Source organism: Saccoglossus kowalevskii, chromosome 10 (assembly GCF_978046115.1).
Source record: "Saccoglossus kowalevskii chromosome 10, keSacKowa6.1, whole genome shotgun sequence".
NCBI lineage: Eukaryota > Metazoa > Hemichordata > Enteropneusta > Harrimaniidae > Saccoglossus > Saccoglossus kowalevskii.
Window position 1 is genome coordinate 31,519,826 of NC_140650.1, and position 118,937 is coordinate 31,638,762.

Sequence of the window (118,937 nt, forward strand, 5' to 3'; positions counted from 1 at the left end):
ATGACGAATCAATTGAGAAACCCAGCCCACCGGAGGTCTACTTCGGCCACGTCAATAGGAATTTCTGGATCCACCAGTGAAAACGTGGCATGGAAATACATATTACCACTATATTTAAAAAAGAAAGAGTAAACAAAATGTTCTGAATGCATGTGTACATAAAAGGATTTCTCCTCGATTTCAAATAGTTGAGAGAGAAGCTGTTTGCTCACTAATTATTCAAACTCAATATTTCCCACCATATGTGTTATTACAACAAATGTCATTTGGTGCAGTATTACTATCGATGCAACAAACCCATTCTCTTCAGTTGTAAGACTATTTATAAATTTCACAGTTCAAAAAACTGTCCTTTGAACCAAAATGAAAACTGCATATACTTCAGGAATATTGCAATACTCTTTGGAAAATGCTAAACGGATATTGTTTTGACTTTATTCAATGTTGATCCTAACAACCGGAAACCCCTGTCCCCGGAGTGGTAACATTCATACAGAATACACTTTTTTTTCCGTTTTAACAATATATAACTCATATCGTTTTTGTTGAAGATGAAAGTTCAAAAAAAGCGTACAATACAATTTCAAATTCGAAACATCTCAATCAAATATAGTAATACTTTTGATATGCAAATGTTTGAAGTCACGGTTTCTGCTGAAACACTACTAAGAATATGTGATGAATTTGTTTTTGCGTATCTGTTGATCGACTTAATTAGCTGATTACGAATGAATGGCTGTGTTATGTCTGTCATCATTTAGGCCCATGCGAGTTTCCGGACGGAACTTGGTTCAGTGATTCGGAACTAATTACGAGATAACCGTCGCTATTCGGACTACTATTTCTGACAGTTAGTATTCGCAGTTATTAATGTAGTGAACGATTAATCAAAAGATATGACGTATTCAGTACTTAGTGTGATAGGCTTTATGATTGAAGGCCACGCCTTAGAGTCTGTTTACTGCTTTGTAATTGGTTAAAGTTTTGAAAGTGAATAAAGTTGTTTTAGTTGGTCTTGGCGAGTACACCACGAGAGACGCAGTCCAGTCCTGGAGAGTCTTGGGGCGAGTCTTGGGTCAGCATTGCGATAGTCTTGGGGATTTTTCCCCAGGGCGCTGTGTCTTATAGAGTGCTCGACTGACCGACTAAAACGAGAGTTGAAACGTATTTCGCTGTGTGTGTCTTATTTGACTGTAAAGTTTAAGTGACTTTCCCGATCCCGTACCTCAAGGGGACGCGATAGAGAGACGAGACGAGATTCCCCCCTGACACATGTGGAGAACCCGAGAGGAGAAGAATTTTCCCCTCATAAATATATCAGGGAATATTGCAATGACTAGAAGAAAATTTACCGGGAGATAGCAGTTTTAATAATCAGTTTATTGTGACGCTTCGGAACAAAACATAGTTATCCGAGATTATATTAATAAGGGAATTCATGTCTATGATGTCATGATACTAATGTACACCCCAACAGAGGTGGACATACAGTTTTAGCGACCCGAAGAGCTCATTGTCGACCGAGGCGAGAGGGATGAACAGGGTTACAAAGGGTTTTAGGAATACAGGGAAGAATATTTACAGCTTTGCCTGAAATTTTGAAACTGCGTGCGCATTGTCAATCATTGGACTAATAATAGTCCCCTCGTGTTTTTACGTGCCTAGTTGCAGCATAAACTGTGACTTTATACCACAAAAATACAAGTGAAGCTTTTCTTTTGAAGTAAAGTAGACTGTAATCCTTTCTCGGCTGTCTGTGTATTCAGTGGTTTTAGTTTTTCATTTTGTTTTTCGTAGGCGACACCATCGGATAATATAATAAGTGGAAACAACCATCATGATATAGGACGTGAAACAACCGGCACGCGACATTTCAAAATATCTCTGCACGAACGTGTCCAGGCAATCGTGATCTGACTAATAACATGTTTAATCCCGATTTAAGGTCGGTCCACATGGTCACACTAATCGTATAAGATAAATCATATAAGATATCAGATAAGACAAATCTTCGAAGCCAATGCGCTCACACGGTCAGCCAAATCTGGCGAGATTGTTTTCGTATCCATGGAGACAAAGATGGCCGACATCGATATCGACATCATGATTGCGGATGCAGTACTAATTATTAGTATTGCCATAAAAAACAAAACTTCAGGCAACATAGAAAAAAAAACGGAAAGAAGGGGTATGTTAGGGTGAAACAGTGGAATAAGTATGAGGCCATCATTTAGAGGGCAAGGCAATGCTTGCTGGGAGTTGCGTGAAGAACTTACCCCGCAGTTTACCGCCGATTTTCGGTGTATTTATGGTTCTTCTTCTGGACATACATAATATAAAACCGCATGCTAGCATGATAAAAATAGCATAATTCTAAGTGAAGTAAAAACTATTTTGCATTTTTTTCCTGTTTTTAATGGTCTACCCATAAGACATTAGATTGTGATGTTCACACGGTCAGATCATTTTGTCTTATAAGATTTGTCGTACATAAATATAATTATTAAAAAAAATCCGTGAAGTCATCGAGCGCACACGACATAACAAGACATGTCTATTCGACCCAACTGAAAAGTGCAAACATGCAAATATTGGCATCTCTTATAACACTATGGACCGTGATACAATACATCCATGTAAATACACTTATGCACGTGGTTTACACGGGAACCACGAATACATCATGTACTATACGTGATACCAGGCTTCCCCTTCTCCAACCACCACGGTTAGTGATGACGGAAACAAAGTATTGGGTTACTCGGGATTCGACCCCGAGAATTGGAAAGTATGTCACATATTAAAGAGTTGTGGCTGCCATGCCGCGACATTTTCGATATGGGTCCCATGCGACATTATACAACACGTGTAAAATACCGTCATATGCATTTGTCCTGTGTTTTCCGCATTCAAGTGCTCCTCCACTTAGAAACAACCGAGGGTATTTTGTTCGGTTCATTCTTGTATGAATCGGTACCCATCGTAAATACCTATGTAACCAGAAAACAACTTAGCAACATGTCCACACTTGCTGCCCACATATTATGGATGATGCGCGTATTTGACTAAACTATGTTTTGAGTTATAAGCAACTGAATAGAAACAAATATTTCCATAAAATGATGAAATAATTAATATTAATGTTTTATTGCATCTTTAGAAATAACATTTGTATCAGCGTACAAAATCGATGTAACGATCTGAGTAGGACTACCTGCATGGTGAAGGTAGTTGGTAGAAGAGTCGGAATGTTTGATCGCCTATGCAATTAAGTCATCGCATTTTACTCACCAGTCGATTGTTATTTTTGATTCATGGCAACAAAATCATATTAATTTTAAATGACCAATCAAGATGAATTTAATATTCGTATTTTGAAAATTGGCCTCCTTTTACTATATTTTAGTATTTGTGTCGCGTGCCATAAGTACGTGGCGTGCTGTCCACTGTTTCGATCGCACGAATGACTCACCGAGTTTACTTCGTGTGTGAGTAGAAAACTCCGACCGAAAAAAACCGAACACCTTCGGCGGTTTTCGATCACTGTCGTTGGCCAATCACGTTGTTGTATTTTTCCCGCCGAGATATTCCGACTATTTTCGGAGGTTGAAATTGTGAGACTGTGGGTGAAGCGTACATTCGCGAAGAACTACAGCAACTATCAGGTTAATATCTTTTTTTGAATGTTTTTGTAAATTTTCACTTATGCAGGCCTAGAAATGAGTCTGAATGTGTCTTAATTTTGATGCTTTTATCGTGCTGATGATGTGTAAAGAGGTCAGCTCGTGTGAGTGTGTGAAAACCAACATGGCCGACATCATGATTTGCATGTGTGATTTTCACCAATTTCACTCTATATTTCACTGTTTATAAATTATATCTGTGACATAGGTCAATATCATTGATCTCCGTGAATTAGTGATTCGTTGTATGCCAATTTAACCTTCCGCTTTACTGGCATTTCTCTTTTTCGGACACTAAAAATTGCCGCGGACAATGATTGAATTTAAGACCAGCGGTAGCGTCAATTTCACAGGCCTCATGTCAATTTTTAGTCTCTGTGTCTATCACCTTGTATTTTATCGCATTAATTCGCAGTGTATCACCCGTTTTATGATACATTTTTACATGACCACTAATTTGTCTTATTGTGTCAATAAATCCACCATAAGTTTTGATTATAATTGAAAATGTTATTCGGACTCTCGTGAAAAGAGGTCACTGATATGGCCGACACTATTGTTTGGATTTTTGAAACTAATGCATTTGGACGCGGAAATACTACACTCGATGACTAGACTATTTTTTTAAAAGTATTTTCTAGTGTAAGGGGGCACACAAACCTCTAAATTATAAGAAATTTTGATTGGAATGGACAACAGATGGGACAATTTAAAAAGAGAAAAAACAACAAAACAATTCCATGGTGAGACTATCATTTTAAAATGAGTACAGTTGCTGATAGGTCGCTTGTCCGCATGAACTGTTAGTATCCACTTTCATTACAGCACGTACAAGTACACTCCATGTACATTTGTCATATAGCTGATATGTAGACGACCTTGAAACACTTTAGTAATAATACAAGGCCTTGATCCTGGGTAATTGTGTGATCAGCAGCAGCAGCAGCCCCAGCAGCACTTTGCTTTCACAATAAGCCTGTAATATTATTTCACGATGTGGTCAATATATATATAAGGTTAATATATATGGTTTTCCTTGTACCTGGTTCCATTTGGAGGAACATCAGATAGAGCATCGGTGAACAAAATTGTATTTGTACAGTCCCATCTCGTCTTCAGCAGATTAAACTAGTGACAGTTTTTTCAGATATAAACTGATGTATAGATAGATAAACTTAGTGCTTAGGCCAGAATTTTATTATGCTTCAAATATTTTGTCTAGTGCTTACTGTAGGTGTGACAAGGCACTGAATGTATCAACATGCATGAGAATTTTGGTAAACTTGTATTAGTGCCCAGAAGTGATTTACTCATCATTGTTTTTATATGAGTAACAAGTCGACATTGTCAATAGTCAAGTTTCAACAGTACTTTCTGAAAGCACTTTGTGTACTGTAAACTGCTTCAATTTCACAAACAATTTTTCACGACTCAGAAAAAATCTCAAAATTTTATAGCAGTGTGAACATTTATCTATCCTAAGACAATGTTGGTGACTTTAACGAAAATTGGAATTGTATGTAGCATTAACAATATGTGGAAATGTCTGGTGTATTTGTGTAGACAGTTATGAATTTTTTTATTTGTTGTATCTGAAGTGCATCTATAATAGAAGCACATGTAAACAAACAGTTGCATTTATTTTTTAGTGAACCATTTAAAATGCTACTGCTACTCTTCATCTTTGCTAAATCAGAATTTTGTATTTGTGATCATTGCACTTTTGTAACAAGTGTGCCTTTGCGAATGTTTTTAAATTGTCAGAGACAAAAAGTTAACTATATAAATAACCAAACAGTTATTGTATAGCATGTCATTAAAATGGTGTGTTTTGCCATAGAAATACCCCAGATTTTCTTTAACAGTGGTCAAAAGTCCTGACCACTTGTTCCAAACAGGTAAATGAACAAGTTACTTCTCCATGTTGACAGATGAATTATAATCAAATTTTTACTGACAAAATGAAGGTAGTCATAAATGTCCAGAAATGTTATCTTGCTATTCAGGTACATCATCAATTGGAATAGGTACTTTTATTCTCTAACCAGTCAAATGGATGGGCAACTTGAATTTTAAATTTTAAAACATCCAAATGATCAACTACTTATATTTCTGATCCTGTTTTTCTTCCCAGTAGAAATATTAATTGCAGGATATAATAATTATTAATGTATGCAAATCTATCAACAAATGTCTGAATTTAGTCAAGGACCAATGTATTTGGTAAAATTTCTTTAAATACCTTAATTTGTTGTAGAGCTGAAGACTCTGAATGGACCACTTAAACATGTGCTGTATTTGTTATATTAGTTGCTCATGACAGCTGTCTATGGTTATTATAAGTTGGAGATATGATTCTAATAGAGAAAATACGATATTAGCTATTTCTAACTTGCATGTATAACGTCTACTGTATAGTAGCCATATCTGTGTATTGTTCCTTTTATTCCAAGTCCTCAGTGATTCAGGTGTCGGCAGATACTTTTCAGTCATGATTTTAAACACATCACCTACTGAAAGCCTCCATGAACAGCTGAAATGAATTGGGAAAACTGCATCAGCAGGTGATGTCATTGTGTTAATACCTTACAGAACTGAGACATTTGATTTATTTCATAAGACAAATTAAATTGAATCAATCTATTCCAAACTACCAAGTTGATGCAATGTTCGTATGATTAATGTTGTACAGAGCTGCTAAGGTATTCTCACCTTTTGGTTTGTCTGCGGGTTAATTTTATGATCAGTCTAGGTTGTGTGAAAAATTACAGCAGACTGTCTGCATGACTTGTCTCTCCATCTCCATCTAAATCTAGATGGCTGTATGTGTCAATGGACATTTCTCGCACACTTCATTATCATATACACCGATTTAGAAGACGGGCAATGTTTTCGCCAGTCGCGTCTGTATCAATTAAATTGTGTTTAACAGAAACCTTTTTCCTTTTTCAAACAATGATACAAAAATATTTTTTTGACGAGCAAACGTTTTGCTAACTGGTAGCTCGTCTTATAATGCATATTGCTTTTAAAGTGCCTGTGAAATACCCAATACAATTGGTTTTGGTTTCTGATGCCCCAATGTGAACATTTGTAACATAAATTAACTTTAAATAATAAGTAATTTGAATTATATTAGATTTTTAGCAGTAGTTGTGTTCTTCGTACATGTGTAATTTTTGTGTTATTTGGTTATCCCATGACCAAAAGTGGTTGCCCAGGACAACCGGACAATTACCCATTTCGACCCTTGGTCATGTCATACTAGTTAAATTGAAGTGTTCAAAACGACATAACAAAAGGCGCAGCGAAATGTGTGCATGATTTTTATGTGTCGAGCAGCATGTCAAGCAAAACCATCTAAGTGCCAAAGTGAAAATGTTGATGCATGATGGGAAATAAAAGTAAAACCGCCAACTGTGTGTTTTTTTAACCACGCCCACCTATATGTGCAAGTCTGGCAATACAATTTATTTTCTGACTGTTCTTCATATATTAATCAGGAGGAAAAACCTACCATATTTCAGGGATTGCGTTAACGCGGAATTTCGCGTCCGGGAAGCATAGTTTTTCTGTGGGACGCATGCATTTTTTAACTGGTGAGTCCCTGGGACGCATCCGGTGAGCACGCGACTCGGTCGTATTATGATAGGTCTAAAGGCATTGTGTACGTTTGCGATGCCATTGTCCCGCATACAAAGTTCATAGAGCTTGTAAAATCACGTAAAATACTGTGCCATTGTCTTCAAAAACACCTATTAGCATCTACATTTCACAATGGAATGTGTGAAGTCCCATCTGAAGTACGGCGAGACAGTCAATACTGAGACAAGTAGAATGCACTGTGACCTGCTAATTTATCCGCCTAAAACTTGCAATGTCACCCAGAGTAATTTTTTTCAAAAAAAAACGACCCTGGTACGTCAAATACACTTTTTTCCCCCTAATTTTATTGGTAACGAAATTATATTCTAAACGAAGTAAAAACGAACACAACTGCCGAGCAACAAATGATCACGGTTGCGCAATCCAGTCATGATGCGTTTCAAGATTGTCGATTACCGGTATTACTCAGTAGTGATTATAATAACGTACAAAAAACAAATTTGTTGAATTGTTATGAAATGCAAATAAAATTCAACTTCGTTTCGTCGTAAGCAAATAATTCTGGTCACAAATTAACGCTTGATGCTTTCGAGTATCCGTCATGTTCCTTGTCTTGCATGGTTGACCTAATAGGTCAAATCGCTAATTGACCAATAAAAATGCTGGATGACGCCAACGTGTTCAAATTACCATAGCTCATTTAAATATGTTAATGTTATTGAACGCAACGCGGAAGAGATTTGCCGATGTTGTAGTACGATCTTTTGGCTTGGATTTTGATGGGAAAACGGCATGATTTTTTTCAAATCAAAAAATAGTTGTTTTCAAAAGATAAACTGTGCATTTGAAGACTAATTTAACATCGTTTACAGTGACAACAACTCGAACCAAAACGAAGATTACGCACTCTCGCTAGTCACAAAAAACATACTCTTGAATAAAAACTCTTTTTAGGCATCAGGAGATTGTAATGTCCGAAAAATTACACCTAAATATTTAAATAACAAATATTAAATAAAATCTGCCGAAAAATCGCCGATTTCTTGGTCCCATTTTATTTTTTTAAAAACCCAAACTGCCCAGAGGCGAATTTACTACAGAATCTGGTACTAGTACTAGTATGTACAAATTTTGGGTGTATTGTTTTCTGGGGACAATATTAATCGAAACAATGAACTATTTAATTATATAACACAAGTGACTATGGGAGAGAAAAAAATCACTTTTCTAGAAGCCATGGATCGATTATTTATTTGCAAGATCTCCTCCCCGGCAGGTTCTATGAGGCCATGCCTTTTCTTGCCAGAACCGTATTAAGTCTAAGTTAAGTCTGACACCAGTTCATTTATCTTGGCTTATGAAGAACTTGAGGGTAAACCCAGTAATGATTTAAAATTTGTAAAAGCAGCATTATATTTTAATAACTGTAAAAATAGAAGAAAACCATGTAAATAATGCTGATTGCTGACATGTATAGGGTGGAATGAACATGTGAATAAAGTACAATATAAATGTGATTAATGCCTGTTTATGTTTATTGTGTAATAGTTCGTGCAAAAAAATATTTAAAAAAAATAAAGTGCGATAGCAGCAGGGACCCCACATATTTTTAAGGGACCCACACATTTTATAAGGGGTGGGTCCCAGGGACTCCACATTATCAAACACTAATGCAACCCCTGATATTTGCTATATTTGAAGTTCATTTTGGTGTCGGCTGTAATGACCACAAAATTGTAACATCTAGTTTTTAAAATTGATTAGACCTTATTACATCACCAATTTAAATACTTATATGAATGTTACATTATTGTGCATTTTAAAAAACACTCATTTCTGAACAAACCGTAAGCCTCAATTTTACAATTTTTGTAAGCAATGATTTCATATAAAATAACATGCTGTGTCAGCTCCCAATTTAATAATGTGGCAATCACAGCTTACCTTCGCATGCGTCAGATGGCCATAGCGTGTCATTGTTTGTAAACAATCGTCTAACCCATTAGCCTTTGCATTTTAGCACGCATTATCGTCGCTTGAGACTCGATTTCCGCGTGTGTGCACACAGGTGACGACCCTCCTGCTTTAACTTTGCATATGTATTTTGTTACAATTATTTCTATTGATTTTGGAAAGTTCAAGCACTGCATTTCAATGGCTTAGCATGGTAAAACTGCTGTAATCAACATGCCTGGGGAAAACATTATTTTTCTTGCAACCATTGGAAGGAACAGTACTCGTTTGCATACGTCATGTTATTTGGCGTTTTTGCATTAGCTTCCGGTAACATTTACCCAGCTTATGGTTTGTTATTGGTGCCAATCTGATTGGTTATTGGCACAAACCTGGTTTTGTGTTGTGTCCGTCTATCATCACCTTTTTTCGGACGTGCCTGAACTATTTTTATTTTGTTCAAAGACAGTTCAAAGTTATAGTAGAATACATATGCTTGTTAATTTGTTTTTTCTTTGGTTAGACTGAACATCACATTTACTGATGCACGTCAGTTCAGTTCGTTTTGTGATTTTGATTCAACCATTTTTGTCCTAAAAACCCACAAAATCAACATTTAAACTTGTCAGTTTTGCTGACATGCCTGGACCAATTTCAAATATGGCATTGGCATCACTCATGGTAAAGGTTACTGATGCGCACACAAGTTTGTTTTGTGATTCCATTCAAACTTATCAACTGATGTTGGTGTTATTTTCATGTGATGTGTCTTTAACCATTGCTTTGAATGATTTTGATATAAACGACACGCATGGTTTTTGTGTTATTTTAGTCAAAATGTCCAACTGGTTTGTGTAAATTTTTTTATAAGGTGCCATTTGAGGTAACACCGTATTTTAAAGATGCTGAATACTCTCAACAATAAATTAGTCTATCTACATAGTTCATTGTTTATAATTGACAGTGTCATTAACTTGTTTATAAACAAAAATGCTAAAAAATATTGGTCTAAGCTTTCCTTCGCCCTTCTCCCTTTATCAGACTGATGTGTATAATGATAGAAACTTGTTATTTAGTACTAAAATGTTGCGTAACAATCTTATTCCATCTTAACATATTTTCATATTTTTATTTTTAAGGGTTCTGAGGCTTTCTGATTAGCAGCGAGTCCCTGAATGGGAACAGCCCAGTCCCAACTGGAGGGTGTGCCTGTGATTGAGGAAGTGTCATCGCAAGGAAGTGTGAGTAGCAGTAGCAGCAATATAAGTACAGGTATCGGCATGGATCAAACAGGAAGACAACAGTTGCCACCACCCCCACCGTTGCAGAGTGCTGTTGACAGCTCTCGTCCTCCAACGTTTAGTCAGCCCAATGTACAGAACATGACACCAGCTGTTTCATACAGTCAACCCTACAGTCATATTCGTGTGAACCCTGTGCCAGGTCCTCCCTATCATAAAATTGCACAACCTATGCATCATCAATCAATGGCACAACAATTGCCAATGTCACAGTTTCCCACATACTCGCCACAGCCATATATGCCACAGCCAACTTTTCCACCGTCAATGTCATCTCAATCGTACATGTCTCCACCACAAATGTCAACATCACAACAAATGGCTCCTGGGTTTTCTCCCAACAAGTCTCCACAGATGATGTATCCACAGCAGCAACAACAACAACACCAACAGTATATGCAGCATTATTTGCCTCCAAAACAGCAACAGTCGGCTTCGCCACAAGCACAGCAACCAGCAATGTCGCCGTCATCTCCTCAAAATACTGTTGCACCCCCTGTAGCCAGGACTACTACCACCGGTAACATTCCTAATGTTGATCCTTATTTACCAACTCCTCCTTCAGAATCTGCCCCATCAGAGACATCCGATGCCCCGCCTAGTTCACCAGAGATTAAAATGAAAATCAAAAAGACATTTACGCATGGTCGACCAAAGTTGACTTCTACTTTATATGAAGGAGAGGTCACAGGTGCCACTGATAGACCAAATGCTTCAGTGAGAAATGAAATTGCAGCTAGTACTGGTGCGCAGTCTGCATCTATGCCCACGGCATCAGATGAATCAACAGAGCCACTGCCTGTACAAAGTACATCACCACAACATTCAGACCCAGGAGTCTTGCCCGCTGTCCAGCACCCACCAGTCGCGAAGAAACCCCTCACATTGGCGCAAAAGAAGGAAACTGTGAAGGCTGGGAAAGTAGCAGCTGCCACAAAACCAACTGCCGTAAAATCCCCAGCACCGGTGTACGAAGAGAAACCATGCGAGTGGCTGGTTGGAGATCTTGTGTGGTCTAAAGTGAGTGGTCATCCTTGGTGGCCATGTATGGTTGCATATGATCCAAATCTTGGTGTTTACACACGAATGAAAGGTAGGTAAATGTGTTTCTATTGAAGCTTAACTGCATTGTATTTCCTTTTCTTCTGAACTTAAAAACTTGCATTCTACTTGACCACTAATATACTTGACCACCATCAGGTATATTGTGTTTCTAATTTTTAATATAAAAATGTTCAAATTAGACCAACGGACACATTTTTGCCAATTGGATGTTTGATGGCAGTGTTGGTGAACGATTTTATTTGGGTTCCTTGAAGCGCATAGTCTGTGACATGCTATAAATGTCACAGTATATCTGCAAGCACTACCAAGCTTCCGCTATAAGGAAGTTAAACTTTGCTGAATTATTACCTGTTGATTTTGAAACTGAATTATTTTATCTCTTTACAGGTTCAGGTCTTAAGAATTATAGGCTTTATCATGTTCAATTCTTTGGGGAGGTACCAGAAAGAGGATGGGTCAGCGGTACCAGTATGCGAAAATTCACTGGAAAGGCACAGTATCAGGTATTGGTTGAAGAATTAGGAGCTAAAATAAAAAATAGAGCAGAGAGAGCAAAATTTTTGTCCAAGAATACATTAAAACCGGCAAAGCGTGTTGCTTGGGAGATAGCTGTACAGGAATGTGAAAGGGCGTTGCCGATGAGTAGGCATGAACGTAAACTTAATTTTACCTTCAAGTATGAAATGCCCACTTCAGGTGAAGGTGTAGCACAAGGCGAACAAATTGATGTTGTTTCGCTGGGCGACTCTCCAAAAATGAAAGCAAAGAGAGCTTATAAGAAACGAAAGGCTGACGAGGAAGCAGCCGCTGCTGAAGGACCTACTCAAAGTGGAGATGCAGCTGGATCAGGAAATGATAGTAATAGTGAATTTGTTACTCCACCAAGGACTAAAAGAAAGTACATAAAACGAAAAATTAAAATCAAAGCTTCGCCGATTGACCATATTTCTGTTGCCGATGTATTGCTAGCAGACAACAAAGATACGCCAAAGAAACGTGGCCGCAAGCCAGGGTTTCTTATTTTTTATCAGAAACACAAAGAACAAGTGAAAAATGAACACCCAGATTATAGCGATGAACAGGTTGTGGAGTCTTTAAAGCAGCAATGGACTGCAATGTCTGAGAAGCAAAAATGCAGGTATAAATCTAAGTTTGCTGCTGGCACATCAGAGGACCCCACTAAAGCAGGTATGATAGAGATCATGCTTTGTGTGTATCAAGGTATATTCTACTTTCTTTGTTCATTGTCAATGTATTGTATAATATATCGGGACTATTATTGTGAAGCAGTTGAGAAAAAAAAGGGATAAGTATATTGTACCACAATCAATTGCACTAGGAAAAAGCAATGATTGCATTAATCTTGCGCCAATTGAGTGATCTGTTTTGGAGGGTGCCAATGCTTCTGGACACAACCACAAAAGAGGTGCTGGGCAGGAAAAATAAAACAATAAGGAATTGTAAATTTTTTCATGTTGCCAAATGTAACCCACATGTTACAGCGAGTGCAAGATATTTACATACACCTAACTCCTGCACCCAGAAGGCAATTCTCTGGGACTTCGCAACATTCCCTGGCACGCTCTTAGACCCTCCAATAACCATTGTAGACACAATAAAGTTGCATACTCGCTTATGTGACAGTTAATCAAAACACCGGACGCGGTATGCCTTTGAAGTGTGGCCACAAGGTACATGGGTAGTTGGACTATTCCATTGCTTTATAGGTACAAAAATCATTGCTTGTAACACTTGGAAGAAATATAATATGAGAACATAAACTGGGAATGAATATTAACAAGAAATGGTAAATGTAAATTGTTTTGTTGAGATAATATTAGTGTTGGGAGTGTCCCGTTCAATTTCTCGCATAATGGCTGGTCCACTGCCAGTTTGCCAGAACACTCATCGTCCACTCAATTTTTCCTTGGAATCTTCTACTTAGTTTTACCTCCACATTGTCACCACATACCAGTTTCAAATATCCTTCAGATCTCAGACAAAATTCAATAAACTCAACGATTTCTTGCATTACCTTCAGTTGACCACGGTCGCTACTCCGCTTAGATGCGATAGAAATGTTGCACAATCCCTTGAACTGTTGCCCTCGCTAGTCCAACTTCCTCTGCGATCATTCGCAAGAGGCGAATGATCCCCATCTCAGTTTCTTAGTCTACATGCTTTGACATAATAGCAATAATTGTTCAAATTCAGAAAATACATTCAAAACTAAACTGTTCCCACGAGGATAATTTAGGTAATTTCATTATGTTAGGGGCATATTTAAATATTTGTATCAACTAGGTTTATTATTTTCGCAAAATGTTCAAAATAAAATTTGAAATGCATGAAATGAGTAAAACATGATTTTTTTATGAAAGCTCGACTCAACGCTTACATGATGTAATAGTTGAACCTATCTGAAACCTTGGTTCGTTTTGATCAATTGTCGTGTAGACGGGTTACTTTATTGCGACTACACCGGTCACTGGATCGTCTTGGAAAAGTGTCTGAGGATGTTGCAAAGTCCCTCGGTAATTGCCTACAAGGTGCGGTAGTTAGGTGTATGTAAATATCTTGCGCCCACTATAGGACAAAAAAGTTACTACAGTTGACCAGTATTTCTGAATCAGTTTCAGTTGTTGCTCTGATTCAACACACTGAGTGGAGAAACAATTTTCAAATGTGACATGATTTAGAAATGAACAGATTTTGTGTGAGGGAATTTCATGATTGAAACTGATTGTTCTACAGTGGAACATATTGAATTATTTGGTGACAAGTATACAGTGTAATTTCAAATTTTACACAACTCATCACTGGAATGTTTTAGGATAAATCGTAATAAAGGCCAATAAGAATGTTCCAAACGATAATGCAATATTACAAAAAACACACAATTTTAATTCTCTTCAAAAACTTCTGCATTGGTGTGATCAGATAATGACAATTAGCTGCTCTTGGCCTTAATTTGAGTTTATGATCACTCTTTACAAAGTAAGGTCTGGTAAGCAAGTAGAATTTTAGTTATTGTCAAAAGAAGATCATACATTTTATATTTAAGTAAACTAACAAATGCATTTTTGTGGTTGAGACAAAGAAAAAAAATCAACTAGTTTACGTAATTGTAATAACAAACTTGTTAAAACAGTTGCATCACATTCAAAAAATAAACCACTTTGGTCAGGATGATACTGTGGAAACGATTACTTTCTGATTTTTCCCATTTTTTAGCATACATGAAGCTGAGGTTTATGAATCTTTTTTTTTTTTTTTTTTTTGACTTGGCCACTCTATGGGGAATTTGTGTTGCATTTAGAAAATGATTTCAACATTAATGGCTCCCAGTAGTATACTTTGGAGACTAAGTTTTGTGTTTAAATGCACTCCCTTGTTGTAGGGTTCTGTGTGAAGAGATCGATAACTAAATTTAATTTCATTAACTTAAATTGTGATTTACAGAAATTCAACTTGTGGCTGTGGACATAGAAGTGTTTGTCATCTCAAAATAGCGTCTCAAACATTGTCTGATGAAATGAATGTGAAAAAACACCATTGACAGGCATTCAAATTGCATTTAACAAATTTATGTACTATTATCATACAGTATGAAGTGTCGCTTGGTTATGGTAATCCTTTGAATCATGTCAGTGTCTCCACGGATTTGATAAGTGGATAAATAACTAAAGTGTGGTAAAAATATCATGAAAAATGTGGTGCATCACTTTGTTGGACTCTCCCAAAATTGTTTCCAATGACAATGAAAAATGTTGCTTAATGTTAGAATAAAAGTGTGTTTAATGATTCCTTAAAAATGGCTAATCTATTAAATACTGTAAAATGACTAATTTTCACTGGGTTTAAATTACACTGATTTACCATTTCAGGCATATTCAGTGGGTTTTAAATTCACGGTTTCGTCATTTAGATAATGTGTTCTATGCTAAATTTTACATATTCACTGTGTTTTAATTTAGCGCATTTTTCCAGTCAGCGAAATAAGCTAAATTAAAACCCAGTGAATAATTACCCACTTTACAGTAATCTACACATTATTGGGTATCCCCAGAATTTGATGTGAATTGTATCTTCTGAAAGAGCCACTAACGACGGATGATATACATATCACTCTTTTGTGTCACATGACTGTATTCTGTGGTTTTGTGTCACAGGGTATAAAAAAAAATCATAATTTATTTACTTCAGGGAAACGAAAAGCAGATGACCATGGCGACCAACCTCCTTTGAAAAGATCAAGAAGAGAATTGAGGCCGTCAAAGAAAATGCAAGAGGCTGATGTAGAAAACATAGGATTTTCACCAGAAATGACCAAAGCACTGAAGGTAGTACGTATTATTTATTGGTGTCTTTACTCTATTTCTCTCCCACCTGGCTGTGATTGTTTAGCTGCTTAGCTGGCTGCCATATTGGTCTTGCACTCAATTAATGTTGGTGAAGTAACCTGCACGGGGATATCAGGCAAACTATTCATTGTGTATTGTAGTATTCTGCTGTTGCCGTGAGTAAAACCCTGCTTTCTTAGTCTGTAGTCAACAGTCCTAAAATAAATTCCATTGTTCTGCACACACCTTATTTTTGGAGAACACATTTTCTCCATCTTGGATCTGTTTTCTTTCATACTTTTGAAAGATAGAAAATGTTTATATCTCCAATAACAGAGCCAGGGACAATTTTATTATTCTTTCTTGCCTTTGCTTGTTGAATACTCAGGGTTTCTATTTTTCAATATTTTTATTGTGCTTCTGTAGAATAAATTGCGCATTTCCTGGCTGACAATTGATAGTGATTTTACACTAATTTTTGTGCCTTTGTTTGTACGTTCATTGCATAGATTAGTCCCCAAGCAGATAATGAAAAACCAACAAAAATACGTGATCGTAAAGACTCTGTGGAAGCAACTTTGGACAATGTGATAGCAGCAGCAAGGATAGTAGCAGGTGTGCCTGAAATGTCACCTGATGGAACACCAATGAAGAAAAAACGTGGAAGGAAACCCAAAATTGTGAAAGAGATGGAAGCTGCTGCAGCTGCAGCTGCTGCTGCGGATGCTGTTAATGCTGCTGGAAAACCAAGTACGGCCATGTCTCCAACTAATCCTTCAGGAGAGATGCCTGTGAAAAGAAAGAGAGGAAGGCCTCCGGGATCTGTGAAAAAAAAGAACCTTGAAGACAGATTAAAGCCACCCCAAAAGTCAATAACTGCTGAAGTAAGTAGAGTACTTTATTTTAACCTGAAGAATATGCCTTATGTGTGACCTAAAAAAATGTCACTCAGTAGAAAATATGCACATGTTGTTACAACATTATATACCGTACTCGCCCAGTGTGTTTTTGTGGGGTTGGCACTTACCAGAGAAAGGGTGCAAATGACAATTTTAGTATGTACCATTGATTGAGGAGAATATTACCTCTTTTGGAGAAAAAATTAAATTGTGAAATTAGTTTTTAGTCTCTTGGAACAGTCAAAAACTTCATCATCTCTATTGACGAATGTGTGTGATCAAACACAAACCCTTGATAAAAAGCATTTTCCGCATGTTTTCTTGCGCGATTTGACCTGCAACAACATCCTTTGACCTCGTAGGTCAAGTCTGTTATAGACCAATCAGAATGTTGTATTGTACTGACGCATTACTCTGGGAATTCTGGAAGACATTCTTGGTAACGCAATCCAAAAGTGAGTTATCGATGTCAAAGTATGATCTGTTGGAACTGATTTTAGCGAAAAAGGGTGGCATGATTTTTTCTTAAACTTATAATTAGCAATTTTCAAAGGTAAACTAAATGTGGAATGAAGTATTCAACGCCTTTCACATTTGTTAACAGGTCATTGTCGAACATTAGTTTACGCACCATTACCGCATTTGCAACATTTTCATGGTCAATATCCACACTGTATTATTTAAATACGACTGCCAGTATTCAGAAAAGTCAACCAATGATCCAAGACCAGGTTTTTATTGGTAGACAGTCAAATTTGGACATTTTAGTAGGGGATGGGCGCATAGCCGAATGTGAACCCAAAAATAGAAATGTCCCAAAAAGTGGTGTTGGGCGCTAAGCCGGTCGAGTATGGTACTTGCTATCAGATTTACAACATAAAAATTTTAGGGTATGTAGAGAAAACTGTTGAAGTTGAGTTCTTCTTTCAATCCAAATCTTCACGTTTCTGGATGATTTGAACTGCCATAATGACTTATTAACCAATAAGAATGTATGTTATACCAGTGGAATTCTCTCGCTTCGTTTAGCACAGGTGTCAATACAGTATATAAACGAATGGCAGTTTCACTTGTTCCTGTCTGTAGAACCCCCCTCGGTGTTAAGCCTGTGTAATATTCAAAATCTTCTCTTTTTCTTCTAGATGACTAAAGATTTTGCTGAAATGCAAGAAGATGAAAACCCTCTTGTTATTGACACTAGTATTATCAGCGATGCGATACAGTCGGCCACTAATGGGAATAGCGAAAATAACGACAGCGAGTGTAGCAATGGCAATTGTAGTGGTAGTGGTAATGGCTGCAGTACCACCAGTATGACCAATGGCAAAAATACTTCTCGGACAACTGGCGGAGGAGCTGGTGCATCACGAAAGGAAAATGTGTGCCAAGTGTGTGAACGGCCGGGAGAGCTGCTACTATGTGAGGGCCAGTGCTGTGGAGCTTTTCATCTCGACTGTATAGGACTACAACAAATGCCATCTGGCGTGTTCAAATGTGATGAATGCATTTCAGGTTGGTTTTTGTGAGATATGAGTATTTTTTTTGTTTTCTTAGATTCACATTTTGAAAAATATCCTGCAATCAGACTCTGGAATACAGGCTAAGTATTGCCTTTCCATCCAAGAGTCATCAATGCTATATATACACACCATCAAGAAAATTAAAGCTCGAAAGCACCGTGACCAACGAACACTAACCTCTTAATTGTACAGAGTGGATATTAAATACGAGTCTTCAAGTTCCTACGCTGGGCATTGTCCAATTTATAAAGTTGCATTTTGTAATTCTTACCAACATTCCTCCTGCTTGGCATAAATTAAAATGCATCGTAATATTGTAGAAATGCACTGAGGATGTATTTTGTGACAGATGCAAAACTTAAGTTTATATTTAATAACTCAGTGTGTACATTTCTTTGTTATTTAAATACATGAAACATTACAGTCCTGGATACATGGGCTACTGGTTATTTTCTTTATTTTATTTTTGGCGATTTTAAGAATGAAATTCTTCTAGTCAAAGTTGATGAATTGTAGTATATAGGCAGCTTTTTTTAAATGAAGCAAATTTAAGAAAAATACAGAAATAAACACCTTTTATAACCTAATTAATGTAAACTAAACTAATAAAGACGAACACATAAACAAAACTGTCTGTTCATTCATCTTTATTGCTCAAAATCCAACTTGAGTGCATTTCTCACCTCCTCCCATTCCCATTCTATCTGGCTTCCCACAAACTAGTTTTCTTTCCTTTTGTTCTTTTGTTCTCTGTTCTGTTCAACATGGTTGCCTCATTCATGGAATTCTTCTTATGTGACACTTTCTCCATCTGTATATATTTTATTGAAATGTGAGAATGTTCCTCACAAAATGACAACCCTCGATACTGACAACTAGTCTTCATAATGGCTCAGTTGGAAGAATTTTTCTAATGGGTTATGTGTGACCAAAATAATAGATGTCTGTTTGCCTTTGTGTATGCGTGCAATTTTTTGTGCATTATGGCCTAAGAAATAGATTTGTTCTATTTGCCATCTCTGCAGCTGTGTAACTTTGGATGCCCTGTGTGTGTGTGTGTGTGTGTGTGTGAAGATTGAAAGCCCAATGAAATGAAGATTCTGCTTCTATTGTGAGATTAGATTGTTTTTGTAACTTGGTATCTAATCAATATAGCCCGGTATGTTGTCAAGGTGGATACATTTCCTCTAAGACAGTTGGGTCATCTGTTGTTGAACTTTTGTTGAAATGCACGCCGATTGGTTTCATTTGGACATGGATGGATAGATGGTTTGTATTGTTTCAGTGCATTTATAGTGGTGTTAGCAGGTAGATGGTGTTGGGCATTTGTATGTTAAGTTGTGGTTTGAATTGGTTTGTTGCATGTATAATTAATTCAAGTGTTGTGCATGCTGTATTTGATCACAACCATTTGGATTTTATTTCAATGAAATATTGAAAATTTAGCCATTATCCCAATTCTTGTAGTTGTTGCACAAATGCTTCTAATACTGGGATTACCACCTGGTGAGTGCTTCCAGGGAGCTGTGCTTTTGGCGCTTGTCAATGCAGTGCCTGACAAAACGCTTTCTGTTTTAGGTGTCCATTCATGTTTCATCTGTACCAAATGTGATATCGAAGTAAAGCGCTGTTCAGTTGCTTTGTGTGGCAAATTTTATCATGAAGACTGCTTGAAGAAGTGGACACTGACCAGGTTTGATGGGAAAGGTGTTACTTGCCCTTTACACACCTGTCAAGCCTGTGCTGCAGACAACCCAAGGAATCCCAAAGCCACTAAAGGTATGGTTGTGTGAAAGATAACCTGCAAAACTCTAAAATTGTGTTTATACTGGGTTGCAGGCAGGAGTCTCTAAGAGTTTTTTTACCCTGCTTTGCCAATTTTTTAACCCTTTCACCACCAGACTATCTCACTCAAATTTTTCTGCACTTTTTGTTTATATTTTTCAAAATGTTCAGAAATGAACTCTAATTTTGGAATCAATAGACAAATTTCCATTTTCCATCAAAAAATGTGGCTGTGGCCATTTTTGTCTCAATCTTCTGAAAGAAAGTGCAGACTATAAACAGAACTATTTTGTGAATTTGTGATGCGAAAAAATGGACTGGTGGTGAAAAGGTCCTTTGTAGATAAATGGAATCTGTTGTCTTAAAGTTAGTTGACATGAATGCATGTGATTGTTCTACTGTGTATTTAATTAAGGCCATGCGTCGGGAAGTATGATTAGTAATCAATAATGTAGAGAATTTGCAAGAATTGCTTGAGTAGGTCTTGAATTCGCACATTAGTTTTAAAAAGCATCTATAAAAGGGTGTGAACCTGTGGTGTAGGAATCTGAATAGATCAAGTGATTTGTTACTCAACACTGACCTGTATTTGCAGTAAGTTACTGTACTATAGACAATGGTTGAGATAACATGAACAAATATCTGGGCAATCGCCTATTTTCCCTAAAAATGTCTGGCCCTCAACTCTTATTAATTTCCCTGTATACCTGAAGTGACTTTACATTTTACCTCCAACTAACAGGACGATTAACACGATGTGTTCGGTGTCCAACTGCTTATCATACTGGTGACACCTGTATAGCTGCTGGAAGCATTGTACTTGCCTCCAATGCTATAGTTTGTAGTAAGCACTTCCAGCCTGTGAAAACACAGAAGCATCATTCGCATGTCAACGTCAGCTGGTGCTTTATGTGCTCCAAAGGTAAGACTGACAGATATATTTTTACCTGCTATAAACAGAAGTTAGCAATGCAGTTAAAACCCACAGGCATACAAGTTGATCAAAGGAGACCATACCAGAATGACCATATAACCATACACTAACTCGCATCCAAATGCGACTACCATGCTTTGCATAGTACGAGACCCATACCCCCAAACATGTGCACAGGACACAACGACCATGTTTTGCAAATAGCCCTGGATCTATGGCGTTGTCAGAGTGAGTGTTATTTACATTCGGTTGCTGGCTGCCACTCAAACACCAGGGTGAATCCTGCTACAGCAGAATGAGATGGATGTGCACTGTTTTTGGTCAAAATCTTGGTTTATTCATAAAAATCTCAATTGTGTTTATGATAACCACTGTCTATCGTATTATTGTTATTTACAAGTGAGGATAAAAATTACATTTTTTTTTTGTCATTTGGTTCTATTCTAGCATTGATCATAAATATGATTCATTGCAAGTGTTGGGCTGGCAACCTAAGAACTGTTCTGTAATGGAATCTATGGAATAATTGATTATATATCCACAGTATACTGAAAAGTATGTCAAAATGTCACTTGCTGAATGAAATGCTATGAATTTTGTATTTGTTAGGGGGAAGTTTGATGTGTTGTGAAAGTTGCCCAGCAGCGTTTCATCCCGATTGTATCGGATATGACGAGATCCCAGATGGTAGCTGGTATTGTCGTGATTGTACTAATGGTAAACGACCTCAATATGGTGATATCGTCTGGGTCAAGTTGGGAAATTACAGGTTAGTGGTACAATATTACATGTTTCCATATAAGCATCCATTCATGTGCATTTCCCGAACACATCTAGTTAACATGATTACTTCTTGTATTCCATTTCAGGTGGTGGCCAGCAGAAGTTTGTCATCCAAGAAACATTCCACTAAATATTCAAGAAAGATCCCATCAAGTTGGTGAATTTCCTGTCCATTTCTTTGGTTCGAATGATTACTATTGGACTCATCGAGCCAGGGTCTTTCACTTTCAAGAAGGGGATAAGGGGAGTGCAGAAAGAGGGTGCACCAAGGGACTTGCAGCAGTCTTCAGACAAGGTAATTATATAGTGTGGTTGGTTAGGGCCGACATGAAAAATATAATGAAATTCTGATATAAAAGTTAATCTTGAATTTAAAACACATTATTTACCCGGTAAACTTGCATATTTAATGAATATTGAAATCAATTGTTTCTCCTGCAGCTTTGAAACAAGCAAATGACAAATTCCAGGAGTGGAAAAAGGCCAAAGACCTCAGGGAAGCTAAAGATCTACATAACAGTGGAAAGAAACCAGCACCTTTTAAATTTATCAAGGTAAGTGGAAATTTTCATTAGTTTGCTCAACAAACCAACTAACACAGTAGTCACATTGTCATTTTTCCCTAGTTTACTAATTTTCTTCTTTACTTAGCTTGCTTGATAAGTTATGCCATATTCATCCGTATTGTATCTTACTTTCTGAATTGCATTACGAATTTTCTGTGCTCTAAAGCAACTTTTTTCAAATTTTTTGGTATGGAAAGGAGATACTATATTCGGATTAGTATGGTAGCCACCTTACTTGATAGGTCTGGTTCTTATGTATGTTTCACTTTCTACAGATGCAATGTGATAATTAAATTAATCCAGCTTATATTAGTCAGGTAAGTTGAGACAATACTGAATCTGTATACTGTGTATTGTGACTTTACTTGCTTCCCTACCCCATTACTTCCCTTTTAATAGATTCTGTCTTGTTGACTGTGTCCAATAGGACATTGCACATAATAGGGATAATCAACGAGTACTAAATAATGCTGGATTTAATCATTACTTTTGTTTGCGATTTTCAGACAAATAAACCTGTAGGCAAAGTTGTAATGCAGCAATGTGATATATCTCAATGTACACCATGTGAATGTAAGGCTGACATGAAGAACCCCTGTGGACCAGACAGTGACTGTCTAAATCGTATGCTTTTAATAGAATGCCATTCGCAGGTTTGCCCTGCTGGGGATAATTGTCAGAATCAACGTTTTCAAAAGATGCAGTATCCTGAGACTATTCCATTCCGTACCGATGAGAAAGGACGAGGCTGGGGATTAAAAACCACGCAGGATATTAAAAAGGTGCACATCATATCAATCATTGCTTTTTTTTTTTGTAGTTTTTAAAGCCCACCATGCCCTCGAATTTAAACTATAAGTTGTTGAACATTTTTGGCTTCACTAAAACTTCAGCGTGGTTTAATGATGTCACGCCAATTTTGTTTTGATGTGGACAGCTTGTTCGTCACGTCTCGATTAAGAATTTGCTTCCTTATATTTGTCAGTTCTGAGAAAACTTGTTTCTCCCTGAAAACTACCAGCTCAATTACTTTGACACTTGGTATGTAGGTGCCTTGGGTGCTATTTTCGACTTCTTGAAAACTACAAGTTTCCATGTATCAGTACAGTCTAAAATGGACTGTCGCATGACGTGTGAATAGCGTTTTAGTAAGAAATGTGTACACCCAACTGTTATTATTGTTACTGTATAACGGCCGTTCTGAGAATTATTCGGAGAGTCAGTTAGCAATATATCTTGTAACTTTGCAAAACATTTGCAGGTAAAACGCTGTTTTCAAAAACATGTGTTGGATACCATATATTATGTTGTATATGAATTCAAAGTGTTCTTTTAAAGTGCCTGTGAAATGGCTGCTATTTTCACGCCTAAAATTATACATAAATATTATTTTTTTATGTTTCTGAGCATGAATTATTTTTTTAAGTGAAAAAATGTGTTTTAAACTCAATTTACGGCAACTTTATTTTTGTGTATTTTAAAACGAGGCTCCTCATTAGCTTCTTATTTGCATACAGAAATTCCCCTTGTGATGTCAGATGGGGAAGTCACATGGCAGCTTGCATTGTCGATACGTGTAAATAAGGCAAATTTCTTCTGCAGTTTTCTCGTCTTCGACTAAATTTTCACTTATGTACTTGTTCGTCAAGGAGGAATGGACCATAATGAACACGTAGTATAAATTGTTGTTGCATGGGGTTGAGTTAAATGCGAAATATGTTCGTTCTGGTGTAGCTGTGATCGTCAGCGGCGCACGTTTGTACACTGTCGCTGGACAAAATAGAATTTGACGTTGGAATTGTCTCGTTATTTAGCAGGTTACTAGGCACGTCACTACACTGTTTTATTTCATCGATCGTCTGAGTAAAACTTTCAAAATAAAAATAAAAGAGAACATATTTTGACATTCTAAACATTAGACCATAGTGATCACTAAAAAATAATTAAAAAAACGACAAATTACAGTTACTAAATAAATGACAGCCGCGTGGAAATAAATTGAAATTTTGTTGAAATAGGAGAATGCGTCGGGTCACGACGAGGGAAAGTGCGTTAAAAGCGGCGTTTAATTGGATAACAAAAATAATTGAGATCGACACACATACAGATAAATTCAGAGTGGATTCGAGTTAGCGTGATCCATGGCGTGATTGTCATAATAATAACATCATATTAAAACTTGATTTGGTGGAAACACATTGACCAAGCCCGGATTCTTAATTCAGAAATTATTGCGCAGATCAAGCTGCAAGCATGGAGGTAAAAAAAGAACAGAGGTGTGAATTCGACATTCAACACAAACCACCAAACAATTCAGAAACTTTTAGCCTTCAACAATGAAAACAATTAAAGTCCTATTATAAAACGCGGTTTATATTACAATGTATCAATTTAAAAATTGGGATCAAAAGCTCAAGTTCGGGGTGCGGTTTCTATTTTTTGTCCACAACACATGCACAAAACAAACAATACACCGTACAATCTTTTGAATAGGCGTCGGGGAAGAGTGAAAGGCCTTATTTTGGTTCTAAAATAGACGTTACGAAATGTTGAAAAATTACAGTCAATCAAAAAAAAATTTCACATGATACAAAAAATACTCAGTATTTTTAATGTAATATGCATTTATTTTTTTAATATTCTTGGTAACAAAAAGTATATTCTAACAGAAGTTTCAAATAAAAACACGAATGCACTGCTTAGTAGCAAATGATCACAGAACGGTAGCTTGATCCGGCCATGCTGCGGGTCACAAGTGAATAACTTGCTTGTTTTAGAAGTGTTGATATTGGTAATTATTATTTAGTAGTGATTACAATAACGCACGAAAAATAAATTCGTTGAATTGTTATAAAATGCAAGTAAAATTCAACTTAGTTTCCCCGTAAGCGAATGATTTTAGTCACATGTAAACAGCCGATACGATATCCGCCATGTTTTTGAATGCTCACGTGACGTATTATTGACCAGATAGGTCAAGACGCTAATTAACCAATCAAAATGCTGGATGGTGCCCACGTGTCTAATTTACACAGCTCATTTAAATATGTTAATGACAGTTCAGTGACCTCATTGTGAACACAACACGGAAGAGATTTACCAATAATGTAGTGCGATCTTTTGCCTTTGATTTCCATGGGAAAAGGTCATGATTTTTTTTTAAATCAAGAAATTATTTGTTTCGAAAGATAAATTATTCTTCAATGCTCAGTTTAACACTTTTACGGTGATAAAAGCTCATTGTCTAAAACTTACGAAACACAGACGTATTCAGAAAGAGTATTGACAGAGATCGCCGCCAGAACAAAAGCAGTTTCATTGCCTGTCTGACATCTTATCACCGCTGAACAATAAAGAGGTGTGAATATTTTTAGGCATGTTGTCGAAACAAATGAATAGGATTAGGAACACTGCCGTTTTGGAACAGCTGGTTGAAACAATGAAGTCAGTCACGGTCTTATTGAATTGGGGGTGCGGTTAGTAATAGGTACTTTTCAAGTTTTCAATTTTTGTTAAGAACTCTTTAACCCCGAAGCCGGAATTGGGGGTGCGGTTACTATTACGTATGCGGTTTATATTAGGACTTTAACGGTAGCAGTGTGTAAGGGCTGTGTAATTTCCTGTTTGTCCAACGCTTCGTTTTCATGTCACTGTCAAAATTATTGCTACCTTTTACTTAACAAGGGACTAAATGGTCTCTATAAAACGATAATCAGGATCGCAAAAAAATCAACTCATTTGAAACACTTGCCGGACGTCTCTCTCTCTTCTGAAATTCGCCTCGGTCATCATTGTCCGGAATCTATTTCTTTCAAAAGTGTTGCGCCAGGTTTATGTTGGCGGCGTTTTTCTTTAAACCTAGGGGTTTTTTTTCATGGACAAGGACAGTTTTTCCAAAAAAGGAATCTGAGGTTTAGTAGCTTTCGTCCACTGATGTCGCACCTTCGGATCGGTTAGAAACGTGTGAATACTTACACTATGACTATACGTTTATTACAGAGTATTGCATACTAACCCCTTTGGTTAATGAAATTTTAATTTCATAAACAAATGGGATAATTGCCAATTATCATATAATACTGGTTAAATAAAATCGAAATAACAGTGGATAGCTCCCGTAGGGGGCGTCCTTCCCCTGTCATCTGATTTGCATACTTCCAATTTTAACCACGAGATTGATTCACGGTTGAAATTTGGGCTTGCCAAAATATCATTGTTTTTGCGGTGGAAATACATTGTTACCACCCATCAACACAGCCACCGAACTATTAGTGTGTCAGGAAGCTCTTGTGGACATCAAGAACTTCGTACTTAGTCACCTTGAGTAAAAAATTGTAGTTTTAGTAACGAAACTCAAAAGCCCGCCTTCAGTTTCAAGATGGCGGAAAATATGGATACCGGAGAGTTGAACACCGTTCATCCCAGCACTTCGGATTCAAACACTTTCGGACGAAAGTGTGAAGAGTGCCATATATCGATGCTCACTTACGATGATCACCGTATTTGCATTCCATGTGGCAGAAAATGTAATGGGCACATCAACTGCGGTGTTTGCCTCGCCTGGCCGATAGAAACTTGGAACTGGGATTCCCGCCTACGCAAGTCAACGGGAAAATCAGGAAAGAAGAAATCCAAAAAACGTCATTTGGAGGAGTCTTCGGTTTCATCGGTACCTACCAACGCTGAGGACGAACTATTGGCAGACGAACCCAGCCAAAAACGTCCAAAGGAGACTGACAATGAGCAAAGTGTTATAGCTCATTTACAGAACAAGGTGGATCTACTGACCAAAAAAATTAAAGTTTTGGAAAACCCAGGAGACGAAGAGGTACCACCAAAAGCATGGAGTGTCAGCGCTCTCCAGGCGGAAAAGAAAAAATCCTACACAACAGTGGTGCGAGAAAATGTTGAAGACGCACTGGCTGAGGCAGGCGTGATTTTTTCTACTGAAGATGCTACAAGCAACGCGGGGGAGGCCGGCTCGTCGAAAACCACAACAGCGAGTGGTACCGACAAGGAGGACCCCGAATTCAAAATCCGCTCCGATGCTATCACGAAAGGTGCGGTTATGGTCAAGAAAATCTTACCGCTACAGCCACCAAGGACGACTTCTTGGGGACTAACCGGGACGATTGGAGCAGACGCTACCAAAAAGTCATACCGCCCGCTGATGAGTGGAAAACACCGGTCGGTACCGACGCCAGCCTGCACGAACGACCTCTCGGCGTACAACCACCAGAACTGGAGCCATGCGTCCGGGAAATGGTCGCCGAAGGAAGTATAACGAAACATCCACTCGGCAAACCACAAGTTTACATCCCGTATTGCCTGTCCCAGTCAATGCTATGTAGATTGGAAAACAACGTTTGGGACACTTCTCTTGCATTAAGCCATAGAGAATTTTTCACTACTACTACACAAATTCAGTTAGCGAAATTCAAAACAGACAACATCACCAAGGATGAACTGTTTAGCACATTAGAGCCGCTGTTGGTCGCGACTAACGTCGTCGACGCTGACATAATACAGAGTCACCTCCAGTTACGAGCGACTATTCAACACTCTCGCCGTGCAGCAGTTTGGTCCGCTATGCTAAAGACAGCCGCCAACGCTGAAATCAAGAACGAATTGGCGACGATCTATTTCAGAGGGACCAAATTATTCGACGGAAAACTCAGCGCTGTGAATTCTAAGTTGAATGAGAAAGCAGCGGCAAAAGTTAACCGTGTGATGATCGAAGGCGCCTTTAAAGCCAAGCAAGCCGCTAATAACAAACAGAGCATCGCGACCGAGGCGAAGCCAGTTAACCAAGCTACTACGGGTCAGCCCAAGGGAAACGCAAAGGCAAACCCGAATCAGGCAAAAGGAAAAAGTGAAAACCAGCAGCGACAGAATAAACAATTCTTGAAACAGACTGGTAACACTAAAAAGTCTTCCTGACTATACGTCAGCAAATATGGTTAATGTATCAAAACAAGGTGCGATTAAACATGTCAAATATTACTCAAGTCTCAGAGTATTTTTGTCAAACAAATCAAACCACAGATCCCCTTACACATATACCACTTGCATTAAACGATTCGGTTCAGTGCCCAGGTCGGCGGGAACCAAGTCGTGCAAAACATCGTGCATTAAGCGATTTTGTTCAGTGCCCAGGATGGCGGGAACTCAATCGTGCACAACAAAAACACGGTCGGCCACACCTCAGGTCGGTGGGCGATCGTATAAACAAACAACCGGCCGAATGCGTGGACCTAGGGAGAATGACGCATCGACCGGTGAAAAAACAGAAACCCGTAAGGCAGAGTCCCTACTCCCCTCCAGGTTTGAAAAAAAGGGGGGGAAGGACGTTAAACGGGGATATAACGCCGCATTCACTCCAGGGGGAAATGGAGAAATCGGCGATGTCAATGTATACCGCCACAAGCGACCGAGGGTTGGTGAGTCCCTCGACGCCGGTGGCACTGCGTCTGCAGAAATGTATTCCCCGGTGGAAAGAAACTATAAACGATCCGTATGTGATATCGATAATAACACACGGGTATTGAATACCGTTGATAAAAGAACCGAAATGCAAAAAAAGAACATGTATTTCGGGGAAACCGGGCTCTACTCAGTCAACAATACTGAAAGAAAGCGTGGAAATACTACTCGGAAAAAAGGTAATTCAGCGGGTACAAAACCCGAAAAATTCTTTCATCTCGAGGTTATTTCCCGTCAAGAAATCCAACGGTGGGTACAGGCTGGTGCTGGATTTAAAGGAGTTGAACAAATTTGTGAAGAAAGAAACGTTCAAAATGTTAACTCCGGCACTAGTGAGAGCGTCAATTCAAAAAGGGGACTGGATGACGTCCCTCGACTTGACCGACGCTTACCTGCACATACCAATACACACAGAAAGCAGGCGCTTGTTACGATTCATGGTGAACGGTGTAACGTATCAGTACACCGTCCTACCTTTCGGCCTGACGTCAGCCCCACTTCTGTTTACAAAAGTTCTACGCACAGTGGTGGCGTTACTGCACAAGAACGCAGCAGACGTCAACCCCTACTTAGACGACTGGCTGATAAAAAGTCAAAATCGGAACCTGATTTGTCAATCAACCGAGCGGACTGTCAGTCTACTGTTAAAGCTAGGTTTTCTGATAAATATGGAAAAATCAGAATTAATACCGACGCAGAAAATAGTCTTTCTGGGCATGGAACTGGATGCGGAGAAAGGCATGATCCGACCAGCCCAGCACAGAATCGACAATGTACAAAAAATGATACAATCATTTCTAAAACAAAAACAAGCCACACTACGCCAGGTAATGCGACTAGTGGGGATGTTAACTTCGATGAGGTGCTTAGTACCGAGAGCGGCGCTACAGTCCAGACCGATCCAACGCCTAGTGTTAGACGCACAGTTAAAAATGCGACTATCAAAGGACGGGATAAAATACGAAAAACCGGTACTGTTCACACCGGCCTTTCTGGAATCACTTCCGTGGTGGGGCAACCTAAAGAACCTCACGGCGGGGATTCCCATGGACAAGGCGAAACCGACAGTAACGTTAGTGACGGACGCATCCATGACGGGCTGGGGAGGGCACTGCATGGACGGGATTGCACACGGTCAGTGGAACGAAAAACAAAGGAAATTTCACATAAACCGACTGGAAATGCTAGCGGTGCAGTTTTCCCTGCAGTCCTTCAAAAAAGCGGTAAAAAACCGGGCCGTGTTAATAAGATCCGACAATCAGACTGTAGTAGCTCACCTCAACAAGGAAGGGGGAACGAAATCACAGTCGTTAAACGACCATGCTGTAGCAATGCTAAAGTGGTGTGCACAAAACAAAGTCGAGCTGATGTGCAAACATATACCGGGAGTCCAAAACGGTGTAGCGGACTCGCTATCCCGGGGGAAACCTTACGACGACACAGAATGGGAGCTGTCACAGACGGCAGTAAACCTAGTGTTCAACATGTGGGGGGAACCCCAGGTAGATCTGTTTGCAACACCGGAAAACAAAAAACGTCCCGTTTTTGTGACGCGTTATCCGGACAAACAGTCACTGACGTGGTACGCACTTCAGATGGAGTGGGGCGGAATGTTCAGTTACGCATTCCCACCATTTCCATTGATCCACCGAACGTTACAAAAACTGGAACAATCGGAGAACTCGCACATGATTCTAGTGGCACCGAACTGGCCGTCTCAGACTTGGTTTCCGTTACTGCTGTCTCTGCTAACGGACCATCCGAGAAGCCTGCCACAAGAAATCACGTTGACACAACCCGGCGGTTATACACCAACCAACCCGGAGCTGTACCAACTTCACGTGTGGAAACTATCCAGCAATTTAGAATTGCGCAAGGGTTTTCAAGCCAAGTGTCGCAAACAACGACGGCCGGGCTTAGGGATTCCTCAAATGGATTGTATCAATACCACTGGGAAAAATTTCGTAATTGGTGTCTTGCAGGGGATATACATCCACTCTATCCCTCTTTGCCCCAAGTAGCGGAGTTTTTTTCTTATTTGATCAACGAAAAAAAGTTGAAACCGGGGACAGTAGAAAACTATAAATCGGCGATCAACTCTGTACTCAAACTAAGCCTAGACAAAAACATTTCGGATGACCCGACAATCTCCGATCTGTTCAAGGGCTTTATTACACTGGCGGGCCCCATTGAGAGGTACAAAGCGCCTGCATGGAGCTTGTCAGTAGTCCTTGAAGCGCTACGACAATTCCCATACGAACCGAAGGAATTGGCGTCACTAAAGGACTGGACGAAAAAGACTGTTTTTCTACTAGCACTCGCTTCAGGGAGGCGAGTTAGCGAAATACACGCTCTGTCATTTGAAGACAATTTTACGGTGTTTTATCCCGATAAAGCAATTTTAATGACATCAGTAAAATTCAGAGGAAAAAATCAGAAACTGCACGAGACGGCGACTCCGATCGTTATCCCGGCACTGAGCAATATTTCCAATGAAAAACAAGACAGAATTCTTTGTCCGGTACGTGCGCTAGCTTATTATAAGAAACGTACTTCCGGGGTCAGAAGGGGTCAAAGGTCGATGTTCGTTTGTTACCAAAAAGGTAAACAAAGCTCAGCGGCGTCGAAATTCACGTTAGCGAGATGGGTAAAAGAGACAGTTTACCACGCTTATAGTGATAAGTATTTGAGCACAGAGGCAGGCAAAGTCACTGCCAAGATGCATGACTTAAGAGGCATAGGTAATACACTGGCATTTGCTAGCGGAGCTTCTTTAGCCCAGGTGCTAGCAGCCGGGTCCTGGAAAACTAGCAACACTTTTCTCTCTTATTACCTGAAAGACCTAGCGGCCGAGTCACAGGGCCTACACTCGTTAGGCTACCTAGTGACAGGCCAAGTTGTAACGAAACAATAGGGCATGTAACTTTCCGCAACTGCAAGAATTATTCAGTTAGCGGGAGTTATACAGTTGGGGGGATGGAATTTTTTCAATTCCATAATCAGGTGGGGTAGTATTTATCTGCCAAGAGATATTCTCTGGTAATCTGTCCCATTTGTTTATGAAATTAAAATTTCATTAACCAAAGGGGTTAGTATGCAATACTCTGTAATAAACTTTTAAAACTAGCGCCGAAGGCGCATATTAGTTTTTATGTTGATATAAGAGATTGCATACTTACCTTCCCACCCAAAACCACCCCAGATAAATAGCTACGAATCAATATCGTGGTCAAAAAGATCTGGAAGTATGCAAATCAGATGACAGGGGAAGGACGCCCCCTACGGGAGCTATCCACTGTTATTTCGATTTTATTTAACCAGTATTATATGATAATTGGCAATTATCCCATTTGTTTATGAAATTAAAATTTCATTAACCAAAGGTAAGTATGCAATCTCTTATATAAACATAAAAACTAATATGCGCCTTCGGCGCTAGTTTTAAAAGTTTCACTGCAACTGCCCATAACACAACATCTAAAAACTCTCTCTCTCAAAAAAGAAAATAGAAAAAAAAACGCTGACTGAAAAATGTATATCGTTTAAAAGTATACTGAATGACCAGTGTTATTATGGTACAGGGCTATGACTTCCTCTCACAATTTGGCGGTGCAATTTCGGCGAGAGTCTGAAATCCAGAAACAGTCGACCGTTTCAGGATAGGTGGGCGTGGCTACAACATGAGAAATATCCCAAATTTACTTGGATACGAGTAATCATTTTCAGCAAATTAAATCAATAACTGCCCATTTCATTGGGATACAGATCTAAAATGGGAAACGTGAGGGTGGGCATTGCACAGGCACTTTAAATTGTTATAACCATCTGAGTCCACCTGATATAGCACAATTTACAAAACAACTCACAAGTGTTGAGTAACCCCAGGTATTAATGAATTCGTCGTTGGTGGGAAGGCTCAAAGTATAGTTTCCTAGCGAGACGCGCTGCAGTTTCGCGACAGTTTTGGGCCAAACTAAAAGTTGTTTTTACATTACTGGTGCATTATGTATCAAATTCAGATTTTTAAACCGAGGTGGGAGAGTACGGAAAACTTGAATATAATGGTTTGATGGACTTTGTCAAATCAAAAGTGCCTTCCTTGAGCGAATCACTTTCAACTGCAGTTTGAAAATGACGAGGTATGACGACCATTATTATGTCTCGTCCATTATTGTAACTGGTACAACGTACTAAAATGAGCAAGGGGTTAACATTTTTCGACAAATTTAAACAACACCTAGCTTGTGATTTTCAAAATTACTGAAAATAATTACAATATAAAAAATAAAGAATGGTTGTTGTAAACGCACGCTAGATAATACTTACAATTCACCAAGCTGACAACCCCTATGAAATAGTAATCCCAAACCACGCGCCCGTCACTCAAGTGGCGCCGACAAGTCTAGATTGGGCAAAGACCAAAGTGTTTTGCAAAGGTGCAAGTCATTTTGCTAACTGACTGTCCAAATAATTCTCAGAACGGCTGTAAAGGGTGAGAATGTATGAAATTGCTAGTGACACTAAAATGCAATTGAGTTTGGCTTGGAAGTCTATGATACAAATTTTTAAATCTAAATTCTGTTTTTGCAGGGTGATTTTGTTCATGAATATGTTGGTGAATTAGTTGATGAAGAAACTTGTCGTGAACGAATCAAAAAGTGTCAGCAATTGGATATAGATAATTTTTACATGTTAACAATCGACAAGGATCATGTAATCGACGCTGGACCAAAAGGAAATTTAGCGAGGTTCATGAATCATTCTTGTGATCCAAACTGTGAAACCATGAAATGGACAATTCTTCCAGATACCCGAGTTGGCTTGTTTGCCAAGAGGGATATTACTGCTGGTAAGTCAAATGCCATAGTTTATGTAAAATAGGGGGGGGGGTTACGGGTAAGCTTTACCTGGGAGCCAATGAATATTTGGATTACAATTTCAATTATATTAGATAACTCATGAGTTTACTAGTTCTTTATAAGCCGTAGTCAACCTTTATTCTTTCAACAAATGCATAACTTTTAAAAAACAAGACTTGTAGCCAATGGGGAATTTTATCCATTAGCACATGTCTTGCAGTCTTGTGCAAGTTTATCACTATTGTCTGTGTTGTGTTGTGTTGCAGATTTATCTTTTTCTTCATTGAATTTAAAATCCTGGAAGAGTTTATTTAGGAATACTACATAATCATTTAAAAAGAAATGTGGGACACCATTATGATAAATTATTCACATGAATTTCATCAATTTTAAAGTGCGCATATTCAAATTTCATTTGGACCCATATCGAGCATAGTGCAGTGATTGTACGTAGTGATTTTAAATTGAGTGAAGTGATGTGATGAATGTTTCAGTATTGAATTCATTAGTTTCCTTTTAATGGAATTTCTAGTGTGTGTACATTTTTATGTGCAATACTGATTATTGTTTTATCTACTTTAGGTTCTGAGTTGACCTTCAATTACAATTTAGATTGCTTGGGTAATGAGAAAAAGAAGTGTGAATGTGGTGCCAAGAATTGCAGTGGATATATTGGTGTTCGGCCTCGGGTAAGCTTGTTGTAATCCAGAGACTTATAATTCAGTGTCTATCTGTCCTGAGTCATATTTCGGAACCTCTGTACCGAATCTGTTCATTCCTTGTATGTGCCTACTACAGGACATGTGCACCTGCTGTGGATTAGAGATTGATCCCTGATGGCTGATTGGCAGCCATTTTGTTTTTTGAATATGTTGGATCTTGGACATGCTTTGTCAATTTTTGTTCAAATTTAGTGCATACATTATACATGTTAGGATACATGTTCGTGAATTGTACTGAATTATGTTTATACAAGATTAGTTTATCATACACCCAATTACTGACTATACATTAGAAATATATTCAGAAACAAGTATATTCATATGACCAGTGATGTGCATATCCGATTTGATTGCACATATTAGCATGGAGCAGTACATGTCCATAAAAATTCCTTTTGTGATCAGATAAAAGACAGCAGACGTGCAGCCATCTTGCTTTTTATTCCCCATAAAATCAAGAGAGACTGTTTTTAATAATGTCTTGTTTTTACAGTCTTTACCTCAAGAGGAGAAGAAACAAAAGAAAAAGAAGCGAAAAAGGAAAAAGAAAAATAATCTAGAGAAACATGAGCATGAAGATGATTGTTTTCGATGTGGGGAAGGTGGTGAATTGGTCATGTGTGACAAGAAAACTTGTCCCAAAGCGTATCATGTGAAATGTCTTGGTCTCTCGAAAAGGCCTTATGGTATGTCTAATTGTTCTTTCACTGATAAAGTATGCCATCACATAGCCTCAACTATGTGTTTTATGAAATTGGATTTTAAATGTGTTAAGACATCACTATAGCTGTTGAGTGAAAGAAACTCAATACCTTAGTCATATTGTAATTCTATTTTTAGCTCAGCTGTCATTGTAGATGACTGAGCGGAGCTGTTCATATAGGTGATTGTCAGTCGTCGCCATTTATTGCATTTTCGACTATTTCTTGAAAACTACCAGCTAAATTGCTTTGTACTTGGTATGTGTAGGTACATTTTTTTTGTACCTTGGGTGGACCTCTATCAGATTTGTTCATTTCGTGACATCTTCAAATTTCTATTCTTGGCTACTATTTTTGTCATTTTTGGTTTTAAAAAACAAAACACAAAAAAACTATTTTCAACTTCTTAACTGCTAGTTCAATTACTTTCAAAGTGATACTTAGTATCAAATTGAGCTGGCAATTTTCAAGAAGTCTTATGGGTGTTAATTGCTCAACTTTGCTACCACAATGCTCTTGTTGGACAGCAGAGCTATTTCGTTAGTCAGGTCGCTTGTCTTTCAATCAGAATTTTAGTTGCTCAGAATTTTTGTGATTGATGACTTAATAGCATGTGGACACAATTCCATGATAGTCGTTGACTACAAGTCTTTTGGACCCCAGTGAAATGTTCAATGCTACAAAATTTGTCTTTCAAAATCAAAAGTGTACAGTATTCTGTGCTAGCACTGAGTCATAACAATAGTTAGCCACATGGTTTTTTGTCTAATACAAGTTGTAATACTAGAATTATGTGGGGGGGAAAAAATTCCATCATTGTATTGATCTCCTGCTTTATATTGGACATCATTTTACATGCAAAATACTTTGCAGTATTATCCTGATTTGTTATTTTAGCCATCTTGCCTTGTTGCTTGTCCTGACTCTTTATTTGTTGTATTTGACCAACAGGAAAATGGGAATGCCCCTGGCATCACTGTGATACCTGTGGTAAACAGTCAACCAAGTTGTGCATAGATTGTCCTAACTCTTATTGTGAAACTCATTCAAACATTTTAACAAAACACAAAGGAAAACTGTACTGTGAGGAACATGATCTTGACAACATCTCTTCTGAAAAGGACTCATCCAGTGATCTCAACAGCAAAGGAGATATTTCATCAGAAGAAAGTGCAAAGCCATCCCCAAATCCATCTGAACATGTGGAGAGTGAACTTAACAATGAATGACTTCTAACTGGAAGACATGGGCATTCTGCAACTCTGCTCAAATGTACATGTTAAAATGAGACATGATTGCAAGGAATACATCTTTGGTGCTTGGTCTGTTTCTTGATGACTGAACATTTATTATAGCAAGGTCGACCTACATTTGTTGATATGTGCACACCGGCTGCTTGTTCATCTTTTTAAACATTTCAAGAACTGACAATGTTTGGCATTTAGGGGGGGGGGGGTCTCCAAAATTTCAATTTAGACTGTATTATTCGGCTATCTGGCCTTCCTCTGAGTGGTGTGGCAGTGCTGGTTGAAGATATTTTCATTAGATTGTTTTTTATTTTTAATTTTATTTGTGTACTGTACATTTCTTTATTGAATATTAACTGCCATGTACGAATATTAAAATGCCCGTTGTTAAAACAAAACTAAATTTGACAATTCTATCAGATGTTTTTCAATAATACTGTAAAGAAGGTTCCAATATTTTTAGAACACTTTATGCAATTGGGTAGATATATAATTACTGTATAGCATGAGTGTGTGACAAGAAATGTACTACTTATTGCACATGGCCTTGTGGCAGTTCCTGCATATTTTTGTTAACAAAAAAAAAAAGGCAACCTTGTTGACTATTATTTGGCATGATCAAAAGATGTAGCCATAACTGTAAGTGAGCTTTAAAGCAATGTATTTTATAATTTTCACCTCCCTTTTAAAATTGTCTAAAATTTTCCATGCAAATTGGGTATCGAGTATTTTCTATAACTTTCACTGTATTTCTGGTCCACAGTAGGGAGCGGTTTAAAAAAAGGAATCTCTAATTTTTATACACTAGTAAAACAGATGCTGGGTTTCTCTGCTGAATGCAACTTGACTCATCCTTTATGCATATTACTGTTGTAGTGCTGTAGACAATTGAAAAGTTGCTGGAAATGAAATGTTTTACCTAAGTCAGGTTTTCTTTTTTTGCCTCAGTTTTTGTCACATGTACAGAACTCAATCTTGGGAATTTTTTAAAAAAGAATGAAGTTGTAACAGTTGCATTAATAATAATTTAACAATAAATTGTTTTATGCATTTATTGAAGTAATCCTCTTAAGAGTAGATGTAAAGTGTCAATTTTTTTATCCTGTATTTTTTATCAGAAGACCATCAATAAACAAGTCTGTCTTGGTAATATTTCTGTTGCTTTAATCTACATACACACATGTTTGTACAACTGAACAGTCCTATGTCTATTACAGTGTCCAGGCAAAATCTTTGAGCATAGTCTGATTTTAAATGTGTACACTAATAAATAATGGCGTAATTTATTTAAAAAATAAACCCCAATATTTTTTTACTCCCATGTGCGAAGCACCAAATGGGAGTCTTTGCAGTTAGTGTGTCTGTGTGTGTGCCCCCGTCTGTTCTACTGATATCTCAAGAACCGTACATCAGTTTTTAAAGAAACTTGGTGCACAGATGCTCTGAGCCAATATGCAGATTTGATTAGGTTTTAGTAGATTCCTTGCATATTAATTACCTAATTTGCATGATAATTAGCTGATTTTTAGCTGTTCCATGACTGTTCCGCTGATATCTAAACAACCACTCATTGGATTTTGATGAAACTTTGTACAAAGATGCTCTAAACTAATGCTAGGTTTTGATTAGTTTTTGGTAAAAGTTACCTAATTTGCATAACAATTAGTCAATTTTCGTTTTTTCCACAGATATCTCTGGTACTAATCATCACATTTCAATGAAACTTGGTACATAGATGTCATAGGACACTGCACAGACCTTGTAGTTTTTTGGTGTAATATCAGTGCATATTAATTACCTAATTTGCATAATTAATTTTCAGCTTTCGATGTTCCAAGTATTACATTTCAATGAAACTTTGTACATAGATCCTTTAGGACTATCCAGAGACTTGATTAGTTTTAGGGTAAATAATTGTGCATATTAATTACCTGATTTGCATAATTAATATTTTCAGCTTTCACACTGATTTCTCAAGTATTAATCATCACATTTCAATGAAACTTTGTACATGGATGCTGTAGGACAAGACAGACCTGGATAATTGTGGGTTAAAATCTGTACATATTACTAATTTGCATAATTAACCACTTTTAAGCTATCACACTGATATCTAAAGTACTAATTATTCCATTTCAATGAAACTTAGTACAAAGATGCTCTAGGACAATGTACAAACCTGATTAGTTTGGGGTTAAAATCTGTTCATATTTATTCCCTAATTAGCATAATAATTCATAATTTCCAATTACATTTCAATAAAACTTGGTACATATATGGTCTGTTACATTGTGCAGACCTCATTAGTTTTACATTCAAATCTGTTCATATTAATTTTCTGATTTGCATTATTGGTTTCCAGCTTTTCCACAACTATCTCAATCAAGTACAAGTAATATCTAATTATTTTTAATGTGTCTCCAATACTCTCAGCACATGGGAGTTCTTTCTAAGCTTTCTTTGATTTTTTCCAGGTTTTCAATCATTTGTGAAGTACTACCTTGTAATTTTGTCAAACTAATTGTTGGCACCCTGCATTGAAATACCCCCACTTAGAAATACAAGAGCATATGCACACTGGCTAACTTATCAAGCTTGCCATCATGTGTAGTAAGACAACAAATTTTTCAATCTCAAAGTAATGGGTGAAGAGTTGACTTTTTTAGCTCTGCTGTCGACACAGCGTAGCTGTTCATATTACTGATTGTCCGTCGTCGTCGTCAACTTCTTCTTCGAAACCACAAGTCAAAATGTTTTCAAATTTGATATGCAAGTACCTTGGATGGTTCTTTCTCAGATTTGTTCATTTCATGTCAAAATCTCAAATTCTCTATTTTTGAAAAGTGATATTTTTGACTTGTACTGATATTTTTGACCTGCCTGGACTGATTACATTCAAACTTCACATGTGCACATCATTTTGATTCAAGATGGCTGAATGGTTGCCATATTTCTACGGGAAAAATCATAAAAATTACGAATTTCTGGCATCCGGAACTGGATCTTGGCTGTTAACAGATAAATTTTGTTCATACTTTGTACGTACATTGGATATTATGGACCTTTATGCACGTCATTTTGTTTTAATTAACTCTGTACCAGAGCAATATCTCTCAGTATGGACCAGTGCTTGTTTGACTATCAGATATGAACTTGATTAAAAAGCGTTCCTATATATATTTTAATTGGGGTTTAATTAAACTCAATTACAATGCAATACAAGGTAGAAATGTTTGCAAAGCTTAGGTTTGCAAACTTGACTTAAGGTAGCGAGAAGGGAAATTTTCACTTTTTTCTTGATTTTTCAAAAAATTATAAAACTGTTACTTTAGACCTTGATACATCATCCCAGGTTTACAAAAGATCGAAATTGCGAAATAACGTTGCTCAAATTAGTGTTTTAAAACGCTAGCAAAAAAGACTACAACTGCCGTTGCGTGGATATTTACATGTTTATCTTTGGAAGGGTTTAAATGATAACATCTTATCTGTATACTCTGTTGTTGACGATTCTGATATAACGGGTAATAAGCTTCCTGTCGCAAACAATGCATGTTTATCTAACGTCCATTGTCAGCATTATTGTCAGTCGAGACTTCGTCGGAGAAACGTGGTCTTACAGTACTCATTTCGCCCAACCTTCCACTTTTACGCTTATCGCTTAATTTCCGATCACGCGGTCTTTTCCGACCGGAAACCGACCGCATTTTAATCGCGTTTTTTTCGCTTGCTCGCTCATTGAAAACACCGACCGCTCGCCCAAACACTGATCACTGGCACATGAGTGGTCGAAATGGTGGTTTTGATAGTAAAGTGTGAACATACACAACTAGTATTAACTATTATTAAATCCTGAACGACACTTCAAATCTAATAGTTGTATGCCACTTATATCGTGAAAGCAACTGAACTGGGACCCCTTGTAATATTTTATTTTATTTTAATGAGACAGTTACGTGAAAAAAGCATAGGTATCTCCTTTTAACAGAGCAGAGAAACGAGAAAATGTTAATGATTAATTCCAAAAATAACGATACCAAATCCACGTCGGTCCACAGGCGGTCGGTCTGGTAAAATTTGACATTAAATTTTCAAAATTAAGTCACGAATGAGTTCGGTTTATACCGTATACGTACCTTAAAAGTGTTCCCACAAAAATATTTTAACCTAAAACGGCCACATGCCCTGACAAAATCGAACATGTATGAATAATTTATTGCGCTTAAAAAACGTGTCAAATTCAGTTATAGCCATAATTATTTGGTGGCCAGTCGATGAACAATTTGAAACTCAGGATTCACACGGAAGTCCTTCAGGGCTGAAAATTATCGACCCTACTCTGGTTTACTTTATTTACCAACTTGCAGAGAAGACTGATTGGCCGTGGACTCTAATGTATCTCAGCCTAGTATTTTCTTTTTGAACTGAGGTCAAATTCCATCCGTTTATCAAAATTAACCGATGTTTTTATCAGCGAATAATTTTGAAGCCTGTCACACCACAAAAAAAAACATGGTATGGTACGACGACCCTTCAATTAGCGTCAAATATGCTTTGTTACAACAATTATTGATTGGCTGAAAGTCACATGATCGGAGCACGACCTGGGTCACAGAACCATATTTGTCCCTATTATCAACAGGACCTCGCAAAAGAACCACACCCACATCTTTTTTAGCGCGGAAGTTGCCAATAAATGTAAAAAAACTCGTGAATTTCATGGATTCGAATAAAATAAAGCAAGCGATTGATAAGAATGATTATTAATATTTTCTCCGATGCTCTTCGAATTTTTTTATTTCAAGGTAAGAAATGGATAGTTGAAGTTGCATCGTCTTCAAGGCGGCTGTTTCACCGCGAACAACTCTAGCTCTGTTGTATGATATATTGAAGATAATATTTGGTAATCGTAGTCCTAAATAACTATTAAAAATAGCTAATTTTTTAGCTATTTTTAATAGTTATTTAGGACTACGATTACCAAATATTATCTTCAATATATCATACTTATCAGTCCGAGCAGCGTTTATTTATTTATAAACTACTATATAGCTCTGTTGTAGTTTTGCGATGTAAAATAAAATATATATTATTATAATATTACTTGTTTAATAATTTGGAGTTTCAGCCCACAAATTACAGACATGATCCCCATGAATTACGGTCAATGTTTGACCTGTCTCGGCTGATTGTGTTGATCGACGCCCTTCCTGAACTCAGTATGGAGAAACCAAAGGGGATCGACATTCCACAAAAATTATTGGGACACGGTCGACAAACATTCCAAACAATTGAAATTATCAACGAAAGACGAGATTTTTCTATATATTTACAAACATACTGTCTTCTCAAACATATGTAAAATCAACAAATACACAAAGAGATGTAATATAAGGTTTTATTTTAGTCTTAAAAATATTTCCTTTCACTCAGCCCTTGCATGAAGCTTCATGGTCCTTCAGCCTGTCTTCGCCTCGGGGAAAACAATAATTATACAAAACACATTGCGAAGACTCAACAATCAAGAAAGAAAACCAATACAACCATGTCGTACTTGTGTTGAAACACATTTTGTATTTCACGTCAGAATATTTATATACCCTATATATAAAATATGTTTTTGAAATGCAGTCCCTCACCCCCTTGGCCATTTTCGCCGATTTTTAGTCGCCGGAGTGATTCACGTCCCAAATTTTGGTTCTCCGGGCGTCTCTAATAAATACTCAATCTAACCGCTGGACTGAATTAGCTAAATTATGAAAAAATCATAGAAGATTGGGCGAAAATCGGTCGTTTTCGGCCTCGACGTTTTTTTGCTCGGAAACGCAAGGGCGATAAGACTCGATTTTCAAGAACGCAGGTCGCTCGGATCGAACGGTTTCTATTGTTTCGAGTCTGTTGTGTGTCTAGAAACATAACAACTTTGTTTTTTGGTGAATATAGAACATGTTCTGTTCCAATAAAGGATTTTGATATGCAAATCAAACAATTTTAATAGTTCCTAATTGTAACGTCTCCCATATAAATAGTCCTCTACTCCCCAGAATTTGACAATGGTACTAGCCCAGAATGGACTTTCTGTTCAGCGCGTCTTTGATTGTAGCAATGTTTACGTCACTGTACGAAAATACGCACACTCGCGAATTTGACAACATTCACTTGAGCGTTTTAGGATAGTGGGAATAGAAGCAAATAGGTGGAAATGCCAGTTACGTCACTCATGAAGATTGATAATTCGACTGCTGGTCGGGATAGATGTATTTAGTGTTCATTTCTATGCAATATGTCTACACATGCAGCTATTCTCATTTTCGATGTGTAAACTATATCGCTGCTGTGGACGGCGACGGCCGACAGATTGTTTTGGTTTTGCGGCTCTCTTGGCATGGGCAACTGATTTTTAGGTTTTTGTTTTTTTAATATTTTGACGTTTACTTGGTCGTTTTTTGTATATACCACTCAGACACTGATAACAAGTGAGTAAAGGGACCGGGACATAGTCAACATGGGACTCTGAAGGCCCCAGAGAAAGCGTCATCTTACAATATTAATGAACGAAATTTACAATCTAATTCTTTCGAAAAATCTGATATTTATGCTGGATAACAAAGTATACAAGTACTGTTTACGATATACTGCCAAAATGAAAATAACATACCTATCCAAAATTTCAAGAACACAAAACAAACAACTGACAACAATCGACAAAACAAACAAAAAACACTTCACAGTCACTGTAGCCACACCAGTAAGAAAAAGATACTGTGGAAACTCATTACAAATGTAAATACAAAATAAATGTCAGTGAATACAATATTTAATAATTTGCAGCCTCCATGGACAAGTTCACAGCCTCTTATATTGCAAAACCGTTAGTTGTGAATTGAACTTTAAATTTCATCAGGATATCCACATGAAGTTAATACACAGATATAAAAAAAATGCAATATTAAGACAAGGAAAAATAATGCCTTTTTGTCAAGGCTATTTCCTATTTTCTCTTATTTTGGGGGTATTTTTGTGAGTGTACATGTAGTATATTGGTCTTATTAGCATATTTCCCGCGCTTGTAGTTCACACATGCGCATTGTACCTGTCGGTTGGTGAAGCCATGTTTTGAATAAAGTAAAGTCTATCGATTGTTCCTGCAAACTTTGGTTTATTTCATCTCTGCCTTACCACAGGCCACGACATATTTGGCGACGAGGATGAAACTGTGTATTTGGAGAACCGGCACGACTGTTTTTGACATTCTGCAAGTCCGTAAAGTGGTAAAACTTGTCGATAGAAAACTCATCCAGAACTGAACTGTTGGCGCTGTACGTCTATTTTACACGTCCGTACGTTAATTACTAGTATTTGAAATGGCGAGTTCACTGATAGGAACGGTGAGTCAATTTAACCCACAGGAACAGTCTTGGGAAGACTACTGTGAAGTGATGGACCAGTTCTTTCACGCAAATTCTATTGATGACAATGATCGAAAACGTGCCGTGTTATTGTCTTCCGTGGGTCCCAAAACGTACGCGTTGATTAAAAATTTGTGCCAGCCAAACGGACCAACCAAAAGCAGCTATGCAGATTTAGTAAAGCTTGTGAAAGCTGGTGACCACCGAACTCGGCCAGATTTCTACTCGGCCAATGACCGATCACGGCCAGTGACCGTACTCGGCCAGCATATGTGCATAAGGGTGTCAATGATGCAACAGCGAGCGCTGTATTACAGACTGTCAGAGTCATATCACAACAAAATATAAAAAATGTACGGGCGTCAAAGGGTGTCGATTTCAGTGATGCCTATCGTGCTTTGTTAATAAAAAAAGGGATGTCGATTTCAGTGACGAAACAGCCAGCGCTGTGTCTTTTGTCATATCACAGTAAAATGTAAAAAAAAATAGACGGTCGCCGATGTGATGTCTGTGATTCAATGTAATGTCTGTGTTTTTCCTTTGAAAAGAAAATTTGCGTCACTGAAATCGACAATGTTCAGCCAATGTTGAAATCAACAACATGTCGGAGAACCAGTAGCGTTTGTGTGTGTGTGTATGTAAACTTGCGTTGTTGAAATCGACAACAAAATAGTCACGGGAGTTGGCGACTGGCCGAGTTGTGCATTTTTTTCCTGGCCGAGTTGAAATCTGGCCGAGTTCGGTTGTATTCGTGAAAGCTCACTACACGCCGAAACCAAGTGAAATTGTTGAACGTTATAAGTTTAACTCGCGTGTCCGTAAACCCGGTGAAAGTGTACAATCATACATGGCTGAATTACGTAGACTTTCAGAACACTGCAATTTTGGTACGACCCTTGAAACTATGTTACGTGATCGCTTAGTTTGTGGTATTAATGATCAGACTACACAACGTAAATTACTGATGGAAACAACTTTGTCTTTGGAAAATGCACTGAAGATTGCTGTTGCAGTTGAAACCACAACACGAAATTTGAAAGACATGAACTGAGAACTCTGTAGACTCTACTCCGCCTGTTAGTGTGAATGCGTTCAAGACGTCAAAATGGAAGGGAAAGCCTGGCAAGCCAGCACCAAGTCGGAAAACACAGTTTGTGGGCACTAATCAAGGGCAAGTAGCAGAACAATGTTATCGTTGTCTAGGAAATCACCTACCAAGTATTTGCAAATTTCGAAATGAAATTTGTCACTATTGTAAAAAAGGTGGACACATTAAAGTCGCATGTAAAAAGCTAAAGCGAGTTAAGGCTGCCAATCACATGACTGAATCAGATGGGGAAAGCAGTGATACCCAAACATACCCATATGACAATGTTTTTGGTCACTGTCAGTCCGATGAACTACTTGGGAAGTGTAGCAATTCCAAGTCTGGTGGATATACAGTTAATTTAGGGATTGATGGAGTGAACACTAATTTTGAAGTGGATACTGGATGTCCATTTACCTTGCTGAATCAGTCATCGTTTCACAAGTTACAAGATTCACAGTTACAGGACAGTCCTATTCGTCTGAAAACTTACACTGGTGAACGTGTGAACATTATAGGTCGTAAATATGTGACTGTTCAGTTTGACAATAAGAGTGTTAAGAATTTACCCCTTGATGTAGTTGAGGGAAAGGGTCCCAACCTTGTTGGCAGAAATTGGATTGAACAAGTGCCAATTAATTTAACAAAGGTGTGTACTTCAAGCTTAAGTTCTAATGATAGTGATACTACCACATGTAATTATTTGCGAGTAGTTCTAGATAAGCATGAAAATTTGTTTGATGATTCTCTGGGAAAGTTGCGTGGTTTTGAAGCCAAAATTCATGTTGACAAAACTGTCCAACCTAAATTCTGTAAACCCAGATCCGTAGCCTTTGTACAAAAACAAAAGATTGACATTGAATTAGACAGGTTACTTAGTGAAGGCATTATTGAACCAGTCACACATTCTGATTGGGCTACTCCAGTTGTACCTGTACCCAAAACTGATGGTACTGTGAGGCTTTGTGGTGATTACAAGTTAACTGTCAACAAAGCATCACCTGTTGAACAATATCCTATTCCACCTTTTGATGATTTGATGGCACAACTGGCTGGTGGACAAAAGTTCACAAAACTTGATCTGTCCCATGCTTACAATCAATTAGTTTTGGATGAAGATTCTAAAACACTTCTTACAATAACTACACACAGGGGTCTATTTAGGTATAACCGCTTACCTTTTGGTGCAAGTTCAGCTCCAGCAATTTTTCAGAGAACTATAGAGGGCGTCCTGCGTGACATACCTGGTGTTGTGTATTTTGATGATATAATTGTAACTGGGAAAAATGATTCTGAGCATCTTGCAAACTTAGATAAAGTGTTATGTCGTTTAGACAATGCTGGTTTGAAACTCAAGAAAACTAAATCTGAGTTCATGAAAGATAAAATTGTGTATTTAGGTCGCATGCTAGATTCTGAAGGTATTCATCCTTTGACTGGAAAAATTGACGCAATACAAAAAATTGATAAACCTAAATCTGTGACTCAGCTTAAAGCTTTTTTAGGTCTTTTGAATTATTATCATAGGTTTTTACCTAACCTTTCAACAGTGTTAGGACCATTACATTTGTTGTTAAAAAAAATGTAAAGTGGCACTGGGATCCAAGTCAGGACAAATCTTTTGAAGGAGCAAAACAACTTCTTCAGTCACATCAGTTGTTAGTACATTTTAACCCTCAGGAAGATTTAGTACTGAGTTGTGATGCATCTCCGTTTGGTCTTGGTGTTGTTCTGTCTCACAAATACAAAGATGGTAGTGAGAAACCAATTTCATTTGCATCCAGAACTTTAAATAATGCTGAACGTAATTATGCTCATATTGAAAAAGAGGCATGTGCTATTCTATTTGGTGTACGTAAATTTCACAAATATTTGTTGGGCAAGAAATTTACTATTGTCACAGATCATAAACCATTGTTGGGTCTTTTCAGTGAACTGAAAGCTATGCCAACTACCTTGTCTGCCCGAATGACTAGATGGTCTTTAATATTAAAAGCATACGAGTATACTATTGAGTACAAGCCTGGGAAATCCCATGGTAATGCTGATTCGTTAAGTAGAGTACCCATTTCTAACATAAAGTGTAATTATGAGGAACACATGTGTTTGATGTTGGAAGAGTTTACTTCTGATGATGTAAAGTTTTGGACAAGTCGTGATCCTTTGTTAGCTCATGTCCGTGAATTTGTATTACGTGGTTGGCCAGAAAAACCTCCAGATGAGAGCTACAGGCCATTTTTCAGAATTCGTAATGAGCTTACTGTAGCACATCCTGGAATGAACCGTATGAAAGGTTTAGCCCGTAGTTATGTTTGGTGGCCATCCATGGATGCGGAAATTGAAAATAAAGTTAGATGTTGTGATGTTTGTCAACAAAATCAGAAATCTCCAGCAAAAGCTCCATTACATCCTTGGGAAGTTCCTAATAAACCTTGGACTCGTGTTCATATTGATTATGCTGAGTATGAAAAATATAATCTTTTAATAATAGTTGATGCGTATTCTAAGTGGATCGAGGCTCACAGAATGACCTCCATCACTTCAGCTGCCACAATTTTGAAATTGAAGCAAGTGTTTGCTACTTTAGGCATTCCTGAAATTTTCACATTTTCTTAATGTAAATGGTATTACACAAATCTTAGTAGCACCATACTATCCTTCATCCAATGGTTTGGCTGAAAGAGCCGTTGAAATTGTTAAAGATGGTCTTAATAGAGTTAAAGACGGTACTATTGAGAGATTAGCTGAGATTTTATTTCGCTATAGAATCATTCCACATTCGAGAACCCAAGTTTCACCCGCTGAACTTTTAATGAAGCGTAAGCTTAGGTCTCGTCTTGATTCTGTACACCAACAGTTTAATAAAAAAATTGTTGAATCTCAAAGGAAAATGAAAGTTTTCCATGATCAAAATGTTAAAGAGAGACAATTTTCCATTGGTGATACAGTTTGGACTCGAAGTTATGGTAGTCCTTGGGTTAAGGGAGAAATAGAATCTAAGTCGGGTCCTGTATCTTACACAGTGAAATTGTCTGATGGTCGATGGGTTCGTCGCCATATTGATCATATTGGTTCTAAACATTTTGAGTCAACTTCAATTGAATTATCAAATACTAATAGTTCAAATCCTGTAATATCAGTGGAAGATCTTAAAGTTTCACTGAGTGATATTACTAGTACAAGAGCTATTTCTACTAGTCATAAACCTGTTATTGAAAACAATACTGTAGAAAAATCTAATCCTGTTTCTGTACATGTTACACCCAGAAGTGAAAGGGGTAACGTTGAGAAAGATAGTATTGCAGTGAGTAGACCAAGAAGAGAGATAAAAATACCAGAAAGATTTAAAGATTTTGTATTGACAGATACTAAAAGTAGTTGCATTTAAACAAATGTTGATGTACTTGTTTTGTATGTGCTTGTTATACATAGTCTTGTTAAAATTTAGCGTTAAGCATTTACTTCCGTATGGTGTTATAAAAATTAGTTTTGTGAAACAAAATGTAATTTTTAGCTAAGGGTAGAGGAATGGAGTATATTGGTCTTATTAGCATATTTCCCGCGCTTGTAGTTCACACATGCGCATTGTACCTGTCGGTTGGTGAAGCCATGTTTTGAATAAAGTAAATTCTATCGATTGTTCCTGCAAACTTTGGTTTGTTTCATCTCTGCCTTACTACAGGCCACGACAGTACATGTATGCATTAAAATTATCATAACTTAAAATGTAATCATAGTACAAAATACACAAAATTATCGAGTGATTTTGGATTTGTTGGAAAAGTAGCCGAAATGCTGTGACATGGTCTAATTGGTGGTGGGAATTGCCAAGCCAGTTTATAAAACAAGCCGGTAGGCTGATTTGCGATCCGCTTCGCTCAAAAACAAGCAACATCATGTTTTCGGCTGTTGCCACGGTAGGACATAAACGTGAAGCTAACGTCGGTTTATAGCTAAAACCGGGCCCCGTATACGAAGTTCGCGAAAAAACGTTTAGTCTTTAGAAGTCACTTTATTGTAATTCTAGGACGTATTCTGCTGTTAAATTTATTATTTCCAACCGTTTTGCGATAGTATTTTCTAGATTGAAGGCAGCATTTACAGTTCATTCATAGTTCAAAGTTGCGTTGGGATTACGTTGATACAGTGTAACAATGTTGGCGCCGGTGATCTCTTACAAGTGTGCAACGCAACGTAACCAAAATAATATAAAAAACATGATCATATACACTGCTATTACAAGACTAGTAGGAGGTAATAAATTTGGGGCGAAAGTTTCCAGTTTCTGGCTGTTGCCATGGCAGCGGTGAGCAAGATTTTTTTTTCAGTTGGTAACGGTACGATCTGCCTGTCAAGTATGAACAAAATCAGCCAAGCCAAAAAAACACAGTTAAAAGCCGCTGGTTTGAGTTTCTCGGTAATGAAAATAGACATAAACAACCAGTAAATTTGTGCACACTCAAGCTGAGTAGAATTGTAGGGTGAGAAGGTATACAAACAAAATCATTTTTTTGGCTGTTGCCATGAAAACGGCTGGCAAGAATTTGTTTTTAGATTTTACAACCTAACTAGAGTGAAGGTGTGACTTGTCAAGTTTGAACCAAATCGGCCCAACCAAAAAATCACAGAAGAGTCAAATTTCTCAGCAATAAAAAAAGATATCAAAAATTCAACTTTGTGCCCACACTCAAGCTGAGTAGAATGAGCTATGTCTGAGGATTTTTATCCTAAATTTGTAGGAGGAGATACATTTGGCACTAAGCTATAAAAAAAAAACAGTTTTTGGCTGTTACTATGGCAACGTTGGGCCATTTTTTTTTCTGATTTTACCTAATAACTAGGGTGATGGTGTGACCTGCCTGCCAAGTTGGAGGGAAATAGGCAAATCCAAAAAAATCACAGAAGAATTAATACGTGAAAACACTGGAAATCACACATACAGACACACAAAATTGATTTTAAGGGCAATCCTAGCGGATCACTGTACCGCAAAAGACGCTCATCGCGAAGTGACTTGTGTTTAAAATAAAATATTCTGTCCAAGCCAAATCGAGGTCAAAGGGTCAGATTGCGTACATATAATTATAGATAGTTAAACAAAAAGTATTTGCATTTTTGTCAGCTGTTCAACATCTATAAAAAACAGAAAGACTATTATAAGGCAATGTGAACTTCGGAAAATGTTCTGTCAGTCCAAATTTTAAATGCGCGCGAACAAGCAGGCGGGCGGTAATATTTCGGGGTTTGCGCAGTCGAAAATAAAGCGGAAATTGTCCCGTCGAATTTAACAAGCGGTCACAAAAGCGAGAGAAAAAGGTGACTGTAAAGCAGAAGCGGGCGGGAGGTTGTGTGAAATGAGTACTGAAACTTTGCGCAAATCGTTTTATTTTCCAAGTCAATATTCTATTTTACTAATACCATTTTTTTAACGCAATGGCGTTGAAGACGATGCAAAGAAAATCTGCCACTCAGTGTCGCGCTCTAGTTAACACAGCAATTTTTTTTTCAAACATCGGCCATTTTGTTTCACCATGAAAACCGTTTTATTAGATCTCTTATCGGAGACACTTGAAGGATTAGCTTGTTTGTAAACTGTCAGCGTGTACAGTGGGACAGTAATGTTTGTCTGAGGATTATCCCTCGTTGTTCGTTTGCATAACAATGAACCCGAACGTTCCTGGAGTACGAACTCAAATGCGACGTTCAAACTCGCAGTTATCGTTCAAAAGATAATGATGGTGCGAAATATGTCTGTTTTTTTTTAAACAAAATGCTTTGTCACAGAATAATAGTCTGTTAAAGGTGCCAAGTATGAAATAAGTTGGGACAAAAATACAAACCCGCATAGAAATCGGAATAGGTCTTTTGATTACCGGGGACACATTTCAATGGACTTGATTACGGACAATGCATGACGTAAATTTCACCAGGAAATTCCGCAGTGTGCTCTCGCAATCGCGGACTTAGTCATTTTTACAAGGTTCGCCATTTTTGATGTCACGTGATAATTATGTAAACAATGACTGTCCAGTTTATGCGAACTTGTACGTCTATACTTAGTCTTTTGAAATATATAAGCTAAATTACTGTTCTGAACAAGACAACAGACAAAGAATGTTTTATTCGAAAACGTCACAAAACCCTTCTCGCTACCTTAAATTTGATTAAATATTAATATAAATTATGAAATAATGAGGGTCGTCAAAATGTAGGTTTTGTCGTCACAATTCACATGTACATAAATATTGGCGGACATCTTATGAGACCTACAATATTTTATCCTTAAAGTCCTGATATAAACACAATCTAGACAAGATAAACTTTACAGTGGGGAAGGGGGGAGTTGTCACCTGCGTATGCGTCCGATGGCCATAGTGTGCCATTGTTTACAAACAAGTGTCTACCCATTTTTAGTGTGTGTTGTTATCATCGCTTGGGACTCGTGTGCGCAGGTGACGACCCTCCCTCTTTAATACAGAAAATATCTAGGCATTGTTCGTCGATGTCTGGAATTTTGTTTCAGTGGTCAGAGTTGGTTACGTTTTTAAACTCATCAGAAAGGAGATGCTTTCAAATAACTATTTACCAACTAAAACAATTTAGCATACAGAGTGAGACAATAATACAGTGTCTTCTGTTCTACCTTCAAGAGCACATGCAGTATGATTTCCTGCCCCAGTTCCACGCCGAGGGTGTCTCACAAAATGAGAGTGTTAGTAATGAACAGACCTGCATTATATGTGAATCTCATTGATCACTATTAATGTCTTCATTTGCTATAAATAAAATTTGTATGTTTACATTGATCAACCCATAATAGCTGCATGTGATCTGAATTACCACTGTACCAATATGTCTATCCAATCTGCCTCTGTCTTTATTTTTATTTTCCTGCAAAGTTGTTCGTTTTCACAATGCACATCGAGCAAATTATGTTTGTAACAGCGCCACCAACATCTAATGTGATTACATTTTACAAGCGTGGAGCAAGTTATTCTTATCAATGTAAATAACGAAAGTTACATCCTCAGCTCAAAGGGGAGGTAAATCTTCATTCTGATGTTCCAATCAAATATTCGCGCTCAAACATTGAATGGTAAGGATTTGTCACATCATTTGGCCTCCAGCAGAGGCTTGGTTCTGTAAAGAAAACGGAATGTAAATGTCAGCAGAGAGAAGCAGAAAAACATGTACAGTAAAGTATCAAAAACATAGCACATCAAATTTTGTGTAATCCTTGTAAACATCATATGGGAGACACTGCAGGTACATTGTATACTGAATATGATGTGGTGTTTGTCTGTGTTGATTTTACAAAATAACTTTCACATGAAAAACTGGAATAAGACATGTCAATTGGTATCGTCTGGTGCAAAAGTTCATATAGTACCAGATACTAGTAACCAGAAAACATAATGGTTCACTTTATCTGCCATACATGGTGCATATATGAAACTCATCGATATAATTTAGATGTTTAACATTGAAGTTCAAAGTCTTCATGCAATTTTCATTCTGTGGGTACATACAACATGAATATATTACTTTGAACGATTATAAAATATCAGTACATGAGGAGTCAAAGTGGACAACAGAGGGTGCTCTATTTGTCTATCAATAAAAAGGCTCACAGATACGACTCCATATTATGCAGTACACTATCTTCAAATTGAGGCACTGAAGCCTCCAGATATGTGGAATTAAGCATTACCTTACGTATATGCAGCATGGCCGTCAATTGATACCACTAAAATAGCCTCTTCTTGAGAATATAGAATACAGTAGCGAAAAATAAAGCTAGAGCTATAATAATTAAAAGTTTATCAGTGATTTCCCGTCTGTTGTATTTGGTTAAAAGCTTTCTACTGGTTTGGATCACACCTCCCATTCCTTTAAATTCTTCATGAGTTTCTTGAATAGTTTTTGATGAATTTACTGAAAAATACAAGACATCAAAATCATCAAATTTGAAAAAGCACATGTTTGCATATTATACCTATCTGCTGACTGTTTTCAAACCTGATTTGTGAGAATTGATTGCACTTATATTTGAACATCAAAATAAAATGAAGGTCAATTTTATGTAGGTAATTTTCTGCTATGACTATAAATGATAAATTAAAGCAAAAAATTGTTTACACCCTGAAAACTCTAATGCTACATTGAAATGGGTTAGAGAAGCCCTTTAGTAATTGAGTCTCTGTCTTGCCCTAAATCATGGCTTACTTGAACAGAACATGCATCTCATCAAATTTATTCAGAATTCTGCACATTTCACACATTACAATCACCATAACAGTTTGGCACTGAATTTCAAATGACAATTGAAAACAATCTGAAAAATAACAATGCTTTATTGGATGAATATCACTCGTATAGAATTTTATAACTGTCAGTGTGACCATTGACCAAACATAACAATGTGTATGCCTCCGGAAAATGTTTTACAATTTTATTTAAACAAATCACACCTTTTTTCATTGGACATCATTTACTTTGTGTTAGCTTGCTTATCACTCAACAAAACCTATGTTTAATGATGTTTACAGTAAATTCTTTCCAATTTGGTCAAAGTTCAGGATAATAAATTCAGTCTCACTCACGTATCCTTAAAATCGTGTATGATTTGGCCAACAAAGGTTCAGGGTAGGTAATTAATTTTTGGTATCATTAATGTTCAATACAGCATTCTCCTCAGGATTTTGTAAGCATGAAGGTAGTTAGAATGAAACACATTCCTTTAATGATACTTGTGGTACCACTCTATGCAGTTACAAGTTTTCTTTAGATAAGACAACAAATGGTATCAGTTTCTGTAGCATTACTCTATTAATTCTACTTAGTTGTATTGAAAAACAAGAATTAAAGAAAACAATATTACATTTAGTTTTAACTACAAAGGGGCACACAAGAATTACATAGAGGCAACATTGCCATAGTAACATTGCCATATATCACACATTTCTCACCTAATGTATGCATTGTTTCTTCACTTTGTTTTACGCTTGATGCCATTAATCTGCTTATACTCATAAGATTCTCTGTAATATTTGTTGCAGTCTTTGCCATGTGTTCCTTGTTTTTCCTGCAATAATAGACATCTTAGTTGTCACACCTATCTCAGTTCCGTATTTGTTCTATTAGAAGCACATATCATAGAAGTAAACATAAACCAAATTTGCTCTACTAAAAGCCCACCTCTCATGAAAGCGAACATAAACCAAAAATGTCATTCATTGTATTTATTATTCTATGAACCATGGAGCATCTATAGATTCTATGCATTCATTGTAGAGGTCATACAAATCATGGAGTATCCATAGATTCTAGGCATTCATTGTAGAGGTCCTACAAACCATGTAGCATCTATAGATTCTAGGCATTCATTGTAGATGTCATACAAACCATGGAGCATCCATAGATTCTAAGCATTCATTGTAGAGGTCATACAAATCATGAAGTATCCATAGATTCTAGGCATTCATTGTAGAGGTCATACAAATCATGGAGCATCCATAGATTATAGGCATTCATTGTAGAGGTCATACAAACCATGGGGCATCCATAAATTCTAGGCATTCATTGTAGAGGTCCTACAAACCAAGGGGCATCCATAGATTCTAGGCATTCATTGTAGAGGTCCTACAAACCATGGAGCATCTATAGATTCTAGGCATTCATTGTAGAGGTCATACAAATTATGCGGCATCCATAGATTATAGGCATTTATTGTAGATGTCATACAAACCATGGGGCATCCATAAATTCTAGGCATTCATTGTAGAGGTCCTACAAACCAAGGGGCATCCATAAATTCTAGGCATTCATTGTAGAGGTCCTACAGACCATGGAGCATCCATAGATTCTAGACATTCATTGTAGAGGTCCTACAAACCAAGGGGCATCCATAGATTCTAGGCATTCATTGTAGAGGTCCTACAAACCATGGAGCATCCATAGATTCTAGGCATTCATTGTAGATGTCATACAAACCATGGAGCATCTATAGATTCTAGGCATTCATTGTAGAGGTCATACAAATCATGGAGTATCCATAGATTCTAGGCATTCATTGTAGAGGTCATACAAATCATGGAGTATCCATAGATTCTAGGCATTCATTGTAGAGGTCATACAAATCATGCGGCATCCATAGGTTATAGGCCTTCATTGTAAAGGTCATACAAACCATGGGGCATCCATAAATTTTAGGCATTCATTGTAGAGGTCATACAAACCATGGGGCATCCATAGATTCTAGGCATTCATTGTAGAGGTCATACAAATCATGGAGTATCCATAGATTCTAGGCATTCATTGTAGAGGTCCTACAAACCATGGGGCATCCATAAATTCTAGGCATTCATTGTAGAGGTCATACAAACCATGGGGCATCCACAAATTCTAGGCATTCATTGTAGAGGTCCTACAAACCAAGGGGCATCCATAGATTCTAGGCATTCATTGTAGAGGTCCTACAAACCATGGAGCATCCATAGATTCTAGGCATTCATTGTAGATGTCATACAAACCATGGAGCATCTATAGATTCTAGGCATTCATTGTAGAGGTCATACAAATCATGGAGTATCCATAGATTCTAGGCATTCATTGTAGAGGTCATACAAATCATGGAGTATCCATAGATTCTAGGCATTCATTGTAGAGGTCATACAAATCATGCGGCATCCATAGATTATAGGCCTTCATTGTAGATGTCCTACAAACCATGGGGCATCCATAAATTCTAGGCATTCATTGTAGAGGTCCTACAAACCAAGGGGCATCCATAGATTCTAGGCATTCATTGTAGAGGTCCTACAAACCATGGGGTATCCATAGATTCTAGGCATTCATTGTAGAGATCCTACAAACCATGGGGTATCCATAGATTCTAGGCATTCATTGTAGAGGTCCTACAAACCATGGAGCATCCATAGATTCTAGGCATTCATTGTAGATGTCATACAAACCAAGGGGCATCCATAGATTCTAGGCATTCATTGTAGAGGTCCTACAAACCATGGAGCATCCATAGATTCTAGGCATTCATTGTAGATGTCCTACAAACCAAGGGGCATCCATAGATTCTAGGCATTCATTGTAGATGTCATACAATCCAAGGGGCATCCATAGATTCTAGGCATTCATTGTAGAGGTCCTACAAACCATGGAGCATCCATAGATTCTAGGCATTCATTGTAGAGGTCATACAAACCATGGAGTATCCATAGATTCTAGGCATTCATTGTAGAGATCCTACAAACCATGGGGTATCCATAGATTCTAGGCATTCATTGTAGAGGTCCTACAAACCATGGAGCATCCATAGATTTTAGGCATTCATTGTAGATGTCATACAAACCATGGAGCATCTATAGATTCTAGGCATTCATTGTAGAGGTCATACAAATCATGGAGTATCCATGGATTCTAGGCATTCATTGTAGAGGTCATACAAATCATGGAGTATCCATAGATTCTAGGCATTCATTGTAGAGGTCCTACAAACCAAGGGGCATCCATAGATTCTAGGCATTCATTGTAGAGGTCCTACAAACCATGGAGCATCCATAGATTCTAGACTAACAAATAATTTTTTTAGCTTTTAATGAATTCATCTCAACATCGATTAAACAAATGAAAGACTGAAATTACCTCTTCCGAATATCTGGATCAGTACCACCCTTTAAAAGATCTTCCTTTGCATTTCTGTCTATTTGTAATTTACATGCTAAGTTGGCTTTTCTTAAAGCAGTCTGTGTGCTGTAATTAATAGTAAATGATTCAACAATTAGAAGCTATTTGGATAGAAGGAAGCAAAACATTTTCTCAGCAACATCATCTTGAAATAAATATTGGGCTGAAAACTGGAGGAAATAAATAATATGCACAGATAAACCATCTCCTCTCCCAGAATTTCTAATAATCAGGAACACCTAGGTTTATATGGTTGGTTGGTTATTTTGACATTCATTTATCCAAGTTGACTTTTGCTTCAAAAAATCATGACACATTTAATTTGGTAGCTTTTGTCTCTTTAAAACAGCCAAAATTGTAGTGCAACTTTATAAAATTTGTATCTATTTTTCTATAATTTAATTTTTTAATTTGTTTTGGGCCAATTTCTTGAAACAAAACAATGATGCAGCTTTATTTTGAGTTAGATGGCAAAAGTTGACCTTGGTGTTCAATAGTCTTAATGGTAGATTCCGAAAAAAAGTATATTTATTAAAAAAAACTCCCACAAATATTTGATAGTGGGGAAAGCAACAAACAATGTTTACAGCAAGATCATCATGAAAAGAAAATCTCGCTCAAAATTACGTGAATGAAAAAAATAATTTGCACATTTATTCTATCATTGCAGAATTTTAATGGTCAACTCCTAAGGTCACAGATGTCATCATATCTTGTATGCATAGCAACACACACACAGGTGACTCAAATGAAAAAAAAAATATTTAAGAAGAGATTAATCTCGGTTTGAACCATCTGTTTAAATTAAAATTAGGTTTAAGGGATTTTATTCCATCAATGAGTACAATAGATGCTGTAACACTGCAACCAGAGTTCACTTGTACCTGATGACCCCTGATGTCATGGGTGCAAACATAAGCAGACAAATGTATACAGCAATAATCATATATATTGCAGAAATTGGCTGCTTTAAAGAACATTGTAAACTTTTATCTTATGAATGCCTTAATATTCTCCAACTAAATTTTGGTGCAGTATTTTTCACATTTTTATCTGTTTTTCTATTTCTTTGATCATTTTTGACTAAATGGATATACACGTAATTACCAACTGTCTACATGTCTTGAATAAAATTTTGGAAATAACGAGGAAATAATTATGCTGATTTATTCCATGAAGGCGGGGTGAAACGTGACAACATTTGGCATTCAAAGGGTAAAGATACCGACAACACATTTTGAATCAGAAATGTATGTTGCCTAACATTCACATTACATGGCATTTAAACACAAGGAATATATAATCAGCGCAGTCTCAATATGTGCATTCAGAAATCCAATTTATAAGTTATACTAATATGAGGTGTGACAAATTGAAATTATTATGCACATTTTGTATTTTGTCAAAATTATGCCAATTGACACATAAGTTAAGGTAGTGAGACTATTATTTGTGTTGAAAATTACGATTTTCACATTTATTTATTAATTGATGAAATGCACCATAAACTTTCATCTGATAAAGTCAACGTAACCTAGATGTCATGTAAGTTGGTTAAAATGTAGATTTTCTGAAGGGAAGCAAGGCAGCTTCAGTAGTGTTTTCCAAAATCAACAACACAGGTTTAATCTGTGTGCCTATAAGTTTCAAAGATAAACTCAAGACAAAGCAATGTTAGGATGTGTTATCAGTAGCTATCTGACACACAATAGTTGCGTTCACGCACAGCTCCTTAGCACGGGCTAAGAGGTCAAATTCCTTAGCCCGTGCTAAGAAAACGTGCGTGAACGCTTAGCACGGGCTAAGGAATGCTAAGTACGGGTTAAATCTGATCCGAATTTAAGACGCGGTCTAGACCTTAGCACGAGCTAACGATGTATGCGCTAACGCTTAGCCCAGGGCTAAGCGCCCTCTGCGGCGACCTTTGGGTGTGAAAATTGTCCCATGTTCGTATAACGACACTATTCCACCAGTCATTACTCCGCGCTCGCTTCCACACTAATCGGGTCACTGTAGTAGTAGAGCGTACAGCAGCTCCAATCGTAGACAAAAAAAATTTGGTTCGCTGTCTGCGACATGCATTAATAAAACTCTGTATTCTGTTACGCCCGTTGTATACTGTTTATGTGCATCCAAATAAGTTGGGTCCTGTGCACGTCGCTTCAAAATTAGAACGAAACATGCCAGCAGCAGAAATAGAACCTAGCGCGTGTCATCCATTTTTCGTTCGTAAATAGCGGCTTACCAAAGGTCACCGACTAATGGCACCCCTTAGCCCGTGCTAACGACTGGCCCTCCCTGTGCGTGGACGCAATTGGGTCTAGCCAAAATGCAAATATGCTAGATAAGCCTAAATCAGCTTAAATCTTAGCCCGTACTTCGTGTAACGTGAACACAACTAATGAGTGTTTCCAAACATTTGAGTGGTTTGTCTCCGCCTCCGGTTATTTCACAGATTAGTCATTAGCATATGAATGTGTCAGACACAAGGTCACACAGCCACTGAAAAAAAATCATTGATTTTGGTGTTTTCATCTGCCGATTTTATCGAACTATAGCTATTCCATTCCTTTATTTTTTGGTTTCCAATAGCCTTATACATTTGAATTCCCCTACAACATGTTAAAACAGACCTTGATGTGAAAACAAATCGCTTGTGCTGATAAACAAGCTTGAAAATCTGTGAGTGTGATGTGACTTCATCAACGATTTCTAGGAGTTTATGTTTTTCAAAAAAAAGGTCATTAACAAAAAATTATGTATACTTATTGTCATCGGATTAACACCAAATTATGCTTGAATAAAACTGATCAGACACATTCAATTTACCATACTATTGAACAACTAGGAAAAGTGAAAAAAAAACTTCTTATCACCAGCATAAATAAGTAATTATTTTTTTTACAAAAAAAGTAATTTTTCACTTTTGATTAAGTAACTCACCGTAGAATGCAGATACGGGCATGGCAAACACACGTTTGAAAAGCTTGAAATCTGGCAATTCTAATATATATACTTTCCTGAGTCTATTTGTAGTCGTTTGGTCACAATTAGAAGATGAAAACAAGTATGCAAATAATAGTCCCGCTACCTTAAGCTCAGTGTTGTCAAGGACGATGTATTACTGTAAATTGTTCTTTGTTGTTGAATATTTTCTTGTTTGTTTTTGGTCATTAATCAGAGGTCAGATTACATTGACTTTTTCAATTATAGATTTCTCAATTTCATTGATATAATTTTTGTCAATTTATTCTCAATATTTCAATTTACACCTTGTTTCTTAAATATAGTTTTTTTTTCAGAGAAAAGAATTTTGAAACAACTTTCCATTCACTGTAAATTTATACAAAACGACAAATGGTTCCAATTTACATTCAATTCAAGCTCAGTTAAAAAAAACTGATGGATGTTATTTCAAAATTTTATTTTAGTGTTAAAATTGTCATTAAAATTGGGCTTTTATTTTAATCCACCTTACATAAAAATTGAGTTTTTACCCATTTTTCTGAAATTCTAACAAGACATAAATGTCCAGTCCCAATCTTTTCTGAACAAGACGACGAAATGAAAGTGAATATCTTTGCATGTAATTGTATCACTAGAAAAATGTCCAAATGTAAAATTGGTTATGAAAATAGTCCATTAGAGGAGAAAGTGACACAAACATAAAATCTGATCACAAGAAATATTCACACTAATATGTCTTGCCAAATACAAACAAAATGAGTGAAAGTGAAACAGAAGGAGAAACAGGTAGGACGCATCAATTTTAATCAAATTGTGTAAATAAGCGATGCACATCAGTAACTTATCATGAGTAAGGGCATCACCAAGTTTGAACGAATATAGGGTGATAATGCACACCTGAGAAATGCTTGATGTTGAAACAAAAACGCAAATGAATACAATTATGTGTTGTATTTGTAAACTTCGAACAAAATTAATCAAGGTACATCTCAGAAAAGATTGAGGACACATGAAAAAAAAACAAACATGGCTGTCAGTCTGCCATATTGAATCAAATCAAAGGAAAAAACTGACACCCACAGCAATTCATCATGTGTGATGTGCATACAAAATTTATATAAAATCTGCCCAGACAGGGTAGTTTTTCAAGAAGTCGATAATAACATTCTTGACAAAAAAAATGACTAACATACTAGGTATTTGCTAAAATTATAAAGTTAAGGTAAGATCATGAAATATTCAAATCTACTAGGGGTACAAATCTACCTAAAGTACACATATACCAAGTATCAAAGCAATTGGAGTAGCGGTTTTCAAGAAGAAGTTGAAAATGGCAGTTTTACCAAAAATGACAAAAAAAATTGCTAAAATTATAGAATTCAAAATATCTATCACTAAATGTTCAAATCTAATAGAGGTCCACCCATAATACATATACAACATATCAAACCAATAGAAGTACAAGTTTTCAAGAAGAGGTTGAAAATTTTTGACCAAAAATAGGGAGTTGAAGATTTCATCACACAATGATCAAATCTCATAGAGGTATTTTTTTTCGGGGCCTCATAGTGTCAGACGACTCTTAATACATCATACCTGTGTAACTGTTTTCGGTGATTGTCAACATCTCGGAGAAGGTTAACTTTGTCTGTTTCTTTGTCTTGTTCTTTGGCAAATCTTTCCAAATCCTAAACAAAGAATAAAATCATCCTGACATGACTATAAAAGTATTACTAGGATGTAGCTCTGCCAAAATGTATTAAATAAACTAATCGTCACTAGAGAAAATATAAAGTTAAAATTTCCTTGGAAATATGTTGGTACTCTGCTACACATATTGAGTCAAGGGACTGTGTTTGCAACAAACCCGTCATTTTCCTCAGATACAGCATTAAGTGCTTTCTTTTGATGTAAGCTCGTTCAGAGAAAAAGCTAGCAACACGTTTATTTGATTTCGCCATATTAATTTTACCAAGTAATGTGTAGTTTTTTCATGAGTTATGATTGGGTGATGCAAATGAGCCGAAGTGAATCTTATAATCGTTTGAGGGTGTGCTACATACAGTAAATCGTGGTGAAATGAGGCTTTGGTCGAATAAATGGTCCTTGGCTGGCGAAGATGATGATGATGATGATGATGATGATGATGATGATGATGATGATGATGATGTAGCTCTGTGTACAGATCTGTGAATGTGGAGGCGCTCATATTCGTCGGGACCTTATCTGCGCCCCAATGTGTTGGGGTCGCGTAAGAAGCCCAATGTAAATATCACCCCTACACAGCCATATACGCAGGGCTAATGATGATGATGATAAATAAATGTAATACTTACGTCTATTCTGTTTCTTAAAGCTTGTATCTTTTCTTTTATTTGTAAATTTATGTCATTTAATTTTTCTTCTGTGTTTGCAATGTCTCTAATATCCTGCAAGAAAAAAAACAGTGGGTGTGTGAGAATTGTCAATAAATTTAAAAACGATTTCTTACATCCCTTATGTTTTCGTCAGCATACCAAATAATCTGTCAATTAGTTTAAAACAAAATGTGTATTATGTTTGGATTTGTGTCATTATTAACTATTCCAATTTTTACCTGTATTAATGCTTTAACGTGCAAATCGTGTTTCACGATTTCTTGCACACAAAGACGGACATGAACATCATCCGCCGCCATCTTGGAATTCCCTCCATGACTGCGCAGGTTTATGGGGAACCCCTACATTGCGGCATCGTCGCAATAGTAGATGTGTGTCTGATTTTGCTAAAATGCACGTTGTCGATAGTGTCACGAAATATTGTGTTTTGCACTCTGACTATTAAGAATGTAATCTGAACAGTTGTTTAGAAAAATAATACCAGATCCCGTAAATAACTCGTCACTTCCTCTTATCAACGAATTGCCGTAAAGTGGTATATATTGTACACGTTTCACGATATTAGTGGATGTTGTCATTTCGTTATCTGTGTTGTGTGTGTTGCTTTGCGAATAATATCACCGGCAGAGGGCAATTCCAATTTAACAACACGTGTGAACCATACACGATGTACGCGTAATTACTACTACCCTATTGGAATTGTTTTATCTCTTCGATTGCAGTAAAAATAAGCAACATATGGAATCATTAAGAAGTTGACGAATCTCAGAGGAATTGCAATTTTAAGGGCTCTCCAGACTTTACCAAAACGACGTAGATAGTCTTAAGCCATAGTTGACGTGGAATAGATCTTCCCAAATCCGACTATTTCATTTATTTTTGAATTGTGCTTTGACTACGATCCGCCATAATACATCGTCACGTGGCAAGAAGAGGCGAATATGAACTGTCGGTACGTCGCCGGAAACGCCAGCCATCGATCATAGCCTATATATGGCAAGGTAAAATACTGCAAACAAACTTTTTTATAGATAGTATAGCAAGCAGCTGTTTCGCCCATTGACATTTTATTGTCCAGCTTTTGTTAAAACTAGTTGCGATCCAATTGACACGTATTCAAATGCGTGGGACAATGAATTAGTTATCTCCTTTGAAACATTCAAACAAAATGCAACAAATCCTAAATGACGCAATTTCTGGTTGGACACTAATGAGAATGTCAACGTAGATATAGCGCACGAGGCTGCAAATGATACGTGGAAAGAATACGGTCTATCTTTCATGTATTTGTGTTTTGTATCGTGTTATTTTGTAGGTACATGTACATGTAAAATATGAGAGCTCGGAAAACTAAAATAATTAATGGTTAATTATTGATGATTGAAAATGTGTGTGCAAACAACCCTAAATGAAAGATTGATATCATTTTAATTCAAAAGTGTGAATTATTGATTAGTTTGTTGTATCATCTGCAATCATTATTCTCATTCGTTTATTTGATACAACACCAACACAGAACGATACAGCTGTATGAATTAAACTAGCAACAATACTGATCTTGTTCAATAACTTACAAATGGCATTTTTTTTACCTTGTAATTATTTCTGAATAAGGATAGTTGAGTCAATGAATCTATAAAAAAAAATTCTTTTATGTGCACAAATGATCACCACTATTACCACCAGTTTGAACGCCAGGATCAAATGTACACAATTTACTGTGGTGCTGCTCAGATAATAATAAAAATACCGGGAGATGTCAGAGATGGTAGGATGGGAAATGATTCAATATTTAATGCCAATGACAGAAATTATTAATTATGTTCGATTGTGGTTGGTATTTTACAAACCCAAACCATTTCCTGGTGCGATTCAGGTATTACTAGTAATCAATGTTGTTGAAAAAACGCAATCTTGATTTCGCAGTTCACCATCTTAGAGGTATCAGACGGACAGGAGCTTAGTGTCAACAACCCATTGACACTTTCATTCAATGCCTTTGTTGTGTTTCACTTCTAATGATTTTTTTTTTCATTTTCAGTGGATTATTTAAAAGGTCTTAAATGATACAAATTTGTCTATGAAAAGTGCATTTAATAACGACAAACGAATGAATATAAAATTTTGAATTACTCTTTATAATACACGGTGAACTTTATTGGTCCACTCCGGCAACTGAACCATGAACGGTAGATGTTACTTCAATATATACTTTGGTGGTGGTGCCAAATTCAAAAAAAAAATAGAACAGCAATGAAGTATGAAAATGCAAGTGAGCTGCAGGCATAGCCGATTATTAAAGAACAGTGCTAATTTAAGTTCATCTCAAGAAGTAAACAAATTTTATTTTTTATTCAAAATATCTTGTACATTATCTTCAGTAATAACTCTCAAACTGAGGCACCACAACTTGAAAAGAACGTAGCATTTACCAGTTGCAAACAAAGTTTGTGTTGGTCGATCGTTACTTTAATTAACTATTGTCAGCAAAAATTCAGCTCGGCAGTTCAAAATAAGCAGCGTACCACTTTTTACTTTGGCTCGTTTATAAAAACAAACGGTGTCACTATCGTATTAAAAATTGTGTCTTTGGTGTACGAGACAATGATAGATTTCCATTCTTGACTAGTTATATTTTTTTAAGGAATCTGTTTCTTCTGACTGAATGTAGCCTGTTCACAGCTCAACAAGCATCGTCAAGTAGGGACATACAAAATAATTGGTAGTACACGCAGACTTGATTTGTAGAATGTATACACAACAGTGGTACACTTTTTAGACACCTGTAAATAAGTGCATCACTGGTAGGTATATACAATGTCCACCTGCAATTTCCCATTTACACTAATAAATCAACTAAGAAACATGATATGTGGCAATGTTTATGAAATGATCTTGCTACCGTGTCTGTACTGTCTATCTTATTGGAATTTAATTTGATGATGATTTTGTAGAGATTTTGCTAGGTTTTTAGCGCAGCTTGCTGTGAGTGATGCCTGGGCATCTACACTGTATGCTTTGAGACATTTGATCTGCCATTGGGTTATTCGTCTCTTAAAGTGTCTGTGAATCGTAGATTTAGCTGCATACATCAGCTGTCGTATGATAAAATAAATACGTATAATTTATAGATATTTATTATATTTAGTCTGAATACGACTCATATCTATAAATAAAGGCAGATTTGTCAGTTTCCTACAAACCAGCAAAAAATACCAAACTTTTACAGCTTAACTATTCACTGGGGTAACATTAAGCCAACCACTAACAAAATTCAAACTCATTTGGTATTTATCTGGTGAGAAATTCCTTACATGCATACCTTGTTACCTAAAACACATTCCCAAAGTAGCCGGTATTTGAAACAGACAAGTATCCCAGAACCAAAAGCCAGTTAACAGTGTCCTTACAGTGGAACGATTATTTTGGTTTCAAATACCTCAGGAAAGTATTCCAGGTTGTGTGTGTGTGTGATTAGATCTATATTTTGGATGAGGTTGGACCGATCATGTGCAAACTTCACACATACATCTTGGGATACATAAGCGCATCCATATGTTTATAATTTGGTTCAAGAAGACTGAATGGCAGATATTTTTGGTGCTTGAAATTGATCAAAAAAGTTCATACATGGAACATATTTAGACATAATATTTTGCTTTGCAGATTCAATATGACTGACAGGTGGACATTTTTTGTTGTTGCCAAGATAGACATTGTTACCACTTATTGGTATTAATAAAGATTGCATTATCAGAATAATGGGAACTGTTCACCTTGTTTTGTGCCACTTACCTGCCTTTTCATAAATTCTTAAAGATACAAATAGCATATCAAAAGATCAATTGTTACGCTCAGACGACTTGGGTTGTGTAGCGAATATTGTTAGTATATGCGGACTGTGCATTGCAATGTAAACAGTTTTAGGCATCAGAGAAGTTGAATGAACAGTTCATATCAGCAAATTTGGCACAAGAAATAAAATTAACTAAAAATAAAAAAAAACTTTGTCTTTATAGAATGTCCTTTCCTTCACTTCCTGCAACATGGCATATCAAGTTGAATGGCTACAACAAAAAATTCACCGTCTTTCTTCTTGGGCTTTGCTTTGTTGGAATTGTTGCACTGATCCTCATCGTTGAAAGTCACAAACTGGGCATGGATGACAGCTATGAGAGATATGCCAGCAAATACACTCATGCGGAAGCTACAGATATCACTGACCCCAACTTGTTTTTTGGCATTGTGATCGATGCTGGTAGTAGTGGGACAAGGGTGTTTGTTTATTTTTGGCCACGTCACACAGGAAATTCCAATGAGTTGCTTCAGATTCAACAAATGAGAGATAAAGACAGATCACCTGTAGTCAAGAAAATCAAACCTGGTAAGCTGTATTTTATATCTGGTTTAACCCTTAACCTTTAACCTTTTCAATACCCCCTTTGTCACTATTCACAAATTTACACTGAATAAATTTTTTCATATTTTTCAAAAATTCTGATCAAGAATGAGAAATAAAGTATATCCGAAAAAATAAGAAAGAAATAATCACGATATTATACCTCATTTGTGATTGAAACTGCATATTGATCAATGCATAATGATCAAACTATGAGTGAGAACATTGATGTGATCAGATTGATCATATTCCAAACAGTTTTCACAAAAATAATTTGTCTAGTCACTATGTTAAGCATTTTAGGAGGTGACTAAAAAGTGATGTCACAAATTCAAATTGCATGCAAGGGCCAATAAAGGGATGTAATATGGAGAAATATTACATGGCTTTTATGCCACTGGTACTGTATGATAAGTTTTGTATATTTGGTTCAAAATTAACAAAGGAATTGTAAAAAAATTGCATTAAAATTTGGCGGGAAAATCTCATGTTGTTCAAAAGGTTAACTTTCATTAAATGTGATCCAGTCCATGCAGTGCCTGAAATACCAGTGACATTTTCACTGCAATATCATTTCATGGCTCTCCATGTGGTCCAGTCCATGCAGTGCCTGAAATACCAGTGACATTTTCACTGCAATATCATTTCATGGCTCTCCTGACTAAATTACTTTACTTATATTAAGAAAACAATTTATTTCTGTCATAACAACTGCCATTATGGGGCTCTTAGTCAAGGAGAGAATTGCACTGACAATACCGCAGCGCCCTCACAGTCCATAATTTTGTCATATGCACTTCTAATGTGTCTTTTTATTATACTAGTATGTCTTTATTCGTTTCTTGCTTAGTAAAAGAGATACTCAGTTTGGTTTTCACTTGAAACAGTTGGTCAAGGTGCATATAAAATTATTTTATTTCTAGGACTTTCTACTCTCGCTGAAAATCCTTCAGAAGCCAATGTTTATCTACGCCCATTACTGCAATATGCAGCTGATCATATACCACGCATGAAACATCAAGAAACGCCGTTATATGTTCTCGCAACCGCAGGAATGCGAATGCTGCCTGAAAGGTTTGTACACATTATATTGGAGAGCATTAACACAATTTTAGAGCAATGCCAGTGATGTGTAATTTAATTATTTTCTTCTCTGGCCATGTTGGAATATTTGAAAATACTAAAAATGAAAAAAGCACTACAACGTTTGATATTTCGCAGAAGTTTCATCTTATAAATTACAAACACCAAATAAAAAGATGGAGCACTCTCTTTTCATGAAAACCAATACTTTATGATTTTCCCATCTCGTTAAAGGCTAATCTGGCAGCCATTTTGAAATCTGTCAAAATACCAGTCAAAGGGAATAAACATGTATATTGTCAGTAAGTTAAAAATATAATTTGTTTTATCTTATTTTTGCTACAGCCAACAAAATGCAATTTTAGATGATATTCGAAAAGATGTCCCAAAGGAATTTAATTTCTTGTTTGCTGAAACCCATACTGAAGTAATCACTGGGAAGGAGGAGGGAGTCTATGCTTGGATTGGCATTAATTTTGTTCTTGGACGATTTGACCACACAGATGATGGTGAGTTATGTGTTATTTTTTATTATTCGTGATGGAGATGCTCTTTAATCCACCAATCAAGGTTCAGTATAGGCAGAATAAAGCTGTTGTCTGGTTAAAATTTACTTGATATTCTGTTCATGTCAGCAATTTGTAAACTCGTTCAAACTTTGTTTTTGATGTACTCATTGTCTCATCTAAAATCAGTTTTTCTTGTACATTTCAGATGTGCCGATAGTGGCTGTGGACGTGCCGGGTGCAACCAATAAAACTCCAATGCTGCGTAAAAGAACAGTAGGTGTACTTGATATGGGAGGCGGTTCAGCGCAGATAGCGTACGAAGTACCCTCAACTGTAAGGTTCAACTCGTATGATAAACAGGTGTCTACTCTGATCATAGCATGTGTTTGGTATATCTTCATTTTTACTGTGCTTGAATATACATTGGCTATTAATAACTATTTGAGTGTCAAAGTTGACATCTTCTTTGACAAATTAAACCTGCATTTTTGAATATTCTGATTAAGACCACCATCTGTTAGAAATTGCGAACACTTGGTTCAAAATTAACAAAGAAATTATATAAAAAATACACACAAATCTGCGGCAGATTTTTTCGGTTGGAACAATTATGGCATTCAAATATCATTATAAAATTATTTTTATTTCCCCTAGGAGTTATTCCATCAGTGTGCAAATACACTCATTGCAAAGAATCATCTTGTTTCAACACAATTTTTACTATTTTGGTGCTGAACAGAACATTGATTGTGTTGTGTACATGTATGCTTGTGATTATGGCCATGAACAATGCATGCAGTGTTTTGTTAAGGTAAACATTTTCTTAGAAATTTGGACTTTCTTGAGAGTACTGTGCATTTCATTTCTTGATTTATTTTGACAAAGACTTTCCTTTGAAACATGATTACCCCGGTAACTATCCAATCATTTTGATATCCCATGCTAATTGATTAATAATGTAACTCCAGTCTTGTTGTTTAGCATTGTATATTCTGGTAGATTTTAAAGTGAAGGTTTATCAATGATTCTGTTTTATATTTTTACATGTGTCATGTTGTTGAAGGTTGCAGGTTCACCATAAATTGTGTTTTTTTACTTCTAGGTTTGAGGTAAACTTAAGTGATGTGATGCTGATTAAGGAGTAGAAAAAAACAGTATGGTTTTGAGATCTCTCATTGGTTGGCATTGCATCACGTCTTCATTACATCACTTCCTGTTTTACACATGAAAGTCTGCCTGGTATTACTATAAACTGTTTCATTTTCGTATGTGATGGTTGTGTTCATTGTTTTATATTACAGCGTCTATAACATAACTTACAACTACTGTAAAACGTGTCTTTTTCGCGAGCATGTCTTTTTAGCGAATTTAGCGAAAGATTCGCTAATTCAAGATGTCACTAATGACTTTATTATAAATTCAAAATGGCCAAGGCTTGGGGATTTGTATACAGTAATCATAAAAATCTGGGGCGCTTCCTAATTACATTTGACAATTTAACTGCGCATTTGTTTTGGCATGCGACAGACAAGTATTGTGAAAACAGGAAATCAACAATGACAAGAGAGATTCGTTAAATCAACATTTCACTATTACGTCATTTCACCACAATTCGCTAAAATTGCATGTCGCTTTTCAACATGTTTTACAGTATAAAATTCTTATTTCTCATGTTATATTCTTATTTAAATCTAATTAAAATTCATCAAAGTAATTCCTTATGAGCATCATATGCTTGCTTTTTTATTATTTGTGTACAGTTCATAGATTCCTGGGTGTAACTTTGCAGTTGGACACTTTGTACATTTGAATGTCAATTCACTTATACTTAAAACACTAAAGACAACTGTTTTCAATATACCCATATAATTAATTTAATATTTTTTCAAAAATTTTTATCAATACCTGTAGCCAATGAAAAACCATGTAGTGCAAAATTATAGAAAAATTAATAAAAATATGACAAATTGTGGCGGGGAAAATATTATCATTCAAATTGCTGTTTATGAATGCTTATTTGCTTATTGGTAGTGCATGTGCTTACACAAATGACAGATGATAGTCCAGGGTCAAAATATTTAATTTAATGATCCATCATTTCATAAGTGGAATGTTTGATTTATGTGTACTTTTATGGTAGATGTACTTCTTATTGAGCAAATAGGGATTTCTATTTTGAATCTTTACTGAATTATTACAAGTGTGGATTGAGCATTCTGTCAATTCATATTTCTTAGTTCATGCATTGGTATTTAATCTTGATGTTCCTTATGACTATAAAATTGAACTGAAACCTGGTCAAAAAATTGTTAAAGTGGTATCAGGAAAACAAGATTTTATCTGTAAAGCTGAAAACAACAAATTGAGCATTATGCCACAGTCTTCAGTAGTTATAGGAGTTAAGCATAGCATAAATGTAGTACAGTATTTCTACAAATATATTTTCTTAAGTTTCATTTATTTAATGCAAAGTTTTAACAGTTGTGCTAAAAATGTTTGAAAATTGTGCAAAAACGCCACAGTCTCCGTACCACCAAGCATTCAAATTTTGTTTAAACAATATTTTTTAGGCATGTTGCATGGAACCCATATTGAATACAACTGACATGATGTGACAACTGGTGTTTAGTTGTGTAATAAAGCAAACATTATGCTCTGCATTATGCCATTTATATTTGCATACATATTTTATTTACATACATATTGAAAAGTTATGCAAGGGTAATCTTGGCAAAGCAAGGTTTTTTCCATAATTTTAAAAAAGTTTTGTTTCTTGAAATAATGGGTTTTAATTTTTTTAAGATGAAGGGGGCTTCTATTTCATTTTACTCATTTAGTAATTAAATTAATAATGTATAATAATTACTATATTTCACCTACCTAATTTGTTTTCATGACAACCATTTCAGGAGGAATTGGCAAAGTCCTTGTTAGCCGAATTCAACCTTGGCTGCGATACACACAAGACGGAGCATGTGTACAGAGTTTATGTGACCACCTTTCTGGGTTATGGTGCAAATGTTGCTAGAGAGAGATATGAAAAAAACATTGTTAATAATACCAAGCATGGGTAAGATCTTGTTATATATGTAGTATCACCATGGTTACAGCATTGACCGTTAACTTGTGAATTTATTAGCCTGTTAATATTATATTTTCATCAGCGGTATTAATCAAACGCTTTCAATCTTGGTTTATGGTAATATAAATAAGCGCCCTCTAGTGGCATACATATTATAATGCTAGCTCTTGTGTGGAAGTGTTCTCTCTTTAAAACTAAGTGAGGGAACAATTCTTTCTAGCCTTTTTGACTATGTATATTGTGGAATTCCCATCATGCATCTCATTTATGTTAACAATAGAAGAAGTAGCTTTATGCTTAGAATGTCTGTCTTTGTTTACCACATGTAGGGATTCATTAAAAGGTGGTTTGAAAAGTACAGTGCATAATGTCATTTTTATTTCAGTTAAATTTATGGGAAAATCTGATGATGGACATGATATGCATTTTCATATCTCATCTCCGTTCTCCTGCAATAATTCTATATTGTCCTCCTCAGGAATATTGTTGGAGGAACCGCAGAGAAACCTATCTTGGATCCTTGCTTACCTCAGGAAATGCCGGATGAAATTACAGATGATAATGGAAAAGTGTACTATTTGAAGGGGACAGGGAACTTTGCTAAGTGCAGACAGGCTGTGCAGGCACAGTTGGATCTTTCTGTCCCTTGCCAAAAAGAACCTTGTTCTATCAATGGGGTATATCAACCCACTATGGACTTCTTGAACAGTGAATTCTACGGTTTTTCAGAATTCTGGTATTCCATGGAGGATGTGCTCCGAATGGGGGGACCATATAATTATTATACTTTTACAAAAGCTGCACAGGTATGTACAGAGAACAAGTCATTGTCTATATATGTCATTGTACAGAGAACAAATCATTGTCTATGTATGTCATTGTACATAGAACATGTCATTGTCTATGTATGTCATTGTACAGAGAACAAGTCATTATATATGTATGTCATTGTACAGAGAACAAGTCATTATCTATGTATGTCCTTGTACAGAGAACAAGTCATTGTCTATGTATGTCATTGTACAGAGAACAATTCATTGTCCTTGTATAGAGAACAAGTCATTGTCATTGTATAGAGCACAAGTCATTGTCTATGTATGTCATTGTACAGAAAACAAGTCATTGTCTATGTATGTCATTGTACAGAGAACAAGTCATTGTCTATGTATGTCATTGTACAGAGAACAGGTCATTGTCTATGTATGTCATTGTACAGAGAACAGGTCATTGTCTATGTATGTCATTGTACAGAGAACAAGTCATTATCTATGTATGTCATTGTACAGAGAACAAGTCATTGTCTATGTAATTCAAGAGAACAAGTCATTGTCTATGTATGTCATTGTACAGAGAACAAGTCATTATCTATGTATGTCATTGTACAGAGAACAAGTCATTATGTATGTCATTGTACAGTGAACAAGTCATTATCTATGTATGTCATTGTACAGAGAACAAGTCATTATCTATGTATGTCATTGTACAGAGAACAAGTCATTATCTATGTATGTCATTGTACAGAGAACAAGTCATTATCTATGTATGTCATTGTACAGAGAACAAGTCATTATCTATGTATGTTATTGTACAGAGAACAAGTCATTATCTATGTATGTCATTGTACATCGAACAAGTCATTATATCATTCCAGCACATACACACTGATAACATTTGTCTATCTAAGTGTATCAATGTCTGTCAACATCCCTTTCATGCTCATAGTAGCTAAGCCACCGAACAACTCAAACTCTGCTATTGGCCTAAAAGCATGATTAGGAAATTACCCAGAAGTACTTTTATTTTATTTTTGCAAATGGAATGATTTATTCTACTAGTTTATTTTCTAAAAGTTTGATTGATATAGCATGTTGATTTAACTTTTGTTGCAGCATTTCTGTGCATCTAAATGGTCTTTGCTGGAAGAGCACCATAAAAAAGGACTCTACCTCAAGGCTGATGAACACCGATTCAAGTAAGTACGGGAGAGGGGTTTTCATTACATTGTTCAATTCAAATAAGTATGGGAGAGTAATGTTCTTTCTACTGGCATATTACATTTTGTATCTATATTATTCATATCAAGTCTGTTACATTGTTCATACTGTATATTGTTTAAATTAATTTTATGAGTAAATTTATATGAATTTTGTGAGTCTTAGAAAATGTTAAATTTGTTTGTAGCTGTGAAAATGTTGTGACTCTTTCACAAAGAGTACATCCTGTGAAAATGATGACATCTTAATCTAATATTCGGATTAATAAGTGGCAAAATCACATTCATAATAATTTCAAACTTAACAATTTATTTATCTCTAGGTACCAGTGTTTTAAATCAGTCTGGATGGTGGCTATTCTGCATGATGGTTTTAAATTTCCTGAAAACTATCACAATTTACGTACTGCAAGTTTAATTCATGACAAAGAGGTTCAATGGACCCTGGGAGCTATACTGTTCAGAACCAGGTTCCTGCCTTTACGGTAAGACATCATTTCAAATTTTATCCAAATATACCTACATTGTTTCTGCATTAGCCCCAAACATTAGTTCATGACATTGAAAGTTCTATATCAAATTGTTTTCAAAAATAAAATCCAAGACTTGCAGCCATTTGTGCCATAAAAATTCATTATTTCAAGCATTTATAAACTGGACAGAAAACTAGTATTTTCATTGATAAAGCATTTCTTGGGATTCAAATATAAGGTTTTAAACATTTGACATGTGCGGGTACATTCAAATAATCAAATACATTGCATACATAAAAAAATCAAAAAATAGTAGCTACATTTTTTTGAAACAAAATCAAGTCTACATAATAGTATATGGACAGAAATGCCTAAATGAGTCTGTTAACATTTGATACAGCGTGTTTTTTAAAACGAGTTAAATGAACTACTGGAGAAAATGGATAGTTGATATGGATTAGTGTGGACTTGTTGCACACACTCAGACACTTGCATAATTGAGTGATGAACCATTACCAGTAAGTAGTTCATAGTCACATCACAGTCTATTCCATTTGATGTTTGCCAGCTGCTAGTGTCTGTAGTAAAACTCACTGTTATTGATCTGTGGATTGTAAACAAATTTAAATATTACCCTTGTCGGTTGTCTGATACTAAATCATCGCAATGTCTTAATATTTTTAAATTAGTTCAAAATCTTGAAACCTCATATTGTTGTTTTGTTTTTATCAACCGTGAAATGCAAGAAGGTATTTTTCAACGAGGTTACAAACCGCCATGGATGCGTGCTTCAGTGGTGTCCAATCAATACTTGCTCATTGTATGCTTTGTTGTCGTTCTTGCCGCTATCTTACTGTATATAGGAAGACTGCGAAAACTTGGCTTCCTGTCGTCACAGCTAACACGTGTGCCAACAATGGCTTATTTCATGACTGAGGAAGGACAGGTACAAGAAGGAATTGCCGAACAAAAATATTATGGTTACAGCTAATGATAACCTTTTAATTAGACTGAATTTTAGCAGCCAGTTAAACAATAAGGTGATTCCACCGAATACAATGCATATATATTTTTAATTCTAAACTGGCAACATTCAGAAAGTACATGTATATATATATATAGTCCTATGATATACAATTCCCGGTTCCTGAATTACCATCAGACATAATGTAATTTTATTTGCGCATGTGTAACCTACCTTAGCAACGGACAAAAATATATAAAAAATCAAAATAACATCGGTAGACATGCAACCTGGAAGATAAAGAAAGCTGAGTGAGTGTGTGTGGGTAGAAACGCGAACAGCTAGAAGACCTTTTTAAGATAGCTGAAAAACGTGGATTTCCAGTTGACAAAGAAGATTTGATGACGATTTGTGTATCACAGAGTATATGACCGTGGTGTATTTTTCAACTCCCAAAATACGTGCAAAAAGTATGAAAATACTATGCTATAGCTATAAATAATTTGCATGCTCATTGCTTAAGCAGAATTGTGTGCTAATTTTCAGAGGCTTGTACAAGTTAGTTGAAAGATGATGACAGTTTTATTTCAGTGGAATTTTATGTTGTTCGTTGGAAACATTGATTTTCAGTACACTGCAACTCTGTGCATTTGGAACATTACAAATCTGTCCTAGCTTCCGGTTTATTGACCACAGCACACAAACGATGAACATTCAAACTATCTATTCAGGAACCGGGAATTGATTGTGTATATTAACTCAAAAATATTTGAACTGGTGTACAGAACTGTATCAATTTCATGGTGGTTGCCATGGTTGTCACAAGGAAAATGTGTATTGCGAGGGACAGATTTACCGTGGCGACACCCATGGATTTGACAAGGGAACATGCTGCTAGGAACTTGTTCTTCGTTGGCTCCAATGCACACAAAATATGTTGCCAAGGACAGTTGTTTCATGGTGACTCCGACAAAGAAAAAAGATATTCCATGGTGGCTGGCATGGATTTCACTAAGAAGACAGTTGTTGCTAAGAATCTAAATTCTACGATGGAGGACTGGAGTTGACATTTCCAGTAGTCAACAGCAGTTTGCATGCTGGGAAGGAGTAGTAGTTCCTATCACAACCACTGTAGCATGCGTATTTGTTTTTGAAAATACGTTGATGAAAGCCATTTACAGATTATTAAAATTGGGGTTTGTCCCATTACAAAAAAACTTATTGTTAAGTGCAGATAGTCAGACTATTTAAGCCAGTAATACTGCATTAGAAAGTGTAGATAAAGACAGGCAAAAACTTTGGTCTGCAAGTAAAGAATCTTGAATGTCTTTTCGATGTGAAAAACACAGAAAAATATTGCAAACATTGAAGCAGATCATCGGCAGTGAGCAATGTTGATAAATGCAATTTGGAAGACACATTGACAACTCTTGGTGCTTTGGTCTTGTAGTTTGGCATATACTCACATAGCCGGCAACTGCCAAATGATTATTTGCCGCAAGTAAAAAAAAAAATCATTTCTAAAATATGACCTGGCAGGTGACAACAGGTTTTTTGTCTGTCCTAATAGCAAATAGAATTTTGAGATTGAATGCTTTCCTATTTAGAAAGTGGACCCCCTAGGACGCAGATTACATTATGTCATCAGATGCATAAGTAGCATGAATAAAATGCATTATTATTTATTATATGTATTATGATTTTCAGCATTGTAGCCACAATAATAGATTATTTTAAAAATCAGTTTTGAAATTGTTGTAATTCTTTATTAATAATAATTAGCCGTATAATATTTATACTAGTCGTGAATTCAAAAGCCAAGTGATACGGAAATCAGTGAACATTGCGCAGCACTTGCGTCAGTTTTGAATTCATGTAAATAAACAATAGTGTAATTTTTCACTGAAATGGAGCTAAACTGAAAATGGAGGAAACAGTGGCTGACTGCTGCCATGCATTATTATCGTGTTTGACACCGTACTTGCAATGATATTATCATTCCTTCAAACTGAAATATAAGCATTTAGAATTTGTTGCTCCATACATATTTCATTTCCCAAATACATTATTGCATTTCTGTTTATGTTGAAGATAAAATTAAACAATTGAGAGTTCATTTTACTGCTTATATGCCGAACGCCATCAGACCACACTAACGCCTGACAGAATAATGTATGTCTCGTTGGCAAGATCAATACTGCGATTTCACAAAATTCATGCCTTCTTGCAATGAATTTCAATGAATATTCATTTTGGTGGTCATAGTAACACAATGCTGTTTTTTGCATTGTCAACAAAAATCAGTTTTCAACAAGATGATAAACATGGGCGGAAATAAGCTTTGCTATGAATGATTACTTTTTTATGGCTGTCACTATCTGACATTTCTGCAATTTGATTGGTACCAACAAAAAATCGTCGGGGGGAAGTAAAAAACTACATCGTTCTGTCAGGCGTGTGTTGGGTTTGGAGCACCACGGAGGACGCAACTCGTGCGGTCTTGTCAGTCTATACCAAGAACCAGTCACGAACAATATTGAATTACACTGCTCTATATTAGTTTATTTTACATGAATATAAAGTACCTTATTTGCATATTTATTACCTGACATCACGGTTACTAGAAGAGTAACCGTGCTGACATTAACCATTCCGAGTGTATCTCTCTCAAAAAAGCAAATAAAAATAACATTCTGAAATGCATATAATAGTCTTTTCATGTTTTGCTGTATTTTTTCACAGAATTCACATTTTCTTGGGTGCAAACTACAAGACCTTTTTTCTTTTATCGCAATAGCATGTGGGCGACAAATAATGTGTTTATAAATATCACTATCTATTGATCAGTTTCCTTGGCAACACTGGAATATCCCGTTGAACTTTGCAGGTGGTGTTTGAATTGTCTCTTCCATATTAACATTTGTCAATAGTTTTTTTTTTTTTTTTTTACACAATTTTATTTCATTTGATTACAAACATTACAGTAAACATTATTTGTCAATAGTTAATAGAAGCAGGCTTCATGTGGACCTGCAATGTACTGGGAAATTCTGCAATTTGAAAATTCCTGGAAAATGAATAAAAACATTTTTGGAATTTATTGTGTTTTGAGTATTTAAACCTTAGGGCAAATTCTGAACAAACACCACCAGTGCTCCTTCTAGGATTATTGCAAAACCACTGGACAGCAAAGTGTCATTTTTAAATTCGTATTGAAATTAGCTAGTACTGAATGAGAGTTCATTTTAAAATTGTCGCTTAGTTAGTGTAATTATTCAATATTAAGAAACAGTCCCTCTCTTCCACATATGCATTTGGCAGTGTCTAATTACAATAAAGTTGCCACTAAATTAAAAGCATAGTTCAAAAATCAATTTCTCTGTTTTTGTTTTTAAGTTGGTCATGTGCCGATGTCACATACTGGTTGATACAAGTGATGTCATAGAATTTATGATCCACAAAATAAACTAAAGTACATGTATGTCGTGCATTTCAGTTGGGTTGGCCAGTTGAATACTGATTATTCAGCTGTCTTTATTTAGAAATAATTATCATTGTCGTCATCGTTAGGAGCTATTTTTATTTCACTATACTGTAAAACCATTTAATTACACTGTTTTGATGTTTGAGTCTATTCACTGGGTATTAGTGCCCATATTTGGAAGAAAAACTAGTTCTATTATTTTACATGGATTTAATTTAGCAAATTTTACTTGAATTAATGCCTTTACAGTATTAACACCTTGTGTTATCACCTCACCCGTCTAAGTTTGGATTGTGGTTTCAGATACGCAAACATTCTGCAAGAGTCTGATGTAACGTGATCCAATCCTAATCACATTTACTTCAAGTTTCTTTTTACCAAAACCATTTGCATGTCATCTGTCTACTACGTAATTGGTATTAGAGAAATTTTATTAAGACGTAAATTATGAGAAATTTCTTACCTTTTCGTATTAACTTATTCATTTCTTTCAGTCAAGCTTGTTTCGTAAAAGAATTTGTCGAAGATCAAATTTTATCGCTCCTAGCATTAAAGCTCGGAATGGTTGCCATTTGAATATTAATTTGTGAAATCATTCGTAAAGCTCTGTAATTAAATAGCAGATGAATGTCTAGCATTTTTTTTGTGGTGACTTTGAATATATTGTTGTGAATTATATACTTTCTAAATTTAATAGAAATGTGATAATACCATTATTGCACATCTTATTGTTTGGACCTTACTTAAAAATCGATGTAACGAATTAAATGATGGATGTAATGAGTTAATCATTGCAACTATTATAAATGGGTTTAGATTCTTGTTACATAATGTCCACTTATCCAACATGATTTGAATTTGAATGTCACATGTTACATTATGTAACAATAGCAAACAGCCAACGTGATTAGAATTCTGTATACGAAGTCCGTATTTGGTTGATTGTCAATTGCGTGATTGATCGATCGATTGATTGACTGATTGTCCGTTAATTGATTGACAGTGTGGTTTAATTATTCAGTTATTAATTTATTTAGCCATTTCAAACTGAATATTTAATAAGTAAGTGGCATATGTTTAATTAAATGTAATATTGTATAATTTGCTGGGTAGATAGTTACCTCAAAAACAGCACCTTGATGGCTTTATTTTTCTTTAATTTTTGTTTGTTTTTATTGTTTATTGTACTCTGTGTGTGTCCAATGGCGTTGTAGCAACTTGGCACAATTTATACTTGTACTTTAATTATTTGTTTGTTGGTTTTACAGAGCTATTTTTCCTTCAGTCTTACAATGCAGCATACCGTCACCCATATATAGTTTTCTACATAAAGGATAAATATCTACCAACATAAATATAATTTCCCTAAATGTCCGGGGACTTGCTGATGCCAAAAAGAGAGAGAAGGTTTTCCAATGGCTAAACGATGGTAAATATAATGTCATTATGCTTCAAGAGTGTCATTCTACCCCAAAAGATGAACTTAGCTGGCAAAACCTCTTACCAGGCCACTATATATTTTCTCATGGAAGCTCTGCTAGCAAGGGGACATTAACTATCATTAGTGTCTCGGACTATCAAATTAACCATGTAAAAATTGACAGGGACGGAAGATCAGTCATAGTCTCAATCAATATAGCAAACACATCTTATCTTTTTATCAATACGTATGCCCCAACCTCTAAAGCCGAACACCACATATTTCTCCATGAACTTTCTACTTTTCTAGGAGATTTTCAATCAAACCCGGAACTGGAAATTATTTGGGGAGGGGACCATAACCTAACTCTATATAATAAACTTGATAGGTCAGGGGGTAATCCAGTGGTCTGGGAAAGTTCTATAAAAGCCATGGAAAATATCATGACACAATTTGATTTAACAGACATCTGGAAAATTAGAAACCCAACTAGGAGACGTTATACGTGGAGACGATTACGTCCGACATTAATTCAGAGTCTTGACTATTTTCTTGTCAGTAATTCGTTGCAAACGTCGGTATCAAAATGTGATATTGTGCCCAATGCATTATCCGATCACTCTGCTGTTACTATTTATATCGGAGACCAAGGGGGAGATTGGGGAATTCATATTGGAAATTGAACAACAGCTATCTAATAAATAATGAATATATTGAATTGATTAAAAATAATTTACAAAACTGGGAGAAGGAATATAATAACCCAAACAATCCCCAAGGTGGCCGAGGGAAAGACGTGTAGTGGCGTGAAGCTAGGTGATTAGGTGCCGTACGCGAGCGCCGGTTCGAGTCACGCACGCAGTACGTATGCACTATAATTAGACATAGTCTTTACCTTGCCGTTTATTCGGTGTTATTTGCTTACTTTACTTCCTATGTCGACAGCAACTATGAGTTCCCAAGGCCTATGGGAGTTTATGTAATTTAAAATAAAAATTAATTCTATTTTATTTGGGAAACGCATGGCAAGAAAACGACGAGAGTCGAGGAATTTACTTGAAGCCAAGCTGGAATCTCTTGATATAGAACTTAGTCTAAATGACTGTGAGAAGTTAAAAGTTGAAATCGCAAACGTTCGTAGAGATTTGGATTTGGAGTACGAATATTTGGCTAGGGGGGCCCTCATACGCGCACGTGTAGATTGGTATGAACTAGGGGAAAAGAACACAAAATATTTTTTAAGTTTGGAAAAGCACAACGCAAAAAAGTCCAAGATTACCCAACTATTTGATACGTCAGGAAATTTAACAACAGACCACCTTGCTATTCAAACCCAGATTCGTAATTTCTTTTCCAGTCTTTACACTACACAAAGCCACCCCAGAGACTACGAAATGACTGATCTTCTTTCCCAGCTCAATGACATTCCCAGACTCAGGAACAATGACAAGGAATTTTGTGAGGGGCCTCTTACGTTGCAGGAGGCGTTCAATGCCCTTAAAAGTATGAATAAAAATAAAACCCCTGGAAATGATGGCCTAACGGTCGAGTTCTATTTGACATTTTGGCAGTGGGTTGGTTCTTATGTAATTAACTCTCTAAATTCGGCCACAGAACTTGGTTACATGTCCAGTAGTCAACGTCAAGGAGTTATTACCCTCATTGAGAAAAAGGACAAAGATAAGAGGTATCTGTCTAACTGGAGACCAATTACCCTGCTTAACACTGACTACAAAATTGCTGCTAGAATCCTTGCCAAAAGATTAGAAAAAGTATTAGACAAGTTAATTGGGGAATCACAAACCGCATTTATTAAAACGGAGTGTCTCGTGCCACGCCCGTGGCAGGAGACAATAATAATAATAATAATAACTTTATTGCATCCTTAGAAATACAATGTTTCTATCAGTTAATAGCAATAAAGATTAGTTGTGATAACTACTACTACAAAAAGAAAGTTAGTTGTTAAAAAAAATAAGATAAAGCAAGTGTTACATATCAAATGGCATTTTTATTTCTTGATTGAAATGCATTATGAATATAGTTGCCAATCTTTTTTATTATTACATCATCTTTTGAAGTCATCAAGAAATTAAATTTCTGGAGATCATCCTGGGTTTCTTGTGGAAATATAATGTCTTGTATGATTTGTTGGCGTATTACTTTATATTGTGGACATTTCATAACAAAGTGCAGTTCGTCTTCTATTTCATTCTGTGAACATTGTTTGCAAATTCTATTTTCAGTAGGTATTTTTGGTTGCATATGTCTCCCTTTTTCTATTGCTAAAATGTGATTACTAGTTCGAAATTTTGTCATTGAAATTCTTTGTTTCAAATTTAGCACATCTAAGTATTTTTCAAAATTATAAGAGTCTTTGAATTTTTCATAAGTTCTCAGCTTTGTTTTTTCAGTTATATTTTTTCTCCAGAAATTTATGTATTTTTGTTTGACAACTTTGCCAATTTGCTGTATATGTTTTGTTAACCAATCATTCTGTTGTTCTCGTGAAAAGTTCATGTTGTTCATCATTTTTTATATTGAAGAGTACCATTGTAAATTGGATTTCTTTTGTTCAAGGTATGCTTGTTTTGTGATATTATTGTCTGGTAATTTACTGATACGAGTCCAGTATTTTATTAAATTGATCTGAATATCTACTAAGAGTGGGAATTCTCCTACTTTGGCTCTGCATGCAATGTTTGCCACAAATTTGTTCAGTCCTAGTAGTTGTTTGTAAAAATTCAATTGTGTTTTTTCTGTTATTGTTTTGTCCCATTTGTTGTAATCTTGAATTACATGACCCCAGATTTCAGACCCGTACAATAATATTGGTTGAATACACCTTTTAAAAAGATGGATGAAAGTTCTACAATTTGTTTCTGGTGGTAGGAACTGTTTCAATGCATACATTGCTCTGGCTGCTTTATCTGCTAAATTTTGTTTGGCTTCAGTGTAGCAGCCATTTGACTTTAAATTTATACCCAGGTAGTTGTACATATCTATACAGGTAATATTTTGTTCATTATAATAGAATTTTTCTGTCTTTTTCAGTGTTCCTCGTCTGAAAATAACAACTTTTGTTTTTGTCAGATTTACCTGAAGTTTCCATTTATGACAATAAACTTCTAAACTATTTAGTGCATTTTGTAGACCGTTTTTTGTTTCAGATATTAACACTAGATCATCTGCATAGAGTAGGGAACTAATTTTACAGTTATTCAATGTAACCGGATCTAATGATTCATCTTCTAGTGATTTATTTAAGTCATTAATAAACAAATTAAAAAGCATTGGGCTAATGACACAACCCTGCCTAACACCCTTGGTCGTTTCAAATATGGGTGTAATTTTATTTTTGAAACGAATGCATGATTTTGTATTTAGATACATATTTTTAATGATGTTATAGATTTTACCATTTATACCATTATTAAGTAATTTATAGAAAAGCCCTTGTCTCCAGATTTTATCGAATGCTTTTCGAAAGTCTATGAAACAAGAGTACAATTTTCCCTTTGATTTCAAGTATTTGTTGACAATAGTTTTCAATACAAATATCTGATCTGTAGTACGATATCCCTTACGGAATCCTGCCTGGTTATTGTTTATAATGTTATTATCTTCGGTATATTGACTAATTCTAGTGTTAATTATACTACAAAAGGTTTTACCTACACAACTAGAAACAGCTATTCCTCTATAATTTTCTGGGTCAGTTTTGTCTCCTTTTTTGAAGATATGAGAGATAATACTAATGTTCCAAAGATCTGGATAAATACCTGAGTCCAGGATTATATTAAATAATTTACGTAGTGGCTGAATTAGGAAGTCTGAACTGTATTTAAGTAATTCTGGGCAATAACCATCATATCCTGATGATTTTTTACTCTTTAGTTTTTTAATGGCTAGCCTAATTTCTTTTTCAGATATCTCATTATTTATGGCTACTGCCACGGGCGTGGCAGGAGACAATGTGGCTATTGCCACGTCCCGGAAGTAAACGTACCGACGTTCTATGTGTAGTTTCGGCCGTCATATACAGATTTTTCACTTGTTTTACCATCGGTGTTTGAATAAAATACTTTCACAGTGGTGTCGTTGTCAGAAATAATTTCAATTCGCGCATTTTATACGAAAATGTGAAGTCCAACCATTGACGGAACCTTTGTACGCCCTCCGGTGTTGGGGACTTGGAATACTACGTTTACCTAAAGCCAACCTCGGCGTTTATCAATCTAATAAAACTTGCGAATCACCGTCGGCGTTTTGATAAAATACTGTTACAATGGTTTCATTGTCGTGTACGGTAGAAATAATTTTAATTCGCGCATTTTTTTACCAGCCATTGCCGGAACCTTTGTACGCCCTCCGGTGTTGGGAACTTGGAACACTACATTTACCTGAAGCCAACCTTGGAGTTTATCAATCTAATAAAACTCGCAAATCACGGCGTCGTTATATAACGAAAATACACTATTAAAATAATTTTCTTCAGGAGATACGTTACTTGGTTTCTCTGGAAACTAGTAAATCAAATTACTTCAGAAATGACTAGGTAGTGCCTGCATGAACATGTATTAAGAAATCATTACATAGCCTTATAATTTAACATGCACTGGTTTAATTTTCCCATTTAGGCGGGGACATTGAATTGTGTAATTGCGTCGATTAACGACTTGTATAACAGCGAAATAGTGTGAACGTACCTCACAGTCAGTTGTAAAAGTAAATGTGGAAATACTGTGGAAATTTACTATGCTAAGTTGCAAGGCTTTTTCTCTTAAAAAAAAAAACAGGTCGCAATGACAATGAATATACTATTGATATTAGTCGTGCTACAAGTGTGTTCATGCTCTCTGTTATAAGCTAAGCTCACTTTCAATTATAAAACCTGTTTTATTATTCGGATAAAATAACTTGGGTTTTCATTCGTACAGTCGATGGCCTCGTCGTCATAATTCAAAGTATCACCTGTTGCATATTATTGAATATTGGTAATTCCCAGTTACATATAACATTAACCATATCTCTGACTGTAAAAAAGAGGAAATAATATATTATTGGTACTATATTGATTTTATTTAAAACTTTAAAAATACGGTAACGACGCCGTAATTTGCGAGTTTTACTAGATTGATAAACGCCGAGGTTGGCTTTAGGTAAACGTAGTGTTCCAAGTTCCCAACACCGGAGGGCGTACAAAGTTTCCGTCAATGGTTGGACTTCGCGATTTCGTATAAAATGCGCGAATTGAAATTATTTCTGACAACGACACCACTGTGAAAGTATTTTATTCAAACACCAATGGTAAAACAAGTGAAAAATCTGTATATGACGACCGAAACTACACATAGAACGTTGGTACGTTTACTTCCGGGACGTGGCAATAGCCACATTGTCTCCTGCCACGCCCGTGGCAGTAGCCATATTGTCTCCTGCCACGGGCGTGGCACGAGACTCGGCCTTATTAAAAATAGATCAATTGGGGAATGTGTTCGTGTAATTGAGGGTGTGAAGAACTACACGAAAGATAATAACGATACTGGCATACTTCTTGCTGTCGATTTTCAAAAGGCCTTTGACAGCCTAGAGTGGAATTATATGTTCCAATGTCTAGAAATATTTAATTTTGGTCCTTCCGTCCTACGTTGGGTGCAATGCTTTTATACTGACCCGGTGAGCTGTGTAATGAACAGGGGTGAATCAACTGTATTTTTCGGCCTTTCTAGGGGGGGTTAGACAAGGAGACCCCCTATCCCCAATACTGTTTATTTTGTCTCTGGAGTTTTTATTACTTAATCAGAAACAGTGACGGGATTGAAGGGATATCTATTGGTGCACAACAAATTAAAAGCTCAGCCTATGCCGACGATCTTACCTGCTTTGTCGCAGATGTAAAATCGGGCGAAAATCTTCTCTCTCTTTTTAACAAATTTGCACTGGTTTCAGGGTTAAAGGTCAATTATGACAAAACTGAAGCAATTTGGTTGGGCAGATGGCGCTTCCGTCAAGACAGACCGTTCGGGGTGAAATGGCCTATGTCTCCTATCAAAATTGTGGGTGTCTTCTTTTCCTATGATGCTAGAGCAGCATATGAAATGAACATAAATATACCAATAAAGTGCTTAAATAGTGTGTTGCAATGCTGGTCTAGACGTAGTTTGACAATTATTGGCAAAATTCAGATTATTAAAACTTTTGTTATTCCAAAATTACTATTTATTTTCCACCATATTCCAATTCTACAACGGGATATTAAACTCATAAATACTAAAATATATACATTCATATGGCAAGGACACGATAGAGTAGCACGCAGCACACTGATAGGAGACATAGGCCAAGGAGGTTTGGGTATGATTGATATACATGCAATGCAAAAAGCCATTAATGTTGGGTGGGTAAAACGATACCTATCTCCTAAATTTCACCCTTGGAAATTATTTTTTACCAATTACCTGGAATATGTGGGAGGAGATTTCATTTTTAAATGTAATTTTTCTGTTGACTTACTCAATGTTAAACTCCCATTATTCTATTACACTTTACTAAAACAGTGGAGTGAAGTTGGGCCTAGTAAAAACATCTCGCATGAATATGAAATCATATGGAATAACAAAAATATCCTCATTCAAAATAAAAGTATCTTTTACAGAGCGTTTTTAATGCAGGAATAATTTATATTGCAGATATATTTGACACAAATGGGAAAATTAAAAATTGGGCTAATCTCCATGCACTAGGGCTCAATTATGTTCAGCTACTTCAGTGGTATGGCATTATCTCTGCACTGCCATTAGACTGGAGGAATAGCCGTGCAATTTGTGTACGTCCAGAGCCTCCTATTAGTCTAGTCACCGGTGAACAAATAATTATACTTGAAAATACCACCCAAAAGCAATTACGTAAGCTGTTCACCTCCCATGTTTTTACAACACCCAAAAGTCAACTCTTTCTTGATACTTTGTGTAATCTGGATAACAAGGATGGGAATTTCATTATTCCATGCCTTATTTGGTAACTCTATGCAGCAAACTACGGGAGTTTCAGTGGAAATTAAACCACAATATCCTGTACACAAATGAAATGTTATTCCATATGAATTCACCATTAGTATCGTCAGATTTATGCTCATTTTGTCATGGTACCACCGAGAACCTAGTGCATCTTTTTGTTGAATGCGAGTCTGTTAAAGTCCTCTGGACATCAATTTTTAATCTATGGGGAACAAAACTAGGATGCCCAAGAACATTGTCAGCAAAACAGATTATATTAGGAGACAAGGACTTCTCCCCTCTACTAAACCATATAATTATAATTGTTAAAAGAAATATCTATATGTGTAAATTAAAAAAGGAACTACCTTGCTTTAATCTCATAAAATCTGACATACGTTACACGCAAAAGATAGAGTTAGAAATTTCAAATTTCCTGGACAAGTGGGGAGACTTCAATTGTTAATGGGTATTCAGTGTCTATTTTGTATGGGTTATACTAGCTGTGACATTTGTTGTATGTTGACATTGTGCTGTAAAGAATTTCCATTGTATGGAATAAAAGATAGTTAAACCAAACAAAAAAAAAAAAAAAAAATCGATTCAGTAACCATGGTGGTTGTATTTTTTATCCAGTCAAGTTCTTTTTTTTTTTGCTTGTATATTTGTCAGGTTCAAATTTCTGTCTTGTGTGTAAATCCTTCTCTGGTATATCTGGACCTAGCCATCTTCGCCAGCCAAAGAACGTTTGTGTCTGATCACCCCTCCAAACTGGTGTGGTTGGCAATGAATCTGCATCAACAAACCTTGCGATTCGGACAATGGGACCCAGCATACAAGCATTACAATCTGTTCTTTGGCCTAAAAAAAGAGGTTTCTAATCAAATTTGTTTTTTAAAAAAATATTCATAACGTCTGCATTTTTAGCTTAAAATAATTGAATAATTTTCATAAAAATTTATATTTTTTAGTTTATTCAAATCTGAGAAAAACCTTTTAGATTGAGGGGGTAAATCAGTGAAAATACTTTTATTCCAAGAAGTGTCTGCTAAAATTTTTCAGTGAAAATAGATTGGCAAATCTGATTCTGATATATGAATGTTAATGTGTTGTGCTTATTAAGCTTAGTTCATTTCCATTTTCAGTCTGTGCCAACTGTAATGTCACAAAAAAAAACAAGGTAATGTAAGTTGAAACTCTAGAGGGCAGTCACCAACTTTAATAAAGTCTGACCTAAATACACTCATGCTACCGTTTTCACTGATATTTTAATATAATGGTCAATCACTTTTGAAAAACAAACATTTGAATGGTCTTTTTGGAGTAATATGCAATTGCGGCTAAAAATGGAAAAGTGATATTAATATAGTTGCCGTTATGTGTGTGGCACAACCACCATGCCCTTTTAAAAAGAGAATTTCTTTTGAATCATAGTCTTGGGACTATATGTGATATATTTGATTCATATGCATAAATTGTTCATGATTACTGTGGATTACATTCATAATAAAAACGTTTTTGTGAATGCACCTGTGCACTATTCAAAAGCATTAGCACAATTCAGATTTATAATAAAGACCTCAAGAGTGGAGTGCCAACTCTCAAAAAGTAATCTTCTTGCTGTATTGTCACAAGTGCATGAATCCACGTGCTGAAAACATGCATCTTGATCACCATCTCCAAGACGCAACACTTAAAGAAACACAACATTTGTGATACACTTTATTTTTAATTATAGTAATAATAAAGGCATTAATATTCACAAGGAAGTTTGCACACCCAGGAAAAAAAGTTGCATATCTCTAAATTCTGTATTCTGTCTGTATTTCAGTTCAAATAGAATAAAACTCCTCCCATCTTTACATTGTAACTTTTAAAACAACATGCTCCTCTTGAGTACATAATATTGCAATCCAAAAAAAAAAAATATATATTCATAACCAATGGACTCGTTCCATGCAACATTCAATGATATGCAAATATTGTTTTTCTTGATACTGGTTTTATATTTGGACACCACCAGTATACAAAAACTTATCAAATTGTTTCCATGGTTATATATGCCACGTATCACAGCCTGACAGAAGTATATTTTTTTTTTGTCTTGACTGTACAATGGCCAAACATTAAAAGAAACTAAATGCTTGTTTTCACACAAGAGGAATGACAGGTTACCAATTTGAAAACTTCGAGGGGCTGGAGGAACTCTGCACAATCCAATTTTGTTTTTATTTTTGTGAAAATCATTTGTTGCAACCCCTCCCCAGCTGCTTAAAGTATATTGGGTATTGTACACATATTTTTTTGTTACTCTCTCTCAAGACATTCTTCTCTTAACCCCTCCAATTATCAGCAAATGGGTAACCCTTAATCACAATATCACTGAAAAGTAGTTTGCTTTACCCTAAATAAAGCGTACTGTCAGTAAAACTGTTCAACTACCTCATAAATATTAAGTAGGAAAATGGCAGTACTTATTTTATCCAGTACATAAAACAAAATCAAAGAGGAAAAAGAAAAGTCACTCTTAGCTCAATATTCGTAATATAATCTTAGCAATGCTATATGGTATGTTGGGTACACACTAGTTACAAAGTCATAATATTTGAAAACCTGCCTGGCTTAAATATTTTTTGAAATATAAGTTAATGGCTGTGATGCTCAAAATTCAAAACATTTCAGTTAACTTTTAACAATACCCACTCTATGGTTCTTCCAGTAACCTTTACCCATATTTAAAAAAAAAAAGCTTTTTTCAATCGTCCTCAAATCAGCCTCTTCTCGTGCTCCGAGAGAGACACACATATGTTCCATCATGTAAATACTTAGTTTCACCAACCCCAGTAACACCCTGTTGCCCCCCCTAACAAGTTGCCAGTTCATGTAATTATTCATAGAACACATCGGTATGGGCATGAGAATATACAACACTGCTCAAAACCTCACTATCATTTCAACACAACCAATTTGAATTAATAAGTTCTTTTGACTGCAATTTTCATTTCGTCCTCGACAGTTTGTTATACAATATATTTTTTTTCATTAGCAGTGGCAACTCTTGATGTTGATGTAAATGTTTCATGTAAATTTTATATAGTTTTGGCAATTTGTTTGAGCTATGTATGACTATATGTAATCTGTTGTTTTGTAAAAAAAAAAATCAATGCACATTCTGCAAGAGACTTAGAATCTGTAGATAAAATAGATGTGTAGATTATTAATAAATAACTCTGTTTTTTTACTTAGTAGTCTGTACATATGAAACTGAACATATATACAGGTGGAAATCAATTGTACAAAATGATACTTTTATGTTAGCATGCAGCATTTTTCAACAACCACATTTTTTTAAAAATACAAAATATCTTTCTCTATTTCCTATATCAGGTCATTCGTTATCTTAGCTATTACATTGTAGAAAGTATTTACAACACACTGGAAAAATATCCTCACACCCATGTGATAAAAAACATATATATATTATTAACAGAGTTGTTTTGTATCTGTAATTTTAGAGTAGTTTCAGAGGGCCTGCTCTGTGTGCACTGCAAGTTTGAAAAAAAAAAAAATGTAAATGTGAAAAATTAATCTGATTCTAAAATACAACATTTGTGTAATGAGAGTAGATGGGCACACAGAAACAGACCAATTGTTGTTTTTCATGTCCTGTCACAGCCATTAATTATTTCTAACGTAATCTGATATGTACAAGTAAAAGCTGAGAAAAAAAAAGAATTATATTTATATGTATTATATAGATATATATCTCTATTATAGATAGTTTTTACATGTAAATTAACAATGCTAATAATGAGCAGATAGATATGCAAATATTCAAATTTGATTGTCTGTGTTTGGTTGCACCATGCATGACAAAACAGGTATAATGCAAACAAACTCATTGGCAAGTACACTGGAACATTAAATATGTTTTTTCATATATATATATATATATATACACTGCTGAAAACAAGGGTTAAATGTTTTGTGTGACACCCACAAACATTAAAGCTGTAATTCTTATGAATTGACTGGAAAGTTAACTGTGAAAATTGGAATATTACTTATTGGGTGACACTTGCCAAATTAGTGAACTGTTTAACTCTTTGTGTGCCAAATTTTGTTTCCACTTAATTTGTGTAAATTTGTTCACATTTTCTGTAACTTTCACTGAATTCAATCTTAATTTTGGATCAAACAAACAAAATGTGACTTGCAGTCTTTGATCCCCCCAAAATTGAAATTTTCGCAACATTTTTTGTGAAAAAGAGCAGAATATAAATGGAACTCTTTTGGCACTCAAAGGGTTGAATACAAATACTTAATTCCTGATAGGCTAATCAATTGAGAAGCCAGTCAAGTGAATTTGTGAACTGTTTTACTATATCTTTTTATATCGTAACAACGAAATTACTATATATAATGCATTATTATGATACGGCTAAACGTTTGAAAATAATAATGAAATAGATCTTCTGAAAAACAAGCTACAACAATGCAAACAAACAAAAAATATTAGAAAGAAAAACAAAATGAGGTCTTATCAGGCCGACAAAAGAAAAACAAAAACGGCGAAAACAGAAAAATATAGCATATCTAGCATAATTAACACCGAGAACCATTGAAATTGGCTTCTTGTAGCATTACTTATTGATCCTAACAAGTAAAGCACATGATACAATCATCCTCTGTACTACTTGAGTGCGACTGCAAGTCCACCAGTGATGCTACCGCCAGCTGTCTTTTCCAACACAGAATTCACATACTCTGATGTATGCTTTGCAACCATTTGATCTGAAGCATATAATAATAGATAAGATCCAATTCAGACCAATTCAAAACATTACAAACTGCCTATCCCTAATGTAAGAAAAATAATTACCAGCCTTATTATAAACATTCTGTATCGTACAACAATAAAAGCTCAATTTACCTAAACCATTTCTGATGAACTCATCCAGTCTTTCAGTCAATGTACCTTCAGTAGGTTCATTAGGTAACTGCACACATTTCACTATATCATTCCTGATAGCAGCAATCACTTGTCGTAGCTTCTCTGTAATATAATACACATATTGATGTTCAACATTTATATTTATATGCTCCCGGATCCCAAAATGACTACATTTCAGTACATAATACCAAAAATATATCCATATTTTCTCACTTGCTTGTAAGGCACACTGACAAAGATAATGAGATACACGCTGCTATGGTAACCATACTGATAACATGATGTTAGCATAGCTGTGTCAAAACATGTTTGAAGCTGTCCTTTACATTATAAATCAAGTTTCTGAGTACACAGTACATACAGATGTATACACAACTAATTTTTCAACAACCTCAAACTGCATGGCAACATATGTGTATACGAGTTCATCTGGAATTGATGACAACATATGTCATACTAGTGCACTTTACAATGTATTATACTGTCATATAAACTTACTGAGTTCGTTATCTAAACCATGGAGCTTCACTTTGTTAGCTTCGTGTTGTGCCTTCTTTTTCAGTCGACATGCTCTGTAATTAAATTGATATATGAAAAATTAACCTCATGTGACATATACAACATATGTAAAATAAATAGAGGATATCCAATGGGTGGCTCATGTAGTAATTTTCATATGGTTCTCACCAAAAGCGTGAAACTGAAAAATTACTACCTGGGCATACTCTTTTAATAAATACAATATTACATGGTAACAAATTGTAATTATCACATGTATGCATTTCAAGCTGTTTGGCCAGCACAAACTAACATTCGTGACGTTAAATGTGTGAGCATGCGTCTTAGTTCATTTTTTTGCCTGTTTTCGCATAGCACACTGTTTCTTGGACATGCATTGCTGCAAGTTTATCAGTTATAATTTACAATTAATTGTTTTTTGGAACCATCAATGTATTTATAGTTATATATTTTAACTAAATTGGTAACAAATTGTAATTATCACATGTATGCATTTCAAGCTGTTTGGCCAGCACAAACTAACATTCGTGACGTTAAATGTGTGAGCATGCGTCTTAGTTCATTTTTTTGCCTGTGTTCGCATAGCACACTGTTTCTTGGACATGCATTGCTGCAAGTTTATCAGTTATAATTTACAATTAATTGTTTTTTGGAACCATCAATGTATTTATAGTTATATATTTTAACTGAATTGCGGGCTAGCTCTGTAAGTAGTGACCATGCATTTTTACAGTAAATCGGTAAGCAGGAGTGATAGTTCAGTGGAGAAAACAAATCTCATGCATTGCATTGCATTGCTACTGTAAGGTTTGAAGTATTAGAAATGGCAATATTCTCAAATGCTATTTGAAAACAAAGACGCATATTGGTGAATGCGTGAAACTATCAGTATACAGTGAGATAGCTCAATCTTTTGGACCTTTTTTTCATTGCTATTTCCATTCATTATTGTCTAAACACAATTTAGGCATTAAATTTTGAGATTACAAACAAACAGTCCAAAAATGAAAACAACTGCATTTCCTCATGAAAATACTCAGTGACTTTAATGTAATAATATGCATTGGTTGTAAATTTATTAAAATGAAAATATAATATGCATTGGGTTTAAATTTATTGAAATGAAAATATAGAACAAGTTTCAAAGAAAACCGAACACGGACACAATTGGTTTAGTAGCAAAAGATCAGAGTAGTATAATAAACCAGTCATGCTCTTTCACATGCAAAAAACTTACTTATTGATTATTACTCAGTTGTGATCATAACAGTGTACAAAATATCAGTTTGTCGTTTTTTTATAAATGCAGGTAAAAAATCAACTCATTTTCAGTGAAAGCAAATGTTATTGGTTTGCACGCAAACACTGGATGTGGAAAGATACCTGCTGTTGGTTTTATGCACCAGTCAGAATGCTAGGTAGTGCTGGCCAAACATATTCAGGAATTTCTGAATAGCATTGGATGATAAATGCAACACAACAAGGAAGTGATTTATAAGTGCTGCGGTATGACTTTTTGGCATGATTTTTGTTTAAGAAAATATCGCCCACCTGCCAACACATTGCCCATGGGTAAGGTTTTCAATGCAATGGGGTGTATTCGGACAGCTAAGGTACATAAGCTTTATGTCACTGCTACTGCTTGATATACATAATAAAATTGTTTCTTAACATCAAATTTGGACTCTAGCAATGTGACTCAAGTAGCATTTTTAATCACACTATACATGACGTTATTCTACAACACAAATGTATACAACTCTGATGCCAGTCAAACAATCTGATGTGTGAACATATTACATTGCCTTGTACCAGCTAAGTAAGTGAATATCACAGACCACAATGTTTTAGATTTTGAACATATGGAGAATGTTACTACAGACCTGGCATCTGCTAACTGATATATATATATATATATATATATATATGCCCAGCTATGACTGTCAGTATATTTGTACATGCTGTTCAGTAGAAAATAACAGTAATTAAGACTAGTTTACCTTGAGGCTAGTTTATTCTTCTCTTTTCTTGATCTTTGTCTTGCATTCACTGGGAGTTCACTAACTGGAGTCAAGTCACCAATTATCTTGTTCAGTTTTCGTAACTCATTACCAATATGTAGCAGTCTTCGTGGGTTGGGTGTCAGATCATCACAGTCACTCCTCCGACTTTTCCCCACCTTCTTCAGAGAGACGCCTGCATGAGGAGTGGGGAAAATAATGGTATCTTTACCAATCTTGAAAGATTCACATGGCTTAGCCAACCAGCTTTTACTGGCCCAATGGCAACCAACCTGCAGCTCTTGTAATTTGGCAGTTACTTTGTTGCTGGATTGCCCTGTATAATGTGTACAATAACAGTTTACTGTACAAGCCATTAGCAAATGACACTAATAAGCCTCCAACATATATGATGCCATTCAGACTCTTCAACACTGCACAAAACAGAGCTCAAAACTAGCAGTAGCCTATAGCAGACTGACTACCAATTCTTGTTTTAAGGCTAGAATTTTTCAACAGTAGTAGCATAGCTAAAATTCTACTAGAAATTTACAAATAAAAAATTACACTGTTTTTATATTTATGAGCAATGTGTAATTTTTTTTGTTTTGAACTAACACTTTCACATGGATTTAAGTACTGTACTCGACTGGCTTAGCGCTCAGTGTCCAAAAATCATGTGTTTCAGGGAGGTGGGCGCTTACCCAAGAACCACCCTCGAAAACTGTGCAAATGACAATTTTAGTTCACCATGTGACAGATGGAGGCAAATATTACTTCTTTTGGGAAAAAATATAATTGCAAAAATAGTTGCGTCATTATTGATTTCAACATAGTCCCCCTATCACTGTGATTTCAACAACACTTTTACAATGAAACAGAGATGGTCACAAAAAATATGCACATTTTATTACAATATTAATTACGTACCACCAGAATTTATGGGGTTAAAATTATTAGTCTCTTGGAACACAGTTAAAGTCAAAATCTTCGACAAATGCATTCAATCGTACACAAACTCTCAATGAAAAGCATTTCCCTCCATGATGTTTTCTTTCACGATTTGACCTGCAACAACGTCATTTGACATTAAGTCTGTTATAAACCAATCAGAATGCTGTATTGTACTGACGCATTTCTCTGGGAATTCCCAAAGACATTCTTGGCAATGCAATGCAAAAGTTAATTATCGATGTTGAAGTACGATCTGTTGGAATTGATTATAGCCAAAAAAGTGGCATAATTTTTTTTAAAAATCTGGCAATTAACAATTTTAGAAAGGTACCAGGTCAACTAAATATAGAATGAAGTATTTAACGCCTTAACATTTGTTAACAGGTCATTGTCGAAGTGAAGTTTATGCATGTTTACTATGGTCTACACATTTACAACATATTCACGGTGATCAATATCCACGCTGTAATATATAAATACCATTACCAGTATTCGGAAATGTCAAACAATGATCAAAGACCAGGTTTAATAAATAGGCACTCAAATTTGGGGCATTTTAGTGGGAGATGGGCAATTAACCGAATGTAAGCCCGAAAATAGAAATGTCCCAAAAGTGTGCTAAACCGGTTGAGTACGGTACTTATTAATCTTGATAAACTACCCAAAATTACCATGGCAACTGGTAGCCTACCAGGCTTCAAAGAAATTTTTATAAAATGTACAGATCTTTTTTTACAAAATGTATGATCACAAAGCTGTATTTCAACAATGAAAATGAGCATTCTTCACCTAAAATTGATGTATTTTCTCACATCAAACAAAACCAATAATACAAGTCTGAAAATAGCAAAAAATAAAGAAACATTACCTGATTTCAACTTACCAAAAGGTGTTTCTTCACAGTATTCAGTCTCCATTGAATCATCACTGTATTCATCGTCATGGTCACTGTCTAAACCCTCATCATCATTTGAATTAATAGACTCATCGTCATCATCATCATCCTCCTCCTCTTCCTGACTAAGCTTTTTATTTGGTGAATATATGTTATTGTCCTATGTTTGGGTGAATACAAATAATTACATAAACTCATTGTAGTTAAAGCGCGGCTCCGCAATCCCAGGAATTGCACCAGTGCATCACGGGAAATGTAATTTGCATGGTCCGCCCAGTTGTTTACTTGGTACACAGCTGTTATCATTTCAACTGAAGGCGTTAATTCCGTAAGCTAACGTCATGCATTACGCTATTATCTGATTTGAAAGGACTTGCTGAATCCCGTTGTTCGACGTTCACTGGGCCTACGCACTCTTTTGAAAGCCGTTTTCTGTGTTTGTTTCGCTCGTGGTCGACTGTAAAGCACAATTTCTGTAAATGGCGTGACGGCATTGTAAGGTTCTCTCTGAATTGAGCTCATGCCTTTGCTTTCTTGCTATTGTACTAATATGTTACGTGTGCGACCTTTTTATACAATGTATTTATTCATTCACTCGCTGCTATTAGGCGTCGTTTATACAAAAAGTATTGGACGATGCTCGGACGACGAAATGCGTGGACTGACGAAAGATACATCCAGCGCAAGTCACAACTTATGAGGGCTGATGACGTTGTGGTCACACAAAAAGAAGTGATGCCGGAGTGTGTTGTAAGACAGCAGATACGCGGACTGTATCCCAATCTTCCAGGCGTGCCTTATATGGGTCATCTCTGGTACTGAAAAATATGTGTCTTTCATTGATACAAACGAACCAAACGGCCCTTTTCAGGGCCAACAAATATTCCAAAAAGAGAACTACCGTATTGTCAATTACTTGCATCATGAAAAAAACTGTAGTTTATTTGAATGACCTACACAATGTAGTTGTCGTACAACGTTTGCCATAATGTGTCTTGTCGGCTCGGCAATAATGACGTTATGCAACGTCAAAAAAACAAAAACAAAAAAAAAAATTATTATACGTATATGGCTGTGCGGCACGGGTCCGACGCCAAATATACATAAATATATGCGCGGCTCATACTAGTACGTGACAAAAAGGGCTAAATATTTCACTGCGGGGACATGTTTCAGGGAACATTATAATTTTTTGTGAGACCTTTCAATTTACTTATTTCGAGAACGAGGAGAAATTTGAGAAGCATACTCGACATATTGTAGGGGACGTATTTGGGACTCCCTCGACTCTTTTCATCGATATCAGAGTGAAACCCATTTTTTTTACAGCCCTGTAACCGCGAATGTCTTTCTTTGCGCACACACACTACAGAAATTATTGGTATGTTTACGCAAAGTCCCTCCCCTCTCGCGCACACCCCAGCTCGTGCGATTCGCACTCGCTCGGGTCGGACCGCTTCGTGGAGCTCCGACGATGTCCCCTGAGATGAACGGACGGACAAACAGCTCACAGCATATCATTTCTTATTAGCTCCACGATATCACTTACATGATCAACTCCGTAATTACATAAACATACCTAGAGATTGAACAAATAACTCGGGATTAACACCTTACATTTGCATAAACCCATGACTGACAGCCAGTTTGAGCAGTCAAAACGACTGTTTGAATCATGCTTTTCCGTCGCTTTTCCGCGGAAATCGCACTGACATCGCACCGAACTCGTAAATTAACATCGCAGTTGTATCGCGGACATATTCATGTTTGTGTACGACATGAAAATAAAGCACCACAGGCGTTAAGATTGCCGAAAAGAGTGATTTTGCGGAGCACCCCGAAGAGATGTTTCACGCTTGAGTGTCATTTGCATACTGAAAAGTGGCGGCCATCTTTCCTTTTATACACCCAGACCCACGGTTTAAGAAAAGGCTCAATCATCATGTTATGAAAATAATGTATTTAATAACCACCCCAATAGAGTACCTGTGATATTATAGTATTTGGTAAATCCATGTCACTGAAGGGGCATTTGCTCCAACTTATCATTCTTATAACAAATAATTTACACAGAAATACATACACAAATTTTGATAGGAATGACTAAATATATGATTGAAAGAGAAAGTAGAGGGATACATACCTTAAACACCGTACTTGTGTAATCATGGCCGTTATTGCTTCTAACACCGCCTTGTCCTCTGTCATTGACACTCAGTTCTTGTTCTTGTTTAATCTGTTGTCTTTGTTGTTGATCAGTATGAATGTAACATTTTATTTCTTCCCACTTTCTGTCTATATTCTCATCAGCAACTTGGTGATGCACTGGTGATGACTCACTTTTCTCCATTTTGTGCCATTTTGATACAAACATGCTACTGTAGTCAGTTTCAGTTTTTGTTGGATTCTCCCCTGAAAGAAGACCACGTAGTTCCTCATTACCTTTACTCTCAGCTTTTACTGTAACGTCTATCATGTTTTCCTGCAACTTGTTTTCTACTTTAATCTCTGTACTTTTTGTAGCAGGCTTGCATTGGTCGAAAAAGATTGCACTGTCTGTATTCACAATGTCAGGTACAGATTTGGTACACTCTGCTAGGTTTGGTTTCAGGCACACAGCTGACGAGCTAGCTTTTGAAGCCACTTTACAGACAGATACCTTTGGGCTGCTAATCTGTTTCTGTAAATCTGGATGGTAAAAAGAATCGACAATCGGTTGCGAGTCTTCCATATTTAACTCCGCTAAAGTTGGTCCATGGCATATATCATCATGGTTCTGCAGTGGGCTGGATACATCTATGTCAAAAAAGTCACTTTCCTGTGAACCCCACAGGAAATCTTTACCGCTTTCACAAAATGAGTAGAAACTATTGCTGAGCGACTCTTCTGAGGTAAAACTTTCATACAAAATGTCAGTGCATGTACTTGGCATGTCATCAGGAAAACCTCCCCAACAGTCCATATTTGACTTTTGTTTTGCCTTCAATGGTGGAGGGCTACATGTATCTTTCTCATACATGTAGCACGACTGTGGACTGGTGGTAGATGGTGATAATTCACTAGGGAGTGATTGCTCACTCAAATGCACAGGTGTATAGTCAGAGTAAAAAACACTGGAGCTGTATTCCATGTTTTTCTCGCTTGGCTGAGAAAGAAGTAAACAAAAAACATGTATGGAAATATTATGAGAGATACATAATAATAATTATAATGAATTACTATCAGAATGCTAATTGAAGCTCAACAATTAATTGAATATATTAGAATTTAGAAGTGCCTGTTAACAGACTGTCATCCTATGGCACCAGCAAACATTAATCAAGCCCCCCAAAGAAATCCTACCTATCCCATTTTGGGGGAATACCAACAAGTTTAGAAAATCATAATTATTTATTTCTATTACATGTACTTCTATGTAGTGAATGACTAGCACTTAGCAGGGTTCTCCACGGTTTGAAAATTAAACAGGGCGCACCAAAGTGAAGTGGGAGTGGCACATTTGTAACGTGCATCATTGGCATGGATGTTGAAAAATGGAAACCAAAAAATCTATTAATCTACATATTATTACATATGCATAATATATATTTATTATTACAAAATGAATGAAAATTTTGAAGAGCTATTATTAAGTAAACGTCAGCACGTACAATCAGCTGATTTTAGCTGCACGATTCATCACGCGGCGACATCAGTTGTTTACCAGTAATGATCGCGTCCAGAAAAAGACGTAACAAGTTTGTTAATTTATTTTCCCAAATACATGCTTCATTTAATTTTTAGCAAATATTTATATTTATGATTTATAGACGGTGACGATGTTGCCGCTACAAGTCACGGCGTGAACTTGGTTTTAACCATAGACTTTATGTTTAACGAATGGTTTTACCGATAACGATTTTATACATTTGACGTCACCCTGCCAGTAAAAATATGGGTATGGTAATGCACTTTTCTAGGCCACATGTTCATTTTTAATCGTGTTGAAAAAACTTGTAACTTTTTGTTCGGTGGTGTTATCACCTCATGGTGACCTGCTACGATAACAAGCTGGAATTTTCACAGTTGCACCTTAAAACAATGAACCAGTTACAGTTACCCTGAGCACGATGAATCATCTTCGGAAGACAATGAGTGTTGGCCTGTTTTGTAAACAATTTTTTGTCTGGGACCATGCAAGGCGCACATGAAATATAACAGGGCGCTGACAATTTAAACAGGGCGCCAATTTCAGATAACGGCGCGGCGCCCTGTTAAAACCCCTCGTGGAGAACCCTGCTTAGTTGTATTAAGGGAATATATTCTGAAAACTAACTTAGATGTCATTTTTCACATCTGTCTGCATGACTATATTCTCACAACTCATTGGCCTTATTGCGAACATGATTATCTAGGCGCCCAACTTCCCAAGTGGTTCGTCCCTATCTTTATGGGGATGATTCAGCAAAAAAAATGCCATATCATTGAAAATGTGAGTCATAACAAAAACGATAACAGCCACCTGATAATGCAATAAAATCTGTAGATATTTAATGATGAAAGTATGTTCAATAATGACAATGTGGCCAATGACCCCTTGATCTATAAACACACATGTGAACTGGTCAAGGGTATTCAACCATGAATGTCTTCACAACAGTAATGAGGCGGCATGCTCATAATAACAGCACAATTTTTTATCAGCAGTTTTAAAGATCTATTATCAAGCACACACTTTTAAAGGTATTTCGAGAGATTTTGTTTACTTTGAATAATAAAAAATAATAGGTAGCATATATTATATAGACATGTCAACCTGCAGAAAACAGAGTTCAGCAGAACAAAGGTCAAATCCCCAATATAGAATCAGAAACATAAAATATTCAGTGTCACAAAATAAAAAAGGTCTAATAAAATTCATATATCCTTTAATTTATTTTTGCAAAAAAAGGTAACTTACCATGGTCATAGAAGAACCAAGCTGTGCTGTCATATTGGTTGCACCATGAGTTTGCGCACCCAGAGGCATGTTATAACATTGGCTTTTACTGGGCAGTTTCAGAGAAATGCCTTCAGAGACAATATCTGACTTACATAGATCACAATACTGTGGCAGGAATTGTTTTCCAAAAAAAAAAAAACAAAAAAAAAACTTAAATCAAGTATTATGACCTTGTGGGTGTCAATGACAAATCACTTCCTCAAGTGGCAAAGAAAATTCTCTTTTGTAAAGGGGAATTCCCTGCTAAATACCCCAAGAAATTTCTGGTTACTCTGCATTTATTATGCTAATTAGTCATTATTTGGAACAATGCCAAATATACATCCTTTTCTCCCATGTCTTAGCACTATATTTATCAAAACTAGAATTGTGTTATAGCTGTTTTACATGCAGTTGTGTACCAATTTCTGACAATGTGATAAAATTTTGAAGATTGTATCTGACCCAACAAGCACTCAAAATACCAAATTCCTTGCATAAAGATTAAATTTCTGGTGAATGCTGCATATCTGACCACCAATAACAGAATTTACAATGCTGAAAAATAGTACAAAATAATGAAAACAAAGTACAATGTAATATACAAGAAATGTGGCCTAAATCAAGTATGATTCTCATATTGAATAACAAATATTACTGGTAGTATTCATAAGCAGAAGAGTTTTATAAACCCTGAGCAAGTGCACTCTCATTCTAGAATAGTCTATATATTATAGACCGCACAGTGTACACACAAGGGAATAAAAATGCCATTTGTCAATAAAATAATACAACTCATAACTAAAGTATTATTACATAATACACATCAAATACAAATACTTACAAATATAAGAGGTATCCAATATAATCACAAGCAACTAAATTGAATTCCAAGAACCCAAATGCAAAGTTACTATGCCAGGTTTTAAGGGAAAAAACGAGAAGGTCAATAAACGACACGGCCGATATTCGGTTTAATTGGGGACAGCTGACATGGCTGTCCGATCCGCCCGTAGCTGGCCCAAAATAACAGAACAACCCTGGGAAACAAACATTGTGTTAACACACTGCCATTATATGCTGCTTTAACAACCTGATATTGAGAATAATCGACAACTGAAGCACATTTCTATCGCAGAAAATATTGTTGGGGGAAATAGAAAACTTGCTTTACCACCAAAACAGTGTCCCGGGAAAAAATACCATGGCAAATTGACACTAACCTTATGTTTACTTCTCAGATGCAGAATCCGGAAACATTTGCCAATGCAAATACAGGTCCGAAAAGCAATACCGTTCTTATAAATTCCACCACAGATCCTTAATATCTTGTGTAATCTTCAGTGATATAAATATTGCAATATTTTTACTCCAGAGTTATCAAAAACTTGCTTTCATACTGAAATTGTCGAGCTCGAAAAAATCTCTGGGTTGAAATTTTTGTTATGGTGCTGTCAGCGATATCTCAAAATCTCGTGACTTATTGTGTTTACAAATATCAGCCAATCAGACCGTAGAACGCTGCATATATTTGTATAAATTAAATATTAACTCCGCCCACTATTCTATGCAAAATATAACAGAGTTAGAGAATTGAGTGGTTTGATCAGTAAAACGCTGAAGATTATGCTTAAACCGCGAGTGACAGTTTGCGTAAAATTTCCAAAATCAGTTCAAAATCAACGAATACAAGAAACCTGTTATTCAGACTCCGCTACAATTAAAATACAGACTATAAACAAATAGCTTTATCTCTATTTACGTGGAGCCAGTTCGATTATATTTGGCTTCACGCAGAAACTGGATAGAACGGGTATGAACTGGGAGTCATATGATTGTCACGTGACTCGATGTTGTTACTATTTGTGCCGTTGACGTCAAGGGTTCTGATATTGCGAAATCAGCACCTCGTTCGGCTAAATGAGTTCATAACTTACATTAAAGCCCGCTAAATTATTTGGACAATGTGATTCAAATATAATTAATTGAAATATAAAAAAGTATATACGTTATATTTTAGATAAATCTCAAATTATCCGTGGTAACAGGGTTTAAACTTAAAATCAATTTATTCCTCCCAATAGAGGTGCAGCAACGAAGGTTGCATCATTTGTTTTGGATATTCCTGTTCACGTTGTCAACATCATACCGGCGAATATAGGTCACTTCGCTAACACATATTGTATGCATGATGGAAACTGCCGTCCCAGAATTCTTGTCGGGTGCCATACTGATATATTGTAGTGTAGTAGTTCAAGTTTAGGTCAAATTTAAATGACAAACAACAAATTAAATATAATTTTAATATACTGTATTTGTTCGCGGCTATAAACAAATAATAATATTTTTTTTTTATTAACACTTACACATTCCCCGGGGAGATTGGCAATGGTTACAAAAGTTTAAGAAGGAATAAAAGGTTACAAAGGTTTCAAAAAAAAAATAGATAAAATAAAACAAACTAAGCTAATACATTACAGAGAAAAACTATAAAGATTAAATTATTATACTACAAAAGATAAAAAAAAATGCAAAACTTAAACTGTGAAAGAAGATTGTCACTGGGATCGCTGTCTTATTTCAAAACACTTGTTTAGGTACCTTGCTACAGGGAGTGTTAGACCACTGTTGTTTAGCAATGCTATGAATTGCGTCTGTGGTGGCAATTTTTGAAAGTTTTGGATTTTGTTTGTTTTTTTCATTTCAAATAGGACATTTCTTATGGGAGTATATCTTTGGCGTGACTTCGTTCTGATCACAAAGGTTGCATATAAATCTATTAGCAAGGAGTATTCCTTTGTGTCTACCACCCTCAATTTCAAGTTAGTATGGAATTTAGTTAAATTTTCGCGCATTTTAATATTTTGCAGGGTAGGTTTCAAAAGCAAAACTTTTTTTTTTTTAATTCTATTTATGTTCTTAATTTTTTTCATTTCATATACAGATATTGGCTGTGAAATATTTTGCTGATAAATGTAGCATAATAATCAGCCCGGTATTAAATTTATTCACAATGTTTAAGAAAATAATTCTTACACATTCATATGAAAATTTGTGCTTACAACTGGTTTTTAATCCGTGTCGAAAACGTGCACAGAATCACAGTCCCTCTATAGATAGAGGGACTGTGACAGAATGGTCATTTTGTGCACGTTTTCGACACGGCTTATCAGCCACATCAAGTGCCAAATCCATGAAATAAACAACCAATGTCAATAGAGTAGCCTAGGTGTTAAAAATGGCAAATCAACTTCTGCATAGGTATGTCTCTAAATGCTTGCTTCTTGGTTGATTTAGTCATCTTTTTTGAACTCAGAAGCCCACAAAACCTAATATTACGGAACATATATATTAAAAGTAATATTTACATCTGATAACTATTGTGTGTTCGAAAGATGTGTATTGCGGAAAGAAAACGACTCGTTTGTGGAAAGATACTTCATGGAACTATAATTATAGTTCCATGGATACTTGTAGTTCGACACGAAAGTAGTGACATCGCATCGAAGTAAATAATACGTCATTGTTTACTTTCTCATCATAATATTCCAGCCCAGCTTGCGTTGGGCATACGGCGTTTGACTTTGGTGTTACTATACTACTATACTGTCTATGGTTAAACAGGGTCCAAATTGATAGGGAGTAAAACACGGAAGTGGAATGGCTGTCCATGCATTGACCAATCACACAAGAGCTCACAAACACCAAAGAAATATTTGTTGTTGTACTTAACAAAGGGATTTGGCACTAAAAACAATGGAACGTTTATAGGCTTAACGTTGGATTTAGATCGTGTTATAATCCAAATCCCCTACTAAGACTTGTAAGTACAAATTTTCATATGATTTGTCAAAAAATATTTTACAGTCATGAAACACATATCGGTGAATGATACTAGCCACTTAAGACTTAAGTTTGCGGATCAGGATTTTTTTTGAGTCGGAGGTGTTTGCAATTGATTATTCCAAAAAGTTCATGCCTGAGGCCAGGAAAAACAAATCTCTGTTTCTCGTTTCATGGAAATTTTAAAATGAGGCGGCGAGGCGATTTGATTTTTTTTGAATACTGAGTTAAAATTTGAGACAAGCGTGAGTACAAGCGGATTTTGGAATGCTTTAGAAGAAAAACAAATTGTTCAAGGCGCATGTTTCAAAATGATGCGCGCGGAAACGAGAAACAGAGATTTTTTTTCTCATGATTTTAAAACAAAAACAAACAAAACACGTTTCCATTGCTATAGGCGATGTCCATTACGGAAGAGTCTTTGTGGCTTTCCTTCAGTCATTGGCAGATTTACGTGATAGTGGTTTTCAACCATCATTTGAATCATGAAACATTTATGAATAAATATATCGCATACATAATTATAAATGAGTTTCATTGGAATCAACACAGTGACATCAAAAGCACAGTCGCTCTGATTGCTCACATGTTTTTTGGTCGATCGACCCCAGATTTATGCAAATGAGTATTCTATTGTCTCGGATGAAATGTTTGTTAACATTTTTGACTTAGCAATTGCTATTTTTGGGACAGATATTCTACTCTCGAACGCTAAAACTAATATCACAAACCGAAAATAGGCAAGAGTAATAATTTGACAGTTGAATTAAAAATTTAGAAATTTAAATCGCCATAGTCGTTGCACAGATCGCTTTTTGGATTTTGTGTAATCAAATGTATTTTCACTAGCTGTATACGTTGCATGGGACGCATATCAATCATGATGTGGGGCGACAACTCACTCAAACTCCTTTTACTTACATTAATATTTTTTTTTACAGAAAAAGAAATTATCAAGAAAAGATAAAAAGAAAAACACTGTGGGTTACTGCAAACACAAAAAACGTTTAAAGGTATATAAAGGCAGCAGTCAACTCCTGCAGTCCCAGTAAAAAACTTATTAGTTAATTGTCACAGTTCAAAGTCACATTGCTGTTTGGAATTCCTTGGAGGAGTTCTATTAACGCGGTTACTCTAAAAGCTGCCACATAGGTCTGACTTTAGTTCAGATATTTTTTTTGCCTCTTTCTCTTTCCAAAAGATAGACCAAGCGCGTGGGTTACCTCACTACTATACCAGGATCGCAAGACGGGTAAATTTTGCGTTACGGGCCTCACTATAAATAGTAACTTGAGATGCCGTTATCTCACTATATATGTTGCTTTATCTATGAATACTAGAGTCAGTTAGATGTTAACACATAATGTAGCTCCAATTAAACTCGCGGCAACCATTTCTCCATATATATATGCTTATTCACGAAACTTTTTGTTTTGGTTAAACTGTGAACAGCCTAAGGGGTACATTGGAGTAGGTAACTACGCGACGTAAATGCCATTCAAACGTAAACATTATGTAGGACGAAAGTTGAAGGTCATGTTGATGGCATAGCAGTGTTTTCGTCCAACATGCTTTGAAAACAACACAGGTTAATACCAATGTTGATCACATTGATGACACCGTGCACATCTGTGAAAGAATCTTGTGTCGAAAACAGCTTAGCCAATTTAAATACAATGCCATCCATGGAAGCAGTCGGCCGAGATATTTGATCGATCCACAGTGTAAACACATCACCAATTACACTATGACATTATACCACTTATAAATAGGACGCATTTAAATTTGAATACAATTGGAGAAAAATAACTTTATTATGACAAATATAAAAATACTATGTTCGTACAAGAACGCCGGTAGAAGGGAAGCAGGGCTGAGACAAGATGTCAGTTTATTATTAGTGTGACAGGCAAATATGCGGAGTACGCAAAAGGCGGACAGGGCCCTATTCACCCATATTTTAAAATGAACCATGTTTACTAAATCAAATTGTTTACAATTAATTTATTTTTACCACATTCAGTTCTAATTGTGATTATTGTGATTACGATATAGTTCGTGTTCTAGCCCCCCCCCCTCCAACCAATAGGCAATGAACAGTCGAAAAACATGCACAGTATATAGAGAGGGAGTAAACTTGTGAATATGTGTAAACCTTCGGGTAACAGATGCCGAATAAATGATATAACTGACTGTGTTCCGCCAGACCATGTGACTTTAACTGTAAACATATATCACCGGGCATGCAGGACCTGATACGTACAGTAGTTGGTATTTATCATGTCATACAATATAGGCCAAGGACGTAATGTCCACGACTGCCTTTATGGGGAAGCTATGTAATGCGATGTGGAAAAAATGCGATTCAATAATGAACGATGCTTCAAACTGTATACAAACTGTGAACTTCAAGTCGAGTACATGTCTCGAAGCATTTAGAGATTTATAGTGCTTTTTCATATTTTGAAAAAAAAGGAACTAAGGAACTCAAATTAATAGTTTATTCACTCAATAACTGTGATCAAAATCGTTAATTACCATTAAACTCATCGTATTAATGTGAAATATTTCTTTCAATCACAGAATGTCGCAATTTTGCAACAAAATATGTTTTTGTCACCTTTTTAAACATTCTCAATAACAAAAAATATTGGCTTAGTCGTTTATTTCGCATGATTTTAAACATGTCCAAACTAGTAATGTACTTCATTTCACGCGTTCTGCTTAATGTCTATACTTCAATATAAAAAGCCTAATTTGGTCAAATGTAAGTTGAAAGCAGTCAAAGGTGGATTATATCTCTAATTCTGCATTTTGAGATCACAAAAAAGCTAACAGTCCAGTCACTGTGTACTGAATGATTGGTTAATGGACATGCTTATAGAAATACACTGTTCACTTAACGCCTCGAAGTTGCACAATTTAATTAACTTATATTTTGCAGTGAATATGGCATGTCATTATACACGTTTTATATATTTAATAGCGTTATTATGATTTTATGGAACTTTTTGTTGGTTCTCAATAACTATTATTAGCATTATTCTGATATCCCCTGCGAATGTATATCTTTGCACTCAAAATACACATAATTAAAGCAGATAATAGTGTTGTTAATAACAGAAAACTTGTGTGGGTTTATTTTCTTGCAATTACAATGATCAAAGTGATCGGTATTTATGAACAAATTGGCACTGTAGTTTATCCATGTCAAGATTTCCACAGTTTGGGCCATTTCCGCCGTTCTAGGCAAATCAAATCATGATGGTCTAAAATTACAATGGAGTGTTAAAATATCGCCAAACAATGTTACCATCTCGGCAAACAATCACAAAACCTTGAAGTAAACTTACACATAGACAGCTAAAAACAACAACTTAAAGGGGCACCATTTATACACTCCCATAATATTTTATTTAATTGCAAAAACACCGAAAAAGATACTGTATATAAGTCTTGATCATGTAAACAGGTTTGCTTTCACCTCGAGTAATATATATCTTTTTTAGTTCTTACATTGATATGATAATATGAGCTTGAAATATACATTACTAGTATGGCCATTGGTATTTTCAAATGTTGGGCAATGTAACCAAAATAGTCAATTGGGTTGAAGACAATTGTAGCCTTTAAACACTTTATATTTGAGAATTTGGCTTGGATGGTTATTGTATTCCAATCTGTAAAACGAAGAGAAAAGGTATACAACCATTCAGCTAACACCATTGCATAGAGAACCGTAACCAGGACTTGACCCGAAACCAAATAAACGTGTTTGTGTCGATTTAAATACAAATAAAATTACGGTATGATTTATACCGGTGTACATGTGCCGGGTGTCATATATATATATATATTATCATTCGTTATTTAGGAAGAGATCAGCATATATATATATATATATATTCAGACAGAATCACTGAGGTTGATATCGACAATTCTGTGCAAGGCCACGTTTTATTGATCGTGGTCGTTTACGAAATACGGCCACCAATAAATACTTGTGCAGATATAGAGAAATGCTTTTATGTTGCCGAGATTATTTGATTGCGTTTGGGCCTGGATGTCAGAATAATAATTTATTTGTCGGAATCCTTGAATGTTAATTGGGGACAAGCCGCACATTTGTCCGAGGTCGAGGTGGTGTGCGAGTAGTAAGTTTCAGTCACGCAGCAATATCATATATGACGTGTTTTTACGAACTGTCGTATGTCACTAGATACAAATTACAAGGGAAAGGGGCGATAATTTTCAAGTTATGTACATAAAAACACGTGACTTTTTAAAAACATTTGCACTAAATATGCTGATCTCTTCCTAAATAACGAATGATAAATTGTGACCTTCCCCAGACCAGACATAGTTGGTTTAATGACAACCATAAAAAATATACTGCAGAGTATTTCTGAACACATAATCGCTATTTCCCATTATGTAAATGAACAATGAAAACATGGTGTTCATGTAGTGCCTGTACAATCAGCATAAGTGTACTTTATTATTGAATACCAGGAAATGTAACAAATTGATTTTAGTACCGTGCATCTATAAGTTTGCTGTAGTTATAGCGTGCCCCATGGACCGGTATTTTCATTGGCGACATTCAATTAGTATGTTATGCCGGCATTTGTTTTTAGGAGAAGTTTCCCTTAAACATTGCCTAATCTTTTAAAGTGAGATAGAGATGAGGGAAGCGTGTCTTTCATACATAGACCAAGCGATTAGATTTCAGAAGATATCTAGACCCAGTTGCCATGGAGACAATGTGTTGAAGAATTATTAACCATTGTCAGATTAGCTGGTGTGTTGTGTGAATAAACTTTGGCCTTTCTTTTCAAAGAAAACTAGAAGCTTATGTCATTAACATAAATAAGTTTATAAATAAGTTTATATATCAGTTTATAAATAAATAAATCAACCATTTTAGCTGTATTTGTTGTACTAAAACAACATCTACATGAATGGTAAACGCATTTGCGACTGTTAATCTTGTTGAAAAAAATTATGTGTGGCGGATGATGAACTATGTGTACTATTTAAGTGGACGGGTGGTACAGTTTCACATCGAGGTAACTAAAACAACTTAAACATACGACGGTTTACGATATTTGACCAGGTGGCACAGACTAAAAAGTAGTATCTGTAAACATGCACTTTCACCTTCAATAACCCCCCCCCCCCATAAAAACTGACCAACAACCATGATTATTGATTGATTGTAAGGCGCAACTACTATAGATGTATCAACAACCATAGTTACCTCAACTGAATGTTAATAACTTAGTAGATATGAATTGTATAATTCATACGTGTATAATGTAATTTTTGAAATTTTCTTGATCTGCAGATAACAATTACACAAATGGTCAGACGTATTACTAAAAGTTGGTGGACACACCAGTTAACAGAAATTGGCCACACAATAGGTACATTTTTTAACAATTGTTTCAAGTACTATATGCAGAGTGTAACGAACAATCAATTGATATCAATTAATAACATTATTAATATAAAGCTATATCCAGGGTGCTAAACATTTGAGCATTGAAAACCAAAACAAGACACCACGAACCAACGATGCTGATGAAGAAATACTATAATTTGCACAGAGATATGGTGAAATTCCACCAATTACTTACACTAATTGTTCATGTTAATCTTCTTTTTTAAATTAGACAAAGTATCATTTGACCAACGGAATTAAAAGGTATTATACCAATATACAATGTATCATGGGTAGTACCTGTACAATCTTCCGTTTTACCTGGGTTCGGGCGGGTAGTGTAAGTAATTGGAGTGACTAATAAACACGAAGCTAGCTGAATCAGCCCCTCTAGTTTATGTCGTCACGCCAAGAAGGTGGGTAGTCCATAAGGCGACTGATTCACCCTAAAATACACCCAAAGGAAAGAGCTCTTACTCACAGCATCTGAAGCCAAGTCGACCAGAAATAATATATTTCTTGATTAAACAACAAGTGACAAAACATATTGTGGCTTGTCCTGCTGAAGAGACTCTAACAGTAAAGACAAGGACCAACATGTTGGTGTAGCCTGTCTCAACGGTGCCACAGCACACATGGGAGACAACGCTTTGAGAAGTGTTTTAATGGCATCTTCCTTGGTGATGTTTTTACTCAAGCTGGCTATTTTATCTGCAATTGTCACATGGTAAGAAAGCGTACCAGGTAGGACATAGGGGTATAGAAAGATGTGTCTGATGTTTTAAACACCACAATGGTAGTACCACCAGTGGTCCGGAGGAACTACTTGTGCTGAGTGTGGTTTATTGTGACCAGAGGGATGTCGACATTTGGCCAGAGTGGTGTTATCAGTGTCATTTGTGAGTCATTTGATAGAGCCAACCTTCTGGGCATCACTAATGTCAAGGGAAATGGGGGGGGGGGTCATGTATGCATCAATGTTATCCCACGACAGTGCAAGAAGTACTGCACAAATATTGATTTTTGGATGTTCAGTGGTGAGGCAAAGGGATTGATGGATCGTTCTGGCCATAGTTCTACGACCATCTGACAAGAGATCTGCTCATCTATGCCCAAAATGTTGCTAGATTCCATGATGGTGCATTGGTTTTGTATATTCCCCTGATTTGCGCGCACTCTAAGACGATGTTGTGCATTGTATACCAGTTAAGAATTTCCAATGTTAAACTGTTTAAGTGTCTTGACCTCGAACCCATTTGCTTGTTGAGGTAGGGCGTCGTTGAGACATTATCACACCTCGCAAATACCCATCTGCCGCTGATACAGTGGCAAAATGGTTCTTCCATTTGGAAAACTGGGCTGCGTTCTAGGTTGCCCACGATGTCATCATGCTGACCCCTTTCTAATGAAGTTTGGTCTTCGGATGATAAACATAGGGCTATGCTCATCCTCATTCTGTCCCTAAGTAAGTATGAGGTCATTTGTAACTGCAACCTGTCCACATAGACTACAAACACCAATGTTCTCAGAAATGCCAGAGTGTTCTGTGAGTGTTCAATTTAGAGTATCCTTGGCTGATGGTGAAGAAACCAGTCAAGTACGTATAAGTATGTCAAGATGCCCAGCATGTGGAGTTAAACTTAATACTGGCTTGCACATCCATGTAAACACCAGCAGTGCCAAGCACAAGCCAAATAAAAGTGCTGGTAACGCCATTCCGTCTACCATAATATTCTTTTTCCCGAGGTTATACTATTATTGTATCTTGAATTTCGCAAATAGAAAACTACGAAGTTGTGTGAGGATCGGCTGGAAACAATATTTTTAGTCCCCGTTTAATTCTTATTTCAATATTTTCCGTTTGTGACTTCGCTAACATTTTATCAGAAATTCTGCAGCAGATATCGATTAAAAGTCTCCGCCGATTATGCACGTAATTTTTTTTCAAGATCTTTTGCATGAGTTTCATTCAAAACTACCTCTCCCTACTGCATGGAGAGAACAACTTAGCATGCTCGGAATAAATAATTAGCTTAGATTGTAATGCTAGGGTTTTTAGTGATGTCATGACCTGGTCATGACCTTGATCTGAGTGACAGATAGGTCGTACCATTACCAATCTCAGTAGAAAATGTAGAAGGGTGTCAGGGCTACATTTTGATGGGAATTATAGTGGTGACACTGAAACAAACCCAGGTCCTGGTAATATACAAAGACCTGAATTAACAAAGAAGTCAAGTTGTTGTTAAAGGTACATCAAGGTTTACTCGGATTTATGAATACAGTTTCTTGAGTTAAAACAGTGCGCACAGTGCTAGATATAATGTGGTTAACAAGACACCAAAATAAACCAGGACTCTTGTTATCACAAGACTTTCAAAAGGCATTTGACTCTGTTAACCACAGTTTTATCATAGCAACGTTAAAATTATTCAATTTTGGTAATGATTTCAGTATCAGTATTTTACAAAAATATTACGTCTTGTGTACGCAGACGATATATCATGTTTAGTTTATCCATCCTCAGTATAAAGTACTTTTTTATGATCAATAATTTTGGTAAATGCTCTGGGTTAAGGTTAAATAGCAACACTTTTGATGGGTTATGGCCACAAACCGAAAGATAAAGAGGATATTAAAAGTTCAGCTGGGTTAAGGATTCTAGGTATTTTTGTAATGAGATGATGAGAAGCTATTCATTTCTGAGAATTTCAATTTAACATTGACAAAATTAAAACAGTTATGTGGCTTGCGGTCATTGGTTATCAGTTATTGGCAAAATTCAAATTTTAAAAACACTTGGTATCCCACAATTTGTGTACGTTTCGACAATCCCTAAAGCAATTATAAAGGCAATTCAAAAAAAATCATTTAATTGCATCTGGAAAGGTTTTGACCGGGTTAAAAGGACATCTTTAATTGCGGGTATAAAGGATGGACGCCTGAACATGGTGGAAATTGAATCTTTTCTAAGAATAAAAAGAATCAGCTGGTTGGAGAAACATTATAGAACCACTACTAAATATTAAAGGGGGTAGACATGTATTATCTTGTAATTTTGATGTAGAAAGTTTGATAGATAATTTACCACCATTTTATGTTGACATTACTAGAGAATGGTCACATTTAATGCAACATTCGCCCAATTCTGTGTATGAAATTGACAATCAAGCGTTGTGGAAAAAACGCTTTATTAAAATTGCAAAAAAACGGGTTATTTTAAAATCGAGGCATTAGTCGCATTATTGACTTAATTAATCAGAATGGCAGTTTTCATAATTGGCAGTACTGGAATATGAAGAGTATTACACAGATTGAATTCATTCAAATAAAAGGTTTTATAGCAGCTATACCTAAAGATTGGAAGCAAAATATTTTTAACTCAAGACATACCTGGTTTGAATCTGATTATAATAGTATTTTTTGAAGGAGATCAAAATAATTCACAAAAAAATATGTAAACAGATAAATGAGCCACGCTCGATAGTGCAAACATTTAGGATCTCAGCGGAACATATTATAATTGCCATTAATAACTACTATATCAAGCGCTCTGAGAGGAACTCTTCTCAATTACATTGTTACAAACAGTAAATTGTATAAATGGAAATTAGTTACATCATCTTCATGCTCTTTTTGTCATGTTAATGAAGAAACCTTACATCACTTGTTTGTAAGTCATTTTGTGCAAGAATTATGGGAATTGGTGCAAGAACAGTTTGAAGTAATTAGACATATAAGCTGTAACTACAAAAATATCATTTTTGGAATATACAACTCACCAGAAAACAAAATGCTAAACCATACCATAATTTTATTCAAATAGTTTATTTATTTCTGTAGAACAGAAAACAAAAGGATGTCATATTATGTTTGTTTCTTTCCAATAGACAAGTTGAATATGAAATTGCAAAATGAAATAATAAGGTCAACTTACATTTTGAAAAATGGGAGAAAGCTGAAAACTAAGTTATTACTGTGCTCGTACACCAGATCATCTTTTGTTTTTGTATTTACTTTTGTAAGTTTGTTTTCTGTGTACGTAATTACTTTATTCGTATAATGAAAAAAGACTATTTAAAAAAGCAGTTTCTTGAGAATGTATGAGACACTTGTGTACTCTGAGATTTTGGACCCGGGTCAATGAAAGTTTTCAGTTATCAAATTAAGGAAAATCACTTTATGATGAGCTGTACCCACATAGAGTACATATTAATTCAATTGTTTGCAGATGTTCCGTGTATTATTTTAACATGAGTATTTCATAATTAAATAACGGGGACTGTGACATTCATGTCTTGTTTTTTTATATTCGTTTAGCTATTCTACTTTAATGTTCAACTGTTTTAAAATCTTGCAACTGAATTTGAATATGCAATTCAAACATTTCTGTGATCTGCAAAGAACACACTTTCTCACAATTGTATTGTATGGGTTCGTTTGGATGTTGGACTCCCTTCGAAATTTTGAAATATAGACCTTCTGAAACGCTATTTCTAACATTTTGAGGTGCAAATTTTGCAGACAAAAAGATTTTAGCTTAATTTTGGAGGGGCGACCCCCAAAATGTTTGTGGGATTACTTTCTTTCATGCGTCAGAATACATACTTAATACATAATTAATTTAATGCATCCTTAGAAATAATTTCCATTGGTTGACAGCAATGAAATGTTAGTAATAAAGTACAATACATATAAAACTAAAGTAAAAGTAAAATGTCAGTTATTGTTATTTCTGATTTCAAATATTTTGTATAAGTATTCACTAACTTGTATTATTAGTAGGTCTTCTCTTGGAATATTGGTATTAATAAATAACTTTTGTCTTTCTGTGTGGTACCTAAGACATTCCATACAGAAATGTTCTTCATTTTGAATTTTGATCTGGGAACATTGCTGACAGATTCTGTCTTCTTAAGATATTTTGGGTTAGATATGTCTACCCTTCTCAAATTCTAATACATGATTGCTTATGTTTCAGATTATATACGTTCTCAGTTTTCTATTATCATTTGTTACACTCAACTTCCAGAACTCTACATCCCTTTGTCGGATGTTTTTTCGTATGTTTTTTTTTATTTTACTGTGTGGTAATATTTTTGGTATGAGAGACGAGGACAAGTTTGTAGTATTTTCGGAGACCATGTTTTTTACTGATGTAAACCAATGTAAATTTTGTTGTTTTTGTTCTTCAAAGGCTCTTGTTTTGTAATATTACTATCTGGTAAGGCACTAATACGATACCAGTATTTAATAAGATGTTCCTGAATGTATATGAGTAATGGATATTTACCAAGTTCAGCTATTCATGCTGCATTTGAGGAGAATTTATTCACACCTAGTATTTTTTTGCAGAATTTCAAATGTAACTGTTCATTTGGTGTTTTGTCCCATCTATTATTGTCTAGTATGTCATGTCCCCAAGTTATTGATCCATATAACAAAATTGGTTTAATACTATGTCTGAAAACGTGCATAAATGTTCTACAGTCAGTCTCTCTTGGCATTGTTTTCAACAGTGCATACATTGCTCTAGTAGCTTTGTCTGCTAAACGTTGTCTTGTTTTTTTTTGAACTTTCCATTTGATTGTAAAGTTATACCTAAATAAATATAAGAATTGACACAACTAATATTTTGTTCTTGTAATTGAAATAACTCTCTCTTTCTCATTGTTCCCTTTTTGAAAATCATAACTTTGGTTTTATTAAGATTTACCTGGAGTTTCCATTTGTGGCAGTATTCAGATAATTTATTTATAGCATTTTGCAAACCTAATTGTGTTGTTGAAATCAATACTAGGTCATCTGCATAAAATAGAGAGTTAATTTTATAATTATTTAATGTTACATGGTTTACTGAATCTTTTAATGTGTCATTCAATCCATTAACATAAAGATTAAAAAGCATTGTACATCCCTGCCTCACACCCTTATTTGTATTAAATATTGGAGATATGTTTTTGCCAAAGCGAATACATGTTTTAGTATAGTTATACATGTTTTTAATTAAATGATAAAGTTTCCCATTAATCCCGTTCTATAATAATCTAAAAAATAAACCATCCCTCCAATATATCTCTGCTTTCTATTGTGTTGTGTGTATTCATACGAATTACAATTACAATTGCTTTAAAGTAGATGTCTCCGTTTACTGCCAGTTTCACGAGTAATCTTTTCCAACGTACATATTTTTTTCTATTTCTTTCCTCCTTGAATTCTTTAATTCCTGTATTTGTTATTTTTATCAAATGTGAATCCACAATCAGATATATTAGTGCAATTATTTTTATAAAATTCGCTGCCGTTGGGCAACATACTATTTCATTTACAAATTACAATCAGTCTATTTGAACCAGGAAAACTCAGGGCAAACAATTAATAACGGTATGTTTTTGTAAACACAAAAGGAGTATATGTATGTTGAACAGGTGGTTGACCTCGTGGGCTGAACGCGCACGTTGAAAACAGGTCGCTGTATTACTGGTCGTTGACATGATGAACTGGACATATAAGTTGAAATACAGGTCTTGTATTATTCTTTAGACAATTTATTAAATAGCGACGCCATTTCCACAAATATAGACAGAATTTCAGTGATTCATGATAATATAATACTCTTTCTTCTGAATGTCAATTTTCCTGTCATGTGCATGCAATCAGCGAGGCATAAAGGGTATAATTAGTCTAATTAATTACTAGTAACATTTTAAATAGAACATCAGTGGAGTTGTATAATTAAATTATGTATGGTTGCCTTGTATTGTGTGGTAATTATACAAGACCACACAACGGTGCAAATAATACATAACAGGACACATAATAACTAACAACATTAGCCGATAATATACAATTAACCGTTATTCATTGCATTGTTTTGAATTAGACTACTGTCTTTGCTTGTGTAATATGTTTCTCGAGTGACCTCTCTAATGTACATATTTATTTCTCTATTCCTCTCCTCTCTGTATTTGTTATTTTTATCAATTGTGATTTCACAATCAGTATTAATGGTGCACTCATTGTGATAAATTTCCTACGACAATCACCGTTATTACCGGGCTAAATGTGATTTCATTTAATACGTTTATGCTCAGTCTATGTGAACCGAGAACACTCAAACAATGGCATTTGTTTTACAATAAGCATCATGCCGTGTGATTAATAATTACTTATGAAGATGTTCTATTAGGACAACAAACAAATTAGTAAACAAGAAGCCTGGCATGGCACAGCCCTCGTGATTAACATTTGTTTTTTTAAATGCCAGATTGTAGTGAATTTCAAAAACCATGGTACCCGCAGGAACCATTGGCTGGATGATAACAAAATTAAATGTTGTCATCGTCTGCACATATTTTCCACTGTAGCAGTTCTATTTTTAGTCAGGTGACAAACGCTAATAATTACGCCAAGCAAATATATGAGTATATGTATATCGAACAGGTCGTTGACCTGGTGGGTTGAGTTGAGATTCAGCTCGTTTTCGAAATGGTCGTTGACCCGGTGCACTGGCCATACACGTGCAGAAACAAGTCACATTATTCGTTAGACAATCAGGGAAAGGAAGAACGACGCACTGTTCATTATTTAGGGAATACACTAATTGCATATTATCAGAGAGCAAGGACAGGAGTTCGTACAACAATAGACAATCCGCGGTCGAGCGAACGTCTTTTATTACAATTTAGTAGGTAATGGTTCGCTTTCAATGGCGGTGAGTGGCTTTTCTAGTGAGTAGGGCTTTGTCACAGTAACTGGTTCATTCGTCGGAGTTGAGAATTAATGTTGTATGTGTCACGAACAACTTGTATTATTCTGGGAATACCATACTTAGGAGCAGTTATTTTGTGGGCACAAAATTACTATTTTAATTTTTGATATATTTGTTTTCTTTACCGATTTATTTGACCCAAAATTTGGGGTAACTGTTCACCAGGAATGGCCTTTTAACTCATCTGTAATTTTTTTTCAGCTGGGGCGATTTGGTTCAAACCTGGCAGGCAAGTCACACCTTCGCTCTAGTTAAGTGGTAAAATCTGAAGAAAAAAAATCTGGCCCACCGTTTCCATGGCAACAGCCAAAACACCCATTTCGTGAATACCTTCGCGCCAAATGTATCTCACCCTACAATTCTAATATTAAAAAACACGGACATAGCTCATTTTACTCAGCTTGAGTGGGACAAAAAGTCACTCTTTGTTTTTTATGTCTATTTTCAATACCGAGAAATGTGACCACAAAGTTGGGGGTAACTATTCACAGTAACGGCTTTTTAACTCCTCTGCGATTTTTTGGGGCTTGGCTGATTTTGTTCATACTTGACAGGTAGGTCGTATCGCTATTAATAAAGAAAAAATCCTAGCCCACCGCTGCCATGGCAACAGCCAAAAACTGTTTTTTGAATACTTTCGCCCCAGATGTATTACCTCCTACCAGTCTTGTAGAAGCAGTGTTCAAATGATCATGCTTTTTATTTTGGCTAAGTTGCGCACGTGCAAGAGATCATCGGCGCCGACATTGTTACACTGTATCAACGTAATCCCAATCAACTTTGAACTTTAAATGAACTGTAAATGCTGCATCACCGTCGCTCAACAGGACGGTGGTTCATTCTGGAAAATACTATCGCAAAACGGTCGGAAATAATAATACAACATCAGACTACGTGCTAGTAGTGAAGTAAAGTGACTTCTAAAGGCTGAATTGTTTTTGCGAACTTCGTATACGGGCCCCGGTTTTTAGTTACTAGTACAAACCGACCTTAGCTTCATGTTCATGTCCTACCATGGCAACAGCCGAAAACATATTTTTTTTTTAGCGAAGCGGATCGCCATCAAGCCTACCGGCTGGTGCTGGTAGTACTATTATGGATTGCAAATATCGTCTTTCGCGTTCAGTGTTATTTACGAATATATTTGTTCACAATTTTATAAACTGCTATGAAAATTCCCACCACCAATTACTTATATATAT

At 36.0% G+C, this 118,937-nt stretch overlaps 4 protein-coding genes across 11 annotated transcripts; 2 read left to right on the top strand and 2 right to left on the bottom strand.

Moving 5' to 3' along the window:
* The first annotated feature begins 3,576 nt into the window (after positions 1–3,576).
* Positions 3,577–37,602, top strand: LOC100373849 (histone-lysine N-methyltransferase NSD2-like). Of its 2 annotated transcripts, none has more exons than XM_006812931.3 (16): positions 3,577–3,665; positions 10,382–11,636; positions 11,996–12,796; positions 15,815–15,954; positions 16,461–16,835; positions 17,993–18,362; positions 19,949–20,149; positions 20,898–21,077; positions 21,699–21,858; positions 21,959–22,167; positions 22,314–22,426; positions 22,945–23,220; positions 33,512–33,770; positions 34,363–34,469; positions 34,996–35,188; positions 36,155–37,602. In XM_006812931.3, exons 2-16 carry the CDS (start codon positions 10,418–10,420, stop codon positions 36,430–36,432), a joined length of 4,881 nt encoding a protein of 1,626 aa, XP_006812994.2. In that variant the 5' UTR covers positions 3,577–3,665; positions 10,382–10,417; the 3' UTR covers positions 36,433–37,602. The 2 variants fall into 2 exon arrangements, with proteins under 2 accessions (XP_006812994.2, XP_085360628.1); XM_085504502.1 differs by having other exon boundaries at positions 15,815–15,951.
* Positions 37,603–51,815: 14,213 nt separating this feature from the next.
* LOC100374003 (vesicle transport protein SEC20-like) lies at positions 51,816–62,342 on the bottom strand. The gene is made up of 7 exons (XM_002731890.4): positions 62,210–62,342; positions 61,950–62,042; positions 61,210–61,301; positions 56,605–56,712; positions 53,916–54,031; positions 52,658–52,881; positions 51,816–52,086 (listed from the first exon to the last, which is right to left on the bottom strand). The coding sequence occupies exons 1-6, from the start codon at positions 62,288–62,290 to the stop codon at positions 52,694–52,696; spliced, it is 678 nt and encodes a 225-aa protein (XP_002731936.1). The 5' UTR covers positions 62,291–62,342; the 3' UTR covers positions 51,816–52,086; positions 52,658–52,693.
* A 194-nt stretch (positions 62,343–62,536) lies between these two features.
* Positions 62,537–110,207, top strand: LOC100374157 (ectonucleoside triphosphate diphosphohydrolase 4-like). 5 transcript variants are annotated; one of them, XM_085504505.1, is made up of 11 exons: positions 62,537–62,992; positions 66,011–66,375; positions 67,314–67,464; positions 67,819–67,982; positions 68,188–68,342; positions 70,892–71,052; positions 71,543–71,870; positions 72,954–73,036; positions 73,381–73,542; positions 105,463–105,534; positions 109,869–110,207. In XM_085504505.1, the coding sequence occupies exons 1-10, from the start codon at positions 62,985–62,987 to the stop codon at positions 105,530–105,532; spliced, it is 1,647 nt and encodes a 548-aa protein (XP_085360631.1). In that variant the 5' UTR covers positions 62,537–62,984; the 3' UTR covers positions 105,533–105,534; positions 109,869–110,207. The 5 variants fall into 5 exon arrangements, with proteins under 5 accessions (XP_085360631.1, XP_085360633.1, XP_085360634.1 ...); XM_085504507.1 differs by having other exon boundaries at positions 68,188–68,315; XM_085504508.1 differs by lacking the exon at positions 105,463–105,534.
* LOC102808399 (CREB3 regulatory factor-like) lies at positions 88,106–102,112 on the bottom strand. Of its 3 annotated transcripts, none has more exons than XM_078013821.2 (8): positions 101,902–102,112; positions 100,658–100,804; positions 97,862–98,863; positions 95,707–95,878; positions 93,870–94,206; positions 91,849–91,922; positions 91,330–91,452; positions 88,106–91,190 (listed from the first exon to the last, which is right to left on the bottom strand). In XM_078013821.2, the coding sequence occupies exons 2-8, from the start codon at positions 100,724–100,726 to the stop codon at positions 91,090–91,092; spliced, it is 1,878 nt and encodes a 625-aa protein (XP_077869947.2). In that variant the 5' UTR covers positions 100,727–100,804; positions 101,902–102,112; the 3' UTR covers positions 88,106–91,089. The 3 variants fall into 3 exon arrangements, with proteins under 3 accessions (XP_077869947.2, XP_085360630.1, XP_085360629.1); XM_085504504.1 differs by having other exon boundaries at positions 93,870–94,065; positions 101,902–102,106; XM_085504503.1 differs by lacking the exon at positions 100,658–100,804 and having other exon boundaries at positions 101,902–102,111.
* Positions 110,208–118,937: the final 8,730 nt, after the last annotated feature.

Excerpts from the sequence above, each read along its gene's own strand:
- LOC100373849 (XM_006812931.3), top strand. The coding sequence starts at position 10,418 with ATGGGAACAGCCCAGTCCCAACTGGAGGGTGTGCCTGTGATTGAGGAA. Across the intron at positions 11,637-11,995 it reads TGTTTACACACGAATGAAAG|GTTCAGGTCTTAAGAATTAT; the intron begins GTAGGTAAATGT and ends ATCTCTTTACAG. Across the intron at positions 21,859-21,958 it reads GTCAAGTTGGGAAATTACAG|GTGGTGGCCAGCAGAAGTTT; the intron begins GTTAGTGGTACA and ends ATTCCATTTCAG.
- LOC100374003 (XM_002731890.4), bottom strand. The coding sequence starts at position 62,290 with ATGGCGGCGGATGATGTTCATGTCCGTCTTTGTGTGCAAGAAATCGTG. Across the intron at positions 62,043-62,209 it reads ACGTTAAAGCATTAATACAG|GATATTAGAGACATTGCAAA; the intron begins GTAAAAATTGGA and ends TTTTTCTTGCAG. Across the intron at positions 61,302-61,949 it reads CTTTAAGAAACAGAATAGAC|GATTTGGAAAGATTTGCCAA; the intron begins GTAAGTATTACA and ends TTCTTTGTTTAG.
- LOC100374157 (XM_085504509.1), top strand. Across the intron at positions 67,465-67,818 it reads ATGCGAATGCTGCCTGAAAG|CCAACAAAATGCAATTTTAG; the intron begins GTTTGTACACAT and ends TTTTTGCTACAG. Across the intron at positions 73,037-73,380 it reads GCTGATGAACACCGATTCAA|GTACCAGTGTTTTAAATCAG; the intron begins GTAAGTACGGGA and ends ATTTATCTCTAG.
- LOC102808399 (XM_078013821.2), bottom strand. The coding sequence starts at position 100,726 with ATGCCTCTGGGTGCGCAAACTCATGGTGCAACCAATATGACAGCACAG. Across the intron at positions 95,879-97,861 it reads ACACAAGTACGGTGTTTAAG|GACAATAACATATATTCACC; the intron begins GTATGTATCCCT and ends ACCCAAACATAG. Across the intron at positions 91,923-93,869 it reads AAGAATAAACTAGCCTCAAG|AGCATGTCGACTGAAAAAGA; the intron begins GTAAACTAGTCT and ends ATTTAATTACAG.